The sequence below is a fragment of the Coloeus monedula genome (assembly GCF_965178545.1).
Source record: "Coloeus monedula genome assembly, chromosome: 17".
NCBI lineage: Eukaryota > Metazoa > Chordata > Aves > Passeriformes > Corvidae > Coloeus > Coloeus monedula.
Window position 1 is genome coordinate 12,488,911 of NC_138797.1, and position 121,896 is coordinate 12,610,806.

The 121,896-nt window shown below is 40.0% G+C and overlaps 4 protein-coding genes across 7 annotated transcripts; 2 read left to right on the forward strand and 2 right to left on the reverse strand.

The window, feature by feature from the left end:
- Nucleotides 1-70,111: 70,111 nt before the first annotated feature.
- Nucleotides 70,112-80,698, reverse strand: CDH26 (cadherin 26; the record flags this gene model as incomplete). Its single annotated transcript, XM_082292996.1, has 16 exons — nt 70,112-70,303; nt 70,859-70,942; nt 71,218-71,292; nt 71,712-71,836; nt 72,421-72,648; nt 73,170-73,403; nt 73,639-73,781; nt 73,948-74,216; nt 74,503-74,688; nt 75,777-75,905; nt 76,071-76,237; nt 76,872-77,019; nt 77,985-78,146; nt 78,589-78,711; nt 78,792-78,869; nt 80,648-80,698. The coding sequence occupies 16 exons, from the start codon at nt 80,696-80,698 to the stop codon at nt 70,112-70,114; spliced, it is 2,394 nt and encodes a 797-aa protein (XP_082149122.1).
- A 745-nt stretch (nt 80,699-81,443) lies between these two features.
- Nucleotides 81,444-91,101, reverse strand: FAM217B (family with sequence similarity 217 member B). 4 transcript variants are annotated; one of them, XM_082292687.1, is made up of 5 exons: nt 90,981-91,101; nt 89,702-89,949; nt 88,408-88,513; nt 88,236-88,321; nt 81,444-87,835 (listed from the first exon to the last, which is right to left on the reverse strand). In XM_082292687.1, exons 2-5 carry the CDS (start codon nt 89,719-89,721, stop codon nt 86,647-86,649), a joined length of 1,401 nt encoding a protein of 466 aa, XP_082148813.1. In that variant the 5' UTR covers nt 89,722-89,949; nt 90,981-91,101; the 3' UTR covers nt 81,444-86,646. The 4 variants fall into 4 exon arrangements, with proteins under 4 accessions (XP_082148813.1, XP_082148810.1, XP_082148812.1 ...); XM_082292684.1 differs by having other exon boundaries at nt 89,697-89,949; XM_082292686.1 differs by having other exon boundaries at nt 89,697-89,908; nt 90,981-91,033.
- Nucleotides 91,102-91,915: 814 nt separating this feature from the next.
- Nucleotides 91,916-95,313, forward strand: PPP1R3D (protein phosphatase 1 regulatory subunit 3D). The gene has a single exon (XM_082292688.1). It carries the CDS (start codon nt 91,922-91,924, stop codon nt 92,843-92,845), a length of 924 nt encoding a protein of 307 aa, XP_082148814.1. The 5' UTR covers nt 91,916-91,921; the 3' UTR covers nt 92,846-95,313.
- Nucleotides 95,314-98,879: 3,566 nt separating this feature from the next.
- SYCP2 (synaptonemal complex protein 2) lies at nt 98,880-120,853 on the forward strand (the record flags this gene model as incomplete). The annotated part of the gene is made up of 45 exons (XM_082292997.1): nt 98,880-98,903; nt 99,530-99,670; nt 99,914-100,046; nt 100,929-101,056; nt 101,635-101,659; nt 102,330-102,415; nt 103,239-103,327; nt 103,852-103,886; nt 104,480-104,622; nt 104,701-104,753; nt 104,973-105,018; nt 105,199-105,294; nt 105,671-105,731; nt 106,290-106,438; nt 107,203-107,277; nt 107,734-107,892; nt 108,599-108,698; nt 109,274-109,392; nt 110,122-110,214; nt 110,344-110,404; nt 110,509-110,566; nt 110,770-110,906; nt 111,211-111,308; nt 111,534-111,652; nt 111,893-111,923; nt 112,182-112,246; nt 112,349-112,406; nt 113,062-113,117; nt 113,617-113,665; nt 113,786-113,960; nt 114,352-114,416; nt 114,802-114,981; nt 115,711-115,894; nt 116,315-116,562; nt 116,677-116,847; nt 116,970-117,137; nt 117,516-117,606; nt 118,106-118,264; nt 118,566-118,693; nt 118,887-118,981; nt 119,063-119,162; nt 119,585-119,643; nt 119,953-120,031; nt 120,453-120,509; nt 120,785-120,853. 45 exons carry the CDS (start codon nt 98,880-98,882, stop codon nt 120,851-120,853), a joined length of 4,515 nt encoding a protein of 1,504 aa, XP_082149123.1.
- Nucleotides 120,854-121,896: the final 1,043 nt, after the last annotated feature.

Here is a 121,896-nt window from a genome sequence, read left to right on the forward strand (position 1 = left end):
TGGGGTAGAAGTGGAACACAGCTTCTGTTTCAAACTGATAACTCTATTAGAAAAGGGAACAAAAGCTTTTTCTTCTTTCTTTTTCTTTCTTAATTCACTGTAGACATTTCCACATAATATATTTTTAGCATAGGTGTATGTACAGAAGGGAATGTTTATATCTGTGTTATCCTGCTCAGTAAGAACTGGCTTTTATTCCTAACAGTGAATTATTCTTGAGGGAACCTAACATCTTCTAGGAAACCTGACTGGCAAAAGTAATAAGTAGTAATAAAACAGAAGGAATCTTTGTAATCCCAAGATTAATGGATAAAATGTTTATGCTGAGGGGTCTCTTCATCAACAAACTGCTGTTTGCACCTATTTGCATTTTAATGGTTACCCTAGTTCTGAAGTTAAAATTACAGACTTTTCCCAGCTGCTCTTTAAATGCTACATTATAATTTTGAGGAAGCATCATACGTAATTATATTTAATAGACACAGAATTGATTGAAACACTTAACAAAAACAAAAAGCCCAGACCTAATTTTGTAAACATGTTATTGTACAGTAACCCCCAATGAGTTTGTTCTTAAATCTCCTAATTAATTTTTAATTAAAAAGCTCAAAGATGCTATTATACTTCTTGTTGTAAATGGCAGCCTTATGTAAGCATAAACGACTTAGCTGCTCAGACAAACATCTCCCATTAAAATCCATGTTAATGAGAACTCCTGAACACAGTATTTCAGAGATTTAAACAGTGGCAGCACTAAAATAGTCTGAATATCACATAGGGAGTTGTTGTTTTTCATTCCTCCTTTATTTTTTGTTTTGTGCAGAACACAGTAGGTTTGCAGTGAGAAGCTCTCCAAATTTCCACTCAGGTGCATCAATCTCCTCCATTGCTATTATCAGACTATTTGTAGTATTATCTAATTATTTATAGGGACGGTCCAACTCACCTCTACTTATCTGAGGGCAAATGGGCCCAAATTACCAAGCTTTGGTGCAGATTTGCTGCATTAAATAGGTGAACATTCCCCTTCTTAATGGAAGAGTGACCTACTGAGGAAAAAAACATGAGCCAAATATCCAACCTACGTAGAAAAGCCATCCAGCTTTCCATGACTTTTGTCCATCTCTGGTTAGAAGCAGCCAGAGGATCTAAGGCAGTAGCTGAACACAGTGTGCTGCTGTGAGGATGGGCTGATGTCACTAATCGAGGATTATTAATAGCAGAAAAACAGCAAGTGCTCCTTTCAGAGAAGCATCTTTAATAGCAGGGGGAAAACACTTGAGACAAAATCTCATTTACCATGTTTTTCTTACATTTTTAGCCAAGAAGGGATGGGAGGTGGAAATGCAGTGATTTCTATGGTTTAATTATCTATCTTCTCCATGGTTATTAACGCTGCAAGGAGAAGCAGCAGAATTTAGAAGGCTGGAAGTTGTAAGCTCACTTTTGCAAAGCTGCAGTTTTCATTTTCAAAGATGCAAAGTTTTGTGGTTAGGATGAAGGATTAAAAATAGTGATGTTTCCTTTTAAAATAAATTCACAGTAGTTTCCTTCTCACAACTTTATCAAGTTCTTGATATTTTAGAAATGGAATTTGGTACAAAAATCACTCAGGCTATTCAGAACTGCATTTTTTAACCATGCCAAGAATAAATGACAATACATAGTTTCAAACCAAGGTTTGCCTTGAAGAGAGGTTGGCTATGAGTGTATATAGCTCATCAAACCCCCGAGCAAAATTTGTCCTCTCTTTTTCAGCAGTTGCTGCAACAAATGCAAGAAAAGCTGCAGCAACAGTGTGCAGGAGCTTGGATATATTTGGTATATTCACAAAATGAAATTCAGTTACATAAGACAATTGAAGTTTTTATCACTTCTTATTTTATCCTGAGCTTTTACAGTTCTGGGGGTTTGTAATTCTCTTCCTTAACAGACCTTAGACAAAACTTTTTCTGTCAGCAGAGAGGTGCAACAGGAGTCTCACAGATGCCATGGTTTGGGCTTTCCAAATGCAGTGAAATCCTTGTTTCCATTAACACTTCAGTATTATTTAAATGCATTTTCTTGTAGTTCTGCTCTTTTCAGTCCACAGAGAGCTCTGAAGAAAACAAAGGGGATCTGAGTGGTGTGGTTTTGTTTTAACCGTTTCTGGAGATTTTCTATGATTTCTCCCAAAAGACAGACTTCAGTCACTTTTTCAGAAAACCCCCATAGTCCATGGCAAGCCAGCCCCAAATGCTTGAGTACCACTGTGTTTTAGATGGTCTCACCTCTTCATTGTTGTTTGCAGGAGAGAGGTTGAAGTGTCCAAGGGAAAGCTCTTGTACCAAAGGCTTTTGCTAACCTGGGTGAGAAAGTTTGTCCCATCTTCCCATCAGAGAGGCCAGAAGGTGCTGCTGAAAATCACAGCACAGGAGTAGCCAAAATACTTGGAATGCTGTGTATTCACTTGAGTATCTCTTCTTTGCCAGGGCTTCGAGTCTCCCACAAGAACACCAGCTGTGCAACTTGTCCACCCAGCTGATAGCACTTCAAATCTGCTTAGCTTCAGAAATTACTTGCCTGTGTAATCTAATTTTACCCAATGTTCTGTTTAGAAATAAGTCCATTTACCACTCACAGATTGTTAGTTTCCTGATTTAATAGTGAAATGTTGAAGAAAAAGCAGTGTTTCTCCCTCATAACTCATGCTTTCATCCCACTTGTTCATATTCCAGTAATTGAAATTACAGTTTTATAATTGTGCAGACATTGATGATTTTGCAAATGGAGGATTATTAATAGCATAAAAACAAGAAGGACCTCTTCTCAAAATGTTATTCCAGCAAAAAAGAACTAGAAAAATATGCTTGATTATTTCTTCACTTTTTTGTGCATTCTTCACATTTTAATTAGGCAGAAAAAGAAGATAAGATTTTCTTTCATCAGCATGAATATTAGTGAATAATAGCAGAAAAAAATCTTATGAAACATATTACAAGTCATAAACTTGGAGTTTTTTAAATTCTATGGACTTTAGGTTCAAAAAAACTTCTGCAAAAAGAAATACGAACTGGAACAAAAACTTCATTGGTGCTTCGATATAAATTGTTGAGGAATGGTTGTACTTTTAAATATATCTGTATTAAGAAGGTTGGGTACCTGATACAGAGAGAAATGAAATCTTTGGCCTCAGTAATTTCATTCTTAGGAATGTAATTTTACTTCCCCATTGTACTCAGGGTGGTTTTATCTTAGTTTTGTATGTGTATATTTAGCAAAATCTTTAAAAAAACCAACCGTGCTATGAGCATCTCATTGCTAAGCAACAATGTATTCTTCCCTCCCACGTACCTTCTTGCTGTTCTCTGAAAAATAAGGATAACAAATGTGTAAAAAGTAGGGTGCTTTCCTCCTTGTGGAATAATGCAGCAAGAGGCTCAGCACCGAGCAGCTCTGGTCACATATTTCTGAGACAAACTATTGCTGCCATCTGCTTACTGACTAAAGTAGTCATGCTCTGCTCCCTGCTGCTGCATTCCCAAAAATTCCTATTGAGATCCCTGCTTGGCATAAATTCTGCCTCACAGAACATTCTGGTAGCTTTTATAGTGTTGGCCCTGAACAGATTGGGATGCTTTGAGATGACCTAATGGCACGGGGTCTGCAGGACAGGCAGTGGACCCCACTGCAGTGGCAGAAGGGAGGCTTGTGGCAGATTCTTAGGGCCTTGATATAATCGTGTGTATTGTTTAGGCCTCTCCTTGGGAAGTGTCACTGTAAGCTCTGCCATTTTCATGTTGATAAGACAGTAACATTGTGGAGGGGGGAGAATAGTGCTTTGTCAGATAACTGCACTTCTGGAAAATGTTTGTCAAACCATCTGTTGTTTCAGTATCATCCTGGACTTAAAGCAGATTTAAAACTCTACAGTTCAACAGCCTTAAATGGGGGTTTTGTTTCTTTTCTGTGGTGCTGCTCTATTGTCTCAGTGCTTTTATGAGTGCCTTCAAAAGCTACCAGTGTATTCCATGAATTATAATTTCACTTTGTAACACCAGTGTTGTCTGAACACCTCTGAAACTGCTGCAGCAAGGTCACTTTGTAGAACTAAATGCTGGCTAAGTGTTAAATATGATCATGCAGTTGTAGAACAGATTGAACTAGAAATGCTCCCTGGCTTACAGTTCGTGCCTGGACTCCTCTGTATATCAGCCTAGGAAAGCTGTAGCAGTCATAGTGAAGGGTCTCACAGCAAACAAGAAGAAATCCAAACAGCCCCTGTTTGGTGACCGTCTCTTTCGGCGTACTTGGGGTGCAGATTGACCTAACACTTTACCAAGAGTCTCCTGTGTTAAGTGTAACTACTTGAATTTTCAGCAGAAAAAGGCTTTCTTAATCCCCCCTTTATGACAAAGCTATGTAAAGGCTGTCTAGTTACATTTATCAGAATGAATTCTGCTTACCTGTGTGAGAAAGCTGTGAAATGAGCTCATGTGTGAACAAAATGTTGCACACTAAGCCTTGCTGTGGATGTCCTTATTCCTCCTTCAAGGAGGAGACCCTTTAGGCTGTTAATTAGTGTAGTGGGGGATGGCTATCCCAGACTTCTGTTCCTGATTAAATTAGTTTTTATAACCTTAGTGTGCAGTGCAACAAACCATTTAAAAGACCTCGGTGCTCCCAAAGATGGCAGCAGAACTACTCTGCAGGTGAAGTTACATTATAGAGGATTACCATTCCAATACTACCAATATTTCCACTGGAACATGTAATATAGAAGTCAATGGCAAAACAGGGATCTTTTCATGCTCTGGTTTCAGATCAGATTGATAAATTATTGAACACTTGCATATATGTGAAAATATTGCAAACCCCACACTGTCCTCCTGCCCAGTTTCCACGGAGGGTGAGGAGCAGGCAGGCAGTGATGGAATAGAGTCACAGCTCCACCTAAAGTGCTAGGTATCAACTGAGCACAGAGGGGAAGTGCCTTGCAGAACAAAAGATACAAAATTCCCTTCCCCTGGAGCAAGGGAGAGGCAGCCAGTGACAGTATTGATCTCCTGTTCAGAATTTATTCCCCCGTTGTTTCTTCAGTGCAACAACACGATGCACTTTAATCAGAGCAAATAGTTAATATTCTGTTTAACCTACAGCAAAGAAAAAAAAAAAAGCCATGTGCCAATGAAGATACAGTCCATTTACCCAAAAGTCTTCTATCCACACTCTTCTCATTCATTTTTAATGATCATTTTATGTTTTCACCTTATTTCTTCTTCCTGTATTATTATATACACAAGGGGGAAGAATGAACAAAGTTAAATTGTTTCTTGGGTTTTGCTGAGCTGCCTGGTGGGTAGATAAAAATAGCAAGTGCCAGTGGCAAAGTCTCCTGAAAAGTGCTAGCACATTGTGAAAGTGCTAACACATTGTGCTATTGAATCAGCACTGAGAAATCAGATTTTCCTCACAACGCTTTCTTTAAACTTAAGGTGACCTTTAGGAATGCATTTGCATCAATGTAGAGAACCTTATTACTTTGTCATATTGAAGACTAAGTCATCCTGAAAAGGATTCAGCTGTGGGTCTGGAAGTTCCCTTCATTTTCTCCTAGGCTTGATAGGACATTTTTGATTCTGGTACCAGAATAAAGAAGCCCCAATCACACAGAGCTGAAAGGTTTTGTCTTTGGGATGACATTATCATTAAGTAAATTATAGTTCAGTACTGCAGAAAGTTTCTATTTATGAAAGACTCCGTTGCATCATTTCTGAAAACCATTTCTATAGACTTGATAATCCCAGCTGTTTTCCAGAAAGTCCACAGAGCCCGAGGTTATCTACAACACAGACACTGATATAACTTTTAAGTAGGGTTTAGGGCAGCAGAGCTGGCTGGGATATGGCTGTGGTCTCGCATATTGATTATGTAGAAAAATTTTGCCTTATGGGGTCAAATTCTTAAGCTCTTACTTGTGGATCAAATAAAGAGAGATTGAGAGCCGCTGTGCCACTTATTGATTTTGAAGTAAGCAAGAACTGCTCAGAACTTCTTACAGCCAGGCCTGAATTGATCAAAGTTCATATGGGTTGAAAGTTATGACTTGTTAAGTTACTTAAATTATTTTAATCTTAAATTATTTTACACATAACCCTAATCCAAAGCTTAGTGAACTCAATAAAAATATTATCTTATGCTACTATAACTTGGACTGAAGATTTATTTTAGCAGGTTAGACACAGAAAGGTCATGACCTGTAGAATTGGACAAATACTTAGAAACTTGGTGCTAAAAATTAGAGTATTGAGTCAAAAAAAAATATCAAAGAATGAAACATTCACAGTAAGATAGAGGAGGCTCCAGACAGGCAGTGACTTTGAAAACAGTGAGCCTTAAGTAGCTGCTTAAATGTGGAATTTAAGGAAGCCAGAAACAAGCTGGAAAAGTGCATTTTCTAGCGCAATGTAACTGGCTTGTCTGTGATCTCTGTAGACTGAGGACAGGAGGAATATGATTTTCAAAAGGCCAAGACAGGTTTTCAGCACAGCAGGGAATGGTTCAATCCCTGTTGTTACCAAAGATCTCCACTGCAATGCACGTGTGCTTACAGTGTACAGGAAGAAGCACAATAGCATCAAAGATTAGCATAGAAACAGCTACAGTGAGCTGGAATAAAATTTTTTCCAACTTTCATGAGACTCTCCATAAAATATTGTGTTACTCAGACTTTTTATTAGTATATTTTGGGTTTATACGCAGAGCAAAACTGTTCCTGAAAATTCCCTGTGGGAGCTGTATATGCAACAGTTACTGATTTTCTCAGTCTGATGTATTAGTTTAAATAACCAAATAATAGTTACAGAAGCTTAAAGCAGATGGCACCACCATTTAATCTAATCTGTGGCTAGGAGCCACTGCATTTTTCATTCTTATTTAGAACGAAATAATACCATTACTGACTTGTAAGAAATATCAATGTCAACAAATCATCGTTCTTCTTTATCAAGGCATTCATTTTACACTGATCAGGGCCTCTTGGTTGACCTTGATTATATTCTCTCCTTTTTCTATTTTTTTTTTTAGTTTAATTTTAACATTAAAAAAATACTATAATGCAAATCTGTTAGCATTTTTCAGTATCTATCATTTATTCAGGAAATGGCAGAGATATTTAACAGGTACTTAGCATCTATCACTGCAAAGTAAAAGGTTGCTTATAAATAAGAGTGAAAAGGTTTACTGAAGACGGAGGAGGTATGAATTTTCTGATGATCAGAGCAGCTGATGAATAATTCATTATCCTTCCCTTTTCCAGGAGCCAAACTCATGAGCAGTGGCCACTGTAATTGTAGACAGCAGGTGTCACGTTATTAGGTTATTAATTTGATTATTCAGTGTCATGCCACATTCTATCACAGCAGCTCTTTGTGCGGCCCAGCTAAATGGGGAGTTTGAAGTGTTGGAACGTGGTTCAGCCCAGCAGGGACAGAGATCAAACCCCAGCACTTCAGGGGATCAGCTGCTCCATGCTCTGTGCACTGCAGCCACTCCCTGGGATGACACCGGGAACACAGGAGTGGGACGGAGAGAGCTGCCCTCGGCATCTCCATCAGACCCAGGTGCTTCAGCACACCCCTAATTAAAGGCACCGAGCCTTGAGTTCCAGGTGACAAAGCAGGAGATCCAGACAACACCCTCTGGAGAGAGTTTGAAGGAGCAATACAGAGGTGTGAGGCGCGAGTCTCGATAATTTCATGGGCCGTTTTCTAATTAGCTCATCCCTGAGAGGTTAACTTGCAAGGCTGATGGGAAACCAGCCAAAGAATAATGGAGTCTGCAGCACCACAAGTGTTGCTTGCCTGACCTTACATGGATTTTATGCTCCTGAAGAAGTGCAGCCTGCCAGTTACAGAAGAATGTCTTTGCCTGCTCTCCTGGATTGATCAGGAGCTGCTGCTCCAGACACAGCAGCTGAGCAGGGATGTTGTGCAAGTAGATGCTGTTGAAAAGGAGACATAAAAAAAACAAAGCCCTAACTCATGATCCAGTAGGGGAGGCAGAGAAGATCTCAGAATGTTGCTTGGCTCTGTTATCACGATCAAAATGAAGCCATCATCAATTAGCACAGTTTAGAATCAGTGACAGGACTCTGTAATAAGCACACCCAAGCAAAACATAACTGAGGAGCTGGCTTTAGCTTATACAAGGGTACAGAACAAATAGGAATTGGAATGACACTGCCACAGATGTAGTTACCTCTAACTTAGTACAGGCATTCCAGCAACAGACCGGATATGTGTAAATCCAAGAACATGGTGTGCTGCAAGTAGGAATTTCACCCACAACTCATACTTTTAATGTAGGGAGGTTCTATTCTTTCTTTTGAACACTAAAGAAATAATGCCTTATTTCTACCTTATGTAGAAATCTTTCAGATTTGAGTGAGAAAATAAAGGCTTGGAAAATTGCAAAAGTTGTGAGAAAAGTTTATTCATGCTAAGTTTATTGTCATGGGGGAAAGGAGACTTTATTAAAGCTTTAAATTTAATAAAGTAATAACTCAAGGAAGAAATAAAAATTTTTATAAAGTTGATCCAAAAGAGCCTAACAATAAGAGGGCTTAATCTGAAGGCTTACAAAATCAGGAGTCAAATACAAACTCTGCAGAGCAGGTTCATGTAGCAAGTAATGAGCCTGCACCTTTGCGTAACAATGTGAGAGAATATAGTCAAGAAACTGAAAGAATTAGATGAGATTCTTGACACCAGGGATTAAGGGTTGTGGCACAAAAATAAGGAAAGGATCTGAATGAGTGAACATGTGATGTATCTCGAGCCGATGACTTTCTGTTCTTAAGATTTTATTTGGTTTTTAGTACTTTCTGTCTTGGAGGCACAGCACAACCCTGGCTTGTGACCAGGCTTAGCCTTCTGCATCTTTTGCTGTCAGTCTGTCCATTTTCCTGATTGTCTGGGGCTGAGTTCACAACTCAGCATCATGAGATTTCTTATTCTTTCAAAGTTACCATTTAGGGAACTGTCTCTCAGTCTGAGCACACTGGATGACATTTTCATTGCGTCCAGATCCTGTAGGAATGAGGCATCAGAGTTTCATTTGCAAAGGAAGGTACTGACAGCCAGAGATTTCTAGTTTAAATTTTCCACACTGAAAATGGTTATTGTGCTACATATTGATTGAGCAGCCCAGGTCCCACTGACTGTCCATTTCCCTCCTTGCATTTTTCATTGCACTCTTTACGTTTACCCTGGGAGAGCTAAAGTGGCTCTGTGGCAAGGCTGAGCTTGCGTCGTTTTCTCTGTGTGTGCCTGGGAAAGTTTACAGAAAATACTTGACCTTGAGATAGAAAGATGTAAAGGGAGTGAGGGAATGGATGAACATGATTTCCTTTGATTTAGATTACAGTAAAAATTTCAAAGCTTCTTGACCCTTCTGATTCCTTCTAGTGGCTCTCCCAGCTGGGAGACACTGGTCTGCAGGAGCCACCTGAGATGTGCTCGCTGCTCAATCCAACCACGTTGCAGGCGTGGCAAGCACGCTTCGAGCAGCCTGAGCCAGGCACGGCTCTCCCTGGGCTGAGTGGGGGTGAGAGTTAATTAAAGCTAGTCTTTCAATGGACATTCTTTCAGTGCATTTCTTCTATCTGTGATTGAGGAGAACATAAATTGGCTGATTTTACTGCAGGTCATTAACATTCCAGTCCTGGCTGCATCCCCACTGATCCAGCTCAGCAAAGGCCGCTCTCAAGTGATGTCACTGCATATTTCTTTGCACAGTCAAGAGTGGCAAAGACCATGATCATTGCAATTACTGCTCTGGTTAGCCCACTCTGCTGCTGGAGGTAGTAAAATATAGATGCTTCTTTCACCTCATGGCAAATCCTCATTGCCAGGCTGTCAGAAGCAAGGAAGCAATATTTACAGTTGTCTTTAGGGAGCTCTATCCCATCATGCAGTTAATTATGATAAACTGTTTTATTTGTAAGAGCTTAAAACTGCTTTGTACTGTGGCAATGCATGGCTATAAAGGAGCTGCTTAATGAGGATGGTCAGACCAGCAAATGTCTCCTGTAATTTGACAGGAAAAACAGCAAGATGTGCCTGCCCTGAAAAACAAAGGTGTGATTGTAGCATGCCCTGATAATACAGCTGTGTAATGACAAGTGAAGATGAAGGCAGAGTTTTCAGTGTTTCAGCACAGGCTCAGGTTTTCCCAACACTTTAGGCAAAATTGGATTATGAGTCCCCAGAGAAGGCAGGGCCCCAGCATTCCTGTCCCATGGGAGAATGAAACGTGTTCTCACCTGACAGGAGTAACAGGGAGAGGAGAGCCCCATGGAGAGCTGTTTTGTTTGCTTGTATGGAAATGGAAAGATTTCTGGGGAACTGGTGAGCTGGTTCCCAGTACAAGTGGTTGCCCCACAGTCCATGCAGACTGTGCCCAAAGTCTTTTGGGATTGCCTTATTCTGGAAGGGCTCTGTCAGGTAAAATAGGCAGCAGCATCCCAGGAATTTTGTTGCCTCCCAACATCCAGCTCTCTCCCTAAGCCTGGGGATGGCCCTGCAGGTGTTGGGCTGCGTGTACACAGTCCAGGCTGAACTCCCATCTCCCTTTCAGCACAGCTCCTTTGTCATTGCTCAGGCTCTGCACAAACCCTGAACTGGTGTAGAGCCCACAGGCCTTATTGCAGGACCTGACACGAGCGTGGACTCGTGGCAGGATGATCCAGGTGTTAAGGACTGTTATAGCACCCTCTGAAATCAGAGTGAGACATTGTGTTGATTTCAGCAGATCCCAAAACATTCCAAGATTCAGCACAAGCAAACAACTGGGTCATTTATGGGTGCTGTAAGGAGGGTCTAGCTGAGGAAGCTGGCTGGGGGCTTTCATTGGAGGAGATTCATTAGCATTTATACAGTGAGAGTTGAAAAGCCCCCGCACTGTCTCTGCTGACCCACATCAGTGTCTTTCACCATGACGCTGCAGAAAGGAGGACTTGACAGACCATCTAAATTAAGGCTGTGTGAGCAAAAGTATTCTTTATCTTGGGGAAAGAAAGAAATTATATTAATATATAATGCCCTACATTTAACATTCCCTCAGTACCCTCCCATTTCTGAGTTACCGTACTTGGAGATGTGATCATATATTAAACACTGTGAATTCAAGATCTTCTTCTTCCTGGCAGTTTGTCTAGAGCTACTCTATAGAATGTGTTCAGCTTTTATATTCATCTCAAAACCGAAATTTATTGGAATGATATATTGTTTAGCATGTCTGGGAGCATCTGACAGTGTTGTAGTTCTGCTCTTCTCTTTTGTGTTTCACACACCTGTCAGAGGAGCACATGCATTTTCCTTTGCAGTCAATTGCAAACTAATTAGAGCATAATTAGAGCAACTATTGCTTCTCATGCATAAAATCATAACGCCTCGACCGTGAGTCACAGGCTGTCTGTAGTGTAAGGTGTGCAGGTAGGTTGGCCTGTGGTTACTGGTACTTTTCCCAAAGCTTTAATTAGAGCTTTTTGCTGGCTCAGGGTTTCAGAACTGGGAAAGCAGGGTTGGAGACAGAGGAAATTGTTTTTTCTGGTCAGCTGCTACATCAGGACAGAGCCACAAACAGGGCTGTGAACTCAAGGAATTCAGCCTACAGCCCGATTTCCTGGCCCTTCAGTTACACGCGACACAAAATTTAGAAAGTTTGTAATGCTGCAGAAGTGCATCTTTTTTTAACTCAAATAGTTGCATTTTCCAAATGTTGTTCATTCACAAAACTGATACAATTTTCTATGAATCCAAAAACACTTATAAAATATAGGAGATGTAGCTGAAGAGTTTTCCTTTAATGGAGAGGTGGTTAGACAGTGAAAAGTTGGGGCTCTTTCCTAAAACTGTCAGTGTTTATGAGGCTGGCTGGCTGAGCTAGATGGGATTTGAGGACATGTTACCAAGCTCTCTGTACAGGATAGGATCTTAAACAATCCACAGAAAGAACACATTTAGAGGACATGTCTCTTCAGGTTACAGAGCCAGTCTGGCTCATGATACAGAGGGAGTCAGTGCAAACTCAGGTTAGATCAATGTAGAGCAATTTTCACAAGGTAATCACTTGCAGGGCTGTGGTGATACAGAAAAAAACCCACCATGCTGAGATAGTTCAATTAAAAATTGTTTTATATTTAGTGAAGAGGAAAAAAAATTATAAATCTAAAGCAAAAGAGGAAGAATAAAGAGAAATTAATTTTTTGAGCTGCATGGCGCTTGAATGTGCTTTGAAGGACTCTGTGTGCAGAGCAAGAAATTAATCTTACCTGGCAATGAATATTTACAGTATTGGGAATTCCATGCAGAGCCCAGCTTTGGTTTCCTGTGGAGACTGGAGCATAGTTTGCTGTTGCAAAATAGTCAGGTTGTTCTGGAGAGATATTTTCTTTCAGTTCCAACAAAAAATTGTATCAGTGAGAGCATAAAGGAGTAGTTTGGGATGAGTGGGAAAAGGTCCAGTTCAGCAGCCCAGCCCTGTGAGCAGCCTGCTGCTACAGGGGCTCTGGGGTGAGCAGGTTTCAGTCTTTGCTCAGCAAAGAGAGATGGAAGAATTTACTTAACCAGCTGAATGTCTGGGGTTTAGTCACTTGGAATCATCCTTTCATGCAGAAAAGGTGATTTTTAAACACTTGGCTAACGGTGCCTGGGGTAAAATCTCCATTTGTTCAGTACTCATTCCATGTTAAATATTAACCTTTGGAAAATGGGTTTAACTTTACAAAAGTTTAAAAGACTTCCCTCTTATTAAGCAGTGTTTTAATGCATTTTTCCAGCAGATATATGCAGGACTAAAACTTAGGAGATGAGTTTTGTAGCAAAAAATTAATATGCACTGAATTGTAAGAAATAATGCTTTACTTCAGTACTTGATTAAGGAGCTGAGCAAATTATATGTCTCAACCAAACATAGGCATTTCTCTCTTTTTATAGATCCCTTGATGTGGGAACAATGAAAATGCACTTATGAATCTGTCTTTTAAATAAAAACAGAAATTAAATGTACCAGTTAATAGCCAATGTGCAGGTGTTACCTTGTAAAAGTATTATTTGTCATTCCTATGCCTTCTTTCTGGGCATGCTTAAATAACCTGATATGATTTCTATGAGCTGGATTTTATTATAGCTGATTTATGGAGGCTTGCACACAACCTGACATGCATAGGAAAATGACAGACAAGGGAAACCCAGAAATAATTTTCTTTGCTGCTAAGCACTAAATGATATTATTTTCTTCAAATGAAAAATTCTTTCCTCCTCTGCTCTTTACCTTCAAAATACCCTCTCACACCAAATACGTGTTTCCTAATTACAAGCAGAATCAGTTTAGTTGTTCATTAACTACTCTGAACCAGCATGTTGGACCTTTCCACTGGAAAAAAAAAATTGTTTCTGTTTCTGAGCATCTCAAAATTCTTCTGTTTGAAGCTGAGAGATGCCTCTGTAAGGATTTAAATTAATTTTTAGATTTATTTCCAAGACATCAGGAATGCAATTGCAATTTCACATTGGCATGTAGATACTTAGAGATACCAATGTGAGATAATTACAAGATCATTTAATTAACATTATTATCATATAACCACAATTAAGAGCAAAGATTTTAATGCACAATAAAATTTTCAGCTGGAAGTTTCCAATTTGTGAAATTATGGGCATGAGCAGTTCTGCAACTGTATAGCTTAAAACATGAGCTTTCTTGTTTAATTGTACTTATATTTTACATGTCTATCAGATCCTGTCTTGACCAGAATATTTACCAATTTTGATAAATCTGATTCTTCATTTATTTTAGGATTTCTGTTCTTATCCTGTATATGAACAGTTGTGCAGGTCATGAAATCTTTAGATTCTTTTTATGAGTTACAGAAAGTTCTATTACAGTCCCATAAACCAATGTAGGATATGCTTCCCCCTCAACTTGCCACGATGAGTCCTCACAAAAAATTAGCATTATTGTAATCCTTTCAGACTACAGAGAATAAGAAATAATGCAAAGAGCTCAGCTGGCTGCATCATATGGGATTCTCAGTCTCCTGGTTTTGATTCATTTTCTCCTATTTGTGGAAAATGCTTTAAAACCAACATGAGTTCCATCCTGCTCAGCTTCCACAGGGGAAGGAGCTGGAGCAAAGGGCAAGTCTTTGGAGATGTGTACGTGCTGAAGCCTTCTCTGGAAATCCCTAATTCCCTTTACTCTTAGCAGTACAGAAATCCAGTTGGAGATTATGATATTGGAATGCAGATGTCCTTTTTCTTTCCATCTTCTTCCAGAGGGATGGATCACATGGTGGGAAGCTTTATGAAAGAGAGCTAAGGATGGCTTTGGACTTAGTGATGCCAAGATGGGGTTTGGTAACGTATCACAGTCACCTGCAAACTGCGCGTTTCCCTCAGAACTTGTTCTCTTCCAGCCTTTTGTGTGTGTCATTTGTCAGGGTCTCCTGAAAGGAAAGTTCAGAAGTTTAAATGGTCAGAAACTAAAGCTGGCGGAGACCAAAGTTAAATCGTCCCTCATCCAGTGCACACTCAGGGCTGTAGTGCAGGACAGAACTGATTTGCAAGCGCAGCCATGGCCATCAGTGGCTACAGCCAGAGTGCCAATGAAAGCCCATTTCTGGAACAGCAGTGCTCTAATTGCATACGTGAACAGGAAATTAATTTCACAAACTAAATGGGACATGGGATGTACCTTGACTGAAGTCCTGAGCCAGGCTGCCATTGCAGAGATGGGAACTGAAAGCGTTCTTGGTTTTCTAGAAGCTATAGATGGATACAGTCACCTTTATGAATAAATATGTTTTCCTTGGAAATTTGCTTTTCTACCTGTGAAATCTGTGGGTAGTCAAGGCATTTTTATATGCGTATAATTCCTTCTCCTCACAATGAAAAGACCCTCCCTTTTCTTTAAAATCAAGTCATCTTCACATCTTTCTCTCTTAAAATAATGCATCACTATTCACACTCAGTCTAATTCTAGACCTGTTTAGTCAGACTGGATGTGTGTGTGTCTATACATATAAGCATGCATATAAATATACATAAAATTCCGTTTTAAACATTCGGAGAATAAACACAAAATTGGACCATACAGTCCATTTTTTTTCTTTTTTTGGTATGTAGTTACTATTTCCACCTTCATAATCCTCAATGTAAAGTGTAAGTAAGTTTTTCTATCTGTTGTAGCAAACCATAAGCACGAAAGGATTCAGAAAGTAATAACAAAGATAAATAACTTTGCAATAAAATTTCAGCTCCAGTAATTTCCCATTTATATTTTCTCACTGAATCATGTAGTCCCAAGCAATGCACTTTTTTACGTCTGGGCTGCATCATACAAAGTAATTTTATATCTAATACTTCCCAGTGTGTCCGAAATATAACATCACATGCACAATGCATGACAGAGCGGTCGATGAATTATACAGAGCCTTCAAATAATATCACTGGGAATGTGATTTCATAGGCTTTCTAAGGCAATCAATCTTACCATATTATGACGAATGAATTGTCAGTCCGGGGGTTTTTTTTATTCTACCAGGAATGTTTCAGAAGCTGTTACTTAATGCTCCTTATTGTTGAAGGCTGCCTGCTGAAGATGTTTTTCCTGTGTGAAATTACTGATGTGTTCTGAGTGTCTTAAAATTTAGATCTCAGTTAGCACAGCATTTTGCCAGAGTGCACTACCTGAGGCTGTAGGAAATGTTATCAAGTGAAAGGAAGTGGAAACTTCAGGGAGGAGGAGGTAGGATTAGTAGGAGCAACAAAAGAATAGCTTTTGTGTATAAAGAGCTTGTCTTTGTCTTATCTAAGTGTAAGCTCTCTCATCTTCCCTCCGTCTCACACGTACTCCCACTCACTTATTTAAAATATGATTTGCAATGACAACTTCGCCATGTCTTCTGAGAGCAAACAGATGAAGATGTACTCTCTTCCTTCCAAGAGAGTGACTGGGATGTTTCTCCATATTTTTCTTGAAACAGCTGCATCAAAGAGAAAAACCACCCTGGCAGAGGAGACGGGATTTAGTCTTAGCCTGGTTTTTCTCTGATGTTGCCACAGCATGTCCAAGTCGGCTGAGTAAGTGGTGTGAGGTACCTGTGGATTCCTGGCAGTCATGAAGCCTTTTGGGGTTACAACTGCCTCATTTTCTTTCCTAGAAGTTTTCTGTAGGTGTTTTGAGCAGTTAGAGTTGGGCTTCTCTACTGAGTCACTTCCGACAGACAGCTGAACAGATGGCTCTGTGCTCTCCATTATTAATGTTAGCTCAGATCCAGTCACGTGGCACCGAGGAGTCAAACGCAGTGAGACAAACATGTCACTCTTCAAATTTGGCTCTTCCTTCTGGGCATTGATCACTGAAGTCACTTCTCATTCGCTAGCAGTTTTTCACCTGGAAAGACGTGAGGGCTTTACTGCCCACTGCAAACCTGACAGGTTCACAGGGAGCTGGGAGTATTCGCTCACCACCAGCTGATTTCAAAACAAGAAGTAAAAGTGACAGAGATGAACCAGCCAGTTGTTTCCCTGCCATCCCCTGGAAGCTGATGTTCCAATATTCTTTTGGATGCTTTTCCTGAATTTAATATTGATTAGTTTAAATGTGGGGGAGAAAAAAAGGGATAGCACAAACAGTCAGAAAACTCTTTGTCTTGGGACACTATTTAATAAGAATTTTTTCCAAGTGGGGTAAATATAATCTTTAGTTGATTCCAGCAAGCTTACAGGTTACTGAGACAGAAGAATCCTGAGTGTGAAATTCTGCTGAGTATTTACCTAGGTGCTGTCATCTTACTCTTTCTCTAGAGACAAGTGCAAAAGTGTGCCGCAGATATTAAATATGCCATTAATTACTGCACATTGTCTCCCTTGCACATAGCCAGTGAATTCTATAAGTTGCTTTCAGTGTAAAGGATACAGAGAAATTCTGCCAATGTTTTTCAGTTTGCAACTTACTTTAACTTCTGGAATCAGCTTGTGACAGCAGATGTTAATTCTCTGCTCGGTAGAAGCCTCAGCACTGGTAAGCAGCAAAGTTACCAAGAACAGCTGTGATAGTTCAGTGCAATCTTAACATTTCTGAGACTTTTATAATCCTGCTCTATTGCACAGAGGGAAATTTAACCTTGGAAATGGAAAACCTGTTGCATCAGCACCAGAGAAACAAAGATAATATTAATACTGGTGGATGCCTGGTATGCATATGGAATCCAACAAACAAGAATGAATTTTTAAAAATACAGTTTTTAAAAAAGGAAAAAGCCATTCCCATGTTATTACATAAAAAAACAGGGTGTGCTTCAGATTAGTGGAATACTATAGTATTTCTATGTAACATCTTTCAGAAATCCTTTCCCAGCTGTTTTTTATTCTATTTTAAAGACTTCTCCCTCACCTGCTTCCAAATGCTAGTCTCAAGCTCACAGCATTACACTGTTCAATCACCAAGTATCTCCTATTTCCTGCCAGGGGAATGAGCCTTTCCACATGAGGGCTTTGCTTTCAGCTTGCATCTTCTTTGTTGTCACTTTCCCAAACTGGAATTACCCTAGTGGTTTCAGTTCTTGCACCATATAAGTTGCTTCATTGAACTGGCTGCTGCTGACAGTATAACATGGAATTTAAGATGGGTTTGGAACTTTCCTAGCCTCCAAAAAATGATGTGTTTCACACTAATGGGTCACATCCATGAATCTGTTCAGAGCTGCAGTTCATAAACGAATTTTGTTGTCCCCACTTGCCACATGTTGGTTCAGCTGCAGAAGGGTTCTGGTAAATTCAAAGCAGATTCCTTCCTAAGAAAAATCAATCAGAATCTCTGCCCATGAAGTGTCCTCAGGCCACCCACCAGTGAGTGAGGATGCTGAGTCCAAACCAGCACTTGCCCCTTTAGGCAGGTTTGGTCTGTATATGATGGGCAGGATCCTAAAGTCAGACTAAATCCAGTCCAACCCCAGATTACACGAAATTTCAACAACTCAACCTTAACACCGCTGGCTTTACTCTGCTGATCATTTCCTTTCATAAGCACTTTTTTGTTGTCTAGACTCTTGTAAGCAAATAATCTTTAGTGGGGGTAGAGGGGAGGGGATGGGAATTGCTGCAGGAAACGTGGGGAAACAGCCTGGGCTGCACAGTCTTGCAGCTGAAAAAATGTCACCCCCTCTATCAGCTCACGGGATCCCTCTGATTCCAGGGCAGAAAATGGAAGTCAGAGGAGATTTCTTCTTTACAGCTGAGATGCAAATGTTCCTCTCTGCAGTGCCTTTTGACATATATGTTGTCATATAAAAAGCTATGTAATGGTATAAAATTGGACTGTATTTTTTCTGTCTTCATATATTTCCTTTATTTCTGATTTATGCAGTTTACTGGCAAGTGTGCATTTTCTCTGGAAAAATGGCATGCAGTAGCTCAGCAGGTTTATGTTTAAGACTCCTTGTTAAATAGCCAATATTTGTGAGTGATGCTCTGCCTCTGAAATAATGTTATTTTCTAATACTTAAGAACAGTACATTCTGCCTTTAAAGTGCACTGTGTGCAAGAGACTTCTGTTTGTGAAGCAAACCAAAAAGAGACCAGATTATTGTGGGTAGAATTAATTTCAGTGACTGGAAAATGGGACATCTCTTTTCCCAAAAAAGCAGAAATATTTGTTCATTCCCACACAGTTGCACCACACACACAAATAGCCAGGAAAACACACTGTCTGTCATCTGAATTACTTTTCTGCCTCCTCTTGTTAAATAATCTTGCAGATGTGCATACATTGAATTAATACTTGGCTGCTAGAACACAATTTTAGTGTATGATCTAGTTAGAATTACATGTACTCAAAGCTTTTAATCTTGTGCTATGAATTTATCTCGGGTTTATAGACTGTATTTTTAAATGCTTAATCTTCTGTGAGGATACATATATTTCCAGGCTTTTTTAAGAGTGCTTCTGATTTTTGAATTTCCTTGGTCTTTCTTCAAACATTTTGTATTGATCTAACATACATTTAAATAATTTACAGTAATCATAGGAACAAATGCACAGTCATGATGTAAGAATAGTTGCATAAATATCCAACATATTCCAATAGCCTGACTATTTCGTACTCTTATTATTGGACTAATATTTCCTTCATAGAAATAACTGTTCATAACATTTATTTTATAATATATTTTAAGAAATTTTAATATGCACTGGTTTTCTTAAAGCATAAAATAACTTTAAATTTAATTACTAATTTAAATCAAATTACTTATTTGAATATCTGATATGGGAATGGACTTTCAAGCTCAGTGGAAATAATTTAAATTCATTCATTAGAGTAAATATTTAAGTTTTCTTTAGGGAAAAGGGGAGAAAAGGGAGAAAAGACAATTGTACGCATACAATTAACTATACATATGACAGTGGTTAATCTTTCCAAAATAGAGACTATCCAGGGGTCTGAGATCATTTAATACTTTAATAGATGTTTTCAAATCTCCATTCCTGGGAAATGATTATAAATAAAACACAAGATACCATCTTTGCACAATAAAGTGGGGGTTTGATCTCCAAAATAGCATCCAGGACACACAAACACCTGGACCTATCAGATTTGCTCTCACACCTCAATATTATTAGGATTCTCTGATCATCCTGTGTGACCAGGCAGTTGAGAATATACTGAATTCTTGGGGGTGTTTTAAAACAGTTGTGCCCAAGCACTGACTCCATCAGCCACCCGACTTTTTCACAAAGATTGGTCTTTCATTCTTTGCAGCCATAAAAGAGCCCAGCTTACCGAGCCAGCTGACACTCCATCAGCTGCAATCCATTTTGCTGGAGCTGTTTGCTTGTCAGATTTATTTGTAGCAGTATCTCATGGCAGACACCTCGTACAACTGCAGTTTCTTACAGGGACGTTTCAGGAGAGGATGATGAATCTTCACAGCGATTTATATGGATCCAGATGCTGGGGATTTGCACAGCGTGAGGGACAAAGCAGTTCCTCATGGCAACACCTTTTAGGAGCACAACTTGTGTATTTTTTCACTGGAGGATTTGGGGGTTTTCTATTTGTCTATTTGTATTGTAGTTTCTTGTCATAAAGTTAGGGAATGCTGAACTTGTTTTCAGTTAGATTGGAATTATTTCTAGGTATGAAACATAATTTGTTACTAGAGGTTTCATATGGTAAAATTGATAAAAATGTCAATTTCAGCAAAGCATACTTATCACTGGATTTTTAAAGTGATGAGCACTGCTGAAAATCTGGGACAAAGTATTTCCTACTGACACGCTTGCCAACTGCATTGGAAAAAGAGCCCACTTATAAACTATTTCCAGCATTAACATCCAGCATTTCATCCTTCACCTTAGTTAATCGAGAATATTTTATACACTTTTGTCCACGTGGAAAATTTTATCTTTATCACCACTTTCTAGATAAGAAGAAATTGGAGTATGTGAACTACATTGGATTTTTATTCCCATTCTGCAGTTATTTACCTCAGAAATCCCAGGCTTTTCCTTTCCCAGTCTGCACTGGATGTGCATCCCCTGGGAGCTGGGCACGGCTGCAGGGGCATTGTATCTCTGGGAGGTTTGTCTGCACACTGTGGAGATTACTGAACAAATTCATGTCACTTGTGTTCCCTGGATTCCTCGCTCCAAAATTGGAACTATGAAGCATAGGATTTGTCAATACTGTGCAAAGCCTTTCTGTCTCACAGTTCTCCAAATTAACTCAAGAACCAGGAGCCTGGTACTTGACGGAGGCTTTGATAAGACAAATTATCCTGCTCCTGACACCATCTGGCTGAGCTGCACTGCTTTTGTAGCTACTCCATAATATTCTGCAGGGCAGAGGTTTGTTCACAATCCTAATAAGATCAGGTGAGGCTTCACGGGGTCTTGCACAAGATGGTGGTTTTGCCAGCATAAAGCATGTTATAACAACCCATCATTAGCTCAGCAATGAATCTATTTCAGTTCAAACACCCAGCACCTGTCCTGATCTCTGCCCCCACTCCAGGATTGCTGGGACTGAATGGCACAAGCAGTGCCCAGGTCTCCAAGGATCACTCAGTCCTGACGAGTGCTGCCCGGCCAATTTATCAACATTTCTTTTCCAGATTATGATAATGCAGACACTTTTGTCCTATTGTTTTTCCCCTAACAAAAACCATTTTAACCTGAGTCCTGAATACAAAAAAAAGTGTTGAAAATGTTTCAGAACCACTACATGCAATACCTTCTAAATAATAGTCCCTAGACTGACACTTGTAGCATGATTTTAACTCTGCCCAGCAATTTTACCAACAGGTAGGATGCAAGAAGGAAACCAGACTAGTTAAAACTATTTCTAAGTAAAAGAGGAGTGAGAAATAGGGCATACTATAATAGAATTGTTGTTCCCAGCCCTACAAGGAGGGCCAGTACAGACCATTAACATGAACTGGCAGGACCTGTGCATTGTGTTTCATGTAATTAGAATTTTTTTTTCCTGGATGCAGATGAGGCGAGACACTGAGTAATCTATTATGGCATCAGGATTTTCTTACTGGATTTGTACCAATTCTGAACCCAACTTGAAAACATCCCCTATTATTTTTTGGTTTTGCACTACTTCTAACCAAAACACCCCTGGTATCCTCCATGGACTTGAAATGCACTGTGGTAAACTCCTTGGAAACCTATGGATAACACCTGAAGTCCTGGGGCAAATAATTGATAACTTGTGCTACCAAACTAGAATTGTTTATCCTGTATCCAAAGCAGGCACTCAGGGATTTTCCTTAGGGATTCTCAGAGAATTATTTCCCAGAATTTTACCTCCCAGGCTACCCTGGGACAGCTGTAGTTTTACCACTTTCAAAAACCTCTTCAATATTAAGAAGAGAGGAAAAAATTACATGGTCACTAGAGTCCATTTGATTTCACTCTATCTTCATTCTTTATAAGACTGTTAAAAATTTTGTTCTTCAAGCAGCAGCATGTGGGTGGTATAAAAAAATGCAGTTTGAGCACTTGAGTGGATTGCTGAAGTGCCCAGAGGTACGTGCATCCAATGCTGAGGACCCAGGAGCAATTCTGACCTTTCTGCCTGGAATTGGGTATTTCTTCAGTAATGGATTTTCCCCCTACTGTTCTGCTTGGGTTTTTATAATAAAGGGAATTCTTTGGCCATGCTGGCAAACATTAGTTGCTATAGAAATGTGTAACTGTTTACAGGTGCAATATTGAATTGTGCTCCCTTCCTGGGACTAACAAGTGACTTGTGTTTATTTGTTGTGGACAAAACAGCCTTCAGCAGTGAGGGGAGCAGGGGCACAGGGGTTAGAGGGGCAGAACGCCTCGAAGCCACTCATCTGCCTTTGTCTTTAAAGAGAATGTCTGTCAGCTGCACTGGCTTAGACAATTCATTATGAAACTTTGGCTGTAAGCTCTTCTAAAATGCAAGCACTGCACTCATTGATCTGCAGATATGAAGAGCACAAACCTTTCTAATACAGATGTTGTTCTCTGTGTTCCCTGTTCCACCCGACAGGAGAGCAGGAAGGCACTGTATTTCATGGCACATGGAATTGCTGTTCTACAGACGTGTTCTTCCATGTACTCCTGACAGGACACACTGCTCAGACAGATCTTGTGAACAAAATATTCCAAATTTTGTTATAATGCTACTTAAAGTATATTCAAAAACATTAGAGTTATGCTTTAAGGCCCAATAATCTGTTTCAGGGGTCCTAATTTGATACCAAAAGCAGTTTTCCAACATGAACACAGGATAAAGGGCACAGAAGGATCACCTGTTACTTGTCTGCCAGAAAACACAGATTGTTTTCCTACACCTGCCTACTCCATGATGCATTTCAGCTTTAATGACTGTAGCTCACTCTGAAATTAAAAAAGTACACTTTTATACACTCATTCTTTAAGTTCTTAGGCAAAAAAACATTGTTAATTGGCAAAGCCATCACTTTTACAACACTCTATTTAATGTCTTAGGTGTATGTTAAAATGATACAAACCAATCATGTATAATTCTAGCATAGCAATTTTATAACCAAAATTTTAATTCTATAAAACTTTGAATTAATCTTTTTGCTCCACGGGAGCTACTTCTTTAAAATAGTGTGAAATGAGGATCTGGTCCTGCAGAGCAGTTAATCAGGTATTTAATTTTTGTATGCTGAGTTGTAACAAAGAGCTGCTCTCAGTCTGTAAATGCCCCATTAAATCATATTTAGGAAAAAAGGTAAGAATATGCGAGCAGGAACAAGTGTGTCCTCCAAGGATCTCAATACTTGAACAGATTTATATGCTTGACTTGGCTGTACAAGGTCACCTCATCACTGAATTCCTTTTTAAATGTAGGCCTCCAATGGTACCTTTTATTTAAAGAAAGATGTTGCAGTAGCTGTACCTGTTCAGAAGGCTTGGCTGAGGTGAGGCAGTTGTGCTGATCAATTCATGCCCACAATTCATCTTTTCTGCTTGGCAAAGAACTCAGCTTTATCAAGGTAACTTCCAGATAAGGCACAAGGTCAGACGTTGCTGTCCTGACTAGCAAAGGCAAGATTTCCCAGGATCTGCTCTCTCTGTTTGCTGTGCCAATTTTATTCATGCAAGCCACAAGGCAGAGGCCTGGGTTTGAGCCTTCCTCTTGCTGAGGAAGCAGTTTGGGTTTGGGGACTTTCCCCACCGTTGTTATTATCTAACTCTGGCACCTCTCCTTGCCTTAGTCAGCAAAGAACCCGTGAAGGAAGCCTGGGAATGAGCAGGGCACTCCTGGGAATACCTTGGTCCCACCTCGCTCAGAGCAAGGACTTTGCTTTGTAAGCACCTGAGGAGATGCCTCTTTCCCAAAGGAGAGTTTTCCCACTTTTGGGCAGCTCACAGAACATGAACCCACACTGTCAAGTTTGGGATTTAGGGGTTTTAAGAGTTGAAGTTTTAAGTTTTATTTCTGCATTGCTTTACATCTTCTTCTGTCAGGCACTAACTGACACCACCAAGGTGGGAAGCTTCAGCTCCTGGTGTTCCTGGGTGTCTCATCTTTCGTGTGCTCAGTTGGTATTGCTCCCAGAATGTAACACTTGCATGTCCACTCCCACACATGCACAAAAATAAAATGGAATGTCTAAAGCAGTAGAACAAATGTAACTGGAGCCTTGGTACTTAAATTCATCGAAGTTTTTTCCATACAAAAATTAAGATAGTTATTTGAAGAAATTCAGTTTTCGAAGAGCAAAATGCCATAATTTGTTATACAGACAAATAGAACCTTTTGCTTTATTCTTGGTTTAGGTAGACCAACAGAGTTATCTGAGTTTGACAGGAAAAAAGGTGAGGGGATTTCGATCTTTGGGAGCAACTTAACATTGAAAATGCTGTACCATGACAGCTGATGCATAGTTTGATTTCCTTTCCCCAGTTAGGAGCTTTCCACTGCCAATCCACCAGTAATGCCAGAAATGCAACAGTGCCATCTCTAGGACAAACTCACTCCCCTTCCTTGTGGGATTCTTTCCATCCCAGTTCCGGTTTCATTAGTTTTTCCACACCATCATTTTCTTTGTTCAATTAGAAAAGCAAAATATTTGCGTTACAACACCAAAGTATTTGATCACTTCTGCTAGAATTTTTCAGTTCATTTTCTTCAGTTCATTTAACTAAGTAAAAAAGGAATTGGTAAATTGTAATTTTAAAAATCATTCTTTTATAAAATCCAAAATTCAGAGTTATGCGATGATAATTTTTATTAAATATATGTTTGCAAAAAACTATAATCTGGGACTTGATATCTGAAGCAAGATTTATTAAAGAAAAAATAACTTTACATTAATTCAGTGAATGGAAATATCTGCCCTAACTTGGTTAGATTGAAATTTTCAGTTTTCTACAGTTTGCACTTTGTTTCAGAACTTCTGGCACAGATTTAGGAAAGTTTTGATGCTCATTATCTACGTACGTTCTTGGGTATACTCTCAAAATGCTCTGCCATGTGCTTTATTCAGGAATGGTGTGGATTTCTGCTCTAGGCACTGCTCAATTAAAAAGGTTCTTTTGCTTGAGAATGCAAATGCATACACAGACTGAAAAGAGAATTTGTACCTTGGAAATGTTTTCTACAGAGAAGGTAGATGACGATCCAGAAAACTCTCATTTAATGTTTTTGGGGAGAAACAAACTTTGAGGGAATTCTCTTGGAGGAAGATCATTTCTTACTCGACTCAGTGGCTGAAGAAGCTGCTATTGGCAGCTTTGCAGACAAACAGTGCCCTGTGAAATCCTGGAATTCCTCTTTCGTCCCCTGCTCTAATCCACATCCAAGAACAATATGTATTCCGTACTGTGCCTCATCTTGTTGTTTTTATTTCCAGAAAGGTCATGAGAAAAAGATTAATGAAAGGAGTGTTGTCTCAGAGACCCTACAGAGAGAGTATAGAGTGAGGCAATAGAGGGACAATCAAAGGGTGAGACCAAAGAACTCTTTCATAGGTTCTTTTAGGTTGCAAAATGTCTTAAGAAACAATGAACTGTAAATGTTGGTCTTAACATATACAAAATGTGCTTCTGGATCACTACCATTTTCCTTTCAAATCATGCCAAAGCAACATTTGCTGCCTCTGCTCTGTACAGAGAATTCTGTTAATTTGTTTGAAGAATAAATATTTTTTTTAAAAATTGAATAAGTTTGTTATATAATACTTGGAAAATTTGAGAGCCAAAAGCCTTCCTATTTAAAAGCAAATACTACCATAGTTCATCTGCCTTCATTTTAAACACTTTCTTTTTAAAAAGAAAGGATCTTGGTCATTTAATCTCATCAGTCCATCATAATCATTTCCCAGTTAAACAAGGACTATGGAATATTCTGTAGCCTTTCTTTCCTTGGAAATAAGAAAAGAAGGAATTGTTTATGCTTCACCTAACATTTTCCTGCCCTTTTCCTTTAGAAACCTACAGCATATTGTTTTATCTTCAAAAGTTTCTATTTCTCCTCCCTCCTTTTATCAACACTCTCTTCAGTGAAAAGACTTTTTGTTTTCTCCTATCAGTTGAGCCAAAGACTACTTCAGTCTTCATTGACTCTTTCATGTTGAGCCTTGGGGTCACACTCCCTTCTCTTTTTTTTTTTTCTTTTTTTTTTTCCCATACAATCCAAAGGGGATACATTTTGTTCCTGGTCACTACCAATACCAGGTTGTTGGATCAGAGAGCTGATGCCCCTCATTAATTCATCTCTTGTTTAAAAACACCATAAATGAAAGAAAAGGCAGGAAAAGTACAGTCTTTAATCTTGGATCTTCTACCTGATCTTAAGGAGGTAGGGAAAGATAATTCAGTATTATTTTGTTGTAGGGAGTCCTGGTTTTTGGTATGGTGACTTATGACCACAACTCTGTGTGACAGAGTTGAACTACCCAGACAAATCCTGTCTTGTGCCTTTAGCCAGACCTTGATACAGGTCCAGTTTTTTACGGTGGATATGGAGAAGTTGGAGGATTCAGGCATGAGGAAAGGACAATGCTGATTTCCTCTGCCTGAAGGATTACAATAATATCTTCTGCCAGTAACAGATTAAAGTGTTGGGAATACAGATGTGCTGTAATGAGCTCAATAAAACAGAATTATTCTATGCGGCGTTAATATATTAGAATCACTCCTAACTACCATTTTAATGTTACTCGGGCTATGTGCTGACAAGACTTGTCCACAAAATGGATGAGTTAATTGTTCTTCTAACTGTTTTATTTCTGAACTGGAGCTCCTTCCAGACTTCACCACTCTTTCTTGACTTTATGTTTTCAGCCTCATGCTGACCGATGTGTGTCTTTGGAAGCCTTGTGGTTGATCTCTGTCTATAATCTCATATCTGTCCAAGCTGACAGTTCTGCTTCTACCGTGACACTTTGTCCATTTACTTAAAATGTTTCTGCACAACATCTGTCCCCGTTTTTTCCTTCATCTTTTACTCCAAAACAAGTGCTCGTTTGTCACTTGGTTACGTGCCGTGTTTTCATATGCATCACAATGATTAGTGGTGCATGCAGAAGCAGGAGCAGTCAAGTTGTACCTGAAGGAAACATTTGTCCATGTTATCGATGGTAAAATGTTGTTTGGACAGCTCTCCAAATATATTTGTGCTTAATTGCCTTGAGAATTCTATTTTTGCTGTCAGTTGGCATCAGAGGAGCTGCTCAGGGTGATGAAGTCACCTGAGATTGCAGGTGGGGAGGTGATGAAAGAAGGGGGTCTGTGCTGTGACGAGGGGTTCAGGCTGTGCGCTCTGCACACACCTGGAACCCCACTGAGGTGCCAGCTCTGCCCACATGGGACTCTGTGTGACACCACAGCAGAATGAGCTCCCTGCCTTCCCTGGCTATTCAGGTTTTACAAGGATTTGGGGGACAGGATGGTGAAGGTCCTTCCTGGCACAGTTGCAATGATTGGACGAATGGACAATGATTTTTAAATACTTTGGTCATCCACATAATCTTGAACCCTGAGGAAAAGCAGACAGTGACTGTGACATGCTTGTATAGCATCTGGGGAGTGATCCTTTTAAAATGTGTATTTTCATTATCTCCCTCTTCTCCAGAGCTTCCAGGAATTAGTTTGAAGGACGCTGTACCAATTTAAGCACCTAAATAGTGTTGTGTGACAGTTAATTAAAAATTAGCTATAAATGTTAAGTAGAACACAGAGGAAATGTGGTCAACTGTGTTCAAATCTCTTTGAGGCACCTGTATGATATTTACAGTGTTATATTTGCAAATCTATGGAGTGTTTATCACCCTGCTGTGTCCACTCAGTCTCCTCTACACAGGAATTTATAGGTTTTTAGTGTACAAAATGCTTCTTCAGTATCAGGATGTTCTGCTGACATAATGCTAATACTTTCAGGTGAAATACTCATATTCTGTTAGTAATTTGAAAGTATAAAAGAGACACATCTAAAGCATTGCAAATAAAGCTATACAGTGCATTCTGCTGACATAGATGGATGCAAAACTCAATTTCTTACTCCTTCTCTTGCATGCAGCACATCCTACATTGAATTCCACTATAATATTTCATGTTGTCAAGTTCTCCTGAGGTCTTGCTGGCCCTTCAAAAAGGAGAGGGGAATATTCTTTATTCACAGTTATATTTCACATGTAGAATATGCCTTCAAAATCTCCACGCTTTAATTTTACAATTTCAATACATATAAGAGACGTCATCCATGAAGGGTATTACGTGTCTTTCAAAAGCGTGAATGACCCAAAACTCAAAATACCCTCAGGTATAAATGAATTATGAAGGACTTTCTCATGAGTGAAAGAAATGTAATCACTCTTCAGGGGTGAGATATTTTATTAACTCCACAGATATCCATTTTAGTCTCTTTAAAAAACATCAAAAACAATATCTATTTAAATCCCGGTGTGTGTCCTAAGGGGAAAAGGAGAAAAAATATGTTGGAGTCATCAAAATATCTCTTGGTCCCTTTATTTAATTTTCACTTTCCTGAACACCATGATGGAAACAGTGGATTAACTGTGCTTCTCTACTGAACTGCTAAAAGCCTGGGATGGGCCACTGAGTGACACAGAAAGAGGAGCTGTGTTTTTGAAATAGTTATCTGTATCTTGTACCAGTCAGGAAAATATAAGAGAGATACTTGGCTACTTTCTGAGGTGGGTTAGAAATTAGCTATTAGTTGGTCTAGATAAATTTAGAAGCACTGATAAATGTACAATTGATTTGGTTTTATCTTGGCTTGATTTTAATTTTGTTGGTTACAATAATAAGGGGGGCATTCAACTATCTGTAGACCCAAAAAGATTCATGACCTTACTGCGCTAAAGAGTTTAAGATAATTTTAAATGTCATTCTACAGACGGGGAATGTAAAGAACATTTGATTGATGGGTGGTGGATTGGTGTCAGAGTTAGAAATAGATCCCAGGTCTCATGTATCTTCATCCAGGACATCACCCACCAGGCTACGCTTTTAGACCTTAAAACTGAACTCGATCCTTGCAGATATTAAGAATTTTACATAATGTAGAGCACGTTGCAGCTTTGACATTAGTAGAAGTAGCTTCTGCTCAGTAGTGGATGGACATAACACTGACAGAATTTTTTTTTTAAAAAGTGAATGTGCAAACAAGTGATTTATGAAGGTCGTGAATTCCATAATCAGAATCTCAGGGAAGATCTTAAGATCCTAAGGAGTTCTGCTGTTCCACAGTACATCATAAATCCCAAGGTGTTCTTCAGTTTTGGGAATCAGGACTTTAAATGTGCATTCACAAGCTGGGAGTAGTTTACCAGCATTAAACAATTTAATCTACACTGTGAGGTGAGATCTCCTTCAGGAGTGTTACCAGCTCTGTGAAAAAAATTCATCCTACTCTGTTTTACCTAGCACTTTGTACATCAGTACAAAATAACACAGAGGGAGTGTAAACCTCTCAGGCACCTGATTTACATCTGATTTGTAAAAAAAAAAACCACAACAGAGCAATTAAATCTATGCCAGCTTTCAAAGCATCCATCCTACGTCACACCCAGTGTCCACACCGGGCAGTGCTCACACGTGTTCCTCCTGCCTGGCAGCCAACTTGTGTTGAATGATGGGTCACAAAATTCCCAGAAAAGGCATTAAGCATCTCTAAATCATCTCTTCATTCTCAGTCTGGCTAAGACTGTGTAGCAGACACGATTTACAACATTTTGTTCAATCTGTGCAGATTAGGAAGAGGAATCTTCATAATTATATAGGCTTGCTGTTATTTAAATATTTACCAACATTAAACACCAAAGGGGCTGTGCAAATGATCCAGGGGATTCATATTGTTCTAAGCTAATATCCGCTGTACAATATTATGCAAATTTTGTAAACTTTATTCGGTTGCCTCTGCTCTGAGCAGTGTATCCCAAGGCAGCTATTCACTAACTTGAAACAGATAAAGTTTTAATAATAAATAGTGATGATGAATAAGTTAGAAAGTTTGTGCAATGCTAATGTAGTCGTTGGCCCCGGGGTAGTTTATTAGATAAACAAGTAACATTTTATAAGTTGCCTGCACATAAGTGGCTTTTGTTTTCCAGGAAATGTTTATATGATAAATTATTTCGAAACAAGAGGTGTTAACGAACAAATTGTATTCACTTTCAATTTGCCACCACTTTCCTGAGACATGATTTAAACACCAAAATTTTACTTCATCAAAATGACTGTAACGTGAGAAATTAAACTACGGGGTGAGGGGAAAATGTAGTATTCCTAAACCAAGGGATAGAGCTGTGGCTCTTTCCTTTAGTGCTCAGGGCATTTCCAGGACTTAGCCTCTCACAGACAGTAAAAATTAGATAAAACACTCCAAGGAATACAGGAGTCCCACTTATGCTCACATTATGCTTCTGGCCACTGGGCAGTATGGACCTGTGGTAGATCAGCTGAAAGCATTTATATGATTGGGAGAGAAATCCTGCTAAACCAAAAGGGAGTGAAGCATAAACAGGTTTATTTAACCAGCACACTGCAGTGAAAAACCAGCCAAATCTATTAATGACTCTTTCCACTCCATGCAGTGTATCCCTGACCCATATAGGGCTGTCTTTTTCTAAAGTACATTTTGAGCATCTGCATTGTAGTTATGTTCAAAATCCTCCTGATGGTACATCAGCTCTTAACAAACTCAGATCACCATCATTTGGATCTTTGTTGATTTTTTTTTTTTTAATGTAAATAACAAAACAATTTGATATCCTTTCAGGGAAAGAACAGATGGTGCACTGGTGAGAAGGGTCTCTCATTACATTTCCTTGGATTTTGCAGCACTGGGCTGTAGTCTGCCTGATTATTGCTGCCCTGCTGTGAGTCACTCGCAGACACATTTATGGCATGGGACATGGCTGCAAGGTTTTTGGGAAAAGTCTGTGTTTCTCTCTGTGTTTGCTGTCTTACTTGACAGCACCAGTCACAAATCCCCTTCTTTTCTCCCATCCCATGGCTGGATGGATTCAGAATTGCTGCAGAATTGTCAGGAATTTAAAGCCTACAAAATAAATCAAAAAACCCAAATGGATTTGCATAGGGTTTAATGGTTAGAATTTTGCACTACAGGAGACAAGTTTCCCATTTCTGTCTCTTCCAGTTTCTTACCACTAGTTAAGATGAGTCACTGGAGTGCTGGTGAGTTCAAATAATTGGGGGTATTTTTAAGAAATATGTAGCAGAAATCACATTTCGATTTTAAAGAAAATACTTTTAGACTCTTAGATGAAAAGTAGCATAAAAAAGCCTTCTTTTGGCTGTACATCAGCACACCTGTGCTCCATTTCAGGATGAAGTACAAAGGCAAAAAATACGGGAAAAACACAGATTAAGGTTTTAACACTCAGAAACTGCTTGAACTTCATAGAGTTTGGGTATAGTCTTTAGAACAGTGAAAAGGACAGAGGAAACTTTAATGAGCTACCTGCTCTCTATTCCCCCAAATTAATTTGATCATTGAGATATTTGTTTTACGAGATCCCACATGCAGCCTGCACTCCAACAATGGGAAAACTCTTTTCTCACACCCCTATTCTGCACTGAGGTAAAATTTCTGATGTTCAAATTTTTGTATACAGAGAAAGTGGTGTTTGACTTAAAATTTAGTTGTAAGATTTCTGCAAAAGTAGGAGCAGAAATTGGGTTTTTGAAATTTTAATTTTTTAAAAAACCCGAGCAGTTGAGGAACTTCCTACGAGGTCTTCTAGAGTATCACTTGAGTGCTTGTCAAGTGTCTTTCTTCTGTTTGAATTTTCCACATTGGTGGTTGTTGCTATGATACATCAGAGCTGCTGGTAGCAACAGGATTCATTTCATGGGCAGGAGATCCCGTGGCAAAGACTTATCGGAGCGGGAAATTAGAAAGATGCTGCTCCTGAAATCCATTAGCATAAGAATGCACTTCAATATAATTTTAAATAATTTACCTTTAGAAGAAAATAGAAACATTTCAAATAAAAGTCTAGCCAAAAACATCCAACTTGTGGTAGTTTTAATATAAGTAGTGGAAACCATCTTTCACCATATTTTTGCAGTAGATGAGCATTAAAATTTTCTTTTGAAAAGGCTACATATCCAAATTGGTTTAGTTCAGACCTTCTGGAAGCTGAGTATCTGCTCTGATGAAAATGGAAACTAATTATGCACTTCCCCCTACATTCTTGCAACATTAGTCTTTGTTGGTAAAAGACATATCACTTTCATTCATCCATCTTCCACATCCTCCCAAACACATTAAAATACTCAATTAAAGTCCTTTATTTCTAGAGTGAAAGGTCCATTAGTTTGCAAATTTCTGCAGAACAGCTGAGCATACTTTTGTTTTGACATTTGACAAAAAGATGTTCTTCAGGAGATAATGAACCAGACCCTCAACAGATATATGTCAAAATAATAGTTTGGGATGAACAGAAGAGTGAGGGAGAGGCAGTGACATAGCTTGGCCATTAAAGTGGGGAAAACAGCATTTTTAGAGAAATTAAAATGGAATTTAAAAGGTTAAAAAAACTGAGTAATGAATTTGTAGCAGAACGAGTAAAAGATTACTCAAGAGAGGCCCATCCATAACAACTTAAATCTCCACCTCAGAACCACTGCATTTTTAAAAAGTCCTCACAGACTTTAAAATGTGATCCCAAAGTTTTATTTCTGTTTGTGACCTCAATCCTTTTCTTGTTAGGTCCCCAGTAACACTGTGTATGTTGGATTCATCCAGAACTGCAGTTCTAGGAATTATTATTTGGAAATGTCTAGCAAGGAGTTGACTCATCCCTGAGTCAAACCATAAATGTCATGGTTTGTGAAGGTTATAATTTCCCAAGAAATAACAAAATTATGTAAAGTAAACACATGCAGCTTATATAGGCCATGCCATGACCTGTGTGCTTATAGACACAAGAGGAAGGTAACAAAAAACTGCAGAGTTCTTTTTCACTGTAATAGTTAATTAATTCCACTTTCTTCCTGCAAACAAAAAAGTTGTTTGGTTTGTTTTTTTTTTTTTAATGTAAAATATTCCATTCTCTCTATGGTCTCAATGGTAGGAGGTTATTAGACAAATTCTCTGAGTCCTGGTTTGCACAAAGCTGCTGAACTGCACCAAGAGAAAAGGGAGTTTACAATCTTCTTCAGAGGATTTACTCAGGGTTTAATCCAGATTTGGGATTAAAATTCACATTGTTTCCATTAGTGGGGTGCACTCTAGGAATAGCTGCTAACATCAGTTAATGCTGTATTAGCTGTAGTGTATAAATTGAATAAATACCATACATAATTGCTCCCTTCTTTCAAACAAACGGAACACACACACCCCTCAGCACGTGCCTTAAGGCTCTGTTTTAACAGCTTGCCTGTAGTTTGCATTTAGCAAGCATCAGCTAGGACAAGTTTTGTATTTGGAAATATCACAAATACACTGGATAAAAGATTCAAGCAAAGGTAGCACCTCTTGCCAATGGCACTGCAATAAAATCTGCGTTGTGGCACTAACCTACAGCAGAAGTGTTTAAAGGCATTTTATCAGGTACAGATGCTTAACTCACCAGCCAAACCCTTGTGTCCTAGAGCTTATACATGTAGTGTAAAAGAACAAATTAGTGCATGAAAGTGGTGTAATTTACTTTACAATCTTTATAAATTTAATTATCACAGCTGCTTTCATAGAGTTGCTGCTGCAGAGGAAAATATTCTGTAATTTTTTGCTGGGATCTCTCTCAAAAATGCACTGGACTCTCCAAACATGCCTGTACACTCATGGAGGGAGAAATTCAAAAGGCAATGGTTTGTAAGAGAACCTGCTGAAGTTGTGTTTGGAAAGGTTGAAGAGAAAAAAATTAATTATTTGTTAGCCTTACCTAGGTTTCAGCATATACTGGATAAAATATTGGTCATATATCTTTTGTGAGTGCTTCATTACAGCTTCTTATCTTCAAATGATTCTGTTTTTTAAAAAGCCCTTTTTTTTCCCCATTGGAAGGTACATGTGCATTATTCCTCCTTCAGTATTCATTCTTCTGCTCCCATGGTTTGCATGAAAACAGTGGTCTGGTACTTGTAAAGTGCTCTTGTGATAGATTTGGAAAAGCCCAGAAGGGCCTGGCAGTTGTATTCCCCACCAATAGATCATCCCTGAGTAGATTAAGATGAAAATTAGTCCATTACAAAATTATAATGTCATGGTGGAAACAACATCCTTTTGTGCACAATAAGCTTAGAGCATCTGTCTGATGTGGAAGCTGCAACCCACGGACAATCACTGCAGAAATCTGTGCTGAATATTAACCAAGCACCACTGCTTCCTCCTGGGCTATGTGTAAATAAATGATCACAGTATTAGGCTTCAAACAATCTGACTTTAGAGAAGAGAAAATAAAGGCCGTGTAATGCTGACACACAAACATTAAAAAAGGCTCTTGGCTCAACTCAGATGCAGCCTTTTTACTATTAAACCAAAATAACTCACAAAAAATCGTTAGTGCAGCACTGGTCCCTGGTGGCTTCAGTAAGGCTCTTAGGGCTCTCTGAATAATTGATTTTTTTTGGTTCAGCTGCCAAACTGAGGGAAAAATAAATTCTGCTTGAATTGAGCCTAAATAAAACTTTTTTTTTTGTTAACATGGAATACTGAAAAAAAAAGTTTTATTTCCACTCATGAATGTTTGTTCAAGACTACTTGGGTCCGGATTTTCAGTGCTTTAATCTCTGCTTTGCCTCTAGAGCTGGGCATGGGGCAGGACATTGAAAAGTGGACAAGAAGGGGATAAGCACCAGGTCAAGAGGATGTTGGAATGATGAGAAGTGTGAGTGTAGGCAGGAAAACAGGAGCAGGTGGCCTGTGAGACTACAGACCAGCTTAGACTGAGCTGCACAGAGGAGCAACTTAATATTTTACTGTTTTCTTCTGTACTTTGTTGTTATTTTTATCTTTTGAAAAGCATGAATTACCTTCAAAAGAGGCTGCTTCATATTTGGATGTTGTAGCAGTTTTTTCTCAATATTAACAGACTAATGCTTGCTGCTGTATTGATCCTAGACCTGAGCTGATCCCAGGCTCTAACACTCCAGCCACTGAAGTATTGTCATTGCCAAAAATGATGGTTTTTGTGTACTCAGAGCTATAGGCACTTATTATAACCTCAAAATGTCAATGCAACATTGCTGTGGAAAAGAGGACTGCAATCAAGTTATTGATTAATTTTCTGTATAATTTTGAAGCCAATTCTGAATAGATTTATGCAGTTCATTATTTCAGGTACAAACTATGACAAGAGTATCAAATAGGTCTAGATGTGATTGATTTCTGAAAACTCCTCTATTCAGCACTGCAGGTAGCCTATTTCAATGACAAGCTGTTTTCTAGGGGTGTCTAAATAGCAGAAATGATGGCATTAACAGGATATCTCCATTTACTGCAATGGCTCCATGAGATAAAATTTGCTCCCAGACAGTTTCTTTCAATCAGGTGAGCAGAAATTCATGGCCTTCGGTGTAAATTGTGAAAATGGCAATAACCATAATCACCTCTACCAGAGGATTGCATGTCCACACGGCCATATTCTCATTTTGAGGGTACTGGAACAAAGCAGAGACAGAGAGGTCACCAAAGGGAGGTTAAAGCAGCACTGGTTTGGGGCTTTGATTGACCAGAGACACATGGCAGCTCCTACCTGCAAGGCTCTTCTGCCCCCAGTAGAGAGAAAACCTCTTTATCCTTCAAAGTGTTGCTCTTCTGAAAAAGTGACTCTGTAGGGAGAACTCTCACCTTGTCTGAGGAGTTCTGAAACTAGCTGAAAGGCAAAACATCTCTGTCCTTCCTTTTTAATACCAGGTTTGAGTGAACATTACATGGAAAAATGCACATTTCTGAGCCAGTAAACAGAGAAAGGCAGATTATCAAGCTGGCCTGGTTTGATCCAAGTCATAAAACTGACAGTTGAGAATAACTTGCTGTTCACTGCCTTGCAGTGTTTACCTAATAATATTCCCACGATTAGGGAGTTATAAATTAATATCAAGCCTATTATGGGATTTTACAGTACAGTCCTTCCTTTCTGTCTCCCTCCCTCCCTCTCCCCCTCCTCACCTCCCACTGTTGGGACTCTTACAGTCCTGATAACCTCCAGGCACTCCTCGCTCTGGAACCAGAGAGGATCCCCACTATTGTTCCCAAAGCTCGTCGGGCACACCCCATTGTGCGCTTGGATGATTCCTGTCACGAGTTTGTGTTCGTTGCCTGTGTGTTCCTCTGCAATTGATAACACACACAATTCCTGCTTGCTGGGGAGCACTGCCACACTGTTTGTCACCTCTTAGCAGCACCTCAGGAGTATGTCGAGCCCAAATGTTCTCGCCAGCACCAAGAGGCTCTTTCCATGCTTGACATTCCCTCTCACACCTTTCTGCACAGCACATCCTGTAGGGCTCCCACCACCTCACCTCCAGGGCTTTGCAGGCTCTGCCTCTCTTCTGCTCCTGGGGAGAAGTGAGCACGGAGCTGGGAAGTTCCATGTGCAGAGCTCAATTTTTGTAGGTCTGATACAGAGAAGCTGACAAAGTCTTACTGACACTGATTTTGGCACACAGGGAAGAATTCTCAAGCTCTAAGAGCAAAACAGACCAATAGATCAGCAATTGCCTCATTACAGATGCATCGCTATTAACACTTAATTTCCTTTTAGGGTCATCTGCAAGTTGGTGTTTTAAACCGTAGATAAGCCTCTCCCAAGGGCTGTGTTAGGGGGGGATCTTCCTGTGGCCATGCAGTAAGTCACAGTGATCACTTCCATGAATATTGCATGTTGTTGCTCTTAATTAACGACGTGCAAGACTTAAAAGATTCTCCTCAGCCAAACGTTGCTGTTTCCCAGCATCCTGCTCTTCCTCACTTCCCCACTCACTTTCACCGTCGTCTTCTGCACAGAGAAACAAGAAAATCAGGAAAACCACAGCACTTAAGTGAGATTGTGACAAATCTTTGTATTTTGTTGGCTTATTCCAGATCTCTTACACAAAGGAAAGGATCTTTTGGAAGTTATCTATAAAACAACCACTTTTTCTTCTCTTACAAGATTCCACTTGAGCAAAACTAGACCTAAATGTAACATAGAAAAACAAATAAACTGGAGGGAAACATGTACTGGAGAATGGAAATAGAAGCTGAAGATTTAGACCAGTCTAATTTTGTAAGCTGTCGTTCTTTTTTTCCCAGCCAGCTCAAAGTAAATGTTACACCACTCACGTGGCTGCCAAAGAAAAGCAAATATCAAGAGAGAGTGGAGGGAAGGGAGAGACAAAGGCAAACCCAGCCTGTTTAGGTTCAGACCCCTTGGACATGGGTGGTTTTTCTACACTCGCACAGCAGCTCATGTGATAATGTTGGAGCTCCCTAAAAAGTCCTACCCCAGCACAGCACAGATTGTTAAACAGTATTTTCACCAAAATTTTTACCCCACGTGGGAATCTCTTGCAGTTTCCTTGAAACCCAAATTTTACTTATCACTTCCCAGATTGTAACATCCACAGCAGGAACTGAGCATCAGCCAGTCCTAATTTCTAAATTTACTTTTCGTTCAGCTGGTATAAAGTTTTGCATGGTGGCCTTTCCATGTCATAAATATTAAATGTTAATGTGTAAGCTCCATCTGGAAGACTCTTCATTCTCAAATTCTCAGCTCTGTATCCTCACATAACAACCAATAACAGAGATCATTAAATAAGATTTTTATTTAGGAACACTGAGAATGTAACCTAGAGTAGGAGCAATATGCAAAAAATTAAAAAGTAATGTTTTATTGACCATTTTTTCTTTATTGCTGCTTATCTATGAAGAAATGAGAAGATAAAATCAGTAGAGTAGTAAAACAACTTCCACACTAAGTGTATTGCTGTAAAAAATTTTACTTTTTTTGTGTGCTTAAAGTATAATAAGGAAAATATGAATATAAAACATTTCCTACCATTTTCTCCAGATCTGCTTGCTGTAATATGGAGCTTTCAATTTCTTATGGTGCTGTTTGACACTGATTATTCCCCTTAGAATGTTCCGTTATGCTCAGTTTTCTTTGCAAGTGTGAAAGAGATGCAAAGTCTGCTGTTGCTCCCTGAAAATTTTATTCAAATTCAGCAGCATCCATTTATAATCACATTTACAGAATGACTTTCATTCTGAGTGATCCAAATGTGCTTTCCAGACTTTTATATAAAGAAATGTAGAATGCAGCCACCTTCACACAATGGCTTGTTGGGTTATTTGGTGACATCCAGCAGTGTCACACATGTGGCTTCAAAGGGAAAGTGAGTGTCCCGCGCTGTGTCCTGGGATGTTTGGGAGGTGGATTTGGTGTCTCATCATCTCTAAGAGAATGTCTTTCTAATAAAGGCGTTAATAAATCTTTAGTGGTGATGGCATTGAGGATGGGACTTCACAGCAAGCTCTGAATTCCCACAACTCACTGCCAGAAAAAGTAGAGATCTGATCATATTCTGAATATCAACCACATTTTTTTGTGTGTTTTCATTTTGGGAAGGGGCTTGGGCAATATTTATAGTGATATTTTTTCCTCATTGTTTATCAAATGTTATATCTATAATTCTAGAAGATTTCTCCAAGCTGTCTTTCAAAATATTTGAATATATTAAATATTTGTTATATACAAGCCTATAAACAGACCTTTTGAAAAAATGGGGCTAAATACAGGCGTGTGTTAGCTGTGGTAACCGCTGTGTTGTGGAATCCAGTCCTACCATCAGTGGTCTTTTTAATTCATACATTTCTCACCTATTATTATGTTGAGCTTTTGATGGGTTACCCTTCCTTCTCAGACCACAGTAAAAGAGCAGAGGAGGCTGCTGTTCTGCTAAGTTCTTTATTTCATGGTCTCAAAGCTTTCTTGAAGGCAGAGTTCAAGGGGGTTACATGATAAAGGCAAGCAGCAACAGCAAACAGCAGGCAGAAAACAGCTGCTTCTTCTAATTCTAGTTTCTTCTATTATCTAATTCTCTTCTTACGGAAGTGTGGATTATATTTGTTAATTGACCAATAAGATTAACACACGATTCTAGTTTTTCTTTTCTTAACCTATCCTGGTCTAATTCTAACAGTTGTAAGCCTTATACAAGTGTTACACAGGTATTACACAGATTTGCATGTACAGTTTCTATCAGCTCTTATTGTTTATGTGAACACTGTCTAAGAAATGTGAACAGTACAGTTCCATCTATATTTTGTCTAAAGTAAAGAATTCTGTGAAAAGGTAACTCTGCTGCAGTAAGAACTGTGTTTAAGCTCTCTGCTACAGCTTTTTAATGTTTAAGGCACTTAGCATATATTTCTACTAAAAGTTAAAAATCTGTATTTCTAGTTCACTTTGGTGTGACTTCATGTATCTCAGCTTGTCCAAAGGTTTTAATTCAACCCTTGTGCTTTGGCTTCCCTCTGGGCCTGAGTCCAGAGAAGCTTCCACTCCAACATTTTTAGTTACATTTTTTCTAAATATTTTCTGTTCCTCCCTGGGCCAGCTCTTGGGTTTAAGTTACATCCCGTTTCCATTAAACAGGACGTGTAACTGTGGCAAACCACAGTGCACCCATCAAGCTGATGTTCACCTGAAGGCCTGTGAGTAGATTTTGTCAAGATCCAAAGTAATTACTTTGTAAAGTTCATTTCCCACCCTGTATCTCTTTTCTGCTGAATAAATATTGCAAGAGGATGAAATATGGACGGGTTGTTTATATCCATCACTTTTAAATATTAGTGCTTAGTTTATGCAGCTCTTTGTTGTGTAAAAATCATTTGGATACATTATTCCAAGTTGAATAACAGAGTAATTCAGACTAAGAACTAAAGGAAGCCTCTCTTTGTCATTTTGTATTGAATAAAGCAAAGGGAATGGACAGTCTATTAATTCTAGGGTTAATATATCTTCCCTCTAAATGGGTACACCTTGTAAACATTTTTGTTAACAAATATTATTAAATTGCATATCTGATTCAAACAGCTATTATGCTTTATTAAAGTAAATATACTAAATTGCCTATAAGGGCACATAATAACACATCATTTCAGTCAAGTAATACCCATTTTAAAATTACATTCCATTCCTATTTAAAGATTACTTGAGAATGTTACTTTTCTCCAAACTGTTGGGTGTGATTTCATTTTTGAAGGCACATGAATGCACCCATGAGCGGTGTCCAGTGACGTTTTCTTTGTGCCATACTATGGAAAAACAGAGAGGATTGGAGAAGTTTAATTCCAGCAACTTTTTTCCATCTTTTTGAAGTTTAAGTCAAGTGGAAAAGTATCTCAAGAGGAGTCACAAAATGTGGTAGAAAAACTTTCTCACAAAACACTAAGGGTTCTTCAAATTCATTGTGCCATTGTTTTGTTTCCTCTACCTACTCTTATCCTAATAAGTTTGGAGTTGTCTTACTTTTCTCCATGGAGTAGTATTTCTTTGTATTTGGAAAAGAAAGGTGACATATCCGCTTCTTCTTTTTTCTTTTTATTTTTTGCGTGCAGAATTCCAGCATGATGTTCAATTTCTTTTCACTTTAACTGAGATCTAAACGAACGTGCCACAGCAAAACTGATCCTACAGTGTTTGTAATGAATTGTCCTTTTTTTTCCTTCCCTCCAAGCTAGACATTGGTGTCTAGGGTAATAATAAAAATGCCACTGGGTGAGGGCCAGGAGGATATTTTATGTATGAAATTGCTTCATGAACAGTTTCAGAGAGGTTTTCAAAAAACCCAAATTATGAAGGATTTTGCACGTGTTCTGTCTCATAACAAAAGTTCATCCATAACATTTGTTAACCTAGGCTGGTGTGACAAATTCAAAGTGTTTGAAAGTCTCTCAGGACAGTTATTTAAAGTGTGTTTTGCTCTCTTTTTCATTAAAGAACCAGGCTTGTGTTTGAAGATGAATCCTCAGCTGGAAAGTTGCTTTCAGTTTTAAATGGAGAATTGACACTTTTTCTTCAATTAGGTTTTGGCTGTAATCCATCCTTGTCTATCAACCTTTCCAGAACTCCAGTAGCCTCATCTCTTATCCTTTTCTTTTTGAAGACAAGGGTTTTAAATTAAATAAATAATGCATGACATTCAGGAAAAGGTAGAGTAATGTAAATTTTACAGCAAAGAGGGAGAATTTTTTAATTGGAAAGTGAAGAGTGCTGGGGAATGGTCTGTTAGAGCACTCTGTGCTTTCAGACTCTAAATATCCTCAGGGAAATTTGGAGCCTTGCCATGTTAGATATCCATATCCAGAAATACAATTTTGTTTGCACAAGCATTAATCAGCAGTTTTGGGAATGCTTTCAACAAGGCCAAGGATTGACTGGAAGACTGAATTTATCCCTTCCCATGAAGTGGTCTGTTTGGGGAAAGAAAACACAATATACACTCTTTTTACTGAGTTGGACAGGAGCCCAAAAAAATTATAGTTTTCAGTGGACTTTCAGTTCAAGGTGGGTTGGATCTCATAGGTTGTGGTGGGACCTTCCAAGACACGAGATACTGGGCAACAACAAACTTCCAAGTTTGTGGGAATTCAGCTCAAGCTCCAAATGCCTTAGTCAGCCATTTCCTGCAACTGAAGGTGTGGAAAGAACAGTTATTAAATTGCCAGAAGGATTTGAGTCTTTCTTCAGCAAATTCTTTGTCCTTCGTTGTCTTTCTCTCTCATATGCGTAAGCAATTCTACAGAGATTAGGAGCAGCACAAAGCTAAAAGTGCCAACTCCACGGAGTCCTCTCCTTTATTGTTAAACAATTCTGGAGCTTCTTGGATCAAGAAGTTTTGGCTGAACCTCATACAGAGAGTTCCTCATCTCAGCTGCTTCACTCACTGTATATTCATCTATCACCTGCTGTGTTTTCTGCTGACACATTCATCTGTCCAGCCTCAAGTGAAATGGTTTCTCTTTCCTCATTATAAGAATTCTTATGGCAATAACATTCAGAGGAGTCTTTTACTGGGAAATAAAATGTAGGCTAAAATGTCACAGAACTTTATTAGACAATCTAAACTTAATTGCACATGAGTTGATGCACTCATAAAGGATGATGCAATGTTTCTATTAACTCCAACATATGGTAACTATTCATGGAAGGACAGCAAAGAGAGATATCACTAAATGTTACTCTAAATGGTCAAATTAAGAGGCTGGCTATTTTTTTTTAATAATAACAACTTCAAATGTGTTACTAACCAGTGAGAGTTTACCTGACATTAGAAGTATTCAGAGGACATTGCCTATATAAAACTGTGGTAGCAATTTGATTATGCCTATGAAGGCACTTGGTTATTTAGAATATTTACCCATAGTCTGTGACAGAAAGTGACAAAGAGCTCTGCTTCCCTGAAGACTTGCAGGTCTTGAACACATTTCCCTGCTTTCGCTGAGGTTCATGTGAGGTTTATTTAAATAACTAATTCTACAGTAAATGATACGTGCTGGTAGAAGATATTTCAGATACCATAGTTTAATTATTTGTGCCATTACTCTCCCTATCTTTAGAAATTTTAGTGAAAAGCTCTAACAATTAAATGATCTGTATTTATTACAGTACAAACTTTATTCCATCCTGTTCTTATGCTGACAAGTTCTGTACCCTCCCACTTTGCCCTGATGTACAGTTTAAATGTGCCATGGTGACAGGTTAACTCAGAAGCTGCTCCAAGTTAATCACACGCTGCTAGAGACCATTGCACACAGACAAGTCCTGTGCTGGCAATTCCAACAAAGCACAGACAACTGTATTTTGTGTTTGCCTCAGCTAAGATATCGACTGAATAAAGAGAACTAAAGCCAGCTCCAAAGGCTGCAATCAGTAGATGGTTAAGTAATTTCAGGGTTTTTCCTTCATTGCCAAAAATCAAGATGGTTTCTGAACACATTTGAAGTCTATAAAGACTTGGCTAAATTACAGTTGTTCTACAGCAAGTGTGATATGCAGGGGAGGACTGGAAGGGATCCAGGGAGCTTGTTTTCACACCAGAGATCCTTTCTAGGAGATGAAATCATAGTGGAAGGGCAGTGTGCCCTGGAGGATCAGACACCCTGGTGTGAGTTCATATCTGACTCTGTGATTAGTTTGACGTTGCATAACATTTACATAGCCACCTCTTTAGGAGTTCTGATTAAAGCTCTCCAATTATATCATTGATGCATTCAGCAGAGATGAATATTCCAGTCTGAACAGATTGTGACCATGACACACTTTCAGTTCTCTCTTTGCTTACCCAAGTAGCCAAAGGACACCTTTAAAAGGTTTAATAGAGAACGCCAGTAATGTCACTATGGAAACATGATGTTTTAGAAACTCCTACTTTCACAAAGCACCATCTCCCCTCATACAGCCAGGATTTACAAGTCTTGGCTGGAAATTCCCTGTTGTGTCCGTAAAAAGTATAGGAATCAGGACTGTCATAACCTTACAGCGCAGAACAAGTTATAGAACAGGACGTCAGTGAAAACAAATACTAAAGAATCTTTTTTTCTAGCTGAATTACCAAACTGCTTAACCCAATATTAATAAGAATTTTTTTTAAAGTTAAAGTTTTAAAGTTTAAAGTTTTTTTAAAGGGTTACTAATGGTATGGGGGGGAGTTGATACAAAACAACCAGTTCAAAAGGCAAAAGAGAAAAAAAAATTACAAGTTAATGGATGGTGCAAGAAAAATATCTTGAGAACTTATGCTGAGAAAGAGGATTGCACTCCCTCAGGCAGATGGTCAGCACAGAGGACAAAGAGCTGCTGGCAGTTGCTACCTGAAAGATTTATGCCCTTCGCTCCACAGGTATCATTCTCTTGCTGCCAGGGGCCAAGAATCCAATATCCACTTCCAGAGCATGTTTGTGTAGTCCCATGTTTGTTCTAGTAATATTATTTATCATGTTATTTATCATGTCATCCTGCTCAAGAAATACTGTATTTGGAAAGTTGTAGCTCTTGAGAAGCACTTTCTGGACTATATATATTTTTAATTACTATAAATGAACCCCCTCAGTGTTCTGTGTTTCTGTGGAAAGAGATGAGAATTTTGTAGCCACTTTTTAAAAGTGAGTTTATGAAAAAATGCCCTCTGTGTAATGTATGATAAAATATTATGTGACCTGGAGTATAAAGCTTGGAGATTCTGCTTTGATTCACACGTGTTAGGGACAGGTGAGGCTGTTCCTTCTGTTTCTGACTTTGTGCAAAGGTCCTAGGAAGGAGCTCAGCTGCATTGGAATGAGCCAGGCCTGGTCTGGTATGCTCTGTGCTCCTGTGAGAGGCTGGGAAGTTGTGCTTAATGAGGCTGTGGTTCATAAACCCACCTTGGGTCAATCAATGCAAGTTGAAAACACTTAGGCTCAGGCAGGTTGTGTTAGCTGGGAGCCAAACCAGGAGCTGTAGCTGTTATCAGTTAACTCAGCACTGGAAACAAACTCCAGAATTCCTGTAAAGAAGCCCAGCAACAGCAAACTCATTCAGACAGGGAATTCACTTGAGACTGATCCATATGAATAACAAGCAATTTTCCTTGTGGTGCAGCTGCACCTCTTCCAAGCAGTTTTTGTTTCTTATCTCGTGTGCTCCTGGGGCATGAAGCTGTGCATCGCCACCGCTCAGAGCAGATCAGGTTATGTTGCTGCCCCAAATTCTCAAACAAGTACGTGCAAACAGTTTGCTTGAAATGAGGAGTTCAGCTGTTCAGAAAAAACAGTGACACATATACAACTTGGTGACAAGTGATTAAAATCAGTGAAGCAAAGGAAAGGAAAAAAAATCAAGCTGCTATTAATTTAAAGTGAGTTCAAAAAGCAGTTGCTAAATCTCTAGCGATTTTTTTGATACCTGTCCAGGCTACAGGTGGTTGGTAAGTGCTTAATAAAGCACCTGCTCATCAACTCAGTTTCTCATGATTTAAACTAAAAAATAAATTACTGCAATAATTTAAAGTCAGCAACTTAAGTTGTTAAAATGTTGTCCTGGTGTCAGCTGGGATAGAGTTACTCTTCTTCCCAGTATCTGTGATTTGGATTTGGGATAACAACAGTGTTGATAACACACTGATGGTTGAGCTGTTGCTGAACAGTGGCCAAGGACTTTTCATCCTCTCATGCTGCCCTGCGAGGGAGGAGGCTGGAGGGGGGCACAAGAAAGGAGGCTGGACAGGGCCAGGACAGCTGATCCCACAGACGAAAGGGATATTTCAGATCATGTGGCAGCATGAGGAAAATCTGGCCAGGGGGTGCTGCCCTATTAAACTGTGTCCATCTCAACCCATGAATTTTCCTTTTTTTCCTAACTCTCTCCCCGTCCCACTGAGGCAGGGAGGGAGCTGTGTGGTGTTCAGCTGTCTGTAGGTTAAACCACAACGAGTGTCCTGCCAGATGTTTCTGTACAGTGATTTTTCCCAGAGTATGGAATGGGGGAAAACCCAGACTGGATTTTTTCCAGAGTACAGAATGGGTATAACTTAATTCCACACACAACGTGTTCAAGTGTTCAGCTGAGGCTAATCCAGAGGAAAATAAATGGAGATTGAAAGGGGAAACCCCAGAATTTTCTGTTGCTGAAAAATCCCTTTGATTTGCTATTTCTGTAATCTTTATAGTAAGCTTTACAAAGCTCCTCTGTGAGGTATCACAAAAGAATTTTACAATCAGAACCTTCTGCTATTTGAGGTTTTCCTGATGTCCAAGCCTTCCTGCCCTGCACTGCTATTTAACCTGTTGCTGTTGTTTGTGAGTCTCAGAAGATCCCTCCTGCCTGCCTTCCCACACTCAGTTACCATCGTGGCCTATTTGACATGATCTATTGCTTTTCTTCTCCCCTGAACAGATCAGTTCTTCCATAATTCTTCCTTTCACAACTTCCAGAAGTCAAAATTCATTCTTTTCCACTTCTAAAAGAGAATAAACCTTATGCCCAGTAAAAGCAAATCAGGAGAATGGAAATACTGCAAGAGGTGTTTTGAAAGAAGCCAGAACCTTCCCCCTGCAGTGATGCCTAACTGCACAGAAACTATAACAGGCAAATGTTCATAGTTTTCAAATGGATTGTTTTATTAATTGGTTCATCATTACAGACCTGGGGTACTGGGAGAAAGCAGAAAGAATAATGGATCTTGATGTTCCTCTGTGAGACAGGTGCTGGGCTGTCTCTGCCTGATATGCAAAAACAGTGCCAGCAGGATAAACACCTAGAAAAGTGTCTCATTAATATAAAATGTATAATTAGAGTTGGTCCATTTATTTCAGGGGAAAAAACCGTTGCTCCTAACAAAAACATATATTGCAGATTTTTTTTGTCAGATGTTGAAATTACCAAAATCAAGCCTAGAAAACCCCCCAATTACTTCCCATGTTTGCCTACTTTCCACTGTGAAAATGCGTAAATCAACAAATGGAATCAACAGTTTTCATAACATCTGTAAAAATAATGTAAACTTTCATATTAAATCATGATTGTTTAAAAGATAATTACAGAGGAAAGATATTCCAGAAGTTTTTCTCAGTATGAGTGCCAGACTGCCTCTAAAATAACCCTTATCTTATCCTGCTTTATATCCAAAGGGTAGAATACCCCAGGAGTCTCTACTTGCTAAAGAAATAAAAGCCTACTTTTTCCCCAGGAGAAAGAAAAGTGGAACAAATTATGATACAATCATTCAATGCATTCTCCTTTTCTCCTGAGCAGAACCATCTACAAGGCTGAAGTAACCTGCACTTCAGCCTTGTTTGTATTTATGCTGCAGGAGTCAGCAAAGCCTTCCTAGGGGCAGGGTCACATCCTCAATTCAAATTTAAATGTCATTCATAAATGGAAAGGGCATTTCACTGAAATGGAAGTAGGAAATGGTAGAGAAGGAGGGAAGTGATAGTAAAAACAAGAGGAAAATGGAGGAAACACCAACTCTTACAGCTTCAATACTACGCCAGGATAGGAAATAGGTGTCCACATGACAATTTTAAGTCACCAAGCAGAGACAAATTAAGATGCCAGAGCTAAAGGCATGAGAGTCCTGATTATTGCTATTATTGTCCTCCTTCTCAGTCATGCCTGAGCCAAACCCACACTCAGTAGAGCTGCAGGAGGCATAACCTGGAGTGGATAAATAGATAGACTTGAAATGAGCACATGTGCACCTGGTGAGAATTTTCCATAACTGTTTGTAAATGTTGTGTGTAGCTGCCTAGTGTGGCCTTTTTGTTTAATCCTGTTGTGTTCCAAAGATATTGATACGTCATTAAATTGACATTTCTTTGACTTACAGGGAGAACACAACCTGTATGATTGTACTCTTCCTCGTGAATTGGGTATTTTCTAGCTAGAGTTAAAATGCAGCCTCCTATGCCAGTTGTGCAGGCAAGAACAATGATCAAAGTGATTTGAAGGTTTTGGGGAAGTGAACATTTGAGAGGAGAAGAGTTAGAACCTTGAGGTCCTGGTGTTTGTCAGGTAGCTCCACCAACAAACCATCTTGTGCCTCCATCGCCTCTCCTGTAAAATGGAACCTCTGGCTTGTCTTTTATTAAGCTTTAGAGATCTGTGGAATTTTCATTTGGTGTTGCTCTTCTGCCCTTCACTTCTGTTATCTTTTGTTGTATTTTAGAGCAGAAACATTTGATCCATGCTACTCAAATAACTACAACTTGCAAAGGGTCCTTCATTTGCTATTGATAATAAAAAGGGAAGCAGTGGATATTTTGATTCTGTTCTGTCTTGACAAGGTGGCTGTGATGGGAGAGTTAATAGAAAATAAGTAGAGCAGATGTAGTAATAAATTACTACTTTGACAGATTTGACATATCTCCACCCATGTACTGAAGAAGAATTGAGAGATGTGTGTATGATTAACATTGCTTAAACGGGTGCTGTCTGAATTAGCATTTTGTGCTGTAGGCACTGGAAGCTTCTATATTTTGTAGCAATACTTAGCAATTAAATTGCACTTTACATCGTCAAAGTACTCAGAACATCAGACATTATCTTCCATTAAAAGCAGGGATAGGTTTTCTTTACATGGGAGACAGAGAAAATGCCCAGCGTGACCATGAGCATCAAAGTGTCAGTGGCAGAATTGCCAGAAGGACACTGCAGTTCAATATTTTATCATAAGATGTTTTTGATAATGAATATTGCTACCTAAGAGTTGCCTGGCTGAGAACTTGAATGTACTGTAGGAAGAGATGCTTATTCTGTCAAGTCTGAGGACTAGTTCCTGCAAACAGTTGGGTTTGTACCTGGCTTAACTTTAAGCAGAGGACTACATCCACTTGATTCCCACAAATATGAACATGGATCAGAGACAGAAAGAAATATGGGTTTTCTTTTCCCTTGATGTGTGCACTAAGTGTGACACATACAAGTAGCCCTAACAGTGTGTGTTAGTAATTTCTCATCTCATCTTGGCTTTCTTTGGTATGCTTTGCTGTTATTGAGTTTGTTTGCTTAGGGGTTTTTCTTTGCAAAATGTGTATTTCTTAATCATTTCTTCATGTGGTCTCACCCAGTTTCTTGATCTATGAGAACAGCACTCCAAGTGTACTGCCAGGTTTTGCAGCAGCCATGCCTTGGTGAGGAGAAACCACGTTTTGGTAAATTTAAATGGCAAATCCAAATGCGAACTGATAGACCAAGGAAGAGATAGGGAGAGAAAGCAGCAAAAGTGAGAGTGTAAAAGGGATTTCAGATCCCTTATGCCCCCTTGAATTTTCTTTATCTTTTTAACTGAACAACACTAAGTGAGGTGATGCTGTTGGATTAAAGTGAGGTTGTGTGTCTGCTGCTGTGCCTGTGCCTGCAGAGGGGATGTGGCAGCACAGTCCAACAGGAGACAGGCCAGCACTGAGTGCTGTGAGGGGTACAGAGTCAGCTGACAGGCACAACAGAGAGTTTCTCCTTTTTTCTATTTCATTTAGGGTAAATACTCTTTGTTACCATATCAGAATTTTTAAAAAATAATTGCCATTTTAATCATTCCTGTTTCTGTTGGAATACTTCATAGTGGCAAGCATAATTTAAAAAAATATTGTGTGACATTAACCCTGAACAAATGAATCCGTGGATAAATCTTGAGTGATTCTAAATATTTGCTAAGAATCAGCAACTCTGAGCGTGTACAGTAGCACTGCAGGAGCTCAGCTCTTCATCATGTTTGAGATCAGCCGCCTTTAATCCAGACCTATTTCTGACACAGTTTTAATAGCAGCAGTTACTCTAGTAGATAAATGTGTTGCATTCTTTTTTTCTTTACCATTGTTTCCTATTTTTTCTTCAAAGAAATCTTCTTTTTTAGATTTACGAGAAACTGAAGTCCTTTGATCTCTACAATGTATGTACTATTTATACCAGAGATGGGGAAACTGCTTTTGTCTAATTATTTTTGACATCTTGCAAATATTCACAAAATTCTTCATGGGGATTAAAAAGATCCACAGAGTTCAATCTCTTTGTGACAAAGAAATGTTGTTCTCAAAAGGCAAAACAATTGTTTGTTTGTTTTCTCTTAGAAAGATCCTAGACATTCATCTTCCAACATGGCACATTTTATTTGAGATAGCGCAGGAACACATCCCATTTTTAGAATATCAGTAAGTTTCCATAAATAGAGCCGTACCTTATAAGATCAAAATAAAATAGTGACAAAAATGGAGTGCATTTGAAAAGCATCAATTCCACCTTTTTAAAATGTTTGACTCCAGCTTTGTAGAAACTCTTCTCTGCAGAAGCTCCCATTTTAGGGTGTGATGTCTTTGAGCTTCTGTTAAGTTATTTATTAGAACAAAGTTTGTGAGGTGGTCACTGCTGCACTTCCTTCCACTGTCTTACAGAACATCTATTAATTTACATGTCCTTATTTATTTATTATGCAAAGTAAGTGCCATGTGAGTAATTACACTTCCACTTCCAAAGAACAGCCAGGGTTACCAGCACTCACTAAGGCTGAGACCCATCATTTTGGGTTTTTATAGTGTCAAGCAAATCAAATGAATATGAGTCAAGTGAATGGGGAATTCATCAATTTTCACCAGAAAATTCTGGTCTTCACAGTTTCAGAATCTGGTCCATATGGTCAAAAAAAGGAGAAGCTGAAGTTCATTATTTAAACCTCATTTTTACTTCCTGATGGAATATGTAATATTTGGGATAAGCAATAGTTATGAATTCCACAGAAATCCCCTAAGGCTCAGCAGGAGGTTTGGGGGCCATGGGGAAAGAATCAGGTAAGTGGTCCCAGTCAGGGAACATCACCAATGCCAGGCAGTGGATGCTGTCTTGGTTAGAAAAATTCAACCATTTTGGAGACTTCTGAACACTTTCCTTAGTAAAAATGGAAAAATTCTGTGTTCAGCCATGCTCTTTGCTGAATTTCCTGAGAGTTTTTGTCCACTTATGCAAGTGTGCACAGGCAGATCAGAATAAAATAAAAACATAAAGTTTCCCATTATTGCCAAAATTTTCCTTTTTCAACAAGCATACAAAATATGGAAAAATTGAGTCATAAGTGGTTCTGTACTACAGAGTAGATATCTTGCTACCTTTTTAAAATGTATTTTGAACATGGAATTGAGCGAAGCACTATAAAATTGAGATACGTAATGTCTTCAATAATACAGAAATATAGACATTATTTCCTCAGTAAATCTTCTGGGTCTCTTAGAGGAGTTGTATTTCTCAGACATGACATGAGTCAGACGCTACGAGCGCTGCAGCAAATTCCAGGCAATCCATTAAGGGTGTCACACCCCGTTCTTCACTCCATGTCCTTTCCAAGGTGAACACAAGTGTCATCAGCAAGTGTTTTGTGAAGGTGTCTGTGACTGCTGGCAGGTAAATAATTTTTTTAAACCCAAGTTAACAGTCCATGTAATCATGTGCATCAATCTGACTTGTGTAGAGGCAGCTGCTCTGCTCAGTGTGCTCTGGTAAGGAGTTCAGGATGGGCAAGAAAAATGGGAGCATGAGGCTGGCAAGGGTGCACAGTGAGAGGGCCCAGAAGAAGGAAGGAGGGGTTATAAACCCCCAAAGTGTGAGAGGCAGAGGAGCTATGCTGGCTCTGTGCAAAAGGAACGGAAGTTTTCACAGGCCTCACAGGTTTGTAGGTGGCTGTTTAGATAATTCTTCTAAAACTGGTGGAAGAGCTATAATGCTCCTTTCAGAGAGAAAAAAAATAGCAAAATATCTGAGATGCCAAAGCTCTGTAGCTGCAAATATCTTTCAACCTCTTGATATCCGCATCAGCTGCTTGATCTGGGCCTGGATAGGTGTTATGTGCTAATGGTCCTGGGGCAACCAGAGCCTGATCCTGAAGAACAGTCTCACTTCTTGTCTGTTTGGAAGGCTTCCTTTAGACCCTGACAACTTTTGTGAGTGTCAGTCACTAAAGAAGGAATCTTCCTGGATGTTTCAAAAGGTCTGGCATAAACCACATGGCAAACCCTGATGTCTCTGTTTCAGGGAGATGTTGTGTCACATCTTTCTAACAAAGACCAGCTTGGAAAATCCTCCATCCCTACTACAAGAGGTTCCCTCAGCACCAGACTGAGTGCTCAGTGTTATGTTCTGTGATCAGATAGGTCCTAGTGGCAGCCCATGGCTATGGATAGGTTCATTAGGTCTTCCAGTGTGTTTTTACAACGAATAGTATTAAAAAAATAAAATTTTATGTCTCCTACTGAACCCTAATGCATCGCTCTAAGAACCACGCATTTAATTATACTTTTTCTCTCCTCTGTGCTATCTTTGAGTAGCAGAGTCCTCCTGTGCTTAGGCTAGAGAGACCATGAGCTCCTTGTATCCTTTTGGGGGATTTAGATATCTCCCACACCTTCTCCCAGCACTCTGCATGAAGACTTGAAATCCCTCACGCTGCTTAGAGCATCCATCCCTCTGCACCTCAGATGCCTTTTTACTGCTTTGCCTTCACTGCAGAGCTTCCATCTCCTCTTGCAGCCCATCAGAGCTGCAGCTTGTGTGGTTTTTCCAAGTGAGTGATGGCCCAGTGGTGTCACTCTAAGGATGTATTACTCAGGGCATTTGCATCTTGAGCTAGACTGACAAGAAGATGAAAAGGAGGCTTGGTTGCATGGCCAGCTTTTGTTTATAATTTAAAAGAGTTTTTCTATTCATGCATAGATAGCATCCCTGTTGCAGGGTGCCTCTATTTCATCCAGAAGCTGGAAAAATTTATAGCTCCCAGATCCCACATTTTCTTTAAAATACTGTGTAATAATCAAAATCTGGACACTGATGAAGAATAATTAAAAATCTATTTCTTATTGACAATTTTTAGCTTAAAGCTATTTCAATAGTAGGAAAACCCAAGCATATGGAAAACAGAAGGCAAATTAGTTTCGCCACTTTGACTGCAAGTCCTCTAGGTCAAATATTTCACATGATGTCAGAAGGTAGTAAAATTTTTCACAGATGCTTCTGTTTTCTGCTTGGAAGGCAGATATCTAAAACCAGTCCAGATTCATGTTTTGAGAAATCCAGTGATGCCAGCATCCAGAGCTTAGAGATCATCGAGGGCGTTTTGAAAGGCACTGGTTTAGTTTTAATAAACTGTGAAGAAACCCCTATAGTCAGTCATTCCTGTTCCTGCAGGAGAGCTCCAAGGGTCTGCCAGTGCTCAGGCTCCCATGTGCTGTGAGTACCCAGGGAACCATGATCCACACACAAAAAAAAAAAAAAAAAAAAAAAAAAAAAAAAGGTTGGCGTAAATTAAATAACAAAACTTATCACTTTCTGCAATGTTCTATCAGCAACTTGCACATTTTTGCAGACACTTCCCAAAAGTCTCCTTGGCACAGACCACACAAACACAGAGAGCAGCAGACAGCACCAGCAGGTGTCTGCATGAAATCCTGCTCCTGGAGAGATTTCCAAAAGCAATTGCACTGCCATACCTTTGATCCTTTCCCCAACCAAAAACACGTTGTGGGTTTGTTTTGCCTTATTTTTTTTTCTTTCTCTTCCACAGCCACAAATGCATTTTACAGAATTTCTGCCCTGCATGTTTTTCAGCTGCCATGAGGTATTTGCAACCTGACAGGCAAGGCTAAATATCTTCCACTCTTGTCTATACCCCAATTATTTACAGGAGTCTTCCATTCTTCAAGTCATATCACATGGCTCTGAATTTTCACACCAGATCTCAAACACCTCATCAACCTCCTGTAGCTGAGTAGCAAAGCTAACTTTAATTTAAGCCTTTAAAAGTCAGGTAGACATTTGGAATTTGGAAATTTTGTCTTGTGACTTTACATGGATGCTGAGCCAGATCATCAGCTGACCAATGTAGGTATACAGGTTCTACTAACAAAAATAAACACACATTCCTGCATACTGAAAACCTTCACGTACTTACACAAAAACATATGTCTTGTGGTACACTTTAGGTGTGCCATCTGTCCTGCTGCCTTGTTAGCAAATACAGAGATGCAATATCTGCTGAAAAACATTTACCGCCTGAAGTGAATAAAGAAATTATGGTGATATTGTGGAAGAGAAGTTTGTCCACACGGAAGGAAAGTCAGATTGTGAGCACAGGGAATGACCATGTTTCTCCTGTGTCATGCATCTCTCTCTTCCCACAGCCAGGGCAACCTTCCTGCCTGTGTTTCCACAATGAACTCAGAGGGATAACAGGGATTAAGCCCAGCATTGACATTTGTGTCTACAATGAGTTGTTAATAGAGGTCCTTAAAGCCTTGCTCTTGATGATGGTATTATTTTATTTGTTTCTGTGCCTTTGTATTTGTCATGGCAATGAAGAGACCATTTTTTAACTGAAACAACTGGATTTGAAGAGGGACCTTCTGGGCTGCTTTTAAGCAGCTGCTGCCATTGCCAGGGAGATCTGGATAATGTCTTTCCAAGAGAAAGGCAGAATGCAGTCCATGATGGGATAAAGAAAGAAATAAGTGGTCCATCAGGAGGTTTTCTTGTAAGAACTGAGCCATGGTATGAAAAATGTGACAGCAGCCAGGATGAAAAGGGAGGTAACGTTCCAGATGGCAGGGCATGCAAATAAGTTTCTCATGCTTGTAGGCACCACAGTAATTCTCATTTTTTAATCCAAAAAGAAAAGTCACATCATGTCCTTCCATGGCAAAAAGCTGACTTGATAACACGACCTTGTGCTGCTGCTCAGGGTCACACATTCACACAGGCGTGTCCTTTCTCTCTTGTTCAGCCCTCCTGCCTTGCCCTTTCCCCATCAGCAGGAGTCCAGGTCACTTCCCAAGTCCCTTCCCTCTCCTGAGCTGCCCGGTGAGCCGTGCTCTGCTGCTCCTGCTTCCCCCAATTAGTGCCTCTCCTGCAGCATCTCCTGTCAGTCACTGTCATGCCAGTGGTGTTGCTCCCAGCAATGCCAGTTCAATAAAGATGAGACAAACAGCCTAATGGTTGCCAGCAGCTGGAGTGAGGCTGAGGCAGAGTAACACTTTCAAGTGTTTTAGGCATGTCTGAAATATTCACACATACAAGAACAAATCACTACACGTGTATGCGAGCGGCAAAGTGACATCTGGGTCTCCCTCTTTGGTACCAGCTGTAGTTCAGTCCTGTTGCCAGTGGCAGGGATGTTCACTAATTGAATGGAAAGCTTTGGGACTTCCCTGTGCATCCTCTCCTACTTGGAAAGCAGAGTCAGCCAAGCACATTCCCACTGCATGGCCCTTCCCAGCTCCTCAGGCTCAGCACTACAGCCCAGGAGGAGCCAGCGCTGCCGGTCCAGCCCACAGAGACTGCAGGCCCCCATCTCTGCCATGGTGTCCTTGCAAGAGAGGAGAAACAGCTGGGCTGCATTGAAGAGGCAGGAATTAATCATTCTTGGTAGGGAGGGAAAACAAACGTGTCTCTGAAGAGCTCCACCTGCAGACACTGCTAAGTGCTCCACACAGGTTCTCCTTCCAAGCTGCCTCTGCCACAAAGGAGACATTCCCTCCCTGTTCCTGCTGCTGCAGCTCCACAGCACTTTTAACTTGTCAATTTACAGCTGCAGCACCAACTTTTGATTTCATTTTCTCAGAAGTGCTGGATGAGAAAAAAGCATCTCCTACTTTACCAAGACTGACTTTGACTCTCTAACCTGATATTAAGGGCTGACACATTCATTTCTTCCTACATTGTTTTGAATTTCCTGATCATAGACTCCCTAACTAGAACATAAATTCTGGAGATGGGGTGCTGGTGTTGTACATCACACACTGTTTAACACTGACATGAAATCCTTCATCTTCAGGAATGCAAATTCCCTGCAGATATATGATCCCATTTATGTGTGTGCATACCAAAACCACACAAAATAGTTGAGTCATTGCTTCAAAAATCCATTCCAAAAGTTAAAAAAACTTAATCCCCATTGCCAGTTTTCTGATTCCTGATATTTATTTAAAACTCTGGTATAGTACTATGTTTTAAATGTAAGTGTGAAGCTGTGTTCCAGTGTATAATGTTATAGTTATACTAGTGTGAAGTCCACTACCCATGAAAAAAACTCTTTGCATTAAAAGACATCTAAAAGTGCTCTTCACTCTGGGATTCCACATTTCCTTTAAGCCACTCGCTGTGGCCTTGCAGATCACAGGGTGAGTACCTTTATCTAGTCCATTCTCCTCTTTTGATTATCAGGGATATTTTTACCATTCTTACCACGTGTTTTAAATTATTCAGTGATGATTCCACTGTATCCTTAGGCAATTTGTTCCCTTACCAACATTAGAAAACTGACTCTTTTTATTTTCCCTTCATAAAGGTGAAATCCTACATTTCTTGTCCTGTCTCTATGTAGAGGAGAACAATTAGATGGAAACATATTTGAAATATCTTGTAGTCCTCTTCTCTCTCTCAGTGTTGTCTTTCCTTCAGCAGAGCAGCCCAGGTGTTTTGTTTACATCTGCTGCCATTTTAGTCAGTCTTCTCTGACTTCATTTTCTCAACAGCTTTCCCAAAGCATGAATTTCAGATCCAGTGATCATTTACTTCAGCTGAAACAAACAAATAATTACTGCCTGTATTTTACCAAGATTGTATTTATTTTATATTTTTTCTGCAATAACATGGCCTTAGTGACTGCTACAGAGTTTATGGTGGCAGATATACAGAGAGAGTCCATTATAGCTCCCACAAAACTTCTGCATTATGATGCATGTTACATACTTTTCTGACTATAGTATTTAGCAGTTATTCAAATGGATTTCATCTTGTATTTGTCTTGTATCTGGTTGGCCAATCATTCATGGAAAACCTCAGTCTCATGATGGAAAGGGGTAGGATATAGAACATTTCACATGATCAGGTTTGCTAAGGAGAGGAAATGGGTTCTGTAATGCTGCACCTGACATGAAAGGCTTTGGATTTGCATTCCAGACCTCTTAGTAGTTTCCTACTAGAATAATACCTGAAATGAAGAAAACAGTAAATGTTAAATGCTAATAGAAGTTGTTGCAAATTATTTGGGGGAATGTGGCTCCTAGACCTGTTTAGATTTATAGCAATGTCAATATGTGAGGGATTTTTAAGCATCATTATATACTGTATTCCTGTTGATGCTTCTCCACTTATTGCTGTGGTAATACATTTGGCACAAGGGACATATATAATGCTAACATTTCTATGATATACATACCCAATAAAAGCTTTTTCAATTTCATTATTTTGACAGGCAGATTCCATTAATACATCCACAACAATAATGCTCCTTTTCTTCAGGATCTAAGAGAAGAGGATTATTAAAAATTACAGACAATACCCCTATACACTTAATCTCTCCAAATTCACTTTACAATTGCTGTCAACATCAATAATGTCAGACAGTATAATCATGTTTGTATAAAAATCAGAACTTGTATGTTTTCCAAATGGGATTTGTTTCCCCATCTAACATTGCAGCTGTTTTGGTTTGGGGCACTTTTTTTGTGGTTTGTTTTTATGTCAGAGAATTATGTTCCCAAAAGCCTGTGGAGAATACTGTGAGACAGCCAGGTTGCAGCTCCTTCATCTCATCCCATTCTCCATCCTGTACCCTTGGTCCACCTTCCAATTTCAAAATCCGTGTCATAAATAATGAGAGGAGTGGGGAAAGGAGACAGCTCCAACAATCCATGTCCCTTCTTCAGCTGTCACAGGTTGTACATGAGTAGCCAGAAGCACAAGGGCTTCCCCACAGGCCAGTGGGCAAATTGCTGCAGAGTTTCCTGAGAACTCATTTGTTTGTACCACTTTTTTACTTCTCGGTATAAAATGGAAGTTAAAATCATTTCTGTGGCCAAATAATATTGCAATTAAATTTTCTCTGGTTTAGTGTGGATTTTAAAGGATGTTTGTTGCCCTGTTATTAGGCTTGGTGTTTCCAGTGCATGAGAAATATTCTCATCACTGATAAGAAAAGGATGCTGCAGGTCCAGCTGCTCTGGTAGAATTCTGAAACACAGCTACAGCTCTGAAAATTCAGCTCCTACTAATTTCAATACATGGAGCAATTGAATCCTTTTGAAATCCACATTTTCATTAAGACATGCTGGAAAAAATATCACAGTATCTTCATGTGCATTGCTCTTAAATCAAACTATGCCTAGTGATTTATTCTTTATTTCTGTTGATATTACCTTTTCAATACCAGTATGCACTCTCATTGGTGACCAACCTTTTATGTAACATTTAGAAAATCAGTTTCTCTCATGCCTTTGAACAAAACAACTGTGTGCACCCCCTTTCATGCCAGACTTATCAGCTAATCTATCAAACAAAATACAATTTATTTTTTCCATTAGGTTCCTGGAAAGTCAAGCTAAGTGAGAGCAACTGGATTTTGTTGCTGGACTCTGATATGTTTTTCCAACAACATAGGAGTTGTCAAGCAACGATTGCTAAGATACAGGGGCATTTGTATCTTAAATCTGAAGTGGTTGAAGCTGGGAAGTGTCTTACACTCTGCTGAATGTTGTCTGTACAACAGGTTTCCAACAGCGTGTTGTTAACAGTGATTGCTTATCAGCACCCACTTTAGATGGAACAAAGGGCTTTTATCTTTTTATATTCTGGTGTTGTCTGAATTTATTGCAAGTGTCTCTGTCGGGGGAGACAGAGAAGGACCGCAGTGCTGGGCAATAACACGTCGCTAACACGCGTGTTTCGTGGCTTTCACAGCAGCGGTGCCCCCTGCTCCCAGCACAGCTGGGGCTCCAGTCACAGACTCTCATTCCTCTTTTTTAACTCCCAGTTTGTAAAGCCTGAAACAGACACATCAGAGATGTGTGTGAGGATATAGATCAAAAGGGTGACTGCACACGTTGACAGGACACTAATTGAATTGATCCACAGTTAGTGATTACATACTCTGCGCAGTTAATTCTGCAAGTGGTGGGATTGGCGGCCTTCTGGTTCCTGCTTGAAGAGGCACCGGCACCGTCTGTCTCCTCCAGACGCCGAGTGCCACCTGCTGTGCTCCCACAGCCCAGGAGCTGCCAGGAATTCCTCCCTTAGCTGGATGCACCTCAGCAGACACGATCCTCTGCAGCAATGCAGAGCCAGTCTTGCTTCTGACCTAAAATACACAAACCCCCTCTCAGAATAGATGGAAAATGGACTGAAATTTCTATGTAAGTGTATGGGAATTTGGTTAAGTAGTAGTTCTTCCCTGAGCTGTCCTACATGGTCATAAAGGTGTTTTAATGAATAGAGGTTCAGGGAATCTAAAGGGTATTTTGCTAAAGGTTCCAGAGATTCGCTCTGGTCAAACCTTGATTAGGATCAGAAGCTAAAAGTAGTGAAGCAGTTGAATGTGTTGATATTTAGCAAAATAAAACCTGTTTACATTTCTGATAATCATCTCAGTAAACCAAAGCAAGGAAAAGAGATTATAAAGGCACCTCAAAAATTTTTTGCCAAGAGAAACTTTGTGATCAACTGTCAGAAAATGTGCTTTGTAGGGGTTCAACAAACCCTTAAGTGACAAATACTAGAAGAACCCTGTCAGAAGTAGCTGGATTTTAATAATGTATTTAATATTCTATAATACGCCAGACAGAGCTATCATTCTGCATCCTTAGAAACTGCACTGTTCTCTCAGCGAGACAGAGAACAATACAGAAGTAACAGTGAGAGGGATTCTCGACAAACTGCTACCAAAGAGGTTATGGAAATGCAGAGTGTGCTGCATGCAGCTCCTTTTCTCACAGCAAAAAGGCATCTCGGTGCCAAACGGAGCTAGGCATGACCTCTCTGATGGGTGGGACAGGACAAAGGGATTCCCATCAAAAGGCAGAAATGCTGGAGTTCTACTAAAAGCTAAACAAATTCAAGAAAGGAATTCTGGTCGGTCCACTGTGCTTTGAATTTCACTCCAGCAGGAGATTAGAAGCTGAAAATGTGGTTCAAATGACTGCACAGAAAACTTTGCAACTGTTCTACAACTGTTCTGTAAGCAAAAAGATACAGATTTGCCCACCTTGCTTAGAGCCAGTGAACACAGAATTAGTAATATGTAATATGACTTTTCTAACTTCAGAGAGCTTCGATTCAGATAGTTGGCAACAAAAAATTAAACAAGTGAAATTAAGAAGCAAAAACAGTTCAAGGTCAAAAGATTTTACAAGTGATGAGCTGACACTGGAGTTATGTACATTGATCAGCATCTCATGAACAAAGGATTTAGGCTGGATCTATACTTTATTGCAAACCTTTCTTTCAAACTATTAGATTTTTGTGTTTATAGATCAGATTTGTAATTTAAGGGAAGGATTTAGGAGCCTAAAGGATGTAAGCACTCAGCTGTTTATGAAGTTCAATGGCATTTGAGTGTCTGAGTCCCTCAGGCTCTAGTCTGAATTCGTAACTTATTGACAATAGTTTTTCAGCTCAGGAAGCACAAAATGGTTGCCCTTTACAATAAAAGAATATTTGTTTCGTAGCCATAACAATAACCTAGTCTGACTTCCAGGGACTATTTTGTGGTCAAAATCAGGATAACTGACAAAATTTACCCCAATGGAAAATTCAGCTCTGTGGATGTGGGAATGGTGACTTTACTATAGATTTACAATCACAGGTCCCTGCCTGAACGATAGTATCACCTGCTCCAGCTTCTCACACCCAAAAAATCTTTTCACTCTTGTCTGCTCCCTGACCAGATCTCTTCAGCAGACCTTCAGCCCAGGCCAGAATTGCTTTCTCAGCATCTCTAACCTGGGTCTGATCCAAGGATTTATTCCCAGCTCCCTCTCCCCAGGAGCTGGTCTGATTCCAGAAACCACTCCAGTCCATCATCTCAGTGCTGCTGTCCAGCTGTGAGAGCCTAAATTACCCCTTAGGACAGGAACCCAAGGGTTGGGCGTGATGGGGATGGATCTGCAGTGCAGGGTAAAGATTCTGTTTGATTTGTGGGTCTTATAGGTAGATGTTGCAGGAGTAAATTCTAGTAAATACCTGCATGAGCACAAAAAGGCCTGTCCCTTTGCAGGGGAGCTCACTTGGTGTGAGGTCTGGAGAACAAACAGGGCTGAGGGACACACCCTGCTGCCCTGAGAGAAGGGCTGGCCATGGGGAGGGAGCTGATACCTGGTTTGTGATACTTCATGTTAGATAAGGGATATTAAAGTTCATAGCTGTCATTGCATAACATTCCCTGACTGCTAAAATATCTGTTATAGAGTGCTAAGGGACAGCAGGGAAATGGGAAGGCCTTGCAAAGGGGCCAAAATGAGGATGGATGTAGCTCTGATGAGAGCATTTAACAATGTCTCTGAGCTGCTCTTGCAACACAATGCCTACAAACACTGATTACTGCTTGTCTGAGGGTGTGAGGAGGGAAATTCTAAGGCAAAGTTAATTTACATCTTAAAATAGTTTCCTCTTAAAAAAACACACCATGGCAACAAAATTTCAGTATTGTGATGATTAATGTCACCACACTGCACTGACTCTACTGCCTCATAATTAAATAGAAGGTATTCAGTTGTATAGCACTTGAATATGATAATGGTTTATATATTAACTCATTCACCTTGCAATTTCTTGACCTATTTTTCATTTTTAGAGGCACATAATGATGGAATGTATACAGTAGCATAGACTGAAAACAGTCCCTGAGTTGTCCTGGGGGAAGGAGAGACTCTTCTGTCACTGGCTTTGCATAAGCCTTTCTTGAGCATTAAAAAAAAAAAAAAAAAATCCCAATAACGATGTTCCTCTGCTGTTTTAAAACCACCTACATTGAAAGATCTTGGGATCTTGAATCAGTGGATGTATGTGTTTGGGTTTTTCACCTGTTTCTGTGAATGTCTCACTCTGATGTTTGCCAAGTATCTTGCACAAACTATTTGAGTGCCTAAAGTTACCCATCCAAGTTCAACAAGATACTGAAATAAATCTCGATTTTTCAACTCCCACACTCTCCATTGAAGTCAAGCACAGGATTGTTTCACCCTCATCATGGTCTTGTTAGCAAATATCCAGCAACCTCATAGCAGGGTGTCACTTTTCCTCCTCATTTCTCATATAACTGGCTTCTCTACATGAAAGCACAGACTATAAATAATATTGGATCTTTAGCTTAAAAAATGCATAATCTGATGAATATTTATTCAGCACATTAAAAATACCATCCATGCCTGGCTTTCATTTGGCTCATAAACCTGAATATTGCGAAAAACCTAAAGACAATATTTATTCAGCACATCAGCACAGCATCAGCTGAGGAAACTTCATACTTCTGTTTAGGATACGTGCACACTTTCTATTACTGCCCTGTCAAAACACTTCAGAATCCCTGGAAGTATTTCTTTGAGGCAGGAAGGACAGTTCCCATTTCACAGCTGGAGAGATGTAACAGACAGATTTATGACATTTAATTTCCACTAATTCCAGTGGAGGTAGATGCTGAATAGTTTATTAGAATCCAGCTGCATGTCACTTGCCCAGGGTCACAGAGGAGTCTCACAAAGCGTGATTTGCAGTGAACCTGCTGGAACAGGGATCAGCAGTGAACCTGCTGGAACACAAACCTTCCTGATTTTCTCCTCATGCTGAGGGCACTTTATTTTAAATACCATAACCAGGTGTATACAGCAGCATTAGCTCAGGTTTTTAGCTCAGTCTGGAGGCAAACCTTCCTCCATATCCATCATACCACAGTGGCATTTGTTCTCTCACTCTGCTTTGGAGCCACCTTCATCTTTAAGCAAGAAAACTGAAATAATTTCTTAATTATTGGCCTTGGCAGTGCTTCCCAGCTCCTGTGCTGGATGTATGCTCCAGTTACCTTTTCCTGTTCTCTTGGGACAAGATGCAAACACAAACTGTCTCCTGCACCTGAGGTCCTGATTTTCTTGGGAGGAGCCACTGCTGTGTCTGGAGAGGGATTCTGCAGTTTTACCCTTCCATGCATGAAGCAGTGATGTCTGTGTTTGCATCACAGCCTGCCCAGGACAGGGCTCTGCTAACAAGCAATGTTCAGCCTCCTCAGCTTTAGTGTTGAGTCACTCCAGAATTCTTTTTTTCTTGTTTATTCCAATTTGGATTTGAAGAGATACTCCTTTCTACTGTGATTTCTAAGCCTCTCTGAGTAAGGAGTTGCCCAGATTCTACAGTCCAAACTCTCTCATCCTCCAAGATCATTGGGAAAGTTGAGCTTGTTTTTTCCCAGTTCCATGTGTCTCCTTTTGAATATAAAACATCCTCTCTTCAACAAGACATGGTTCCTACTATGTCCTCCTGGCATCTGTGAATAGAATGTCCTTGTCACAGTCAGGGATGCTCTGACCAAGAGATGTGTGGGGTCCCATCCTCTCCATTTGCTTTATTCAACCACCCTGGCTTTGCCAGAATCACCCCTGATTTTCCCTAAAATAGCAAAAAGAAGAATCAACCATTGGAGTGGGAAATTCTTTCCACTGTAGATGGAAATAGGAATTCACTTGTCACCACTGCTTTCAAATTAATTTCTAAATGGAAAAAACCCTTTTACACTGTCACTACTGAAACAGGGAGATGACAGGTTCTTTTGGTTTTCCACCAGTTACAGCCTGTGTCAGCAGCTTTGCAGGATCCAGGGTACACTCCAGTTTCTACACTAAAAGCCATTTCTTTATGTTGCCTTTTTGCTAGGAGCAACTGTGAGTGCCAGGGCCTTGTAATATGTTTGCTATTGTTTTTTCCATATAAAATTCTGTAACGTGTTCTTTGGAAGTTTGGTTGGTGCAGCTTCCCACAATCATCTGTATTGTTTTCTTTATCTCTCCCAAATGCAATTCAGTTAAGTAGTCTGATGCTGTTTATATTAATCTAAGCAGCATTCTTGGCAAGGTGACAAGCTGAACTGGACTGAGATTTTGTGCGTTTATGATAGTCCTGGCTATAGCTATTGGTTTTTAAACAAAATGTTTGAAAACAAAAACATGGATGCTTTAAAACATGAGATTCCTACCTCTGGCCATGTAGAAACCATTTTGGACAGGAAGCAAATGTTACGGGATAAAACAACCCAAAACACCCTTTCACAAATATCCTGCAAAATATGTTTAAAAAAATTCAACAGCACAAACAGTAGTTCTGTGTCTGTTACTGCATTTCTTGCAGAGGCATCTTGAAGCCCTAATTAAGGACTAAAATCTCTTCTTTTGGGCTCTGTCAAGGATCTAAAAGATGCCACCTGCCCACAGAATACATGGATAAGATTCACTGATGTTTGATGGAGATCAGGAAGGATGATGAACTGATGATCTACAATTCTGAAAGAAATAGGCAAGTTTAATATTTTTTCTTCTCTTTTATATTAATATGCTCATCTCCCCTAATCCTAGACATGGTACTTTTATCACTTCCGTGTAATTAACTCAGAACTCAGAACTGTGGTGCTTGCCTTGCCAGCTGTTTACAAATCCCCCCACATGACTGAGCTGCTGCATCACTGAGCTGATTGCAATAACTCTTCTAACTCAGCTCTTGCCCTTTCATGGTGGGAGGTTTCAACTGTGACATTCTGGGGTACATTGCAAATGCCTAGGGAAAAAAAAAAGTGAATGCAGAGTCTATCAAGATCCCTTTCAGCATCTGCATATTCAGGATTTGACCCCAGATCCAATGAAGGGTTTCTTGTCTGATTGCATTTCTCTGTGGTTTCACTTCTGGACAATAACCTCAGTGTGACAGGCAGCAGGTTTCAAGTTAGGAAATTTCACACTAACCCCAAGTACATTTATATCATTGAGAACTGCAGTTTGACAGTATCAAATGTCTCCCTGAGCCATGATTTAGGCATTTTGAAACACAGAGAGAACATTTTTGAACAGAGAGAGGGAAACTGATCTTAAATTTTTGTTTCTTTTTTGAAGTATCCATTACCACAGTGTGCTGAGCATCTGTTCTGTTTGTGGGATTGATAGGTTTGAACAGGGACAAAATATATCAGAATATGTAAAAGGCTCAGATGGGAAGTTACATATTGAAGGCCAGTTGCCTTCATGTGCTGATTTATGCCTCATTTTCACTTCTTAGTAATCATTGTTCCTCATGAAAGCCTCTAAATAAACTTTTTTGATTGTAGTAATTTGTTAGTGAAGCTGTTCCTCATCAGCCTGGGCCTCCCTTCTGCCAAGCTCTTCTAAAAACTTACCGATGCCTCAAGCAGAAGTTTCTAGTTTTAAAACAATGGGAGATTAATAATCTAATTTAGGTTTCCTTCTCTGTGCTGGAAGTGTTCATTTGTAGGTTTAAATGGATTATACCATATCCTCTATACTTTCAGAAATTCTTTGAATAAAACCCTTTGCAAAAGCAAACAGGATGGAATGAGGTAGACAGAGGACAATGCAGATACAAACAGAGGCATTTCTTATCAGTCATTGCTGCTGTCTCGTCTTCATAAAAAAAGAGTGGACAAATAGAAAGATTTCTATATAATGGACATAGCTTAAGGAAAAAAAGTCAGAATATCTTCTTAGGATTTTCATTTTGGCCTCCTCACATCCCTTTGCCTCAGTGCTGCTGTACAGCTATGGACTGCTACCTTCCTTGTGTGATGCTGATGGGGAAAGGGCTTTGTCTTGAGAAAGAAACCTCCTCTCCACTGACCACATCAAAATATACATTTTGTCAGCAGATTGGTTTTCAAGTAGGGTATTAATAATCCTTCCTTGGTTTTACTCCTTGGTACTGAGAGGTCGATAACTGGCCTACTTATGCCATCTCCTGGGTGACTACAGAACTGTCTCTACACAGGGAAAGCCTCTATCAAGCAGCATTAATAATTATCAGTGCCTTGAAATAATATGCTAATTGAATCCCTGAAGTAATTTTCTTTCTTATTTTATAGAATTTAGAACAATTCAAAAACTACTGAATTATTAATAACATATCATATTCAAGTATTATGAATAATCAGTAGATTGTACCAAAAAGACCTTCGTAATTGCAGTCCCAAAAATACTGATATATTTAGTGAAGTTTCGTTTTACCAAAAAAATCAGGATAGAATTTAGTAATTACAGTGGACATTGTGAGTTATGTTATTCCAGGCATCAAGGAGGGATCCTGGTCAGGCCCAGGTCAATGGGCTGTGTTTCTCTAACAAGAGCAGATGTTTCCATTGTGAAGCCTCCTCACCACTTTTGAAAAGTATGAAATAATGGGAGTGCAAAGAGCAGAGGCAGCACAAGGAAGGGATGTTCAGCACCTGCTCAACTGTGCTTTGCATGTGCCTTCCCTCAGCTTTCCCCAATCACCAGTTTTCTGTCCAAGTGCTATTACAAGCTGAAATGGAAAGTCATTGTAATGGCATAAATCTCTCATTTTTCTCGGTCGTCAGCATCAGCACTTGTTAAAGAATGAAAATCCTATTTCCAGTTTCTTTGAGGGTGATCATGGCCTTTGAACTCAGTTGGGAAACTTTGCCACTATCACACGTGCTACGATGTCTGTTCCCTTCTTGATCTCAGAAAACCTTGAGAAAGCCTCCACCTTGGTCTGTGGGGTTTTTTTAAACACTAATCCAGCACTCTTCCACTAAGTGTTTAATTATTAGGATTCTGAAATACAACAACACCTAAGGCATTAATAGAAGGAACTAATTATAACCCTCTCAGCATGTGATTTCCCCTTCACTTGTAAAATCTCTTGTCATTTATCTGTCCTTTAAATGACTTCTTGTAATACCTTAATCAGGACAAATGGATCCTTCAGAGGGAAGAAAATGACCCCAAACTGGCACAGAAAGATTTGATTAAAACTTATATGCCTTCTGTGGCAGCCCAAAGATCCCAGGGGATGCCATTGCTCAGCAGAGTAGAGGAAATAGCAGACAGGGAAAAGCTTTCTGTCTGAGACAAAAAGACTTTATCACTGACATGCTGACATTCCCCCTCTGTAGGACCAGCCTGTGATCAGTGTCTCTTGTTTCCTTTAAAACTCAGTGTCAGAACTTTGGTTCCAGCGTGATTCATTTCCCCTTTACTGATTGTGTGTCATTTGCTTTTAAGTAAGATCTTTATAAACGAGGCAAAACAAAGACAGAGATGAAGATTGTGCAGAGATAAACATTTGTGCTGCTGAGACTCCCACTGGCTTGGGCACAGCAGGGGCCAGAAGTAATGGGGGTTCACAGGAGTCCTGATTAGACCTCTCACTGTGAACAGGTAATTGAAACACTGCAGCCCATCACAGCAGTGGGAAAACAGCAAGCCATGGAGGTACTTAGTTTAAAGCAGACCCTGAACAAGCCAGAGGCTTCACACACTCCCTCTGCCAGTGGGAATGAGCCGTGCCTGGGCTGAGGCCATGGATAACGCACAGCTGGGTGTGCACAGAGAGCATTTGGGCACCGGGGCTGTTCCTGTGGGCACTGCAGAGTTCTCTGCCTGGTTTGGGGACAGGAGGCACAAGCAGAGGGCCCTTGGGAAGAAATGTGGCACCTGCCCATACTTAAGGTCAAGCGAGGTTTGCTGTGAGGCACTGGCAGGGATGGTGTGTGTCCAGCAGGGACAGAGCATCAACATCCCTGTGAACCTCTGAGAGCTCTCTCAGTGCAGGATTCTGATGGTTCTCCCTCACACCCTGTGGAGACAGCAGCAGCTGTGAGGCCCAAACCTGCTTGGGGTATCATGTTCAGCATGATGTGTGGCACAAATGAACCTGCTGCCTCCAACTCTTCCCTCTTGGTTTGTCTCCTGGTGTTGCCTCACCTGTTTAAGAGCCATTCACTGAGCAGCTTCCTGCAATAGTGTCTTTAAAGTGTGATTGATGGAAATGTGTGATGCAGGGGAGAAATGCGCTGATTTATGCCTCATTTTCACTTCTTAGTAATCATTGTTCCTCGTGAAAGCCTCTAAATAAACTTTTTTGATTGTAGTAATTTGTTAGTGAAGCTGTTCCTCATCAGCCTGGGCCTCCCCTCTGCCAAGCTCTTCTGAAAACTTACCAATGCCTCAAGCAGAAGTTTCTAGTTTTAAAACAATGGGAGATTAATAATCTAATTTAGGTTTCCTTCACTCCCCTTTGAGGAAGAATGTCAACTCAAACCTAATGCGATGATGAAGAATCAGTTGTCCTATGGAGCTGACACACATACCTACAACCCCGACCTGGTGCTGGAGTTTTGCTGTGTCCCAGATCCCCCCAGTCGATGTATGACAGATTTCCTGTCCCTGTGTTGGCAGCAGGATTCACAACAGCTTTCAGCAGTTTGAGCAGTTATTTGGGTGTTTGTACTATGTTTTGTCTTTCCTACATAAAAGTATTCAGTGATCATTAACAGAGGTTCAAGTGTCAAATCACCAAATTACTGACTGCAAATTTTTAATGAGAAAAAAGAGGAATATTTTTGGCCAGGTAGTTGCATAAATGACAGGGCTAGGTGGGAATTATGAATATAATAATACTTCAATTATTACAGTGACAAAAGTGGATTCTGAAAATCTAGATCCATTCTGCAAGTCTCTTTTTGATTACAGGAGCTGACTTAGAATTTCTGTGCATCTGTCTCTTACCTGTAAAATGAAGGTTTTAACTATTTGCTGTTTCCATCACTGTTTGCTCCAAGGCTGTAGATATTTGAGATCTTGTACTGGTCTGATACGACCACAGCAGAGCACATTTCCCTCAGGTCTGCTCAAAAGGAACGGGGTTAAAGCTGCTGCAAAACACTGTTGGTGGAAGGCAAGATAGACATGCAGCACAATTGATAAGTAGCACTCCTTAGTTTGGCACAGCTCTGTGTGACTGTGGTCAACCAAGCAGCTCTTTCAGCCTAAATTTCTGCTCTTTTAAGTGTGAACACTGCATCTTTATCTCACAATGGTGCTGGAAAGCTGTATTAGCTTAGTGTGTGCAGGTCTTCAAATCCTTGAAGACACTGAAATACTGAATGTTACCACCTGTGTGGGCACAGGGTGTACAGTTGTGAGAACCTTCAGGGAACATTCTCATTTCCCAAGAAATAGGTTTTCAATAAAACAGTTCTTTTTCTCCCATGCAAGAGAGAGAGAATTTTACCAACATTAGCAACCATGGGTCTGATCACATCTCACGTTTGGGTGACTGCAGGCATGCTGTGCTCCAAACCCAACAGGAGTTTACTCGAGCAATAAACACACAGAACCACGTCCGTGATTATTTTCAGTCTTGCGTAATTTTCAGAAGAAATAGCAAAACACAGCATAACTCTAATCTTACCAATATGGTTATCATCTACAATAAAAATGTCACCTCAGTTACTAGCAGTGCTGCTAAGTCACTGGCCTGCCTTGAAGACTTCCATCTGGAGTTATAAATTAAAGACAGTTTATTACAGGATTGATTTATTGTGTAAACAGATCTTGCTGCTGGCATTTAGGAACATGTAGCTGCCTGCCACTCAGCCAAATTCTTTTATCACACTTGACTGAAGTTCCCAGCCTTGAATTATTAGTTAATAATATTGGAGCAAAAGCATAATTTATTGTTTAAGTAAACTTTGAAACACAAAAACAGTGGCTTAGCTCCCAGACTTAGTGCTTGCCTTAGGCAAAACATTTTTCTTTCAGCACAGGATTAATAGAGCAGGAGCAAGATTTGTAACTAATTGTAACACTTCCTTGCGTGTATAACTTACCTGATGGCAGAACACAATCTCCTGAGCTGTTCTTCCCTCAAGACCAACAGCCTTCATGCCATAGCTGAGCATAGGTCAATCACACACAGGCAGACACGTCCAAACCTCCAAATGTAAAAGTAACATCCCTGCTTTCCTAATAGGGAAATTTGATACTGTCCCTTCTTTATAATTTCATCTGCTTCATCAACAGTGCTTGAGGGAACCCACGAATTTCCCCCTCAGAGGCACTTGTGGCTAATTTAGAGCAGGCAGTTACTTCACTGAAAGGAATAACCTTATCTGACAACAATTTCTCAGCATTTAGGGTATTTACAGCAGTGCTGTGATACCAACAGCCAGCAGATGCCAGCACACAAGCACCAAAAGTGCCTCTTTCATGCTTAAAGGAAGGATGGTGCATGCCTGTCCCAAGTGTGTGGACCCAGAGAAGTGAACTTTCTCTTCGATGTTTCAGTGTTATATATAAAGGATATAAAATATGGCACTGTACTAAAGTTAATGTTGGATTTAAAGAGACCACTTACTGGAGAAAGCACCATACACTGGTCTAGCAGGTAACTGCATTGTCTCTTCAAAGCTGACTTATTTCCATATGGAACTCTGCCTGGAATTTCAGGCCTAGTAGATCTGGGTTTTTTTTCCTTTGCATACTGAATTGAGGATTCTTAATATCAGATCTTTTATTTGTGTCAGTGTGCACAAATATGCCACAATCCCTCCATCACCTCTGCACAGTAGAGTGGACCTTCCAGACATGCCAGGTCCTTGGCTGCCCACATGCAAACAGGTCAGGCAGGAAGAATGAAAGGCCAGGTACTCATGGTGCAAACACTGCAATGCTTCCAAGTACAGATAGTCCTTTTTTTCTGAAACTGTCACTGCTCCTGCCAGAAGCCTTTGCAACACCACAGTCACAGCCTTCTGACATTATTGAATGATGGAGATCACTTCTGACAGATTTCTTCCAGAGCAGAAAACATTGGTCCCAGAGTGTTCAAAAAATCAGCAGGCAAGTCCTCACTGCCAGTGGAGATGGAGCAGGGGGAGTTATTGGGTTCTAGTTCCCCTTCCTCAGTGAATCTGCAAGGTTCACAGAGGTCCCCATAATCTTCCAGCGTGCTTTGGTAATACACTTTCTAGAGAAGGCAAGAAACAAGGCAAGTCAGCACAAAAGCTCCTTCTGCCCTTTTAAAAAATTAAAGGAAATTTTGGCATGCAAATTAGGCAGGAATTTACAGGGAAGGATATGAGTCTTTGTCTGACAAGGAAAAGTTCTACAGAAACTTCCAGCTGCACAAGCTCCAGAGCCTGAACTTTCCCCAGGGTACAAATGAGGCACAAAAGGGAGTTTGTTCTCTCCTGGACCAGAGTTGGCAAGTGACCCTGGCTGGTAGGGCCTGCAGTCTGGCCAAGGAGGCCAAAGGACAGGACTGTAAACATGCAGAGATCAGATAGGGCATGGCCAGAGGAATTAGAATTTCCCTGACAGCACAGAAGTGTAAGAGCAGGTGACAAGACTTTAACCCTGCTTAGGCACAGAAAGCATTTTAGCCCCACTTCTCTCACCTGAAGGGCAATTCAGGCTAGGAAAAAAGGTATTTTCAACAAAGTCTTGAATGTTTTCCCATAAAATATATCCCTTGCTTTCAATTGCAGTGCTTCTGAGATGAGGAGTTGCACTCATTTCTTACCTGAGTCAGTGTTTTGTCCACTATCTCTATGAAGCAATCCAGGTGTCTTGCTTGGGATGACCCATAACCAGTGAAACGGCCATTCTGGAAGACAAGCACAGCATCTCAGGTTTGACCAGCATAAAGTCACCTTCTGACATTTCTTTCACTCACAAATAGCTCCAACTATCTATCTTTCTCTCTGATACATCCATTTCTTTTGTTCTGCCTTCTCCAGTTACTCCAACAAGTGATAGTTATTTTCTAATTGAATGATATCGCATTATTCTTCCCACTGCTACTAATACCAGATCTAATTCTTGGGCTACCACTTCCCTTGGTATAGAAAAGTACATTTTCATCAAGAACCAGGCAGTTACCTTGGCAATCACTTCTTTTCCAGCTTCCACAGACACAGGTGGTAGAGTAGCACCATGTGTAATATCCAGCCCAGCCTGCACACAGGGAGAGGGATGGTGTTAATAAGGAACTGAACCAAGTGTGAAGGATCACACCTGTGCAGACTATTCCATTTTCCACTTTCATTTGCTTCCTTGTTGCACACACCAGGATGTGTGTGTAGTAGAGTGACAAGAGGTGCTATGCTTCCTCACCTGTTGGATTCACCAGCAGGATGAGGCACCTGGGAAGGTCCTGCTGATGCTGAAGAAGGGTAGGAGTGGTAACAGTCTGTCACCAGAGTGGCATTATCCAGCCCATGCAGAGCACAGCTCCCCAGACAGGCTTAGTGCCAAAAAAAGCTTTATTTTGCTCAATACCAAAATCAGAGGAAACATAACTAAAGAGATGATTAGTAGCACATTCAGCTACACAACACTGGTGGGGTAGTGTCGATATATTCTGTTACACTCACCTCAGAAAAAGAGCTTCTGCTCTCTTCATTGTAGTTGATTAAAGTCTGTTCACCTTCCTGAGGTGGAGCAATGGCTTTGCTTTTAGTCCCTGACCTGTAACACTGGCAAAGCACAATGCTGGAGACTGTAGAGGAGAAAGGGAAAGGAGAAATTGGCACTGGGAATAGATGTGTTTGGCTCAACACAGTGGTGGGAGAGGTTCCCAGCCCAATTCCAAAGGAGCTCTCTTGGGAAACCTCAGCAGTGCAGCTGTACAGATGGAATTCTTGGTTGGAGTGGTGAGACTGAGCAGGCAGACAGAATAGATCATGCACAGGTAACCAGAGAAACAGTGCTCAGATAATGTATTGATTTTTCTTCAGATAAGGAATCAGCAGTTCTTCTCTCCAACATTAACCAACACAAGCTGGTACAGAGGAACCAGCTCCAGAACGAGGGTAACCCTATGGGAGAATTTCATTACTTTCAGATTGCCAGGACACGGTAAATGTCAAAAAAAGTCAAGTATTTGGTTGTATTCAATGCAAATAAAAATATTTGCTATGTTCTACTAGAGTTTAGCTTAATGACAATTTACATTTGCCCGTCATCATCTAGATGGAAAACAATCATGATTTTAATAGATTTGAGCTCATCAGCTGCAATTGCAGTGAGACCCAGTGGGCAGATGCTAGAGAACCTCCATGTCCAACTTAGGAGTTTGCTTACCCAGTAGTAATAACAAAGCCATCAGTATTATCGCAATGGCACCGCTTCCAAGTCCCACTGCTGCTTGTAGAACTGGTGAATGTTTACATGTGTGTCCATCTGGGCAAAAGCAGAGCTTGATGTTTTGGTTCTGCCTTGTCGAAAATCCTTGCCTGTCCCGAATAATGATGGGCACCAAGTAGCTGCCTTGTGGGAGGCTTCTTAACATCAGAAGTTCAACTGACTGCCCTAAAAACACAAGTGAATCATTTCAAGACTCACAGAAAGATGTCTAATATTCTACAGTCCCTTGTGTTGATAAAGGAAGCTCATTTGCACCCCAGTTTCAAATACTTTTTCCAGCCTTAATGCACCATAGCAAATAGGATTAAATTACATCCCACTTCATCACCTCTCTGAGCCTTCTGGACAGAGATCTGTCCCAGCCTGGCTGCACACTGGCACAGCTCCCTGATAACCTCTGGAATTCCTTAGGCACTTAATCGAATGAAGAAGTGGTTCCTCAGCTGCATTATCCCCCTTTCTGCAGCCTGAGCACGTTGCTGCTGGTCCTGCCCCCCACAGAGATGACGAGCAATGTCACTTTTTACAAACTGCCATAACTTCATATTTTGAAGGCTGTTCTTTCCCATCATTTCAGTCTCACTGAGACTCATCAGTAACAAACCATAAATGTAAGAGACAGTGAAATAACCAGAGGGCCCACAACTGACAATAAACTCAGGAAGAACACAAAAGGAAGAACTCACCAAAGTTCCTTCCTAATGTCCAGTTACGCTTCACATCTTCAGAGTCCTCAGCCAGCTCAAATGTAAATGGCCCCGAACGTGAATGGGCCAGAGCAGGCTTGGCTTCTATAACGAGAGGTGTCCCTTCTTGTTTGTCACACATGTCTAAAGAAGGAGCCACCAATGATGGCATATGATCATTAATGTCAGACAAGTAAAGCAGGATGGTTCCAGTGCCAGTCTGTGGTGGAATGCCTGGGTAGGAGCAGAAGAAACAGAAAAACACAACAGGGTATTGGCAAGTGCCAGTCCATTGGCAGGATCTGCCTGGTTTATCCTACCGGTCACACATAGCACAAGGTATGAACATTGGGGTGTTTTATCATCCATTAACCACTTAGATCCTTAGTCTTGCTATCTTTTTATGTTCAACATGCACCTCATCTCACAGTCCAAACACTGCTTGAATATTCTCTGACTGGCTGCTTACCACGATCAGTAGCATGAACAATAATGGTGTACAGGCTGTTGTTCAAAAAAGGGGATTCTTGATCAAATTCTTTTGCCACAGTAAGAACACCAGAGTTCTCATCCACACTCAGCCAACCATCTGGGTCATGGGCTAGTTCATATCTGAAAAAGAAAGGGAAAAATTACAAATTATTATTTTAAATGGATTTTGGGTACCAAACTACACTTGAAAACCTCTTTACATTCCTAAGCTATTATATAATAAGCTATATAATATATAAATATATATTCCTATTCTTACTCTGAGAGTTGGAACATCTCCACTTACTTTATCTTATTTGGCACATCATCTGGATATGTGGCAGGGTACTTTCTAAATACCCTCCCAGGCTTCATTGAATCTTCCTTTTGTACAATAAGGATAGGAGGATGAAACCTTGGAGCATGTTGTGACTTTAAGACCTTGATGTTCACAGCTGTATTTGTGGTTTCCAGATTAGAGATCATCACAATGCCGTTTTTACACCAGAAGAAAGGTTCTTCATTTGCTACAGAAATGACAAGTCTCATCTCAGAGTCACCTTCATAGCTGAGAGGCTGAAAACCCAAGACAAAACCAGTTAAATTAGCAGTTATGACCTTTGTTTTAGCAGTCACCTCTGTTACCTGGAGCACAGGTGAGATGAGTTTACTGAACTCAGCTGACTCTGATTTTCACAATAAGACAGGCCACGTGACACATTGTCATGCCCAGCTTACCTATTCCTGTTATCTCCTCACCTTGATAACACTCACCCAAGTCAGCTGACTCTGATTTTCACAATAAGACAGGCCACGTGACACATTGTCATGCCCAGCTTATCTATTGCTGTTATCTCCTCACCTTGATAACACTCAGAATGCCTTCATTTGTGGCTGGATCTGTCTCAATGGTGAACTGCTCCATCTCATTGCCCTTTACTATCCTGTATTTTGCTCTCCATGCTGGAGTGTTGGGAGAATCTTTATCTTCCACTTGGAGCCGTAACACAGCCAGATGTTCTTCTCCTGCTGAAATCTGCAACTGGTACTGGGAAGTAAAAGGAAGGAAATAAGGATAATATCTATCTATCTTATGTAATTTCATCAAAATGGCTTAAGTTTTTGATGGTGCAACGTAGCCACCAGATTGCCTAACTAGCATTCCATAGGCAGACTGAGAAATGGCAATTAAATCACCTAAGGAGTGATGAGATAGCAATAATATGTAATTTGTTTGCCTTTCTTTCTTAAAGTTAATTGGTCACTGGTTGAGAGCTGAAAATTCAGGCTCTTGCCTTCTAATATACAAACAGCATTGTCCTTGCATCACAACTTTTAAAAATGCAATAAAAGGTGATATTCAGAGAGAGGGAACAAATCACAGCTGCGAGAAGGGTCAGAATTTCACTAGATAGGAGCTAATGACAAAGCACAGGCTTCTTGTGTAAACCTCTTTTTGCAGGTGATCTAACATTATTCCCTCAGGTCTTCCAAACACCAGGTGGGAGACACTGGTGAAGGTGTTGGCTTTTGTAGGTGACCTTGTACACACTGTTGTAACCCTACTGTATCTCTTCCTGTCCTTCACAACCTCAAATATTTACACAGACCAGTACCTGGCATGACTCGGCACTCTGGATACATGTGCTGGGTTTGGCTGGGATAGTTTATTTAGGATTTTAAAATAGAGAGCAGATTGTAATCATAGAATGGTTTGGGTTGGAGGAGACCCTAAAGGCCACCTAGTTCCAACCCCTGCTGTGGGCAGGGACACCTCTCAGGAGACCAGGTGGTTTAAAGCCCTGCCCAACCTGGTCTTGAACACTTCCAGGGGTGGAGCAGCCACCACTGCTCTGGGCAGTCAGCACCTCAGCTTTCCAGATGTCAGAATAAGCTGATCTGTCAACTTCCTTATGTTTCCAGTGAGGCAAAAGCCTTCTCGTGCCATACAGAGAAAATTAACAACATTTAGCACTTTAAGAGATTTTCATCTGACAGATAAATCTCATTTGCACATGTTTTGTCCTGGTTCTGCAGTTCTGGGAGTTTCTATTTCCACTGCTGAGTGCATTTAGCAGTTGGAAGGACTGAGCTGTATTTAGAAAGTCTCAGTGAAGTAATAATGTTTTCCCTTACATTATCGCTAGTAAATACAGGGAGGTGGTTGTTTGCATCTTCAACAGCAATAGTCACTGTTGCAGTAGATGACAGCTGGGGACTTCCATGGTCACTGGCTTTAATCAGAAGCTTGAAAGAGTTGGCAGTCTGAAAAGCAGAAACAAGGAAGTTCCTGAAACTTAGTTCAGAAGCAGTTCCCACATTTTGCCAGCCACAGCTGGATGTGAGACTGTCCTTCCCCTTGTAGCTGGTAACGGTGCAGTGAACATGTACCATATATTAAATGATGAGAAGATGCTAAACATACATCACCTTATAATCCAGGCAGCCTGACAGAAATATTGATCCTGTGGTAGGATCAATGTTAAATGTGAGCCCATCTGGAGAGGGCATTTGCATTCTTATAGAATAGGACACCTGTGAGTTCGCAGTGCCGGCTTCGTCTTTGTCCAAGGCTGTGACTTGGATAACTGGCTCATCTAGGATGAAGAATTGAGATATTAATGGGAGTGTTTAGTCTCAGTGTGGAGTTTCTCAGGCCTGTCTGCAGGCTCTTAAACACACAACTCCTAAGAAAACCTGCAGCTTTTCCTATGGTCATGGTTATCCCTGTACAGACTCTGGTCACTACTTCATTTGGGTGGCAAATGTTCCTGAAGAGCTGTTAGAGAACAAAATTACTGTGCTTCTGAATTTACTTCATCAAAAACACTTACTATTTTTTCACGTCAGCTCCTGAGGAGTTGACACCACATGAGTACGCACCCAGACTAAGTCTTTGTATTTCCGAGCAGTGTCTGACCACCTCCTGTGATGCTGGGTGCTTGTGTAGCTTCCAAATCCACAGCTGAGATCAGCCTGCTACAGTCGTGGCTTGCAGTTAAGACAAGGTATCTTGGAATTTTTTCCAGAATGTCTCCAATGATATTCTAGTGTAAATCGAGGTTAATCGGGAAAGGGGTTGAAAGGTAGGAAACAGGAAATTGTCCCTAAACTCATGAGTGTTTAACTAAAAAGTAGAGAGAGGAATAGATTTAGTAGGAAAGGGATAATAACTATGAAGGAATTAGGATAAGAACTGTCAGTAATAATTGTTGTTGGGGTGGCACTTACCTTCACTGTGGTTCTCTCTTATTGTAGTGCCATATTCTTCCTTGGAAAACTCTGGTGCATTGTCATTAACATCTTTGACCTTTATCTTGAAAAATATAGGGCGGTCCAACAACTCACCAGATTTTCTGCTCTCAATATCAAAACGAATCTAAATGAGTAGCAACACAGACATCAGAATGAACTGAATAGCACAATTTAGATATCAGAATAGAACAGAAAACCTTCAGTTTTGAAGCTGCTTCCATCAAATTTGCTTAGCATTGGCTTTCAATCACATGGTTAAATCATTATTTCACCTTTCAAAGGTAGTAGATTCATAATGGTCATCCTGGGCCTCAAACAACATTTTTAAAAGTAAAACAATATTTTTACTGGAGCTGGATTATTTTAAATGGCTGCCTAAAAGGCAAGATGTTGTACAGAATACCACATGAAGAGCTATAATTTGGGTACAGTTAATCCACAGAGACACAAATAGACATCATTACAGAATAAACATAAGGAGACCACGACTGAATTTTTTTTTTTTCAGGATGAAAACAAGCCCACACTCCCATATTTCATTCATAAACTTGTTATCACGTTTCTTTCATTGCACTTCCTTCTTGTGAACACTTATCTGCTTTTTAAGGAGAAACATATGCTTCCTCTTATGTAAAGTTCCAGTAATAGAGCTTTGCAGCTCCTCCAGGAACACCCCCTTTTTTGTGACACATGACTATCTGCTTGCATTCTCCTGATTGGGAGGTTGTGTTTACAACTCAGTGTTCTGGCCACCAGAGCTGTAACACATTTTGAACTTCAGGACAGCTTTTTAAGTTTTCAGGTTATGATCAGGGGTCATACCAGAAAGGTCAAAAAGGAGTATGTAGATATTTGTGGAAGTTCAAAGAAGCCACAGAGATTTGTAATGAATAGTGATGTGGAATTTAATTGGTCTCTGCTGAGCCAATTGATTTAGCATTTATTTGTGTGTGCAAGGTAAGAAAAGCAGGTCACAAAAATACACATTTAACATTATTACAGGTGTGTCTCATTCCTGTGAAGCATTTAGCCATGAGAGAACAATTAACCTTTGCAGACAGTTGGAAGTGTCCTGTGCAAGTGTGTTACCTGAAAAACTGGGGTCCTCTCCCTGTCGATGGTGCGATGGACGTACACGTGTCCATTGGCATCATCTTCTATGGAAAACAATCCGACCTCTGGAGGCTCATCTACCCCAGGGCCACTGATTAAATACTTCAGTGATGTATTATATGATCTGTTATTGAACAGCTTTTGAAGAGAGAAGTAGGACAGTGCAACGTAAGCAGGGAAGATGGAAGACAAATAAAAATAATTTAGATCAATTCTCTTTCTGTCCCCCCTTCCCTTTGCAGATGGGGCCTTTCCTGATCTCAGCCAACCCCACAGCTCCCTGTCTGCAGCACCACTGCACAGTGTGCAGGGGGAGCCTCTTACCACTCCCTCTCCATAATCTTCTTTCCCCTGAGTGTCCTTGAAACTTCCCACGGGGAGGACCGGTAAATCCCTCCCACCTCACAGTTCTCCCTATCTCCATGGAAATTAGACAAGTTTGGACAAGTAAGTTTTATAAAGTTGCTGTTTAATGCACACTTCTTGCCCTCTGCTCCCTGAGGTATTTTATTGTACAATTTGAGGTGATGAATGCCTCACTGAGCTTCAAGCAGAACTTTTCCTACAAGGTGGCTTGTACCTGTCCAGCATATTTGGGGAATGGTCCTTTGTCCTCCTCTTGAATATCAATGGTAGTGATAATCCAGGCCCTTTTTGTTCGCTTCAGAGGTTGCAGACAGTCTGACTGATAAGAATCCATCCCCTGTTGGATAAAGTGGGTTTAGTGTCACAGTTTGCACACTAGCTGTTGTTATCTGTTATTACATAATATTGACTACAAACCTGAATACTCTTTGTTCTGATGGCTTGTCTTAAACTGGAATCTTCAATTTCAGGAGAAAAACTGTCAGCAGCAGGAACCTTGTGAAAAAAAGGAAAGTGATTGTGACAAGTGTGGGTCACTAGAAAACCTTGATGTCTTGTCTGTGAGGAATTTGCTTTCACAGAAACATATTGATCCAGTTTTGACAGTATTGTATTGAATTGTATCTAACTCTTAACTCCACAAATATTATCATAAATATCATCTATCTCATTCCGAATGAATGCCATGACAGTTTAAGGGCAATTCCTATGGTCAGACGATGCCAGTCCCCATAAAAATGCTGTGTCCAAACAGATACCAGTCCATGGTATCATCTCTGTGGCTTTTCCCAAATCAAGTATCTCCAGGTTTTTTAAATATTCACTCCTGTCTCTCTGTGTCCAGTGCTCCTTTAGAAATTGTCTGGTATTGACAGGACATAAACTGACTTTTGCAAAAAAGAGTTAAGTCTGGGAGGTATTTCAGAGTCTCAGGGGCTCTGTGGTGTGACTTGAAGTGTTCCAAGCACAGCTGATTTACCAGAAGTAAATCTCTAACTCAGATGAGTAAAGTGAATCACTGAGAATGGTGGCTACACCCAAATTGGCACATTTTGCCTTTTTATGAATGGAAGCTTCCTTCCCTGCCTCAAACACTGCTTTTTACTGGAAATCTTTCACCTCCAAGGACTATGACAGTGCTCAAATTAAATCATTGCCATTAGCTCACAGGTCACTTGGACACCTTTCTTCTCCTTCCCAACATTGTCCTTGAAAATCTTGGGGTTTCTTACTAGTCCTATGAAATGTTTGCAAAAGTGGAACAGATCTCTGCCTGCCCAGACTCAGGCAAAGGCCTTTACCCCGTGACTTTATTCTGAAGAAAGAAAACACTTGTAAAACTGTCATTTTATAAACCTGCTGAGCAATTAATTGGGTTCACCAGTAACGCCTTGGAGCTGTAAAGCTGTTTATACCCAGGAAAAAGCTCTGTGATGTATAAACAGCAAACAAGGCTTCAACTCCGCACTTGCAAGTTGTCTTTGTTGGATTTTCTCCAGGTTCAGCCTTGCTGGACCCCCTGAACAGGCTGTTTTCCCCTTTTCTATGTGCAGTCATTTTTAATGATTTTAGAAGCTTTAATGGGTATTTTCTGGCTTCCCCACCCCTCGTGTGTACCAGCACTGCCACGGCTCGGGGTAGAGCTGTCTCCATTCCAGCCATGGGCACTGCTAGAAAGGAACAACCCGGTACAGGACCATGAATCCCACAGAAACTCTCATGGAAATGCCACTGAATTCCTGGGGGGATGATGATTCACATGGCAGGGTCACCACCAGGCACCAGCATGCTCAGCCAGGTGTGAACACTCTGGTACCCCCAGCAGAATGAGCAGAGGGTCCCCATCCCTAGAAAGCCCTTCCCAGAGACCTGAGCCCAGGAGCTGGAACAGAGGAACCGCCTGTTTCGGAGGCACTGTGTGGGGACAAACAGACTCACAGAGGGCTTAAGGTGGAGGGGAGCACTGGAGATCACCTGGTCCAGCCTCCCTACTGCAGCAGGTTCCCTCAAGAACACTACTCAGGATTGTGTCCACATGGATTCCGAGTGTTTCCAGGGAAGGAGACTGCACCACCTCTCCATTCAGCCTGTTCCAGGGCCCAGCCACCCGCACAGTGAAGTTTTCCTCATGTTCAGGTGGAAGGTTCTGTTGCCATCTCCTGCCCATTGCCTCTCATCCTATTGCTCAGCACCCCAAGGAGATCCTGGCTCCGTCTTCCTGCCATGCCTCCTGTGCAGCCAGACCCCCTGCCCACATCCCAGCCCACACCCACCTGCAGGAGCAGCAGGATGATGAGCAGCTCCAAGGGGCGCAGCAGGACCATGGGGGATCTGGGAAGACCCTGCCATGGGAGGTGAGAGCATCCAGGTGTAGCAGACGTGGGTCTGTGGAACATTGTGTGATGGCTCCCTGCAGCCCAGGGCTTTTCCACCAGCATTTCCACCTGCGTCCAGCCCCGTGAGCAGCCCCAGAGGAGTGCAGGTATTTCCACCCCGTCAGACAAAGTGAAAAAACTGAACTGTTGTTTCTGTCAAACTGAACTGACTCCAAGCAAAGCTCAGTCCTCCCGTGGTGTTGGGTTGCTTCAGTCAGTCTGCACCTGCCACCTCCACACACAATAAATGGGCTATGGCTGCAATTTTATTGCCATTTTACAACTAACAGTAAACACGTGTCTTGATTCAACAGTTCCTTGGAAATGCCATTCCCTAATAACTTCACTGTTGTTTGCTAATAATAAACACACAACTTTACTTTCAACAGGAGCTGGGTTTATCTGGGTTTATGCCCAGGAGAGCTGCTACTCTATAATTTCAGACTTTGAAACGAGAGCGAGTTCTGCAAAGCTTATTTGAAAGCTGATATAACAACCCCAGAGTGTCCTCTTCCACCCAAAAGCCATCACACAAATGTGCTAGTTTGAAAACAAACCAGTGAGAGATCGCAAGCCAGAATTATAATTTAATAGGAAAATTAAAGTAAATGCAATAGTACAAGAACGCTGACAGAGTCAGGATAAAACCTGACACTCTGTTAGTCAGGGTGGTGGTAGCAGTCCAGAGGAAGTGGTCCCATTGAAGCAGTGATCCTGTAGAAAAGGGTCTGGTCTTCACCTGAAGGTCCGGTGGTATAGCTCTTGTCCTCTAGGAGTCCCACAGATAAGGGCTGCTCATGCAGTTCCAAACCCCAGATTCTATCCCAGTGGGAATGCTTGGCTCCTCCCCCTGGGCGGAGCAGCTCACAATGGAATGATGTCATTCTATGAGTCACATGGTGGGTCCCTGATTGCCCATTGAACAGAGACAGCACCTGGAGGGAGCTTATCAGGGATGAGTCATGCCAGGAGATAGCGATCACTGCCCCACCCAGTTTAACAGCTTGTGAAGATGATAACAGAATACTGCTATTGGTTACATCTTACATTGTAACCTAGGACAGCAAGGATGAACAAAAACATGCTTTACATAAAACTACATAAAGAAGCAGGAAATTAAAAATTAAGAAACAGAGTGGCAGAGAGCAGAGGGAAGGTTCTGGCTTCTTTCAAAACACCTCTTGCAGTATTTTCCATTCTCCTGATTTGCTTTTACTGGGCATAAGGTTTATTCTCTTTTAGAAGTGGAAAAGAATGAATTTTGACTTCTGGAAGTTGTGAAAGGAAGAATTATGGAAGAACTGATCTGTTCAGGGGAGAAGAAAAGCAATAGATCATGTCAAATAGGCCACAATGGTAACTGAGTGTGGGAAGGCAGGCAGGAGGGATCTTCTGAGACTCACAAACAGCAACAGGTTAAATAGCAGTGCAGGGCAGGAAGGCTTGGGCATCAGGAAAACCTCAAATAGCAGAAGGTTCTGATTGTAAAATTCTTTTGTGATACCTCACAGAGGAGCTTTGTAAAGCTTACTATAAAGATTACAGAAATAGCAAACCAAAGGGATTTTTCAGCAACAGAAAATTCTGGGGTTTCCCCTTTCAATCTCCATTTATTTTCCTCTGGATTAGCCTCAGCTGAACACTTGAAAACAAGTTATACCCATTCTGTACTTCGGGAAAAATCCAGTCCGGGTTTTCCCTGAATCCATTCCGTACGCCGGGAAAAAAATCCAGTCCGGGTTTTCCTCTGAATCCATTCCATACGCCAGGAAAACTCCCATCCGGGTTTTTCCCGCAGCCTGCATCCCGGATGGAATTGTCCCGGTTTTTTCATGGCTCCCCGTGTCCGGCAGGAGCCGGGGTGTGCTGAGCTGCACCCTCCACCCCTCACTGCAGCACTGGAACTTTCTCCAAGAAAATTCAGTGGTGCCATCCTGAGAGAAAACACAACCCAGCAACAAACAGAGCAGTATCTCACTTTTAATGTAGCAAATATACGGCACCTTTGAATTACAAGATCACTTTTCCATGGAATTACTAGCAAAAATATCCACAAAAAGTTCAAATAAATAAGAACACATGAATACCAACATCAAGAGCTGGGCTGCAAATCCTCAGTTAATGAAATTCAGTCCTTCCAGCGTGGTCTGTTTATTTTTCAAATGAAAAACCACTAATGCAATGGGAACAACAAAGGCTCAATACCTTTAAAATAAGGCAAAACCCAGTACATTCTAGGCAATTTCATACTGTAGAAATTTAAAGTGTAATATCAGCTCCAAAAAAAGGTAGCACATATTGGCTGAAAAAACTGTCAAAATTCTCTCAGAGTTCTAAGAAGATCCTGTAAATAGCAAATACAAGGTAATAGTTACCTCAAAGAATAATGAATGAAACACAGAAAGGACATGAACAGTGACGGGATTAGGGCAGATTCCAGCAGTCTGGAGCCAAACAGGACAGTTTAGCCCAATGAAATCAGCACAAGCCTCCTCACAGCATTATTCTGCTGTATCCAACTGAAAACACAGTGGGAGACGGTGCAGGGCAGGTAAAACTTTAACTGCCCTCAGTATGAGATGCAAGCAATGGAGAAAAAAGGAACATGTCAAGAGAAAAACAGTATTGCTTTAAATTTCTTCATGTGATGCACTAAAAATACATTAACATTACTAAGGAAAGCAGTTTATACATTTTGGAGTAAAATTCTGTTTCTTCACATCTAACAGGGTCATTTCACTGAAAACAACTGAGTTGTTCAAAGTTTATATGCATGTAACTCAAGTAAAATTTGCCTGTTTATTTAAAATGCAACCTGAGCATATCTGTTCTGCAGGTAATACTGCAGAACACAAAACCTTTACATTCTCTAGCAAAAAAAGTAAGTCACTCTAAATATCTCACAACACAGTAATCTGTTCTTCAAGAAGCATCACCAGTGCTAGGCTCAGATCCACAAGATTGTATTGCTAAACCTTGCAAAAAAAAAGGATAATAACCACACAAACAATGTGCTGTGGACGTATCTTAATTAATTTTAAATTGAGTATATTTGATGCAATAAATTTTCCGTTGTTTAGAAGTGCTTCTAAAGACAATATCCAGCAATAGAAAATGAAAGAAACATAAACCATAGTCCTCTTCACAAAAGGAGCTCTTTCCCTCTGTAGGCCCAGGATATGGTGAAGTTACAATGGATACGTAATAAAACCCAACCCTTGCAGGTCTGCTCAGGCCAAGAGCTGTTTGTTGAGGCAAACACAGAATTTCTGGTTTTGTGTGTGAACAGAGACAAGCATGTCAGAAGTAGCAAATCACTGACAGAAATTAGACTGGTGTGATTATCATGGGAGACAAACTTAATTGGCCAGATCCCACATGGACACGGAGCCCAAAGGTGAACAAGTTTTCAGACTTCTTTAAACCTGCATCACCACTTCCACCTGCTTCACGTTTTAGTCTCCAACAACAGACTGATGTCCATAAGATGACAAACACTACACTAAAACCTTCCTACCTCTGTGACAAAACCTTTTTCCCAGTGCCAATCACCTTTGCTCTGGTCACAGCTGGTTGAAATAGGGTTTATTTATCCTTTAAGAAGTGCTCATGCAAAATGTGCCTGTATCAACATGCCCTCCTTACAAGCCAGGAAAGCTTCAATTTAGATAATTTAGCATCCAGCAATATTCAATGCTACAACAACATGCTGAATTTTTTACTGTATCTAACAGAATTTGGTTTAAAGAACTGCTATTCTATTATTGCCTGGATCCTGCTCACCTCAGGTTTGGTGCTTTTGACAGTGAACTAGAATAGTGCATTAAATGCCTCATTATTGGCAAAGCAGCTCTCCTATTTTTCACTACTGTTCATGTGATTAAGGAAAACTTGACTAAGGCAGGCTTGCAGAATTTGGCCAGCGCTTGAAACACTACCACTGGGTGCTGGAACCTTTCATCTAAAAAAGCAGAAATACATGAGGCTGGACCAAAACAAAAGGGTGAAACAGCAACACTGGGATGTGCTGGTCCTCTGCAGCTGCTGGTGTTCAGTCCCATCCTGAGTGCCACCACACCTCAGACACAGCCAACTTCTCTGGTCTTTGAGCACATAAGATTAAGTTTCACTTGAATTGCATAGAGCTGAATGTACATGCAACTACAATTCATATTAAGTGCAACTTTACAAATACTGATTCTGGAAATGTAATACTGTCTTTTACATTCGTTTCCTTTACCAATTCAAAATTTCACGTTTGGTCTGCAGTAGACTAGGAAAAAAAACCTAAAAATATTTCTTGGACTATTCCTGAGCAACGTTTTTATGTACTGTAAAATACTCTACTTTATTACTACATTTCTTAATATTCTCACTTTTTAAACTACATATAAATCCATGCTTTGAAATTTTACAAAGCTAAAGATCTGGTAGGCACAATGAAAGATAGAAACAGCTAAGCATCTTAAAACCAAGATGAGCTCACCAAGAGAAGTGCAATTTAGCTATATACATAATGTACTCTTCAGTATTTGCTACTTTTTCATTTTTTTATCACAACATGAAGGATCCACTTGCAGAATCTGGTCCATCAGACCTCAGCTCACTTCTCATGAAGATTGTGACTGGTGGTCGAGGAGGAAAATATGCTGACCAGGATTTTAAAATGAAAGTAAAAAACATTCTTTAGAATTTCGTGTTAACAAGATCCTGTCCTCAGCTGCTGTGATTGATTTGAAATCATAACAGATGAGCTGACACTTGAATATTCTCTGAACTGTCCTTTGTATTCTCTTGGATCTCACAGACACGAGAGAAGACAGAAGGCCCAAAGACAGGACCCAATCCTGGTTGTACAATTTCCTTGTGTAGGACATTTCCCCATCTCACCTCCCTAAACATTAAGAAGCCAAGCTAGACTGGACCACAGGATAGATAAGAGTCATCTCAGGTGACTGAAAATACGTATCCTCTGTATCAAAATACATCTTTACTTGAACTTACAACCTTTAAATCCTTCCCCTAAGAGTCTGCCTTTTATGTTTTGAGAGGCTACCACTTCTGCAATTCAGACCATACAGTCTCTGCTAAAAGCCTTAGCTGCATTACTCAAATATATCCATGTGCAGTTTGAAATTTGGTCATTTCCCCTAAATGACAAAAAGCATCAAGGCCTACAAAATGAACTTCCAGGAAAACTGTCTGTAAACACAGTGAAGATTCCAGGGTATAAAAATACACATTCCATTTTCTTAATCTGTCATTATTGAAGCTGTCTGGTCCCTAATACTTTGTCTTAAAAAGAATTCTTTCTGCATTAAAATATTTCAAAACATTATCTCCATTCTTCTTCTTCTTCTTCTCAAAAAAATATCTATTTCATAATAAAAATCCAATTCATCATCTTCTGTGAAGAATTAGAGTTGACTTTGCATAGATAACAGGCTCCATTATTTTATAAAAACAGCTGAGCCATTTCCATCAGAAAACACCACAATCAAACCTGTCTTACAAAAAGCACATGTGGGCAAGGAAAAAGAGCGTGAACCCTATTCCCTCACACACAGCAGGGTAAGCACAAGGAACACCTCAGACTTCAAATGGCACAGACAGGACGTTCTATACTTCTCTAAACTTCACACTGTGCTATTGTTATCTTCGTTGAGCAATTACAAATATTTTTGAGGAGAGACCAATGGAAGACACTTCCCTTCAGGGAAAACATTTCCTGCTGGCTTAAGATCAAATGTATAGAAATGAACAGTGCTGACTCAGAACCACGTGTCAGGAACACATTTTTCTCAGGATCTTCCTATGAAGAAAAAAAAAATTCTTCTGCACTGGCCAGATGCTTTCTAGCAGTCAAGAAGCATCAACATTCACTAATGAGTTTTCCCTCACTGAAATTTGCGTGGCATTTGCTTTGTGCCATTTGCTTTTATTTTCCTGTCCGCTGTTGGTTTTTTAGGAGGAACATAATTGCTGGCATTGCCATTTTTCTTTGGATTTGTACACGTGTATGTTTTTAAGCCTTTGATGGGAGCAGCTGCACCATGGAATGCTGGGGCTTGCTTGGGGGGTCTGATGTTACCAACACTTTGGATTTTAGAGCTGCTCTCAGGGGACTGCAGACTGAGAAGCTGCTGCTTTGCAGCTGGTTTCTTTTTCAGTTCACTCCTTATATCACCAGTTTGCCTCTGAGAAGATGCTGCACATCCCATTCTCTCAGGAAGTTTCAGGTGACCTGGATGGGAACGTACCTGGCGACTCTCCTCAGAGTATGGATCTGCCCTGTGCCCCAAACAGCTCCTGGGCAGCCTGGTAGCACTTTCCTGGGGCATTGCCTGCCTGCTAGGCACAGGGCTGAGCAAGGCTTTGCCTTTTCCAGGGCTCTTGAGGGCACGGGTGGAGCCAGGGGCAGTCTGGGGCCGGGCTTTGGCAGCTTTGCCCTTCTCACTCTGCACCGTCTGCATCTGCAGCCACTCCAGCTGCACCAGGCGCTCGATGTATTTCTCCAGCGATCCCGTGGGCTTGGGGCGGAAATCCGTCTTCCCTTCCACATGGACAAAGATGGCCAGCTGCTTCAGGTCCCACGAGTTGAAAGGGGGTGGGAGGAAGTCGGGGTAGTAATATTCAGATTCTTTAAATCCCATTTCAGGGACGTGTTCCAAACAAACTGGGTCGATTTCTTCAGCTCTGAGGATGAGTTCTGGTGGTGTGCAGGGAGAGGGGGGAATGGGAATCCTTTCTGAGTCAGAGAGGTCACTGGCACTATCATCTTCAGCATCTTCTTTAATAATTTGTACTGATTCAAAATCAAGAAACATTTCACCTACAGATGCTTCTTGCCATTTCGAAGAGCCTGGACTGGCTTCAGCATATTCTCCATGACTCTTTCCCAACTGTTCTTTTTTACTGCAATAAAAATGCTGCATTGGGACATCCTTAGCCCTACAGAAGCTTCCTTGTGTGCTGCCCTTTGTGCCAGGGGGCATCCTGTGCAGGAAGGAATCATTTTGCCTTCCTTCTGGTAGACTCCTCTTTGGTCCTTGTGCACTGTGCAGAGAGGTGCAAACACTTGGGATCCTAAAGGAAAAGGAAGATCATGTCCTGTTAGAATGGTCAGTGCCTTCGAACAGCAGCTTACAAAGGTCTTGCCACCCCTTCAAGGACAGGGATCTACAAGAGGGAAGCTAAAACTGGCACAGAAACCTAGTAATAGGAGAAATTAATAACTGCTGGTAGAGATAACAGTGCCTACTACCGATCTTGGGGTTTTTTTTAGTTCTGATTTTGCCTGAGAACTCACAAAAGCAGGATAGCAAGTTTCCATTTTGATAACTTAGATTTGTTGTTCTCATAAATGCTGAACTTTGGGCCAGTGAAGTCAAATGCAAACCACAGCAGCCACAATTTCATCACAAGCATTTTGTACACCAATTTGAAATGACTACAAATAAAACAGATTATCTTAACATAAAAGTACCTTTTTGAGTGATTATTGCCATCCAGCTGGTTCCTTCCCTTCTTAAAAACACTTGGTTGGTGACCATCTTGAGTGTCATGGGAAATCTGAAGGGTTATGAAAGTTTGTGATGTTAGTGAGAAGCTGCCTTAGAGTAGGTACCCTTTTTATGTTAGAAAAAGGGACTATTTACCTTTTCAATGGCACTTGATACGTTTTTGCCTAATCTTCCAGGAGGAGATTTCGCATAAGAAATTGGTTTATTTAGTCCTTTGGTGCTTGGATGGCTTTTTCCATTACTGTAACCACAAAGGATTAAATAGAATATCAGATATAAATAGCAGCATATATGGGTGTCAGAATGGAAATAGAATAGAAGCTTGGAGTGCAACTGAGTTTAAAAAAGGGTTGATTGCAGTTATTCTTAGACTTAAAGTTCATCAGAACTATGCCATGGCCACTTTTTACTTTTCATAGTACTAAGGCACTGCTGTATTTTTAATATTATTAATGCAAAAGTGACTAATTCTATCAGATGGTATAATAATAGAATGTAGCCCTTATATAGAATCCTCTGTCAGAGGATCCCAAAGTTCCTTTGAAGATAATAAATATTACAGACTAGATATTTAACTACTGATTTCTACAGTACCTGATAGATGCTCCCATTGCAATTTACCAAAATTAATTATAAAGTACAATATGAAGGTCACTGCAAGCCAAATCTTGTTTGTCTTTCTCATTTGCATATTCCCAACAAAATTTAAAGGATTATTCCTTTGAAGAGGAGTGGAAGTGAACAGGGAGCATAAGGTCTATTCTGATATTAATACGAACTATTTCCCAATGAAGGCATAAAAAAATCACTATTTCATGTTATAATGGGGTTGTGAAAATATTATTATGAGAAAAAGCTCATATGCGAGCAGAAGGAATGGCATTACTGATCTGGGCAGCTTAGAACTAAAACATACTTCCATAATTAAACCAGATACATTTCTGCAGAAACACACAGAATAAATAAATAAATCAGCATATTCTCTATGAATAAGAAGAGTGTTTGTTCTACAAACAGGAAGTAATACTGATTTCCAAATGGAAAGCTTTAAAATATCATTTAAGAACAGGAATAATCAAACTGTGCCATCCTGTCTAATCTAGCTTTATGCAGTTCTGTTAATTTGCCAGGCTGTACATCTCGTTCTCAGTTTTTATGTCAGTATAGCCAGATTTTGTTTTTAAAAACACATGATTTCACAATTTCAAGAGCTTATAAAAGAATGAAACTAAGTCCTGTGCCTCCAGCATTGCTGCAGTCACCTCTGTGACCTTGTGACCTGCACGATCATCCAGCACAATCATTTCTGTCCCTGGGATCAGGGGAGAGGATGGCAGTGGGAACAGGACAGCCAGGCACTTATTAACTAAGCCACATTACGTTGACATTTCTGTAACCATAAAAAGAGAAATTAAGTTCCTTACTTTACCATTCCTTTGTGGTTTTCATTGGCGTGGCTGTGGCTTTCCTTCTGCTGTGTCTCCCTGTGCAGTAATAAGGGATATTCCTGAATGCCTGGTCCCATTATTCCTTTTTCCACAGGGTATCTGCACCTTTACTGTTACATAATCTTCAAACGGCTCCAGTCTTTTGGCTTTGCAAGACTCAGTGTATCCAATGCAGACATCCCCACGTCCTGGAGATGCAGCCAACAAACAAAATCCTCCCGATGTGATTCTATTTTTAAAGCGGTAAGATAAACATAATCAGCTACCAAACTGTACTGGAAAACAGTCTCCTCCCCCAGCACTCGCTTAGTGGGAAGCAGCATCGTTCAATTTACTATTCCCAATCTATGGAAATACCTGAGGGTACGGTTGTGCTCCCAGAGCTTCCCGTGCAGTGTCATGTGCTCATCCCCATCCCCATTCCCACTGCTCAGCCTGCGCAGTTCCAAGGGCTGCCTGGATCCGGGCGTCACAGCCCAACGGGGTGGGTGTTCCTGCTCCCAATTTATGGAGAGCAGATGATCAACCCCCTGCGCGCTGTGCGAGCTGAGTTGTCCTTTTTCTGTCAAAAAATGCGCTCTTCCGATATTCTTATAGGCAAATTTGGTATCCAGTACCTTTTTTCTTTTTCCAAAACAAATGTCTCATCAGCTCCTACTAAAAATACCCAGAGCAGCATCCATAGCTTTCTCTTACTTCTCAGGAGCTGCATTCCCGTACCAGGGAACTGCACGGTTCCAGGGGTGCACAATGGTCCGCAAATGTGACAGGTGACAAACAGGTCTCCTGACCCACCTTTACTTCTAATTGCAGTGCTGTTTATGTATTTATAGTCACATTAACGTTCGTAGCTATTTACACTTGATCCCGTCCTATCCCTCAAACGCTTTCCCGCATCCTGCCCCAGCCGCGCTCAGCGGAGCCGGGCCCCGGAGCGCCGCAGTCCGGCACCCGCACGGGGCAGAGCAGCGGCCGCGAGGGGCCAGCGCCGGGCGGGCAGTGCCCGGGATGGTGGCAGGCTGTGTCCTCAGCTATGGCAGGCAGTGCCCGCGGTGGATGGCAGCAGTGCCAGCAGGAGCAGGCTGTGCCCGCAACGATGGCAGCTGTGCCCACAGCGCCCGCCGAGCCGGGCCCGCTCCGCTCCCTCCCGGGAGGCACCGGCGACTCCCGCGGCCACTGTCACCGCGCTCCGCAAGGGCCGCTCCTTCACTCAGTGGCCGCCCCCGCATTCCCCGCCGATCCTCGCCCCCAGTCCGGTACCTGCCTTTCCTCCGCGTCCGTCGCCAGCGGCAGCGGGGGCGGCGGCAGCAGCGCCGCCCGAGCGCAGAGCTTGGGGGCCGGGCCGAGGCGGGGCGGGGGAAGTGGCCCTGCGCCTGCGCCGGGCGTGCGGAGCGGAGCGGCCGCGGTGTCGGCCCGGGGGTCGGGGCTGCCCCCGCGGCCGGCGGGTCGGGCTGCAGCGGGGGCCGTGCCGCCCATGGGTGCTGTGGCGGCCCCGAACGCGGATCCGTCCCCCGCCAGCCGCGACACCGAGCCTGGCGCCGCGGCCGCGCCCGACAGCCCTCGCCCGCCCTCCAGCCTCTGCAGCAGCCCCGGCTCCCTCCCGCCCGACAGCCTCCAGGCCTTCCCCGGCCTCGACTCGCCCAGCATCCAGTGTGACAGCCTCGAGTGTCCCCCCTGCTCGTGCTGCTGCTGCTGCCGCCGGAGCGCAGGCTCGGCCGCAGCCAGCGAGGACAGCCTGCAGGCCCCTCTCGCCCGGGGCTCCGGCACACGGTGCTTCGGTGCGCACGTCGCCTCCAGCGACCTCTCCGACAGCCTGGAGTCCTTCATCCAGCACGACAGCCTCCAGTCGCTCTCCAGCCTGTGTGTGAGCTCCTCCAGTATCAGCGGTGATAGCCTTGAATCTCTTTCCGGCTTGAGCCTCGGGGCCACCACCCAGCACAGCGATCTCGAGTTCATCGGCCACTGAATCTGCCTTCAGCTTCCAACACTACGCCTTACTGCTGGCTCTCTGCCACCTGCCGTGAGAGCTGCTGGGCTTCAGCCCTTCGTTCGAATGTGACTTTGTTCCAGGTGATCCTTGCTGCATCCAGTGCAATAACCTCAGACCATACTGTGGTGCCATTCCCAAATTCAGTGCTTCAGAGGGGCAGTGCTCATTATTACCTGCAGTATTAACGCTGATTTTTTGTCACCAGTTAAGAATGGAAGTGCGTGGTCCTTGGAGGAATCCCAGCTACCTCTCAGATCTCTATGAGAACATGTTAAGGGCTGAAGGAGCAGTGGGACGAGGGCAGCAGCAGTCCCCAGCAGTCCATACAAGTAGCAGCAAGACTTTTTGGAGCAGTCCCCCAGCCAAGGAGAGCTCCCAGGCAAACCATCCTCCGAGCAGCACCCCCTCCAGCTGTGACCCAGCCCTGCGGCCCATCATCCGCCGCCGAGCGAGATCCCTGCCTACATCACCCGAGAGGAAGAAGAGAGCAGCAGTGCAGTGTCAGGAGCCCGGCTGCCAGAGCCGCATGAACCGAGTCAGGTTTGCTGATGCTTTAGGCTTGGAGCTCACTGAAGTGAAAGTCTTCCAGACTGGGGAGGATCCAACCATCCCCTTGCATGTCCTTTCCAGGCTCTCCATAAACTCAGACCTCTGGTACAGCAGCTTGAACTTGGAGTTTACTATGCAATGCTTGGTCCCTGACTTCCAGCAGCCTGCAGACTGTCCGGATTTCTCATCCCGACTCCAGGAGCAGCAGGTGTGTCTGGAACGGGTGACCAGCTCAGATCTGGGGCTCAGTGGCACCATCCAGGTTCTCAATGTTGCTTTTGAGAAGCAGGTGTCTGTGCGCTACACCTTCAACGAGTGGGAAAGCCTCCATGAGGTGTGTGCTCATTGGCACCAGAGCCTCCCAGAGAAAAACGGGCAGGATCAGGTTGATGTGTTCACTTTCTTTCTTCCTGTGCCTCCTTTCCTTCTTCAGCTGAGCACTCTCGTCCAGTTTGCAGCAAGGTACCAAGTCAACGGCCAGGAGTACTGGGATAACAACAGAGGCAAGAACTACACCCTCACGTGCCGGACTCACCCCCTGAAGCTGCCAAGGGAATGTGAGGAGAGCTGGATCCACTTCATCTGAACAAAGGGAGTGGTGCCGAGCAGCGTGTCAGTGGTCTCGGTGGCACTCTGTCCCTTGGCGTGGCTCTCTGCTCCTATGGCAACAGTCTTCTTTTTGAAACCTGCCAAACCTGGCCAAGTGTCCTAGGGCTGAAAGCAGCCAGTGACCTGTTCAAAACCTCTGGGAAAGTTAAAAATCTGTAGTGAGATACAATCATAGGAAGGCCATGTGGTTTTTTTGAGTGTATGAGTCATTGCAGAATGGTTCCAGGGAATGCTCTGAGGCTACCAGAGAGCAAAATAACACATCTCTTGTTGCTAGTGGTACTCTTGGTTGCATAGAATGTTTCTAACTGATCTCTCTTACCTTTTTCTACTGTTTGTTTTCTAAGTGGACAGTGTGGCTTTACAGGTTTTGTTTCTAATTTTGTTTATATTACTTCACCAAGTCAGGGCACTATTCCATTTATGCATAATTTGGATGGCAGACACTGTAGGGAGGACTTGTGTATATATATGTTATTAAGGCTGTAACCACGTTAAATATTTCCATTAATATTTGAGTCGGGAATTAAATGCTACTATGAGCAAAACATACATGAAAATGTACCATCAGCCCCTCTGTTTCCCTTGGGGAAAAAAATAAAAGGTGCCTTTTCTTATCTCCTCGTTGCAGCAGGAGTGATTGTTACCAAAGTGTGTGTAAGGCAGATCTGCCTGGGGAAATTCTCTTTTCAAGTGAAGCCCAAGTAGGTTTTTCTCAAGGTGGTGGTACAGGAATTGTCTTCTCTTGGTGCACCTGTTTTTACTAAGGGAAATGTGAGCAATTTTGGACTCGTGTTGCAGTTGAAGATCTCAAAGCACTGTATGAATGCTCATGATTTTATCACCGTTGCTGGTAAAATTATAAATCAAGAAATGGATATGATATAAATATATATAAGGAAAAAAATAGTACGGGGAGCAGGGTACAGAGGCTTGGAATTGCATTCCAGAACCCTGAATCCTGGCAGTTCCCCAGTGTTCCAGTGCTACTGCAGAATTAACTTTGGCTTCTTTATTTAACTACTTGCCATTATAAAACAGTTGAACTCTTAAGACTGCAGCCTTTGCAACACAAGCTGGAACTTCAAAGCACTTAATTTGGTAAACTGCTACTTACATAGACCCATAAACAGAATCCCGTCTGTTAGAACAGGAACACTGTTAGACCATCTTCCCATGCTTCTTGCTCTATTATTTTCATTCTGTGGTTTTAGCGTGGTTTAAGATATGCAACAGGCTTAACTTTATTAAATAAAAGCTCGTCCATAATTGTTTCCATACATATTCATTACTGCATGGAAAGTTTAGCTTTATATGTGTAGCATAAACTTTCAGAGCTGGCTGGAAATATTAGAAGAACTGTGTTTTAGGACTATGCTATGAAAATTAGGCCACTTACTTGGACATCTTATTTTGGATTGGTGTTTATTTATCAAAATCACAAATTTTTTGTAAAATCACAGTTGTAAGCAACCCGTGGCCAATTATATATTAGTCTGAAAAGTCCACTGAGTAATTCTGGAAGTGCAGAAACACCAAGAAAATTAATTTGTCTGGCAACTGAATGCTGCTTCTTTGTTGTGATACCTGTTTAGCAAAGCTGGGCTTTCAATTGAGGAAGCTGCCTCATTCCATTGGTCTTTGGCTTTAGAGAAACCAGAGTCAGGAATGAGGATTCTGTGAGCTGCTGAGCACCTTTTGCAGAGTACTCAGAAAGCTCAATCCTATCTGAATGTGCATTATCCCAAGTTTCCTTTAGCTCTCTCTGCTGCTCTGCACTGCTGGAAGAGGACTGACAGTTCCATTCCTGCCAGTGCAGTTCTCTGGCTCTGCTGGCTCAGTGGAGCAGTGGAACTGAGAGCCATCTCCAGGTTAAGCTGCTAAACGTTCACACCAGTACTGGCACCTGTCACAGCAGAGCTGATATTTGCACTTAGGTTTTCTTGGCACTTCTGGTTGACGAAAACGGGATTAAGCTGTTTAGTGCTAATATGCACCTGTCGTGAAGGTAAATTTACACCACATTTGTATCTTCTCAGGACAACTCGACTGCTTGCACTGTTCAAATTGAGCACTTCCCTTATAATGAGGATTTTGTAAAAGTGAATTCTTCACAAGGGTTATCACCATATGATGCACTTTTAAAAACATGTATTTATTATTGTCATACAGTAAATGAATGTCTAGTAGTCCACAGTTTCAAGGTTCTTTCAAGCATGTTTTTTAAAGAAACATTAAATCCGTGTAAATTAAAAGGGGTTGTGTTTCCTGATTAAATGTCTTGTCCAGAATAAAGTACATTACACAGTATATCAATAAAGCACATATGCTGGACAAAAAGTCTAGCAGTTGTAAAATTGCAAAGTGCTTAACTAATTTTTAAAAGCAATAATAAAACTATGGCTATTGTAATACAGAAGATTAAAATAAAAGCTTTTCACAATTTTCTGTTGTTTTTGTCAATGGTACTTCTGTTAAGAAAGCTCATGAAAGAACTTGAGTTGTCACTTAGAGAGCAGCATACTTAGGAAAGCAAGGTGGGTTTGAGTTGGTAAACAATGAACAGCACTTGATAAAGATACAGTGACTGGTGTATGGATCTGCAGAGATGATTAGGCTGCCACTTTCTACATGGAATCTGCTGTCCTTTCACCTCAGAGTTCTGTGCATGTATCACCTGCAGGATTGAGATCCAGTTTTGGAAAAAGGCTTGCCGCGACTTGATTCTAATAACAGCTTCATGGAAGAGAAGAGAGAGGGGTTTTCCTCAAATTGCACTTTCCAAATCTGTGCTAGACTGTACTTCACACATTCATTTCTGGGCCTCACAATTGTGTTATTATTTGTTCTATTTTTTCCTTTCAGTTCTCCTTGCTGCAGCCTTTCTTCTCAAACCATATTCTGTTCCTGACAGGTTTCACGAGTATCTACCTGTGCTGTGTTAAGAGTGTCCATATGCAGTGCCTGATTTATCCTCCATGTGAAATGCTGCTCCTCTGGGGTCAGGCATTTACTTGATACACTTCAAGATTGGAATTATCAGTTGCCAGGTTTCTCCTAAAGCAAAATGGGGCCATTTAACTAGCAGACAGAATTAATAAAGATATATATTACCAATTACTTTTTAATCAGTGCTAGTAACTTCAGCACTGCATTGTCAGAGTTGCTTGGGGAAAAGATGATTATTGCAAATCAGTTTAAATACATGGGCCTGTCAATATTAAGTTGTTCAAAAATGTAAGATTATTTAAGAAAAGGATTGGTTTTTTCTGCAAACATCCAACTATCAGGTTTATCTTACAGGTTGTTAATTTTTTTTTTAATATAGGTGATATTTTTACATTTAGTTTCAAATTCATAGCTTATTTGTATTTATTTTAGAAAGAAAAAAATTACAACTTGTAATGACAGTAGTGTGTCTCTACAGTCAGAAACTACAGCACTTAATGTAGTGTATCATCCATGCTCAGTTGTACTTTACAGCTGGTAAAGACTTAGAACTGCAAGTCTGAGTGATTATTCATTTGGCAGCAGGAGTGTAACATTAGTACTGACTTCTTTCCCGACTTCTTTCTCCCTGTGATCTCAGATCTGCAAGTATTTCAGCTGACATTTGATATTCAAACTGTTGGTATCAACACTTCTAACCCTTCTCAGTTTCACACAGATAAATATTTATACTGCTGTAGTGAATAAGGGTCCCTGTAAATAGTGCTACCCTACCCTAAAGAGTTTTGGTTCCATTTTCTCTAGCGTTTTCATGTGTGCCTGAAATGACTGTGGCCAAATAATTTCACTGTCGGTTCTGGTCTGTTTAACACATAACTCAATTAAACTTCTCTCTGACTTCCCTTCTGCTAAAGCAAACAAAATAGACTAGTATTAGAGAACGAGAAGTGAGCTAAGCAATCTCAGTGTAGATTGCAGGAAGGAAGGTGTGTGATCCACTTCTGGACTGTCTCACTTCTCTTTTGCTATAGAATGAGTAAGGCTGGACAGGCTCAGCCTGTGTGTTTGCTCATGTGATTGGTAAGGGAAAACATCAACTTCAAACTGGCTTTGATTATTTCTGCTTCATAGGATGAAAGTACAATTCAGGGTTCAGTTTTCATAGAAAACTTCTGATTCTCCAAGTTCCTCATGCAGTTTTGTCCTTAGTAGGTTTCTCAGTAAAGCTGTTTTACAAATCTGCTTTAGCACTGCTCACTCCCAGCTCCTCAGTGCAGATACTTCACTTCTCACACCACTTGTCATTTTCTTGCATTACAGTGACATCTCGTGGTATTTTAAATACTTTCTGTACAGCACAGCTTTTTTTTTTTTTTTTTTTTTTTTCCTTTTATAGTATTGAGTTTTTATATTTCTCATTTCAGGGATTCAGCAGTGTTTTTTTATTTACAATTGCTGCAGGTTTACCTGCTCTGAAAGGTGATTTCTCTCCTAGATGCTCCACTATTGCTGCTTATTCTAGGTATGAACAGAGACTCTATTGGAGTATGTTAGATTCATTATAAATTTTATCATCTGTATTTATGGTATGGCAATAGATACACCAGCACAGGTAAAGCCCCTCTTTGGCACTGTCGCATTCCATTTAGGCACATTATCCAGTGCACTGCTGGATTCCACTTAAGCACTTTATCAGTTCCCTCTGCATCATAAAAACCACAGATGTCAGTCAAAGCCATTTGCCCACAGCAGGTCTGTAACCGAGCGTCTTTGCACCTACTCGGGCCGTGAAAGGGTTTCTGAATTAAGCATAGGAATGGACTACACTGGTTTAGCAAGCTCATGCCCAGTAATTTCTGTGTGTGCGCGGAAGTTGGTTCTAAACACCGGCTGTAGACAAACACAACTTCCAGCGCCCAAGCCGCGGCCGCCGCGCTCCAGGCGCTCCCGCCGCCCGCGCTGAGGGCCCGCAGCGCCCGCCCCGCCCCGCGCCGCGCCATTGGCCCGCGCTCCGAGCTGCCGGGCGCTGATTGGCTGGCGCCGGTGGGCGCGCGGGCGGTGAGGGGCGGGGCCCGGCCCGGCCCCGCTGAGGGCCCGCGCTGAGGGCGGGTGCTGGCTGCGGGTGCGGCTGCTCGCTGCCGGAGGGCCGGCGGCACGGTCCGGCCGGGCGTGGGGCTCTCCTGTGTCCGAAAGGGGGTTCTGTGTCCTCCTCAGGGCAGTCTGACCGTGCCGGAGACAGGAGAGCTGTGAGGTGCCAGCACAGGCCCCAGCAGAGGCCGTTGCGTTCTTGTGTTGGAAAAAGTAATTTAAAATCACCCTGTATTTGTTATTTATGTCTTACTTAGTACAGGAATAGCTAGGCTGTGTTCCCAGTTGCTATTCTACAGAAGTCGTTTCCTATCTTTAGTCACTGTTTTCTTGGTCTATATAATGTCTGGGATGGGGAGACCAAAGCTGCATGTTGTTGACTGTAGATGGTTTGGTTGGTGTAAAATAATTCATACAAGGCATGAACAGGTTCATTGCTTTTCTTAAATGTTCAGCAATGCAAATACTTTGCCTGCCCTTGAGTATTAAGACACTGTTTTCAGAAGCCTCCGACACCCAGATCTCGCTTTTAGCTGGTGACAGTCACTTTGGCAACACTGTATATATAATCAAGAAGTCTTTTTCCCGTATCGTTTGTGATATTTGTGTTAAATGATTCAATTTACCATTTTACGGCGAGGCCTTTATGAAGTTCTGCTGTTGACTCACCTGTCCCAAATAACCATCTGTGCTCTTTCCTTGCTGGGAAATCCTGAGGGTTGTCCCAGGCCCGTCTGTGCTTCCAGCCATGAAACTGATTATTCCTTCCTCTCTTTTGCTTTAAGTAATTGTTTATCAATGCAAGAAAGTTTCCTTATAACCCCATTAAATAGCTTTTATATAGCATTTATACTACTGACAAACTTTGGAGTTTGTAATGTATTTTGACTGATTGCCAATGTGTTTGCAAAACCTCTTTAAAGTGTAAGTGATAATTGTTCCCTTTTATGCAGCTGAGTTGGTGAATTGCAAAAATGCCAGCCAGGAATGAGTTGCAGGTATGTGCTGATGGAGCAGAATGAGTATTGATTGTTTTAATTACTGGCATGCAATTGCAAGTAAAGTCTTCAGTGTGGCAGTGCAGTGTGGTAGGACGAAATTTTCCTTTGACATAGCTTAGTGCAAAGTAGCTGGGTGGAAAGCAAGAGGAACTGGAAATTGTTATTGATGAAAATAAATCATATACATTTGGCATAGATTAATCAACTGAGGTGATGCTTAAAATGAAAATGTTGAAATCCAGTTATAACTGATTTAGAAAGAATAAAGGGGCAAAATGCCTAAGGTAACTTGGAAGTGTAAATATTAAATATACTGAGTAAGGGGCATTGATACAACAATCACTTCTGTAGGAATTTAGTTGTAAATGAGGAAACATTTGCAACTAAAAATAGCTAGTTAAGGCAAATAATTAAATTCTCAGTGCATAAGTATTTGCAGGATTAATGTATTGAATAAGGTGCTCTATACTTAAGGTTTTACATTTAATTATTTTGTGATTCAGAATATTTGCTTCAAATGCAGCAGGTGATTGTGTAAAACTTGCATCGAATCTGTGTTAATTAATGTGTTATATCAGTGTTAAGCACACAGTAATATAGTTGCTTTGGTTTATTGCTTACAGTTTGAAAAGTTAATTGATGAAGCTACAAGAAAAAAGGATTTCCAATCCTTAGAACATTTTCTGGCCACAGATGAATGTGAAAATGTCTCTCACAAATGCAGCAAACAGTTTGCCAACAAATTGGACAAGCTTCTCTGTTGGGTAATGTAATCATTGCATCAAAGTCATCTACATCATTTTTGGAAGAGGCTGAAAAAGATTTTTTCATTTGGCTTGGTTGATACCACCACTTGATTTAAGAACCCAAAATAAAATTTAAGCATGAAATCTCTCCTTCAAGCTGCAGTTAAGGTGGCTTTTGAGAACAAAAATGTCATCTGGTTAATTAAATATGGGTTCTTGTGGGACTTCACACTAAAGTTTATGTTGTAATTTCAATTTCAGGCACTTGACAACCAAGAAGTCAGAAGCATTTCTACTTTACTAAATGCTATTCAGAAATGTGCGAAAAAAATCAGCATAGCAGGAGAAGATGGGCTCCCAGCAATGATAAAACACGGTCTTGTTGGAAGGATAAGTAAAACCATAAAGCATCTGTGAACTTCTAAATAAATATATGAACATCAATGAAGTGCATAAGCTGAGCTTAAGTGCTTCAGTGCTGAGCAGCTCAGTGTTTGATTTGGTTCTTGATTGGGTCAGAATTAGGAATTTCCCATAACTTTGCAACAAACATTGTTCATATATAAATGTTCTTTGTCAAGGCACCCCTTATAAAGGGATGCTGCTCTATCCCCGTGAGGGTTTTGCAAATCATGCCATATATAATTAATTTAGATATGCTTCCAGCAATTAAAACAAGATGATATATTTTCATACAAGTTTGCTATATTGCTATGGACTCAAGAATTAGAATTTCCTGGTGCTGTTTAATTTTTTCTGGTTAATTCCCACAGCAGCAATTTTGTACCTGCTCTTTCAACAGATTCTAGTGCTGTTCTGATTATTTGATTATATGAATCATTTGTAACTCAGCAAATACTGAGCACACACCACTTCCTAACTGCTTTCACAAGAGATTTCACTGGAGAAAATTAATGGCAATGTCAGATGAGAGTTACTCAATTGCCTTCTCAGCTGCTTTAATAATAAACAACAAAACCAGGGTGATGATAACCTTATCCTTGTATTCACACTTAGAAACAACATTCTTTCATTCAGCCATTATCAATTTTCAGCTGTTCTGTCTGTGCTGGCAGATGTCAAAGTAGATCTCCAGTTCTTGTGTTAAAAAGTCCTAAAATCCCCTAACTTTGTTTAGCCTGAGTGAAAAATTTCAGTCTGGGGCCAACATCTGCTCAGCAGAGTAGTGATGCTGTTATTTGAATCACTGTGGAGTTTGTATAGATTTACTTAAGTATAATACAAACCATTGTCCTTTCCCAGGCTATTAAAATAGATTTACCTTTATTTTCCCTTTACATGGTCCATTGGTTTGAAAAGTTAAAAGGAATTTTGGTCCTCAGAGGAGATGAAAAGAATGAAATGCTTACAAGTCTGGCTGAAGATTTCTTCATCATGTTGCTGGTAAAAATACATTGATAATAAAATTTATTTATTAAAGTAATCAATAACAATTATCAAAGTAATTGTTACCAGTTTAGAAATAAAAGGACTTTAAAATGTGTTTCTATTTAATATCTTCCTACGGTTAACATTGCAATGACTTCTGAAATAGATTATAAATCATTTGGGATAAACAGTTTGCTGTATTCACACTAATTTCTTTTCATGGCTGACATCATGAAATAAATTGAAAAAAAATCAATAACAGTAAATGCTCAATGAACAAAAATTTTTCATCTTGATCAAATTTTGTTTACATCCATTATTGGTATTCTAGTCCAGTTAGATCTGTGAGTTTTCTTCTCTTCATAAAAGTTTTTGTCATTGGTGAAATAATTTCAGTAAATTTAACTGAAATATAATTTTGGGAAAACACACTTTTTAGTAGAGATCATCTCTTAGATTCTTTGTTAAGTACAAAAATAACTTCAAATTCTTAAATGCTTTTTGATTACTTCCTTCAGATATATGTTGCCTGACCTTTTAATGCTCTAATATTTTCTTTATCAAAATGATGTGTTTTGGGTTTTTTATTGCAGGCTGTGTGTGATAGCAGACCTGAAGGTGAGCTTAAAAAGCAGAAATGATGTTTAAAATGTCTCTCAGAACACGGAAAGGACCATATTTCTCATTCCTGTGGCGTCAGCTTTAGTTTGAGGTTTCTCTATGGACAAGTTTCCTTGTAACTTGCTGTTGTCAGTAATAAAAAAGCACAATAAGTCTCAGAGATGGCAAATGAACTGAATTATTTCTTAAAAAAGGTGGTTCTAAGGTCCTGTCACAGCTCAGCACAGCACAGTGACCCTTCCTTATTGACCTTATCCTCATGAATGTCACCCTGCCCTTACCTTTCAGTGTGGCACTAGAGAAAGTCCCTACAGACTGTTTGTTGCCATGACCAAAAGGGAAGATTCATTTCTTTGGCCCTGGGGAGAAAAATTCCACCACCTGAATTGTATCTCAGACAACTGAGTTATAGGATTGACCAATCACATTTAAAAATTAAACGTCTCCTGCCCAGGGGAGTTACACAGTGATGCACAGGAATAGAAACATAGTTACTATAAATTGAAGTAACTATTCTGTTTTGTATATCACTAATCCTATATAAAAAGACAGACATGCTGTATTTTATTTCTGAATGAAAAGGAATCCTTTCCCAAATGTTTATGGCAGGGCACCTTAACAATACACTCTTGACAACTCTTTGAATTATTTCTTTCCTGCTTTTTAGGTCAAATGCAAATATTAGAAAACTTTGTTCTGAGAACATGTTCCTTCATCACTGATGCAAGAATTAATATTTATGTTCGGCAGGAGGTAAACATCCTTCTTTCTAAGCAGCAGTTTTCTGGTTAGTGTGTTAACAGACTTTGTGGAGAGAGTTATTTAACTGTGCAGATGCTACAAAAAAGAGAATATTGTAGTGCTCTAGGATCAGAAAGATTGTTTAATGTTTCTCTGGGAATGTTTGGATTTATTCATGTGTTGGGGCTGTTTCAGATTACTGACCTACAAATTTTTTTTTTTTTTTGAGAATAAGTTACAAAATAGTGATAATAAAGTTCTGGTAAGAAAGCTGTATAAAAGCAGAGGAAACAGTGTGCTCTACAGCTGCTAGAAATAGGATTAAGATTGTTGGTTGTAAATTCTTTAGTCACTTGCAGGAAATTTGTGTTCCTTCTAGTACACTCCAAATTTCTCCTGTTTATTTTAGTAACCTCAGGTTGTCAGGGTTTTTTTCCCCTCTAAACAAAGGAAAAGTTATAAAAACGTCGTCTGTAAAGGCTACATCCCTAAAGGAACGGCTTTTTAATGCTAATTCAAGGTACACTTTAGCTCAGCAATCAACTGCAGGCAGAACTCTGGCTTTGAAAGATTTTGTTTCTGTATTTAACCTATTTTTTAGCAACTATTGTTCACATTAAAACTAAGCAATTCATTGAAATTGAGGTTGCTTTAGTAAGATAAATACCATTTAGAACTCATGTAGAACTCGTCTCTTCTTGTTTTGCAGTTACTTAAGCCTGTTGCTTTCTTCAGTGGTATGAAATATATTACAAGGGCCAAAAATAAGAATAACTCAAACTTTAACAAACTTACGTTATATTTAATCTTGCTCCCTTTTTTCCACTCTTCGTAGGTAATAAAAAAACTGAATTTATTGCTTGACAAGATCCCTCGAGATGCCAGGAAAAAGATACTTTCTACAAAGGAGATGTTACTTGTCATGTAAATGATCTTTAGTATAATTTTTATATCATTCCATCATTTGCAGAGCAGGGAGGCAGTTTTTACTAAGCTGTTGTGCAGATTGATCCTTGTTTAACTCAACTTCTGCACTTGCTGTTGAATTCTCTGTGGACAGGTATTCTCATGGGTTATTCTCCATTAGAAGCCTGAATTTTCCTCTTTCCCAGTCTGGATCAGGCCTCTCTTCATCCCAGTTGTCATAAAATAATTAAACTCCTATTTGTAAGAATGTGCTTAAAGCACAGTGAATCAGTCGCTGGAAGGTTCGGTTGTTCACACTGGAAATTGTTTTACAGCAATTCAAAAAGGCAAATAAAATCAAAATTGTATCTATCACATGATTCAGGTCCCCCAGCAGTGCTCCCAGAGGTATTTACCCCTTGGAAGTCTTTCAGTTCCATGGAATCAGGGGTTTGTCTCTCACATTGAAAGTTTATAATAAACCTTTACTCTGGGCCTTGTGTTGCTGTCACTTTTTGATGAAATGTTCCTTTGTTTGGCAGGAGTGAAATGGGGAGGACAATTTTGGATGCTGGAGGTGAGCATGGGACTTAATTTAGTATTGAGCTTCTTAAATATTAGATGCAGACCCATTAAGAAACCAGAGAAGGCATTTTGAAGCTGCAGAATGTTGTGATTCGAGTTATCTGAAAAATTTAAATTTTGCAGGAAAACAAGCTGCAAGCTGAAATGTTTTTGTGTGTTCAGCATAGGGGAAACGCATTAAAGTTTTCGATTCTTCTCTAGAATAAAAGTTTTAAAATAGGAAAAGTGGTAAGGAAGTCAGTCTTTGAGGCTGTGAGCTGTGAGCATGGGTAGTAGTACTGTAATTTCCCTCAGGGATCACTTTGGTATCCAGCAATTTCCCAGCTCAGAGATCAAAGTTGAAAACTTTCTCTTGTTTAAACACCTGGTGTGGCTCTGACAGTCTGTGCAAGTTTGGTTGGAGTTCATTTTGAAAAATAAGTTTAGTCATCGTTATTCCCATACTTATTTTTCTAATTATCCTTTATGGGTTACATATTTGGATCTAATAGAATCTAGACTATGTTCAGCATTGCTTACGCCAGTTTTCTCATACTATTTTTCACCTCAGTAGTTATTTAAATCTCCTCTTGTGTTGTGCTGCAGACTATGACACACAAGTGGCCATCACAGAAGCTCTGTGCAGAATGGTGGCAGAGAAGCAAAGGGGAGAACTGGCCTCCCAGTGGTTTCCCATGGAGTTTGTGGCCACTGCATTTAGAGGAATTAAAGATTCGGAGTTTGAGACAGTAAGTCACACAAAGAATATTTCTAGGGAGGGAAACTTCCATTTTACAATTGTTTAAGAAAGTTCTATGTTTTAATAGGATTGCAGAAAATTTCTTAACCAGGTGAATGGCATGCTTGGAGACAAAAGAAGGTAAAAGTGATTTTTTTTAATGCTAAGGGTTTTTTTGGGGATTTGTTTTGGGTTTTTATGTTGTGATTAAATTTCATGTTACGTCCTTGGGGGAGAAATTTACTTTGGGATCTCTAAGTCTCTAAAGTGTATGAAAACAAAATCCATTTGCTGTGTTCAGATCTGCAAAATTTATTTACAGCATTGTAGAATACTTGAAAAAATATCCTTTTCTTACAGGGTTTTTTCATATCCATGTCTAACAGCAGCTCTTGATAAATATGAGGTAAGATACTCTGCCTTCTAGTTAAGAAAAAATAGAGCTAAAATAAGAAGATTACGTTTTTTCAAAAGTATACAAGTAGACATGGACTGAAAGTTTGTCACAGGTTCAGATCAACATGAAGCTTCTTAGCTGGTAGAAATCGGTGCTCTCTGCTCTTGCATCCTGTTCTTTTTGTTTTAGCTCCAGATACCACTGGATGAAAACCTGGAAGCATTTTGGATTGATTTCAATGTTGGCAGCAGAAGTATTTCTTTCTATGTGGCAGCAGAGGATGCAGTAAGCTGAGATTTGTCTCCTGCTGGGTTGTTATGAGGCAGCAGATATGCATTCCTTGGAGTGTGTCAGATTTTATTTCCCCATGTTCAACATGTTGAACTTACTGTGTGCATTCCAGTGTTGATGAGGCTAAAAAAAAATCCAGATTTGCTGATACTTAGATCAAATAATTTCACAGTAATGACTTTCTAATGCTGTTTGGAAATAGCTTAACATGTGCACAGTGAGCAATAGTGAAGCACAAGTTCCTGTCACTCTGTGTAACAGATGTTTAAAAGGTTGGAAATTTGTCCTCATTGAATGACTTTGATCTCTGGATTTCATTTAATTGTAATATAATACTTTTCTTTCTTTCAAAATGTGTTTTTCATGTAAGGAGCTTCAGTGGGAAACCGTCCTTATACGAGAAGATGATGTAAACATGTACAGCCTGGAAGGTATTTGAACTCAAAAATGGGACCTTTTGTTGTATTCTTACTTGGGTTTGCAAACTAATGTCAAGCTGATTAATCTGAAAGTACTGACTTAATCTAGCAAAGCAGAATTCTCCCTTAAAGTATTGTAGGAACTGTTTTTATCAGGGACAAAATTGCACTGCTGTTGCATCTGCACTTTGGGCATGCAGGTGTGATTTTATGAAAATAATTTCATTATCTTGTCTTAAGAGTTATTTCAATACAAAGTAAGCCATAAGACAGTGACAGATAATATTTCTTTTGATCTAATTAGAACAATAAATATCTGTAATTTGTTTGCAGCTATAGTAAGTAATCTTCAAAGAAAATTCTGTGGAATAATATACAGAATAAGTATTTCTAGAAGATTAAATCTTAAATTGTTTCACTAATAAAATTATTGTAGATTAGGGTGAATTAAATAAGATATTAATCTTAGTACCTGAACTGAGGAATTTGTCATGTGCTTACAAACATTATTTGAAATGAGATGCTGTTAAATTGAAATGAAGTTGCTTTTCAAATTTTGTTTTTGTCCAGAAAAAGGTTCAAGGAAATTATTAACAATAGATCTAAAAAGCCCGATGAATGTGGGCACTCTTGAAGGAGGGAAATTTCTTTTATATTTTGATTCTATCTTGGAAATCAAAGATGTGACCAGAAAGATTTACGGATCTCATAAATGTAAGGTAAGATTTAAACACCTTTTTGAATAGTTTTTAATTGATTCAAAATCAATGTCTCATTGCCATATAAATGTTCCAGCTGTGATTATTGGTATCTCTCCATACCAAGAGTTTCTAATTAACTGGTACAGAACAGCAGAATATGTTAAGCTTTGGGAAAGGTGCTTAATAAGGACAAGAGGAAATTATCTCAAGTTACACCAGAGGAGGTTTAGGTTGGATTTTAGGAAAATCTTTCCACGGAAAAGGTTGTCAAGCCCTGGCACAGGCTGCCAGAGCAGTGGTGGAGTCCCCATCACTGGGGTTATTTAGAACACAGTGGATGTGGCACCTGGGGACATGGGTTAGTGGTGGGCTTGACAGTGCTGGACTCAATCACCTGAAATTGGTGATTGGTGAAAAAACACCATATCTTAATGTCAAATATTGCATATTTAATTTTCCAGAAACACGACCTGGTTGCTTACAAATACTTTCAGATATTATTCATGAGCTATCTTGTTTTGCAATGCAATTGCCACTCATGAATTTACTCATTTAGTAAAACACTTCTAGCAAGCCATACCTTACTCCTTACTGCTTGTAACAAGCTCTTTGTCCTGAAGTCTGACTGACTGAGGAACTCATGAGGGATGGAACTGCTGTGAATTTGTAGCATCTGTTTTTCTCTGTAATCTGATTTCAGACACTTATGATCTCTCACTTAAATATTTTGTGTCTCGTTTAAAATAAGAGCAAAATGTCTATTTTGACATATCCCTTTGCAGGATTTCAGCAAGAAGCAGTCTTCATCAATAGCCAAAACAACTGTTCACATCGTCTTTGATGAAAGTGGATCCCAGGTATTTTACCTCAGTGTGCTGAGATGGTTTCTTGGGTTTGTATAATTAGTCTGATTATTCATAATTGTTTTCACTGTGAACAATTATCAAGGACTTTAAAATATCAGTAGGTATAGATTAGTCTAAAGCCAGGCAAGTGTTGTCTAGTATGTATGTATTGTTTTTCTGGGGAAATACTAATACCTAAATCATAGAATAAAACAGACATATGCACAGGGGAAGTTCTTTTATGTTCACTGTTACTTGAAAACCCATTCTTGTACCAAAATTAGTAGTTAAGTTGGAAGCTTTTTAAACTAAAAGTCTGTAACCTCTGAATTTTATCAGAATCTCTAGTGGGTGATGTGTTACTTAGGGTGAAGAAGTTGCTCTGTGTATTAATATAAATATAAAAATAAGACATTATAAAATCCTGATATTATATACAAATTAAAAGAAATTAAAATAATTCTATAGGTTCTGGTACCAGAAAGTCAATTGTCACCGGGTTTGAAAGAAAAATCTGGAGAGGAGGAGGAGAAACTCAGTAAGTACAAAACTCAGCAACCTCCTGGAAGTTTGAGGACTCAGACTAAAAATAACAGTCAAGAAAAACCCAGAGGTGATTCCTCCAAGGTAAGTAGGATTGTCAAATCAAAAAGGAGTAGAGAAAATGCATGTCAGTTTAAATATTTGTAATATTTAATATTCTAACCCCTTCTTATTTGACAGTTAGAATATAGTTACTACAGGGTTTGATTATTTTTCTTATGACTTGACACTAAACTATAACAATCCTTTTGCTAAAAAATTTGTTAGTATTTGAAACTACAGTAATGCGACAGAAGTAAAAAGGAATTGTTAATGTTCTTTAGACAACAGTGTTCTGAGAATTCTCTTTAAAGAGAAGTTTTTGAAGACATGCTCAGATGCCCCAGTATGGAAAAGTCAAGTATGGCCTCAGAGACTGCTGAGGAGGGGGTAAAAACTGAAATAGTCACCATGTCTTCATCGTGCAGCAGTGGGTGTCTTGCAGGAGTTTCTAAACCTATTTCTTCTTAGTTTGTAGCTTTGCAGAATCTCCAGGGAGTCCCTTGCTGGGCAAGGGACAGGATTTGCCCATGCTTCATTGAATTAATTTAGAAAGCAAAAACCATGAATCTCAGTTTAAAAATAACTGAAGTATAACTGCATAAAAATCGCATTAGCTTGATGTCTGCTGCAGCAGCAATTGTCACTCTAAAAATGGAAAGTGTCAAGAGACTCCTGGCAATAGATTTTCTGAATTCTTCTGTCATCCTTAAATCAGTGTATTACGGTCAAGTGTTTTCTGTTCCTCAAGATAACTCCATCTCATAAAAGGAAAGTGTCTGAAGCATCTGTGCTTATTCCTGGAACTACAGGAGCTTCCACAAGGAGTCCACTGAGTTTTGTTAGCACATGTAAGTTTGCAAGTGCTTTCAGGGCAAAAATGCACTTTGAAAATGGTCTTTGAAACTCAGGTATGAACTGTGATCCTTGGCAGAGCTGGAAATGAAAAGGAGAGGTTATAAAATCTCCTGAGCAGATGCTTTAAACTCACAATGCTTAAGGGCTGCTTGCTCCTCGTCCATAGACATGGTGTGGGACAGGGGCTGCACTGCATTCCCAACAGCTGAGGGTCACCTGGCCTTTTTCCTGCAGCTGTCAGACAGCTGCTGGTGCTGGAGCAAGCTGAGAACTCAGTAAAAATATATTACAGGGAAGTCTTTAAATAGCAACCAACTATTTTCTACCAGAGCCAGCCTGTAACAAGCTTTGCTTTTGCCTCCAGACATCCACAGTCTGTGAGCTCTTAATCTCAATGTAACGTAGTTGGAATCGATGGAATTATTAAAGGTCCATAAGGGGCTGGTATGAAAAATAACCAGCTTTTGTTGGAGTTCATGGAATAGCTGTGGTTGTGGGCAAAACCCTTCTTGTTGTAATTGTAATGGGAGAGCTGGTGCAATTCTAACACATCTCTGTTTTGTTGCAGCCACTCCTTTTAAAGGGAGATATAAATTGCCTTTGGAAATGACCAGCTCTACTAAAAGGTCTGACAATGATGCAATAAATGAGAGCAGAATGAAGAATTTCTATCAGGAACCTCCTGGAGTATGCATGTCCTCTGTAGCTAAGTCTTTTTCTTAGAATAACTTTAATTTCTAATTTGTTCCTAATTCATATTTCAGAGAGCTAGAGTTTTACAGTCAGCAAGTCACTTTTAGAAAATAGTATGTTTTACTTTATTGCATGATGTTTTCTTGCCCTCTGAATTTCAGGTTTAATATGTTTGAAGTCAGACTGAGCCCTAACAAAATTAGGCACAATTTGCATTCGCTCATCAGTCCTCCCCCCAGAATTAACTTCCTATTTCTGGAACCTCAGTTCTTCCTTTGTGTATAATAGGAGAAAGGTGCATGCAATAATCTCTAATTGATTATGCACTAGTGAAATAGCCATAAAACACAGAATACATTCAGCTGGGGTTATGAAATGTTCATGTCTTCAGCTTGTAGCATTTAAAGTGTTAGTGCATTTTTGATCAGGCATTCACTACTATAAAGAAAACCAAATAGGTGTCACTGACCTGCAGTTTAAGTATATTTTTGAGTGTTTTCTTCCAATTGAACAATGACTGCAAAATAATATTTTTATATTATTTCTGGTTGTGAATGTCTGCCTTGCTCAGATTCAGGTCAAGCCCCAGACTATGGGACTCTGAAGCATTTTTTGATCCAGCCATGCTTTGAAAAAGGCTTTAATGTACAGAATGTTTTGTTTAGAGCATTTCTTTGGCTTTTATGGGCTGTAACTGGCAGTGTTACTTACTGTGCTTTTTAGAGTGGGCAGAGATGCACAGTAGACAATGAATTCTGTGAAACAGAACAGATCAGGAAGTCAGATACCATGAATGAGGCAAAAATACATGAGAAGGTACTGGAACAGCACTTCCATGAATGAGAAAAAGAATGTCATGTTTTGTTAGGGAAAGCACAAGTTTATGAAGTTGTACTGCTTATGATCCTACACTAATATTTCCTTTTGGGTGTCATTCCACTGTAGCAAATGTGTTCTGAAGAAGTTTTAAAAATTTTACAAGAGGCCACAGAAAAGCAAACTTTAGGCAAGTAATTTTACAAGCATTGATAGTCCTTACTTCTAAAATTATTTTAATTTTTTCCATTTTTTTGGTCATAATAATTGACCCCAAATTAATGTCTCATTTAGATGAAGTGCTAGATATTGTTCCTGATTCTCAGCCAGCTGGGAGAAGCAACAAACCTTTGTAAGTATTGGAAAAGAATTCCAAGTCACTCTTGTCACTCACTTTGAAGGGAGAATTTTCAGGCATTACCAGACCTAATATTTTGTTGAAATTTAAAATGCTTTGATATCTCTAAGATATATCATCATTTTCCTATTTTATGATGTATGTTTATTGTAACTGAGACTCAAGTTCTGACAGTAAGATGGTGTTGTCTTTGTTAGGCTGCCTGGTCTTTTGGCGACTTCTTTTGATAAAACTGAGCCATGGAAGAAAAGAACGTTCCCTCTTCCTGAGAAGAATATAACAACTGGGGACGAGCAAAAGCCAAATCCATCACTAGCATGTGCATCCCATCCAGGTGATGGTCACACTTGGTCAACTGTTACTCTGAAAAATAGATCAGAGAAATTAACTTGCAATGATGCTTTTTTTCCCCCCTTTATTACTATTGGTTGAGAGAACTGTGAAACAAAAAGCATTTGTTCAGCTCTTTGAAGTACCTCTCCAGGTAAAGAAATTAAAAAAACAGAACCAAGACAATTAAGTTGATACCATCCTTAGTGGTAGTCAGAGTGTTGATCATTTGGAACAGAAACTGTTAAATACAGAGGGGAAAAATATTGAAACTACTACTGAACCACGGTTTAAAACATTTCTTTCAGCCAGAGTGTCTGACACATCTTTGCGTACTCATCTTGCACAAGAGGACCCTGATGTTCTCCTCAGAAAAGAGACTTCAAATCCAAAACAGTCAAAGACAGTGAGAGTTTCTTACCTTTCCACTTGCAATTAAGAGAATTGTCAAATTTTCAGTGTTTCAGAATTGGTGGGTTTACTGTCATGGAAGGGAAATTGGTTTTCAAATGACTGTAATTTAATCCGTGTAGGAGACATTTAATGAAGTTTAGGGGGTTGTTAGGAACCTGAAGTTCTGTGTGCAGCTTAGTTCTTCTGTTGGATGTTGAGTCTTAAACTGTTTTTATAGAAACCAAAGTCTAAAGAAATGGCAGATGCAGCCAAATCACTGATCAGTAAAATCAGTGACCGATACAAAGACAAGAGTGATGAGAAAAGCAAAGCAAGAGATTCCCTGGGCTTTAACAGGTATGATGTGAGCCACTTCCTGTTGTGATGAGTCTTTGTGTGCCTCTGGCTGTCTCTGTGATGTACTGATGAATGCTGATAAATGACAGGGGCTGGGCTCTTTTAATCCATCTTTTAACTGATGTTGTATTTAAATGCATGAATAAATTTGCTGGGTTTGATAAGGTCTGTGTTTATATAGGCACTATTCTAATGCATATATTCTAATGAGCATTTAACAAAATGTATCTTTATTTTTAGGACACATTTAAATAAATCCTGGCTCTCCAAGGTAACAGTGCTTTTGTTGGAATTGTTTTTAATGTGTATATATATGGTGGTAGTCAGTAGGTGTAAAGGGAAAGTTAACAAATACTATTGAATATTAAGTATTTGTAGATGTTAATTATGCATTTGCTGCATATATGTTTTGCCATATTGAACTGTTGCTGATTATCTTCATGATGAAGATTTTGCTTTTTGAGATGACAGTGTCTATGCATGCACAGTCCAAATTTGACAGAGCAGCTAACTTTTCATTTATGGATAGGAAGAAGTTCGGGAGAGGACCCTAAAAACCACTTCTTTTCTTAATATAACTGCTGGTCATGTTCTGTAAGTAGTTACATTTTCAAACACAATTTCTGATTACTCACACCTGACTGTGAAATGTTCATTGCTTCACTCACAAAATTGATCTCTGTGTCTGTTTCGCAGGGATGATGTCTACAACTTTAACATCAGTGGGTTTGATGAGCCTACAATAAAGCTTGGAGTAAGAAATAACTGCAACTTATATGTTATGAATAAGATAGAAAGGAAATCAGTCAAATGTTGTCTACTGAAAGTATAAAAAAGATCTGAAAATTCAAATTATATCAGTGAACTAAGTGGGGGAAAAGGTTTGCCATGTAAATACCTCTAGCATTCTCAGATATTTAATATACTCTGTCTTAAGATTCTGGCCACTTCAAGCTATGATGATGTTTTTCCTGAATTAAGAATTAAACTGTGTTAGGAGTATCATCATCTTAAATTATCCTGATAACGTTATTGCCATCCTTCTAATCCCCATTTCAAAGACATCTTTTTCCAGATATTTGAGCAAAAAGAAAATCTAATGATGATAAAAGATGGTTTTGCTTCTTATGGCTCAGAGGAGCCTGGTGAATTGGGGAAGGTGGTGAAGCAGGTGGTTGGGAACTCTTGTGTTGCTTTGAGATACTGAAAGCTTCAGTCAGCTGCAGCTGGTTTTAACTGTGAGCTCTGATAAATAATTCTAAGATAGAAATTAATGACCATTAGTTTCTCAGTGTAATAACTGAGGAATAAAACCCTTAGCAGGTACTCTCTGATAGCCCGTTTAATTTTGTTCAAGTTCTGTAAGAAATGAAAACCTCCATTTGTTTCCTCTCTATTTGCATTTTTAGATCCAAGAATTGCGTGTGACTGAACTGAGTGTTCATACAGAGACAAACAAAAAAGGGTAGGATGTTCTGTTTTGATTGCTGATTATCCAAGTACAGCCTGCACTTTCCAGCAGGCAGTTACAAATTTCCAGGGAATGTTGCATGACAAGAATATCTTGGCTGTGTTGGTTTTTTTAAGCAATAAACACTGCTGTGTTGTCCTAGGCTGTTCCATGGTTGTCCTTTGGGAAGGTGATATAAAGGAATGTCTTCCATGAAGGAAACAGTTCTCCTCATGGAATACTACAGGGGGAGAAACTCCTGAATAGAGGGCGATGGTTTTTGGTTAATGACCCTCCTGGAAAGGGCTGTGTTGTTACTGTGTGCTCTTCCTGATAACTGGGAAACAAGCACAACCTTTAGGGTTTGAGGTGAACAGGTAATTCCAAAATAATGTGGAAACAAAAGTAGGTACCTCTGTTTGAATCTTTAGTCCACATATCATAGGAATAGTAGGAAGTTTTAGAACAACTATTTTTAAATGTATTGTGTAAAGGTTTTATTTCTCTAATTAAGGAACACAACCACCAGTAAATCCAGTGCGGAAGTGAAAGGAGGAAAAAAGGTAAGGGTCAGATTTTTATGGATCAGGATAACTTGTCTTCCTGCCTTTAAATATCAATTATGTAAGCAGACTACGTGTAAAAACAAATCAATAACTTAAGAACTTTTTTGGGTTTTGTAGAGTAGGAGCAATCAAGACAAGAAGCATCTCTTTAGTGACTCAGACACAGAAAACAGAGGGGATGACAGCAAGACAGAGATCAGTTGGCTGCAGGAATCCAAGAGAAAACCTAAAGCCAAGATAATTGATTACAGTAGAAATAAAAAATCAGGGAAACCAATAAGCACAGACAAAAGTAAGAAACCTTTTTCGTATTTCTGAAGAATGCTGCAGTAAGTTTGTCCTTAGATATTAAGTGCCCAGCATGGCATGTGCTGTGTTGCAGGTACCATATATTTTTGTTGTCTTGTTTCCAAGCATAAAGAATTTTCAAATTAGTTCTAATCATTTATAAAGATCAATTTACAGAAATTCTGTACTTTAATGTGGAAAACTGTTGGAGGACGGGACAGGTAGAAGTTGTTGTGAATTAAAAAAATGTCTTTTTAAAAGAATGGGCTGAAATCAGTTACTGAATCAATCAATTTGTGGGCATGAAAGTGATTCTGTTATTTTACAGCTAAAAGTAATGAAAAACATTTGAATATTTCCTGATTTTTTTCAACCTTCTTGAATTGTAACAGCAGGTAAATTCTCGGAACCTGCTTGCCATGTGGATAATCCTAAAAGCAAAAATACAAATAAGAAAAAGGTAAATGTAAATTTTCAACTAGATTTTTAATATAGATTCAAAATCTCTTAGTTCCCCCAGAAACTGTTTTAAAATAATTTTTCATAAATATGGGATATTTATCCCAGATCATTTGTTAAATACAGTTTATTCTTTGCAAGTACTATATTCTTTTCTTGTAGTATTTAGCTGGTTTTTTAGGCATAAGTGAGTTAGAATGATTTTTGTACATTGATACTGTTTTTAGTAGAATGATGGTTGGACTCGCTGAGCTTTGGTAAAGTTAAACCTTTTTAGCTGCTCTGGGGTAATGCATTTCAGGTAATTAAACCAAGTTACCTGCCATTTTATCTTATATTTGTATTAATCATTCTTGTAAATTGAAGATGGTTTTATTCTTCCAAAGACAAACAAATGTAAACCCCAGAATTCAAAAACGGATGAAATGATAGTAAAATCCACCAGAAAAAAACTCCCTCGAAGAGCAGCAGCAACAAAAAATTACAAAGAGCCGTCCAGTTCTGAGTCTGAGAGTGAAGAAAAGATTCCAACGTGCACCTCTAAGGAGAAGAAATCCAAAATACAGGTGTGTGGTTCCAGTTGATTATTAAAAGTCCATTCCTGCCATGTCTTTCAAAGTAAACTCTGCTGTGCTTTGTACTTGTTACTTCTGAATTTTAAGTGCCCAACATGAGTATATTGAAGTTAATTTTATTATTTTTAATATTGCTTTTTTTTAATGATGTGTATTGAGCTGCTGAGAAAATCAGTCCTAAGTGATCTTCTTAGTTTCTCTTTCTGAGTATTACTCTGCTGCAAAGGACTGCTGTGAGCTGTATTTTTCAAATGTGACAATATTTGAAAGTATCTTTAAGTGGGAGGGTTTAGTGAGCCAAATCTTGTTGAGTTGATGTGATGCTGGTAATGCTGTGTCAGTACATTTGCTGAATATCCAAATAGGATTTTTAGTAAATGAACACTGGTTGCTGAAACATTTTCATTGTTTTAGTATAACATGTCAATATATATGGAAAGCTTTATAACCTTCATTCATTAAGTCCTGAAGCATCAGTAATTGCCTCCAATAATTAAATATTTCATAAGAATAGAAATTTATGTGTTGAGTTAAATTCAGTGGTTATTGATGTTGGAAAACCTGATTTGCTTATGGATTTAAGTACTTCTGATCATGGTCCTTCAGCTTGATCAATGGTACATATAGATAATATATCCATGTATCCATAAAAGCTCTATCAGCTTTTATGTACACTGTGGTTACAAAGATGTTTCTATATAACGTTTTGTACTTTAATAGAAACATATGAATGGGGCAAACAACGATTACAGGCGGCCAAAGGTACTGCAGATTGTACCTGTGGAGCCAAAGAGAGTGGATAGCTATGTGCAGAAAGCACTGGTCAAATCCAGGAATTCTGCAGAACAGAAGGAAGTGGAAATGCCTTCAGCTGAGAGCCCTGCCTCGCTTGAGACAATGAGATGTAGGTATTTTGTCTTCTAGTTTCTAGCAGTACTGAATCAAGAAGTGGAGGTTAATTGAGGGTTATCACAGCAGTAAATTTTAATTTTATTACATGGTCCTAAAACAAGAGATAGCCCATAATTCCAGGTGCTCCACATAATTTAAGGAATTGTACTAGTATGTCACTGACATTTCTACGGGTTGGTGCAGTTATTTGACATCAGTGTAATATAGAAACACATCATGTCAGTGTTAGAACAAATCTGGTACTGCTGAAACTCAGAGAGGGAGAAAGGGGAACTGTGGCAAGGCCTGTGCCAAATTCCACCCATCTGAGACTTGGAAATTCCTAAGGCTGGAGCAGGGAGCAGTGTGGGGCTTTGGCTTCGCTTGTGTAACTCCCGTTGCTGGCGCTGACAGTGCAGGAATTGTTTCCTAGGTGCTGACAGAGTGTCAGGAGATGTTACTCCAGAGCACAGTTCCAGTGAAAGGTCACTTGGTCTTCAGGAGTCAACACTAGAAGACAGGGAAATGCTAAACTCTGAGAAAGAAATCTCTGCCAGTGATTTCTGTCCACAAAATAAGAGTATGCAAAGTCTGGGTGTAAGTCAGTCCCCTGAGAGAGCAGCTACAAAGGTGACATTGGGAAGGAAAAGCTTCTCACCGGTTTTAACTGAAGCATCTTTGGTAAGAGCATTAACATTTCTCTAGAGCTGTTTTAACTGAAATTGTTCCATTCAGCTGCCAACTGTTCTGTGCTTCTCCTCTCAATAATGTTTGGGGGTTTTTGTTCATGTACAGCTCAGCTTAACCACATATAAAACTGTCAGTGGCAAAAATTCCAAGGGAGCTGCACCAGAAACCTGTAACAATAATGAAGATTCAGGTTTCCAATGTTGCTTTTCGGACACGTTTTCTGTTAAAGGAATGCTTCAGGATATCACTAAACCTATCCCCAAAAATAAGGAAGAGGTATGTTCCTAAATGCTTTGCTCTTCAGAAGAGACCTGCAGCTCTGTCTGTTTTACCACTTTACAGGTGGTGACATTTAAGGGACATCTCCTTTCAATCACGATTTTTTTCTTAATGTGTAGCTCAGCTTAACAATGTATAAAACTGACAGTGGAAAACATGCAAAGGGAGCTGTGCTGGAAACAGGGAATGATAATGAAGATTCCAGTCTCCAGTCTTGCTTTTCAGACACACTTTCTGCTAAAGACAAACTCCAGGATCCCACCAAGCCTCTCACTAAAAGTAAAGAGGTGAGTTAGTGTATTTCTTGTTCTCAGAAGAGGGCTGCAGCTTGGCATCTGTTTCATCTGCTTTCCAGGTGCTGAGGTTTAAGGGAAATGCATCTCCATATTAAACACAGATCTTCTTGGGACCTGCTAATAGTTAATTTTTAAATATTGGAGATAAATTAGATAATTATTTATCCTATGGATACAATGAAAGAATTATATTCCAACAAGATCAGATACAATTCGTATTTTAAAAAAACAACAGGAAGTAAATATTTTCTTAGTGACCTCCCATAAAAAATAAATTATTTTCTCAACATAAATGTGAGTTTCTGATGGAGACTTCTAAAAGCAATTTAATTTTGAAGCTAGTAAATAAACCAGTGACTTTTCTTTTAGGATTGTGTACCACCATCTCCATTGTCTGCTTCCAGCAGGAGTAGAGTACGGTCTTGGATTAAAGAACCTTATGTCCCCATGGATGAGTCAGGTACAGACATTTAACACAAAAGACTTCCTATGTGTCTCTGTAAAGGTTAAGAAAAATGTTTTATTTAGCATAATAATATGGCCAAAGTTTTTAAATCTTGTTATATAGTTTCAGTATTATTCCATTTTTTACTCTTTTTCTCATTTTCTCTGCTGTTTTAATTATCCTTAAAAAAACCTGAAAATTAGACTCCAAAATACCGATTTAGTGAAGAGTTAGTTGTGTTCCAACGAAAGAGGCATTCCCACTGATACTGGGGAAAAAATGGGGATAATGGTTTTATGAGGAAAAATCCCAGATTTGCTCATGAGTCAGAGTTGAGCTGAATGTCCCCTCTATAAATGTAATGGTTATTAATTTTTATATGATTCTCATGTTTTAAAGCCAAGACACATCTTCCTAGAGTTTGCATCCAATGGGTCAATAAAATCTTCTTTATCCTTCCATCTGGTTGTTCTAAATAATGCTAAAATGCAGCCCTGTTTCCATGTTTATGAAGGACCGAGTGCACAGACATACCTCAAAAGAACTTACCACAGTGACACAGAAAGCAACTCTGATGAGGCAGAAACAAGCAAAGAGGAAAAGAAAGGAAGGAGAAGAATAAGTTTAAAGCCAAAAAAATTATTTAAAACAGATGATGCTGCTACTTACAGAGGTTGGTCATGGACTGACAGTGCAAAATTTTAATGTGACAAATTCAAGTTTTTACAAGAAAATATAATATCCAAAAAAAAAGGCATCTTACATGTTAAAGCAGAGAAATAAAATATTCTAAATGTTTGGAGACTGGATCCATATAAAAAGTCAGAAAATTGATATGAAAATAGAAACTGGTTTCAGCCATCTAATGGGTGACATTAATTTATATATAATGAAAGCTGTCCTAGGCCCTGTGCTAACTTCACATGGGGGACTTTATAATACTGCATTTGACATTATGTTTTGGTTCTCTTCAGTGTCTGAAAGTGTCTCCACTCAATCTGTAAATGACCCGTCTGGTTTGGATGGGGAATTCTGGGAGCATGGTTGTTCAACCATCAGCATTTGTCAGCAGCTCCAGAAAGAATTTACCAAGAAAATTGAGGCAAGACCCTTCATGTACAGTATCACTTGGGGGGTACATGAGCACACAGGTGACAGCTTGGCTTGCACCACACAATTACGTTTTAAAAAAGGGGGTTTGCTGTGATATTAAGCAGTTACAGTACTGAACATACTACAGGGTTTTTTTCCTAAAGTGGAAATAATCTGAATTTCATGTTAAAACATCCCCATAGAACCGCTCCCGGAAAATGGATAATTTTAATAAGCAAACACTGAGAGCTGCCCATCAGCATTTGGCAACAATGAGTTACCAACTCCATGAATGCAGGTCAGTAATGGAAGATTGCTGTTAAAACTTCCTTAAAATGCAGTGAATACCTTCTACAAGTAACCGGGTTTGTTTTGGTAGGATCAGGCAGCTGGATAAATTTCATTTTACTCTCACTGAAGAACTTGAGAAATTTGAAAAGGATTCTCAATCCCTGAAAATCATGGAAAAAGAATTCTTGGTTTGTATTTTAGTTGCTTGATCTTGAATAAAAGGGAATTCTTGTGGAATCTATAGATTATTCACTTCATCTTTAACTTAAGATCATTAACTTTGATTTTCAAAGTCCTTTTTGCTTCTAGTTGGGTCAAATTTCAAATAATGCATTTGAGGAGTTTAGGATGCTCTTAGAATTCTCGGGCCACTCTGTTTTCCTACATGTATCCACTATATGAATTCCTGTATGTTTTTCCTCCTACAATAAACTCCTACAAGTACTTTATTGGGCTGGTTTCTTCCAGCTTCTGTGGGGGTTGTGTAACTCCTGCCCCTTCTGTGTTTAGTCTGTTCTTGTGGTCATTTTGTTCATATTAGATATTAATTACTTTTAGTTTGGAAAATCAGTTTCTAATGATTAGCATCTATTAATATTTTTCTTTCCAGGCCTTTTGGAAAAAGCATTCCCACACTTTTAGTACGTACATGAAAAATGAGCAGCAGAGGTCAGTAGGGTTCACTAATCCTGGGGTGAGATTTGTGTTCTGTTCAGTTGAGAGAGAAGTCAGCACAGCTCCTCTCTCTTCCATAAAGAGAGATGGTTGATGAGATGAGAAAATGAGATTAAAATGTTCATGTAATCTCCAGCTAAATTTCTCCACATACCTGAGGGACTGTTCCAGCAGTAACAATGATGGGGACATTTATCCATGCTTTAAATGCAAATAGACTGCCAGCAATGGGCAGCTGTATTTGTGCTCTGTGTAGGATGTTCATATGTAGCAAAGCTGTTTGAACTGTCTGTATTTCTTTAGAATTCAGATTCTTAAAGCTTCATTTGAAAAGAGTATCTACCATTCTGTTGACTATGAAGAAAATATTTTTACTTCAGAGGTATGGTGAACTTTTGCTTTGCTCATTTTAATAATTCTTCAATTGTATCCACAGATATAAGTACTGACCTTTTTTCTGAAGATTTTGTCCTCAGCATTATATTAATGATACATAAGTATTTTTGTAGTTTTTAATATTTATTAAATGTTCTTAATTTAAAAATATTCAGTGTTTATGCCTAGATTTCACCCATTCCAAGGTGTGTGCAGTTCTCAGGACTTATACTGGGTTCCGTGGCTTTGTTTATTGGTGTTACTCATGCAAGAAAGAACAAATTTAAAACGCACATCCCTTTCCACAGGCAGGTGGCTGCATGTGCATCTGTATTTCTTGGTTGTGACACATTTGGGGATGCAATTGTTTGCTTGAAAATGTGTTGGCAGTTGTGAGCAGAGGAGATGCATTCAGTGTCTTTTTGTAGATGCATCTGATGAAAGAAGACATAAAAGGACTCCAAGACAAATTTCTAAAAGAAATGGTAAATAAAGTTATCTTGTCCTCATTTTTATTTAGTTTTTGCTGTTTGAACACTAAATTACTAAAATTTTAATTTCTGGTTTTTAATTTATGTGAATGGACTCAGTTCTGAGTCTTAATGTTGAAAAGAATCACATTTGATATGTTAAAAGCAGCATGTATAGTGCACCAGGTACATTAAATAAAATCTGCCTTTTTTCAAAAGCATGTGATAAATGTGGTGTGGTTGATGTGATAAGCAGTGATAAAAGTGATAAAGGTAATTTTTTTGGACAGCAAGAAGAGGAGCTGTGTAATGTTCGCCGAGGATTGCAGGCCTTGTTTCAATCAAAGGCAGAATTCTGAAGTGATTTTTCAGATTCCTTCCTGAAATTCGAGGTGAATATAAACACTTTTGTAATGGAAAATTTGACAGCTTTTTCTTTTTTTTCCTTTTTTTTGGTCGCACTTAAGGAAACTACTGTAATGAAAGTTTATTTTCCTTAATAATACTAAAATCTGTGTGGATAAGATTTTCCACTCACCTGTGAGATTTGGAATTATTTTACTGAGTCTCCTAAAATGTAATTTGTAATTTTCTTTTTAGCACATGCTACTTTTAAATAAGTCTTCAGCAATTTTTATAGGTTACTTAACTGACTTTCAGAGAAATGACTTTGAATTGCACTTTGAATCTATGTTTTGGGTCTGGTCCAGAATACAGTCAGGAATTTTTTAGGGACCAAACCACCTGGTTTGGTCTCAGTGCTGTTTGTTGGATTTCAGTAGGATTTTTAAGAGAGAACACTCTCAACACTTGTGTTTGAACTATTTGAACACTGTGTTTGCAACTGTGTTGCAAATAGTTGTATTAAACAGGTCAAGAAAAACAGATAATGTCTGTTGGGTTTTTTACACAATGTCATTTCTATTTTCCTTTAAATCAGTAAGAAGTCAGATAAAGCTGCTGTTCAAATATTTTGGGTAAGAATTTGAAAACCACAAGGCTGTGTTGTCTCTGGAAATGATTATACTGCAATTTCCAGTAAATAACTCAGTCCACTCATCCCATTTACGTAAGCGTAGGGATGTTTTCTGAGCCTCTGGTTTTTGTGTGGTTTGGAGTTTTTTTGAGCCTGTGCTCACTGTAATCTCCACTAGATGGACTCCGTGAGATGTTAAACTTTTCTTTGCCCTGGTCTGATTGAATTTTATCTGAATGAAACAGGACTTTTCTTGTAACTTACAGGGTTTTTAAAGTGCACTGCAAGGCCCAAGTTCTTTTCTTACAGTGAGGCCATGTTGGAAAGATAATACAACAGCCTTGTTTTTAGTTAGTGATAGGAACTGTGCACTGCAGGCCTGTTTCTCTTTCCTGTTGGGAAGAAGCTGCCCAAGAACAGCCTCCC

Excerpts from the sequence above, each read along its gene's own strand:
- FAM217B (XM_082292684.1), bottom strand. The coding sequence starts at position 89,797 with ATGGGACCAGGCATTCAGGAATATCCCTTATTACTGCACAGGGAGACA. Across the intron at positions 88,514-89,696 it reads AACCACAAAGGAATGGTAAA|TAATGGAAAAAGCCATCCAA; the intron begins GTAAGGAACTTA and ends TTGTGGTTACAG. Across the intron at positions 88,322-88,407 it reads TATCAAGTGCCATTGAAAAG|ATTTCCCATGACACTCAAGA; the intron begins GTAAATAGTCCC and ends ATAACCCTTCAG.
- PPP1R3D (XM_082292688.1), top strand. The coding sequence starts at position 91,922 with ATGGAAGTGCGTGGTCCTTGGAGGAATCCCAGCTACCTCTCAGATCTC.